Here is a 144,179-nt window from a genome sequence, read left to right on the forward strand (position 1 = left end):
GCACCTGCAAAGATCCCAGCCCAGCCCAGTCCCGCATCTGCGCAATTCCGCCGCACCTGCGGCCAAGACCCTCGCATGTGCAATTACATCAGAGGTAGCAAATTTTCAGAATTTGCTTAAGTTCACAATTTAATCCGATTTCGATCCGAATCACACTCGGGGTACTCGGGACCCCGTTCGAATATACCAAGTCCCGTAATATAATAGGGATTTACTAGGGGTCTCATATCATATCAAACAACACTGAAATTACAATTCACACCTCGATTCAAACTTTTGAGTTTTAAATTTTTCAATTTGCAAATCTCGTGTCAAAACATATTAAATGAATCCGAAATGACTTTAAATTTGGCACACAAGTTATAAATGACATAACAGAGCTATTCCAGTTTTCAGAATCGAATTCCGACCCCGATATCAAAAAGTCAAATCCATGGTCAAACTTTTGGAAATCTTTATCCTTTAAATTACTAGTTTTCCGTTAAATGGTCATAACTTGAGTTAGGGACCTCCAAATTAAATTTCGGGCATACGCCCAAGTCCCAAATTACGATATGGACCTACCGGAACTGTCAAAATACTGATCCAAGTTTGTTTGCTCAAAATGTTGACCAAAGTCAACTCAACTGAGTTGTAAGGCTCTATTTCACATTTTAATCCATTTTTCACATAAAAACTTTACGAAAAATTGTACAGACTGCGCACGCAAGTCGAGGAGTGATAAATAGTGCTTTTCGAGGTCTTAGAACACAGAATTAATTATCAAATTTAAAGATGACCTTTTGGGTCATCACAAAAGGTAAATTATTTCTAAATTTGAAAAGAGGTAATTCTTTTTGGCACGGATTAAAAAGAAAATAGATTCATATAAATTGAACGGAGAGAGTATAATAAACGGGAAGTGGTAAAAGGGAGGATGTCAGGATTTACATTCCTCCTGGAGAGTTTTGAAAACTGATAGTAGTATTAGCTAGTTTTAATTCAGGTAAGAGAGGGAGAGGGATTAACTTATTTTTCTTCTACCTAAGGCAATATTATCCTAGTCCAATTATAAATGCGAATACTCGCATGGTATGTGCAATTAAAAGTTCGTTACATTTATCTGTGGATGGACACAAATACTTTTCTTTATTAGTTGAAGCATAAGTATACCTAAAAGAATTGGATATTACGAGAATCAACCAAATTTGTCTATTGAATACTAGAGCAGTTATTCCATATAACATGTACTCCTAGTTAATTATTCCCTTGTTTCACTTTATGTGAACATATTATTATTTGAGAAGTTAAATAAAAAAAAATTTACCATATTTTTTGCAAATATTTTTTAAGTATTTTAAAATATTAACTATTATGACTTATATTACTTTTTATATAATTTCTAAATATGTAAATTTTATTTTAAAAATTTTATATTTAAATTCATACTAAAAATTAGTTAACTTAACCCTCGTATCCCACAAAAGTTCACATAAAATAGAACAAATATTTAAGAATGACTATAATCGAAACCAAATCAACTAGTAATATTATACTAATAATTCATTAAATACCTAGTGATTTTTCTTTTAAGAAAAGAGGAAAGCAAAATATAAAATCTTGATTCCGATTTATCCAGTTCACTTATACTGGATCTTACGGAGCCTGCTCATGTACAATATGATTCGGACCTGATCATAGAAAAAATTCTCTTTAAGCGAATCAGCTTATCCTCTGTATAGAGCTTACATGGCGATTAGAACAAAGACATATTTGATTGTGAATTCCCCTGTGGTATGCATATATCTACACAAACCAATCAATAGTTCAAGTCTCATACTCTCATAATCCATTTTCTCTTCACAAAATTCCCTTCAATCCCCCCATTTAGTTGACATGAATAGTTAAAGGAAAATATCCAAATCCATGTCTTATTATTTTTAATAATCTATACTTATAGCAATGAAATACTATATATTTCTCCACCAAATGATAAATGATTGATTAAAAATATTTATGATCTATTTTTCTTTTCTCGCTTAGAAATACTTTATTTATGTATCATTGGAACAAAGTGTAATAACATAAATAATGCAATAAGAAGTGCCAATACAAAAGTGTGTAAACTATAAAAATGAGTCAAAGTAAAAACAATCTTGTTGTCCCAGAGTCAATACTGTGCAATCTAGAGCAAGCTACTTTTCTTTTTAATCCAAAAATAAATAGTAGGAGCCAAAGAGGTCTGAGGTCTAGCATGTCTTGATACTTGATAGTACGTGAAACGAAATATAGGACTTTTCAAAGTTCTTTGTCAATAAAATAATTCTACACACGTTTATCTACATATAGAAATAATGCGGTGCCTTGGCAGCTTTTAGCTTTGATCATTTGAAGTCGAATTAAGCGGTTCCTCACTAAATATATAAAATTAAAGTTTCACTATAATCAAGCGGTTCCTCACTAAATATATAGATACATCTTGGTCAAATACCACCCCTCCTAGTTTGAAAGAGGAAAAATAGTAGAAATATACGAAAAAAGATCACCCCACATAGATAAAAATAGATAAACTAACATGAATTAATTCTAATTTTCATATGACAAAGAAAAAGTAAAAGGTCCCAAACGAAAATGATCCAATTTGACCATTGTACATTGTACTTGATTTATTAAGATTTAAACCCTTAAACCTCACCAAATAAATTTCCAAATACTGAAAAAATTAAACTAAAATGTTAGATTATTGACAAAGAGTGTTCATTTTCATTATGAACCTCAGGCATAAAGAAAATTTTTAATATAAAATTTTCAACACTCTGAAAAGAGTTAATTAGATAAGAAACAATGATCCAACTTTTCAAGTACCAAGCACGTTTCATTCTATTTATCTATCATTAGAAATTAGAGAAATGAAGCAAAAATTATCCTCCAACTGAGAGCAACGTCTAAAGTTGTTTTGGCACTTTGTTCATGGTGGGTTAGACTTTTCATTAAGATATGGAAGAGGGCAAAAATAGTTATGCTTTGTTTGTAGAATCTGTATGTTCAACACAAGAATTACTTAAAAAAATATTTTTCTTAAACATTCTGAAACGTGAAAAAGCTACGCTCTTAACCATCCAACCATACGTAGTAGAAGTTATCTTAAGGACCAAATACTCTCGACAAGATTAGCATAATAGTAATCCGAATCTCACGGCATTTTCATTTGTAAGTTCATGTTTCTCATATATTCTCCATACAAAATTAAAATTTTAAAATAGTTTCTTATTTTTAATCATTGGTAACTAATTTGATATATTCTCAAATACCACAACATAATTAGCATTATCAATTTACAAACTATTAGCTTATATCTTTCCATATGGCATAAGCATTTTCTTTTAATAATTAGCAAACTAAATTCTGTCAAAGATGTCGTTGTTCAAAGATTTTGATAGATATCAAAACACAAGTTAGATTATGATAAAAATCAATGAAAAAATATATATATGGGGGAAAAATATAATCGCATAATCGTTATGAAAATAGATGAATGTAACTAAAATTGATCCTAAGCAATCTCTTGGCGCAAGCAATATAAAAGAGAAAGTGGTAAATCTACATATTCTAAACACAAAAATACAGTTGCATTGTGGCATGCCTTCTTTATAGGAATTGAAGTAAATGCAGACACTCAAAAAAGTAGCAAAAACTGATAATCGAAGACAAAAGAAGTAAATTGGTTTGATGAGGAAGTTTTCATTGAATAGTCGGGAGGTATAATATCATAATTTGGATTCGGATATTTAAGTTACAGATAACTTTTATGAAGGAGCACATCCATTCATATTCATAAGGAATTTCTATGAAAGAACACATCTGTTCGAATCAAGCGTGGGTTATGGCCTCTCTTTTTTTTTTTTAATAAGGAGGGTAATTATATTTTAAGAAGGGTAAAAAGGTAAATTAACTTTTAGCTAAAGGGCTTCTCACTTTTAATATGGTATATAAGAAGGGTAATTATATTTTAAGAAGGGTGAAAAGGTAAATTAACTTTTAGCTAAAGGGCTTCATACTTTTAATATAGTATAAATAGATAGATTAACTATTGTGACTTATATTATTTTTTATATAGTTGTTAAATATGCAAATTTTATTTCAAAAATTTTAAAATATTTATGTTCAAATTCACACTAAAATTTAGTCAATTTAACCCCTCGTATTCCACAACGGTTCACATAAAATAGAACAAATGGAGTACATATTTAAGAATAACCGTAATCGAAACTAAATAAACTAGCAATATTATAAATATAATTCATTAAATACCTAGTGAAATTTATTTTAAGAAAAGAGGAAAGCAAAATATAAAATTCTAGAAGTGTGAGTAGAATTGTGAGCTCTAATGTTCAAATTAAGATGGAAACAAAAATTATTAAATAATTTCTTCCTTTCTATTTAATTTTTGATAAATAGATAAGATAACATGAAAATAGGTATCCCATGAAGTAATTAAAATATTGCAATAAGTTTACTAGGGCGAGGGGGGTGGGGGGTTACGAGTCTTGTGACACTGGTGCAAGGTGGGCAAAATAGGCTGGCGCAACAAAATGAAGAACCAAACACCACATTACATTATAAACAGGTGCGCAGAGCCTACTTTCCTTTACTAGTCTCAAAATCTCTCGTTTCTCGGACCTCGGTCCAACCATATTCACGTCTATCTAGGATTTATTTTTCCATCCAACTTCCCTTTCCTATTCTTGGCAAATTTTTCCTCACAAAAAATTTTCCCAGTTTAAACTTTAAACCCCCCCTTCTTCTTCCATAATCATTACTTATTTTCCATCTGAGTTTTTAAATGGTAAATTGTTCTTCTTCATAGGACAGAGTGGAGTGACTCTGTGTGCGTGCGTGAGATAAGTTGTTTATCTCATCCATTCAATCTTGTGGAAACAAGCCAGACTCATGTGAGCAAATTTTTTTATGTCCGTTTGTTTTTTTCTTTCCTGTGATTTATTTGTGTAAATGCTGGTAATAGGCTATGTGGGTTTTCATTTTTGGGTGCAAATGACTACTGGGTATTTTCTGATTCCTTTGGATGGAAGCTTGCGGTGAATATTTGTATGTAGAAACTACAGAAGCTATAGTAGCAGATAAAAAAGTTCCCTTTTTTGAAATTATACTTTGTGAAGTTATGTTGTGTTTTGGGGGTGGGGGGACAAGGTTTACTGGGTGTGGATTGGGATCCATGCTGGATCTATTTGTTTTTTTGGTTATCCTATGTTAAAAGAAGTAGTACTACAATTTTCATTGTTTCCACTAGACTAATACAGTAATTTTTTTTGTTGTTAAAATAAGTACAGCTTTATTTTACTTATTATCTTGGTAGTCGTGTTTTATGATTCTCTTTGTTTTGTGTTTCTTAGGTCTAATGAGGACCCAATAATTCAGCACATTGTCTAGGGCTTAAAAAAAGGTTGGTTTCTTGAGGTTGGGGTTTGATGGGGTGAACTCAAAGGTGTAATGGGTAGCTTCAGTGATGATGATGAAAAATGTGTATTTTTTGATGCCTCTGAGAACATTGGTCACTTCTCTGATTTGGGTTCCAACTACCATCCCCAGGTGCTCAAGTCTAGCTCAAGAACTGATAATTGTGTCACCAGTAGCTACCCCTATGATGTATGGACTACAAGTCTTACCACTGTTAAAGAGCGCCGAAGGAAATTCTTTAGTTGGATGGACTTACACGTAAATGATGGAGAAGATCCAGTGACTGTATATGGGAATTCTGATTTATCTAGTTGTGAGATTGAACGGATTATGGAGGATAGTGAGGCTATGTTGCCAACCTCAATTCTTAAAGACGAATTTCCTTCTGATTTGCCTGTTGGAGTTTTGGGTTCATATAAAGAGTTGGATTCAAATGAGACATTTCTTTTTCGGAATGGTAATCTACTTGGTGGAAGCGACTGCAATGTACATAATCTGGCTGAGAATAGCCACAGAACTGTTAAATTGGAACGACAGTTAATGTCTAGTGAGCCCGAGGACTCATATATGTCCCCCAAAATTCAGCAAATTGGACAGCGGGAATTAGAGGTCAGTGGATATGCTGGGAGGAAACTGAACCGGGTCAAGAGCCGTTTGTTAAGTAAATTGCGATCACTGACGTGCATTGTAAATGGCAAAGGGAGAGGTAACAATGTGAAGGCCGACATCAGCTCCAGCCTTGTTCAAAGGTCTAGATTTCAGAAGGTTAAGGTTCACCACCGCAAGAAGCGCTTAAAGGAACTCTCCGCTCTTTTTGTGGAGCAAGATATCCAGGCTCATAAAGGTTCAATCTTAACTATGAAATTCAGTCTTGATGGGCAATACTTAGCCAGTGCTGGTGAAGATAAGATTTTGCGTGTATGGAAAGTGGTGGAAGACGAGAGATCCAACAAAATTGACATTCCAGAGTTGGATCCGTCTTGCATGTACTTCTCGATGAACCATCAATCCCAACTGTCTCCTTTGGTGACAGAGAAAGAGAGAATCAATAAATTGAGGGGCCTAAAGAAAACAACAGAATCGTCTTGTGTCATTTTCCCTCCTAAGGTCTTTCGGATTTTGGAAGAACCACTGCATGTGTTCCAAGGACATAGTGGGGAGATATTGGATGTTTCATGGTCAAAGAATAACGTAAGTTAGTTACATTCTACTTGATTGAAGTTTTCTGTAAACATTATGCATCTAATCAAGTTTTGTTTTTGTGATTTATATATTCCTTGCAGTATTTGCTTTCATCATCAACTGACAAAACTGTTCGTCTGTGGCAAGTTGGATGTGATAAATGCCTCAAAGTTTTTTCACATAGTAATTATGGTATGCACCAAGCCTTTAGCGAGATCATTCTATATTTTTCCAATTCAACAGTTTTAAGTTTCTGATGTTTTAGTTCCAAATTCCATTACTCTCTATTTTCTTTCTTTTTTGTTTCAGTGACTTCCATACAATTTAATCCAGTAAATGATGACTACTTCATCAGTGGTTCATTAGATGGAAAAGTTCGCATTTGGGCGATTAATAGCTGTCAAGTTGTGGATTGGAAAGATATAAGAGACATTGTGACTGCTGTATCGTACCGTCCTGATGGGAAGGTATGCTAATAATATGCATTGTCTTTCCTGTTACTAACTTCAATTATAGATTCCTAAATTCAAGCAGTTCATCAAAAACATTATCTACTTCTCATGTAGGGTGGGATTATTGGCTCTATGGCAGGGGCGTGTTGCTTCTTTAGTTTAATAGGTAATTTTTTGCCTCTTTTCTTTGGTATAGATCCAAAATTGGTATTGATCACCTGCAGTTAGGATTTATAGTTTACTCGAGAACTATTACAAGTTGTTGCTTTTGTTTCAATTGATTGACCATCTAAATGTTATTTCTACTTGAAATCATTATTCTTTGATTAGTATTATTAACGAATCCCCAGTTATCCTCTCCCTTTTTCTTTTGTAATGGGTGTTTGGAGTGGACTGAGTGGCTATTTTTGCATTTTTCATTTCTCTGTCTTTTGATTTTTTGGTCATTCCGGCTGTTGCTCAGTTTTCTTTCTTTCTCCAGGATTTGTGGTAGTAGAATTATCAGATTGTAATATCAGTTTGTATGAGCATCATATAAATTAGCATCTGAGAGTGCAAATATAGTTTACAGTGACCGAGAATTGTGGTCCATGTTTTTGTGGCTAATGTGTGGATAGTCTGTTATACAGAGTTTACATCAAAGTTGAAATGTTTTTTAATGTTTTTGGACCGTCACAGATCACAAGATCCAACTGGAGGAGCAGATGTCATTGGGCAGTAAGAAGAAGTCACTTTGCAAAAGAATTACTGGTTTTCAGGTTAGTATACATCACGCAGATACCATTGGCCATACTGCATTACATTTTCTGGTTAGCAATGTAATAAGATGCTGATAAATCATTACTTCTATGCAGTTCCTACCAGAAGACCCAACTAAAGTAATTGTTACTTGTGCTGACTCCCAAGTAAGAATCCTTAGTGGGATCAATGTGATCGGCAAGTGCAGAGGTATGTTCCCTTCTTGAGTTTTAGATGATAACCTATTTGTATGCCTATTTTCCTATCATTTGAGCGGCTTCTCATTCTTTTCGTGTCAAAAAGGAATCCATATAGTTGATATTGAGATTGTCTGCAATTATGGGACTTGAGGTCAACCTAATTAATTTTTAGTTAAGTTTTGTTGGTCATATAATATCTCTATCGAGTGTTTATTTCTAACTTGTTTCTCCATTGTCCCTTCTTCTCTAACTTGCTTGCCACTTTACTTCTCTAGGCCTAAGAAATGCAGGAAGCCATCTCTCTGCTGCTTTCACCTCGGATGGGAAGCATATTATCTCTGCGTCTGAAGATTCTAATGTCTATCTATGGAACTTCCACATTCCAGAAGAGTCTTCTGTGTCCCAACCTGGAGCAGTGAGATCATTTGAGTTCTTCAATGGCGATGCGACCATTGCAATACCTTGGTCTGGTTTGAAAAATGTCAACCAGGAAAACCGGTGTCACTCACAAGGACTAAGTCAAAGCTTAACAAATTTCCCGTTCCCTTCTTCTCCTTGGTTCACTTTAGGACAAGAGTTGTTCTTAGAGGCAATTCCCAAGGGATCTGCAACCTGGCCTGAAGAGAAGCTCCCTGTGTCACATCCTCGGCCTGTGCCTTCTGCAATGTGTAAATCTCATTACAAGTTTCTGAAACGTTCTTGCCAGAGTTCATCCCGTTCTCATGCCTGGGGTTTAGTTATTGTTACTGCAGGCTATGATGGGCGAATAAGGTCATTTCATAATTATGGACTGCCTTCGCCAGTTTGAGAAGTATTGCTTTAGGGTTTTCAAGAAAGTGGACGTTATCTCCTCTTTTGGCACCTCCTTTCTGGATCAGGGAAACTCTGTAATATCCTTTGTGATAGAACTACTACAGAGTTTACTGTTGCAACGAGAGCTCCATATGAGAAATCATGTTTGACTGGTCCCTTCAGGTCTTAGCAAGTCATATCAGAGTTTGCTTCTGGCCACTAGTTGGTAAATATCTCAGATTTGCCTTATCCCATTTTTGAGATAACAGCCTAATTTTAATTTACTAGAGCTCACGGGAAAGAAATGAATACACAAGGAGAGGTCAACATGGTATGCTTATCCATATGAGGTGCCTGTGGGACCTTTCATAATCTCTTTCCTTTGTTATTTAAGTGAGACCAGGGAAGGAGCTAGTGGCTGTAATTTTCTCAAGGAGAAATGGTGGGGAACTTCATCTTTTATGGCATGCTGGCTGTTCTGAATGATTGGATTGTTGTCTGCCATACGGTCGGTCAGTCCATTGAAGATAGGCTGGTTGTGAGGAAGGTGAGTGGGTCACTTCCTGCCGAATTGGAGTGTTGTAGCAACTAAACGTGCATGAGATCTCAGTGCTAATGTGAGTTGCTAATAAAGTTAGAATGCTTTGTGGCTGGTGCTCTGCTCTACCTCTGCTTGGAACAGCATGCCTTTTCTGGTCAAAGTGGGAGGTTCATTTTACAGAGGCTGCTGGTAACATGGTCTTTTTTTTGGATAAGAGAGGAATCCTCAAAGGCCAGTTGGTTTCGAAACTTGATGGATAGTAGGGGTCCGCTCCTCTACCTTGACCCTTCTTCACTTAGCCAGTTAGTGTATGGTTCAAAATTCAATGGATAATGGGTCCGTCCCTTTATCATTCTCCACTTAAATACTAGGCTTTTGTTTGCGATTGAGTTTGAATTTGTGATGTGCGCCTAAGCCACACATATGCTCTGCTCTCTTACCACTAGACCAAAGTCCTGGGGGGCAATGTTGCTGGTAACATTGTTACGCTAACATAGATGGCATTTTCAAATTTACAGCTCCAAAATTGTATTTAGTAGTGTCACAATGGTGATATAAAACAAAGAAGTGTGAGATATGTGACTTCATTGATTTATTCTGTACAGAAATCAGTAGTTATTAGTGTATATGCCTTGTATATGCATAGAGCTGAGTGCTCTCCTGCAAAATTGAAAAATAGCAGCTGAACCTTATTTTAAGGTTCAACAATTTTGGTTCCAAGTGTCATCAATGTAGTTTTTGCAACATGAGATAATTGTTATTCCTTGCTGTATTCTGCTGACTACGAGCCAATTTGCATGCATGTTGAAGCTACTACCCTATTATTAGTCAGCAAATCTGATAAGTCATCCCTCGGGTTTCCTTTTGGGCTCAAAGGATGGCCCAATCAAAAATCTAATTAATTGTCTACATTATTACTTAGCAGAAATTAGGATGGCGTGATCCCCAAAAAAGGGATGGTCTTGGCGGAATGTCCCCATATTTGTTGGTCTTAGCAAAATGTCTCCCTTCTTATTTGAACGCCATAGTTTTTAAATTTTTGAAGCTTGAAATTCTTGTTTGATGGTGAAAAATAAAAGTTTATGATCGATTATTGTTAAAATTGTTTGAATGTTAATAATTTGTGCTTAAACATTTAGTTCAAACACAAATTTTGGTGATTTACTGTAAAAATCTCAAACTCAATTGTTGGACCTTTGAAAGTACTGAAGAAGACAAAATGGAGTTTTTGATTTTGTGTTATTTGACTGAATTGGTGATTGAGGATTGTTTGTGTTGGTATTTGAAAACTTTGTTTCAAATTTGAGATTATTTGGACCAGATTTGGGGTCGTTTGATCGAAATTGAAGTTGCATATTCAAAGAACACTTTGTTAAAACAACCCAAAAAAAGGTATGCCAATCAGGTAGACTTCGATGAACAACTTAACAGATAGTTAGACAAAAATATAGCATCAACTCTACCGACTAGAGAAATCCCTAAAGAGAAGAAGTATGACAATCCGGTAGACTTCAATCAACAACTTAATAGGTAGAGTAATAATAGCATCAACTCTATCGGGTTGGTAGAGAAATCCTAAAGAGCAATAGTATGATAATTCGGTAAACTTCGATGAACAATTTAATCCGGTAGAGAAATTCCTAAAGAGTTTGTGCGGGTCGGGGGTCATTTTTTAAATACCGTCAATTTTGGGGACATTCCACTAAAACCACCCTCAAAAAGTCCATTTTGTGTCAATCACCCCATTATTAGGCCTATCCAACTGGACTAAAGTGTGGCATTGCTCTCCATGAAACCAATTACGTGCATTCATTCTAAAGGGGTACCCAGTACCCTTGCATTTTCACTTCCTTGACTGGGTTCACTCATCCCCCCTCTCGATATCAAAAGGCGATTCAGGTAAAGACAACTTGCTAGTTTTCTCTGAATCATAATCAGCATAGAAGATGGATAAATTGATAAAATGAATGGAGTAATAACCACATATTTAGCACAATTTGTTACCTATTGCGTTTTGTTCTGGTTCATGAAGATGTTTGCTTAAGTAAATATACTTTGACGATAAGAAAGAAGTAAACAAACTTTAAAGTAAACCTATTAACCTACAAACACAGAAGCTGTAACGCCTGAATTAGTAGAGCAATAACACATTTAGCGTAGTTCGTTACCTATAGGGATTTTAATCTGGTTGATTAAGAAGTTTGCTTAAATAGAGTAATGAAAAATAATATTACTCTAGTATAACCCTACAACCACAAATTTATAATTGCCTCGAAACTTGACACGAACATGTTGCCATTTGCCAATGCTACTGAGGGCCAATTTTGCACTGCTAACATGAAGTACAACAACCTCTCACTGGCATTTGCTATTTTTCCTAGAGCAAGCAAGACTCTTGTTGAAGAATTGCGAGGTAAAGGAGCAGTAAAAGGTGTCTTTGTACGTGCTTAAATGTTTGACCTTGTAACAAAACTGACCAGGGGACAAACACCTCATACAACACTTGAATGGAAAAATCGTCTATAAGCAGAAAAAGAATATTACAGTTAATACCAGAATTACATTTCCGTTGGAGCCAAAGGATTAATATGATGAAGTTGGTGATGCCAGATCTGGGGAAAAAAAAAAGGTTGCATCATAAGCGTAGTAGAGATAGGGCTGCAAAATTTTGACAATGACCAAACACAAAGAAGCAAACATTATGAGATCAGGAGTTCACTTTTATTTTCCGTTTCACAATACTATGTGGGATTCATCAAGACAACCTGTAAACATGGAAAGCACCACTTAATTTGGTATCATGCATCTAATAGTTTAAACAGTATATGTCCCAGCCTCAAGAAGATTTGTCTCATTCTCCATCAAGAAAATTTACACAAGTCTTTGACAGATAATAACCAAAATGTCATATTGGGCAAGTTCTTCCTAGAACCTACTCACTTTTGTCTATAGTAGTCAAAATGAACAGTCAAACAGTAGTTAAGTGATTGATTTGGACAAGATGATATCTGAATTTCACAAAGCATAAGCTCCATGGTGCAGGTTTTCCTTGACATGTACATCGAAATCTGCTATTAAGAAAATATTTGTTTATCTTCTTCAAGTTTGGTAGGAGTATTTAGAAATTCCAACCATAAGGGTTCCACACATCAAAGCACCAACATAAAGCCAACTGTCTAAAAGCTTCTCGACTTTGGGTGTGTTTGATACCAAGGAAAATGTTTTTCATGGAAATAGGAAAATATTTTCATGAAAAATGAGTGGTTTTATCACTTATTTTCCCTTGTTTGGTTGGTGAGTGAAAACTTTTTCCAAAAAATATTTTCTAGTGTTTGATTAGAGAGTATAAAATATTTTTAGGAAAATAATTTTTTATACTACTCTTCTCAACCCACCTTCCCCAAAATCCTCATGTTTCATGTACTTCTCAACCCACTAAAAATAAAATACTTTTTCTTCATCATAAAAAAAAAATAATCAGTTTGTTGAAATGAAAGAAAATATTTTCTACATCATGAAAAGAAAGTACTCGTTTTATTAAAATAAAAGAATTTTTTTTTCTACATCAGAAAAAGAAAATACTTAGTTTGTTGAAATTTAAGAAGATATTTTTTCTACATCACGAAAAAAAAGTACTCGTTGGAAAAAAAAATACTTTTTCTATTTCAGGAAAGAAATATTTTGTTGAAATGAATGAAAACACTTTTTTCTATATCATGAAAAGAAAGTACTCATTTTGTTGGGAAAAAATTACTTTTTTTTATTTCAGGAAAAGAAAATACTTAATTTGTTGAAATAAAAGAAAATATTTTTTCTATATCATGAAAAAAAATACTAGTTTTGTTGAAACGAAAGAAAATACTTTTACTACATCATGAAAAGAATATACTCATTTTGTTAAAAGAGAAAAAAAATACTTTATTTACAACATGAAAAGAGTATTCTCTTAATAATAGTTCTATTTAGGGTGGGTGGGGGTAGGGGGTAGGGGTGGGGTGGGTGAGGTAGGGGTGGTTTGGGAGGGGGTGGGGTGGGTTGGTGGAGATGAGGAATAGGGTGAAGAAGGTTGAAAAATAGTTTTGGGAAATGTTTTCCCTTCTTTTGATAGGGAAAACGTTTTCCTCCTGAGTTCATAAGGAAAATGTTTTTCAAAACATTTAAGCCAATCAAACATGGGAAAATTGGAAAACATTTTCCGGAAAATGTTTTCCTTCGTACCAAACACACCCTTTGAGACTTATGGTTTTCAAATGCTCCTCTAACAGGCACAATCTAACCAACCAATCATAAAAGTTGAAATTTAATCCCTCCAGAGATCCAGGGGCAACTTCCTTTGCAAGAGTAAACAATTACAGCATCCTAGTCAACTCAGTTTTTTCTGAGATCATAAATCCTGGGTAATTGTCGTCGGAAGCCATCCAAGTACTGTGATAAACAGGGTAACAAAAGATGGTGTCCAACTACAACAGATGATCTTATATTTAAACAAAGAAATCTGATGATAAATCGCTATTATCTATGTGAATCGGATTCTTTTACGATACATTGTGCAAACTCCCTGTGCTACAATGGAGTTCCTAAAGGAAACATTTGGAAGTAAATAACAAATCTTTTTTTCCTTTTATGCACACCAGGAAGCATTAGCAATATGGCACTAAGAATGAAACAAGCCTGCCATGCCAATTCTCTAACAGCCCAAGTTAATTTTCAAAGAAATCTTTGTTCTATTTAACAGATCCAGTGTCCAACCAACTATGAGAGATAGCTCCTCTATAGATGCACTTAGAACCACAAGTCCATTAATCCAATAACTCCATTCTCTTCATTTGTTCCTTAAACCATTTTTCTGCTAGAATGCAAAATAAAACCTATCATTCACCATTAGTTGATTAAGTTCTTTATAAAAACAAAAAACAAAAAAAGGTTTTCAGTTGATTAAGTAAATAAGCTTTTTCCTATCCATTTAGAACCCCTAAAGGCCATCCATCTGGCAGAAGAAGACCAAGCAAACAACTGTATTAGCATCTGGAACTTGAGAATCACTGCTAGTGCAAAATGCCATGAATGTTGCTGTTTACAAATGATCATACAATAAACAGTCAATATGATATGGAGTAGTTAATTTTCCTAAAGCTAATAAGTAGACAGCGAGCTTTGGCGCAATAGTAGAGTTACTCTTATAGATCACAGCTTCGAGATATGGAAACAGCATTCTCAGAAATGCAAGGTGAAGGTTGCGTGCAATATACTAGATCTCTTCCTACCCTTGCAGTAGCTAGCTAGAGAGAACTTGCTGAGCCCGACAAATCATTTGAAACATTCCAGCTAAACAAAGGCGTAGACAGCAATGGATATATAGGATTTATAAACTAATTTAGTTGTCTGATTAATTAATTTTTTTTAAAAAAAAGGACAGACACTAAATTTGATATTCAGAAGCGAAAAATAGTCGGATCCAGGATTTAAAGTTTATAGGTTCATATTGTAATCTCAAATTAATATACAATAATAACTGAGTCCACAGTTATACATTTATAGATATTTAATGGATTTTTTAATAAAAATACAGGTCTGCGCAAAAGTTAGTGGTTCCCGGGAACCAGAAACTACACTCTACATCCGCCACCGAAAACATACATCCAAACAGATTGTATAATTTCCATAAAGGCAACAGATCAAAATTAATGCTCGTACAATTATTCAAAAAAGGATAAATGAAAATTATATACCAGGAGAGGAGAGGAGAGTCAATTATCGACGGAGGAGGCAGAAATGTTAGAGTGAGGACAAGGATCAACATGAGAAGGCAAATTGTTCATAAACAAGGGGCGATCTTTAGCTTCTTCCTCTTCCTCATCATCAGATGCGTAGGTGGTGAGATTGACGCACGCGCATCGCTCCAACGAGGCGAAGAATGCCGAGGCCACACTCGTCCCGAACCACCTCGCCAGGCCATCAATCTTATCGCACGACATAATTAATTGTCTTTGTGTTTGTTAATTTGGGTCCTCCTAGCTCGACCAAAGAAAAGAAATCCCTTAGTCGAGAAGAGGTGTCTGTCTCTCCTCTTTGTGTGTTTCGATTTGGAGAAAAAGTAAATGGAGGAGAAAGAGAAAGAGAGATAGGCGAGGAGATTGGTCAATTATGACAGGTGGTTGGGTATTGTCTTTCTGAAAATGAGAGAATTTTGTGTATATTCATTGTCTTTATCCGCACAATGTTGCTTTTCACCTGCAAAACTTAATCTACGTGCATTTAATATTTACCCGTAAAACGATACATTTAAATTTGTAATGTGATTCGTAAATTAATTTGATCCAAAAATATAAAATAAATAAGAATAGAAATAAGATTATAAAATAAACTTTAAAGGAAATACAAGTCTGGCTATGAATTAGCTACTCCGGTAGCAGAAGCGAGAACCATCTTAAGAACAAAGTAAAAGAATAGTGTTATAGAATAAGAGCTGATTTTAGCTTTTGTGTATAGAATGTTTCATGTCCTATATTGAATACTAATTCTCTTATTTATAGCTCTATTTAGGGAGACAAGATCCCCAAATCAAACTCCTCTTCAATGAGAATATTGAAGAATGAAACCGTCATTGATGGCTGCATAACGGTTGGCTATAAATGCAGATATTCTCTGTAACGGCTGCTCATTGAATGCTATCTGATATCACCCCTTCAAATCTTTGTTATTGGTTCCCTTGTCTTCGGAATTCACCTAACATCAGTCATATGCTTGTATCCGGTGTCAACTACTTACTGACTCATATCTTACATGTCTTTAGTTTCACGTGTCATTTCATCATTTGTCCAGGTATCGCTAACCAATTTTATCCCATACAGATAGTCCCCCTACTTTTTGGTGTATTTTAGTATTACCGGGAAGTAGATAGAACTCCTTTTCTTAGCGGCTATGTTTTTGAACAGTTTCTGACACTCGAAAGGACGCACGTCTCTTCATATTTAATGACCCGAACACGTGTTATTCCATGATTCGGCAAATATATTTGCTTATTTTTGAGGTAATCATGACCACGATTTTTGCCGCGTATAAACTTCTCCACTACCCCTCATTTTTTACCCTTCACTTTTACAAATCCTTTTTCTTCCTTGAATCTCCTAAGAACTCAACTGCAAAATTCAACTTTCTCAGTAAAACTTTTCTTCACAAATTTCTTACCATCATGTCTTCTAACATCGCTGCCCTCGAAAACTCTGGCCTTATCTTCGGTGGAGGCCTTAAGAAGAATAAAACAAAAGAGGCTGATGTCGAGTCTAAACTACCTATCGTGAACTCTATCGTACCCCTTCAACTTAACACTCAGTCTGACCTTCAAGAACAAAAAGAACCCATTAATCCCAAAAGTGATAGACATTGGCCCGTTCGTAGGTATCCTTATTCCACTCGTCTTTCTAGCATCCCTATCGTGAAGGAGGATTGTGAATGGGACAATATTGAAATCTTCACCCCTAGTGAAGTAAAAATGGTCACCTTCTCCAAATCATAGTTCATGTATGTTTATACATACCCTTTCACTTTGGGAGTGGGTAAAGAATCAACCCAATAATTTTAGAATTTTGCCACCGGTACCAAACCTGTTTGGCACAAGCAAGCCCATCAGTATGTCATATGGTATCATGCCTCTACCAATTGTGCTCTGAGACCTGGAAAACCCTAAGTCTTGCACACATGATGAACCGCTACTCCCCAAAGATCTTCCGTGGGGATGTGCTAAAACTTAGCAAATGTGGTCACCATACCCTCCTTATCAGCATTGACAACGACAACGACCGTGGATGGATTGAACGGTTTGTTGTCATTACTACCAGGGACATTCTCCCGGCAACAATACCTACTATTCCTGAATCTTGGAACCTTTTTCATAAGTCTTCGGATATCTTTTCTTTAAAAAGATTTTCCTTCTTTGTTTTCTTTGCATTTTCCTTATTTCAGCTACTCACTGGGAACCACCATGGGTTCAGAACCCGGCCCAATGGGTACAGAAAATTTGGATATTACTACACCAGAATCCCGAAGGTGGAAAGAAATGGCCGCCAGACTTGGGTGGAAAGCCAAAAACTATGGTAAACAAAAGTTCTTCCTCCTTTCTTTCAATATATTAATATAACTTAGAATTAATTTATTAACTTCCTTTTTGCAACACACAGGACCCCCGAAGGGATCTGTTGTTTTCCCTACTGTTGAGGTTCTCGATGGCCCAGAGGAAGCCCAACGAGCACTGCAAAATGTCCTTAACCAGAGGAGAGCTCGTGAATCTACTCTTGCTTCCTGTGAAGGCGCCTCCTCCAGGAGTCCCCAACCCAAAGATAAGAAACCAAAGAGAAAACGTACCTCTTCGGCTGTGACTCTGGAGAAGAAAATAAAAGAAACACCAACCGGACCGGCCACAGTGGTCCTTGATGATGAAGGAATCGATGATGAAGCGGCTTCACTTCCTAGAAGAAAAAGATCTTCATCAGCCCAACTGGATGCTCAGTCGGGTAAGCTTTAAACTTCATAACCGGGAGAAGTTCAAGGACTCTTCACGGAAATGGGATTGGTCAAAAATGCTTCATCTCGTTTTCGAATCCCTATTACTGCTTCCGGTCAAAAGAGTTCAACCACCTGACCTTCTTCCACCATTAGCTTTTGAGCCTATTGTAACTGCATCTCCTCATCCACCAGCTGCTACCTCTCCACCGGTCCCAACTAAACAAACAATAAACGTTCCTTCCCCACAGTCACCCGATCATGGGAATCTAGGGAACACTTTTTCGGTACCTACTCAAAACCTCAGTGGCAAATGAAATGCCATCCTCACGGTCTCAAATGAGTGCCACGTACTTTCTAAGCCGGTGGAGCTTGCCAACTATCTGAAGCCACTGGCCATGGAAAACTATTAGAGAGAGATGGATTCTCTTTCTACTAACTATCTGCTAAATAATAGCATGCACTATTCGGCACAGGTATCAATCTAACTTTATTCTATCCCTTTTCATTTATACTTTGCATTAATAACTTTAGCTTTAACCTTTTTAGGCTAACCTTCTTGCTTCCGGGGGCCTGCAAAGGTTAATTCTGGACAAACAAGAACTTACTTCGAAATGAGATCAGCTTTTGGCCAAACAAAATCAGTTTGTTTAGCGCCCCCCGGTGCTGGAAGTAAAAATTGCTCAAATAGATGATCTCGAGGCTCGGTTGTAGCAATACAAGCAAAGATAGAATGGCCTACAGCCAAGAAGCCGCACAATTACATGAAGACCATAAGGAGGCAAAGGCTAAATGGGTTGAACTACACGATACCGTGACTGCTGCTTTCGAGCACGAGTCTGCTTTTATGGAGCAAGTTAATAACTTGGAGGCTAGCTTACGCTCCAAAACCGAGGAGGCCAATGTTGCCGAAGAGGGGAGATCCAAAATGGAAGAAATGCTAAAAAGGGTCATGGAGCAGAATCAACTTTATGTTACAACAAATGTTGAACTTGATTCCAGGATCAACATTGTTAAAGCTGAATATGATAAGCTCTACCCAAAAATTGGGAAACTCCAAGATTAAAAAGATTCTATCCTCTTCGAGAAAATCTATGCCATATATCACACGAAGAGGAAGAATTTGGAGGAGGCCAAATAAGGCATTGCAAACATCAATGACTGCATTGCTAAAGCTCGTGAATTAGAGACAACTGCTCTCGAGAACCTCCTTGCTCGGCCTGCTACTTATGACTCTTCGAATACTAACTCTGAGTATTCGAGAACCGAAGAGGAAGTTGAAAGGATGAAGGCCTAGAACCGGAAGCGGAACAACCTTCTCCTGAAAAAGAAAACGAATACTCTTCTCTCCCTTCGGGCTCTAGTAATAAAAACGATTGATGTATATTTTTTTTTATTTTTGTAACTAATCCAAAACTTCTTTATTGAGTTTAGAATTTTAATTAATGAAATAAATTTTTTGCTTAAGTATTGTGCAAAAAATACTCTTTTTCATTTAATTGGCAAAGCTTCGGAAATTCTTTTCACATCCGATAGCTTTTGATTTCGGGTATTAACACTTTCAGAATTTACCCTTTGACTATGAGGGTTTCATAAGAGAGGGACCTTATATTTACGGTGCTCTTGAAGAGGACATCTCATGTTCATTCTGGCCCAAGCATTTGAAGTTTTAACTAACTTTCAAACGAAAAAATAAATTAACTTATCATTCAGACAAGAAATAAGAATAAAATAAAAGGACTTTGATTTACATAAACATTCCTTTGCTTAAGTAAATAAATATGCCAATACATGTGGCTAACTTGTACAACTTATTTTTACGGGGATGATCATGCAGTCTCCGGTCTACATAAGATATTGATCCCAGTTCTAACAGTACCCGGTCTTCGTGATACTTTAGTGCCTTAATATGTAATAGTTTCCCTTAGTGTTCGGATACTAAGTATGAGAATTCGAACACTGGAAGTCTTATTTTTTCCGATGACCATTTCTTCGTAGTATGCTTTACATTGCTGCTTCATAAAAACCTTTCCAGAAAACCCCAATTAGAAAAAAAAATTGGACAAAGGAAAAAAGAGTGCAGCACATACTTTTAGTACCAGCAAGGATCCTTAGCAATAATACCTTTTGAGGTAAGTCACATTTTGGCAATTTAACTCCATCTTGATTTTTCAACTGCTATGAACATTTACTGGTTATAGCTAAAACCCGGTAAGGCCTTCCCTCATTGGCCCCAACTTCTCGGCATTAACTTTTCGAGTATTTTGAGTTACCTTCCTCAAAACTAAATCCCCGATTTTAAAATATCGAAGATTTGCTCTGCGGTTGTAATACCTTTTCATTCTTTGCTTTTATGCCAGCATCCTCACATATACCAGATTCCGATGCTCTTCAAGCAAGTCCAATTTAACTAGTAAAGCTTCATTATTTGCCTCCTCATTTGCTTGGAAATACCTTAGGGTCCGTTCCCCAACCTCCACCGGAATTAAAGCCTCTGAACCGCATACAAGTGAGAAGGGTGTTTCACCTGTGCTCGATTTTGCTGTGGTTCGATATACCCATAATACACCCGGTAGCTGATCTGGCCATTTGCTATTAGCTCTTCTAACTTCTTTTTAAGGTTTTGGATTATTACTTTGTTCGTTGACTCCGCCTGTCCATCAGCACTTGAATGGTATGGTGAAGATGTGATCTGTTTGATCTTCAATCCCTCCAAAAACTTTGTGACTTTGGAACCTATAAATTGTGGCCCATTGTCACAAGAGATTTCTTTTGGTATTCCAAACTGACAGACGATGTGATCCCATAAAATCAATCACTTCTTGCTCTCCGATATTTTGGTAGGCATCTGCTTCAACCCATTTAGTAAAATAGTTAGTTAAAACCAAAAGAAATTTTACCTTACTGGGTCCTTGTAACCTTGTAGTAAGGGACTGACTATGTCCATCCCCCATTTCATGAATGGCCATGGTGACACCAGCAAATGCAAAAGTTTCGCTGGTTGATGCACTAACTGTGCACGACACTAACACTTATCATATTTTTGTACAAATATCTTCGCGTATTTCTCCATCTGGGGCTAGTAGTAGCCAACCCTTATCAATTTGAGAACCAACGAGTCTGGACCGGAATGGTTCCCGCATACTTCTTCATAGACTTCCCTCATCACGTAGTCAGCCTCTGATGTCCCTAAACACCGAGCCAATGGTCCTTGGAATGACCTCATGTACTACTAACTATCAAGAAGACAGTAACGAGCTGCCTTAGTCCGTAGTGCCCGGGATGATTTTGGATCTTCAGACAATTTGTCATGCCTTAAATATTCTATAAGCTCATTTCTCCAATCCCAAATTAAGTTAGTTGAGTTAACTTCACAATAGTTGTCCATGTCCAATGCCAAATGCAACAATTGAGCTACCCCTAGACCGGACCCTTTTATATTAGAAGCTCCATTTGTAAATAAGGTCCAAACACCGTATACCGTTCCAGATACCAATACTGCTTCTTTAGCAGCTAAAGGCATTAATTCCGGACTAAAGTCAACCATGAAGTCGACCAAAACATGTAACTTGATTGCAGTCCTAGGCTTGTATTCAATGTCGAATTCACTAACTTCGACTGTCCATTTAGCAAAATGACCAGATAACTCAGGCTTATGAAGGACATTTCTCAAGGGAAAGTTTGTCAAAACGACTATAGGATGACGTTGAAAATATGGCCTAAGCTTTCGAGAGGCGGCTACGAGAGCTAGGGCTAGTTTTTCAAGGTGCGGATAACGTGTCTCTGCTCCCGATAGAGCTTTACTAACATAATAAACAGGAAACTGCGTACCCTCTTCCTCCTAGACCAGAACAACGTTTATCGCTACTTCCGAGACAGCTAAATAAATTAACAATTGTTCACATTTTGTCGGTTTTGACAGTAACAAAGGGCTAAACATGTACCTTTTTAGATCTTTCAATGCCTACTGACATTCTGAAGTCCACACGAAATCGTTCTTCTTTTTCAAAAGTGAAAAAAAGTGATGACATTTCTCCAAAGACCTCGAAATAAACCTACTTAGAGCCACCAGTCTACCGGTCAACCTCTGTACTTCCTTCACACTTATTAACTAGTTTGGGATATCCTCAATGGCTTTGATTTTATCGGGATTTACTTTGATTCATCTTTGAGAGACCAGAAACCCCAAGAACTTTTCGGAATCAACTCCGAAAGCGTATTTTTCAAGATTAAGCTTCATGTTGTATTTTCTCAGAATGTCAAACGTCTCTTGTAAATGAGACAAATGATCTTCTGCATTAAGAGACTTGACCAACATATCATCAATATATACCTCCATTATTTTACCAATCTATTGTTCAAATATTTCATTGATAAGCCTCTAGTAGGTGGTTCCGACATTCTTAAGCGCAAAATGCATCACATTATAGCAATATGTGCTAAAATTTGTGATGAATGGGGTCTTTTATTGATCTTACCGATGCATACTAATTTGATTATATCTGGAATATGCATCAAGAAAACTCATTAACTCGTGCCCGGTCGTAGCATCAATCATTTGATCAATGTTTGGCTACGAGAAAAAGTCTTTAGGACATGCCTCATTTAAATCTTTATAATCTACACATATTCTAAATTTATTAGTCTTTTTAGGCACTACCCGTACGTTAGCTATCCAATCAAGGTAATTCACCTCCCGAATTGAACTTATATTTAATAACCGGGTTACCTCTTCCTTGACAAACCTGCTTCTGACCTCTGATATCAGTTGTTTCTTCTGCCTTAGCGGAGGGAAGTTAGGATCCAAACTCAGCTTGTGGACCGCCACTTCCAATGGAATATTTCTCATATCTGAATGTGACCATGCAAAACAATCAACGTTAGATTTTAGAAAATCCATAATTTTTAACCTGAGTTCGGGACTCAACCCCATTCCTAAGTAAAATTTTCTTTCTAAGAACTCTTCGAACAAGGCCACTTATTCGAGCTCTTCTGCGGTTGATTTGGTCGCATTCGTTTCCTCCGGTACTTGAAAAGACCTCGGTACCTGATAAAATTCCAATGACTCCTCTTTTTTATTATCTTCAATCAAGGTGGAAGTAGGCACTGGTTCTTGTAATTGCTATTTGCTCATTTATTTGCCTTTGCTACTGGACACGATTACTATATTCATCTTCCTTGCATCCGGTTGATCTCCTCTGATTTGCTTGATCCCTTCTAGTATGGGAAATTTCAAGAGCTGATGATATGTTGAAGGTACAACCTTCATTTCATGTATCTATGGCCTTCTAAGATCACATTATAACCCATGTTGCCATCTACCACTTCAAACAGAGTGGTTTTCGTTACGCCTTCGGCATGTATTGGCAATAGGATTTCTCCCCGGATCGTTACACTAGTTAAGTTAAACCCAGCTAGAAGCTTTATTGCCGGAACTATGTTTCCAGTTAACTTTGCTTGCTCCAAAACTCTCCATTGTATGATGTTGGCTGAACTTCCTGGATCAACCAACACACGTTTAATTTTAAAATCTAAAACATTAAGAGAAATTACTAGAGCATCATTGTGCGGTAGAATAAGTCCATCAGCATCCTCTTCTGTAAAGGTGATGTCATCTTCTGAAACATCTCGGATCCTCTTTCCATGAGTTACCGATATCTTTGTCTTCTTTGTTGCCGAAAATGTCACCCCATTTACTTCGTCTCCACCGAAGATCATGGTTATCGTCATATGAGGTGACCCTGTAGTTGGTTTTGATGGTTCTGCGACATCCCAATTTTCCCATAGTTGCTCTTGGCCCAGTCACTTAAAACCTCTCTTAGGTGACCATTCTTCATCAATATTACTACCTCTTCATGAAAGTGTCGGCAGTCCCGGTCCTGTAGCTGTGACTTCCATGAAACTCACACCATATATTAGGATCCATTTGGCTAGGATACGATCAGATTGGTTTTGGGAACCTAGCTTCTTTAATATTCCTCATAACCGAAACTTATTCTACCAAGTTGATGTTAAAGTTGTAGTCGAATAACCTGGGATATGTTAAATCTCGGGATCCCGATGCCTCTTTCTCCTGCAAAGATCTGCTACTTCAACCACGATCCGTCCTTTTATCGGAAGTGAACCTATGTGATGACTGAAAACCTTTATTTCCTCGCCCATAATCCCTTTTGTAAGGTTGAAAACGACTCATAGAGGACCTCCAATCTGCATCAAAATCGCTTTTTAATTTATCCTCATTCCAATCATGATTTTGTCCTTTGGAAGACACTGAAGAACCCAATTGATCATCTTCTATTCTGATCTTTGACTCGTAGTGATTGTGAACATCTGCCCATGTGGTTGCTTGAAATTTTAGCAAGCTTTCCTGGAGGTATCGAAACTCAACAGGTTGAGACCCTTTGTAAATGCCTCCGCTTCTCACTCATTCGATACTGCCGGTAATAGCATCATTTTCTTCTAAAATTGGATCACAAACTCTCGCAATATTTTGGATTCTCCTTGGGATATTCTGAATATATCCGCCTTCCTTTCTTGGACCTTTCTTTCTCCAACATGAGCTTTAATAAACGAATCTGTAAGTATTTCAAAAGAATCAATAGAATGCTCAGGTAAAAGAGAATACCAAGTTAAGATACCCTTCGTCAAGGTTTCGCCAAATTTCTTCAACAAGACAGATTTAGTCTCGTGCTGGGCCAGGTCATTTCCCTTTACATCCGTAGTGTAGGCCGTGATATGTTCTTGTGGATCCGAAGTCCCATCATACTTAGGAATATCTGGCATCTTGAATCTTTTCGAGATTAACTCTGGGGTCGCACTTGGTTTGAATGGCAACTGCGTATATTAATCCCGTCCCTTTAACACCAGCGGTGCTCCCGTGATCTGATCCATCCGAGCATGAAATTCTTTAGCTTTTTGGTTCATTCGTTCATTCATTTCCCTCATGAATCTCATGAGCTCGATTTTGAAAGGGTCGTTTGCGTTGTTGTCATTTCTAGATCCACTATCGATACCTCCTGCCTCGTTAAAATCGAACTCCTGTCTTGGAGCGTCGTTACCGGTTCTTTGAACTGTTTGATTTGTAGGGACGCTGGGAGGAATCTGAGCTCTTCCATTAGAATTTGTGGAAGCACCCGTTAATACCTGTTTCAACTATGTCATCACATGATCTTGTCTTGAGAGGTGATCCATAATTGCCCTTTATTGCTCTCTCAAGATTTTGACCGTTTCAACTACATGTTCATCGTCTGCATTATTAGGAGTTGGACTCCTCACATGTTGAGGATTTTGACCTTCACGAACTGGAGTTGTTTCATCTCCTTCATTGCGAGTTTCGCTGGTTGAATCATCACGTTAAAACATATCCTCATGTTCATTGTGTGCTCCAACGTTATATGAATTGTTGATATCGTTAGCTGTCATATCTGATTTTTCTTTTGCTAAGAAAGGAATCAAAATTTGTTAGTAACATATGAATAGACGGTGAGCGTCAAACTATTTACCCGTAAAACAGTACTGTTGAATTTGTAACGTGATTTATAGACACGTGAATTAATTTGACCTAGAAATATAAAATAAATGAGAACATAAATAAGATTATAAAATAAACTTTAAAGGAAATACAAGCGTGACTATGAATTTAGCTTCACTAGTAGCAAAAGCGAGAGCAAATTAAGAACAAAGTAAGAGAATAGTGTTATAGAATGAGAGCTGATTTTAGCTTTTGTGTACAGAATATTTCATGTCCTATATGAGTTACTAATTCTCCTATTTATAGCTCTATTTAGGGAGACAAGATTCCCAAATCAAGCTCCTGTTAACGAGAATGAAACCGTCATTGATGGTTGCATGGCGATTGGCTATAAATGCAGATATTCTCTGTAACGGCTGCTCATTGAATGTCATCCGATATCACCTCTTCAAATCTTTGTTATTGGTTCCCATATCTTCGGAATTCATCCAGTATCGGTCACATGCTTGTATCCGGTGCCAACTACTTGCTGACTCATATCTTACCGGTCTTTAGTTCCACGTATCATTTCATCATTTGTCCAGCTATCGCTAACCAGTTTTACCCCATGCAAAAGTATTTACGCGAATACATATTAGTTGTACTAGCAAAAGAATTAGGTATCTTTGTATACTAAGAATGACATGGGTCAGTGTTACTTCCGAACCTTTAAGGTGTTGAGTACCTATTAAGAAATAACATTAATCATAGAAATTATTTGACTAGATTATCCTTTGTATCTCATCAAATTACCCTCTATTTCTCCTTACACTTCATATATCATGTAATGGAATAAGGGTATATTTGAAAAGGATATTTAATGTCTTCTTAATTTCCAAAAGAGACTTTATTTTTGGACCAAATTGAGTTGGCTAAAGAGACACTTTTTTGGACCGAAAATAGTAATTTAGCTGTGAAGGTTAAGGTCAATATCCCTCATAGATTCTTTATTGGTGTTTGCTTCAAAGTTCTGAGAAAAAATTTCAAAGATTTTTTTTTCCTGCTTATTTAAGCTAAAGCAGCTTTAGAGTAGGAATACACGTATCTTAGCAGATTAAGGTATTACTATTAATTTGCTTCCAGTTTTCTTATTTTGTATGTAAAATGAGAGTGTAAAATAAAGATATCCAGCATTAATGTGTGTATAAAACCAAAAGAAGCTGCAATATTTTATTATGTTTAGCAAATGATGGTGGTATGTCCCTTGCTAGCTAGGCTGCCATTAGCTTTCTCTGATTTTGACATTGGACTTGTGCAAAAGTTTGACAACCCCATATCACTGGAAAGGGCTAATACCTCAAAAATATTATGATGTTCTTGTGCAAAAGTCATTGGTCATACTGATTCTCCAAAGCTGGTCTGCACGAAGATAAACGTGCTAACATGAAATGCTGGTCATCTTTCATAGAATAATGGAGGTAATTAAGGCTAGCTACCACAACGATCTGTTAAATTATATGCCCAAGATGGTAAATATTAATTCTGAACTTGATGTTTCTTTTTGTTCTGAAAATTTGACGATATGTTTATTTCCTTTTCTCCATTTGCATCCCTGTCAAGGTTTAACCGTTTAAACTAGGTTCTGAAAAAGAGACTCCATTTACATATAGTGATTACATCTAGCCATTGGATATTCTTTGGCTCGCTTAACATTTGACAACTTTAAAGGGAGCACGCCTATTTATAGAGAAAAGTATCTCACTCAGGTTCTTATTTCTTTCACAAAAGAGTTGCAGCAACCTCTAATAATGCTTGTTCGCAATGAGGTACATTTATCTCCCAATAAGTAATTGATTGGGTGCCTCGTCCGTGTCTATGCAAACTCTACCACACTGCCCGTGTTGTCTTTGTACCATCATATCCAAAATTCAACACCACATTCCTTGTGTGTATTAGAGTCCACCTTCCATTGGGGAATATATAGAGTCAGTGAGAGAGGGCGGAACCAGGATTTGAAGTTTATGGGTTTTGAATTTTCCACCGAACCCGTAACTCATTTTAGTTATGGGGTTCCCCGTTAAATATTTATACATATTTAGTGAATTTTCTAATACAAAATACAAATACATAGTTTAAGCAAAACCTACTAGATTCATCCGAACCCGTATCTACTTCTCTAGCTCCGCCTAGACAAGGATGCGACACCCATGTTCTCCAAGCCATCCAATCCTTAGAGTTAGAACTACTAATTCGCCATTCATGATAAACCCATATCCATCTTTGGTTGCTCTGAAGATGATATGCATACTCCAGTCCTAATTCAGATGATGTGCTCCACAAGACCACAACTCACCTACACAAACATGCTGGACATGTAATTAGAAGCAGCTTCTGGGCCATGAAACTTCTTGATTTCGATGATATCGAGATGCATAGCGCATGCCAAGTAAAATCTTACAATTTTCTTAATCCTTTTCGTTTGGTTTCAGGAATTCTACCCTGTTTTTCTTTTCTTTTTCTTTTTTCTATTGGTTTTTCTTTTATGTTACAATTAAAACATTACAATCTTCTCTTAATGGCAGAGGTGTGACTTATTCGATTTAAAAAATAAAAATAAAAAACCAACTCAGCTGCTAGCAGCATGACGGTTATGTTAGTTCCAGGATATATTTAAGCACCCATGATTTCCTGCACAGCAAGCCGGTTGAATTGGTATAAAATGCCAACTGAACAGAAGACTGATTCCTACGTTGTCAACTTGTCATAATTACTCCTTATTCTTTAGGCTTTTTCTTAAAGTTTCGGCTTGGGACAAAGTTAAAACTACTAAAATCATAGTTAAATGCTTCACTGCAAAGTTTAATTTTAATCTCACATCTGAAAGAATACAAAAGTTCCAACTCTAAATTGATGACTGTCTCTATACATGTCTTCCAAGAATGAACAAGAGGAAGGTTCTTTTGCCGTCCTTAATTAATCAATTTAGAATAACCAACTCTAAAATTGATCAATGTGCCTCATCAACGTCTTCCTCCTCATCTTAATCTATTTCTGATAGTCACTGTCAACAGGAAAATTATATGAGAAAACCCTGTGTATCCTATCACTTGTGATAACATAAAACTTGTAAACTAGCAATCATCTACAGCTCGTCATGATCATCATCCTCGCTAGCACCTGATTCTCCTCCCGGTGCTCCACCAGACTTCTGATACACCGCAGTGATTATTGGGTTGCACACAGCTTCCACTTCTTTCAGCTTTTCCTCATAATCTTCCTTCTCAGCACTCTGGTTGTCGTCCAACCATTCAAGCGCTTCTTTTGTCGCGGTTTCAATCTTCTCTTTCTCATCAGACTCTAGCTTGTCTGCAAGCTTGTCCTTGTCATTTATTTGGTTCCTCATATTGTATACATATGTCTCCAGGCTGTTTCTGGCATCAATTCTTTCTTTTACTTTCTTATCCTCCTCTGCAAACTCCTCAGCCTCCTTGACCATACGCTCAATCTCTTCTTGACTCAAGCGACCTTTGTCATTGGTGATTGTGATCTTCTCTGATTTTCCAGAGGCTTTGTCTTCAGCTTTGACATTTAGAATACCATTTGCATCAACTTCAAATGTAACCTCGATTTGAGGAGTTCCTCTGTTGAAAACATATGAAAAAATTTAGTCAAGCAGGCAATAATATTATTTAAGTCAAGCAGGCAGAGCAGCTCATTGGACATCTCAACTAGGTGCAGTTAGACAGGTACCTTGGAGCTGGAGCTATTCCGGTTAAATCAAACTTCCCCAGCAGTCTGCAGTCCTTTGTGAGACTGCGTTCACCTTCAAAGACCTGAAGGTAAGAATTTTCATGTCAGAAGAGTCCAGTCATAAGTCATCTCTTGAGACTTCCACAACACTTTGAGCTCACTAAAAAAATAGTTCTGAGGAGATACCTGGATTGTCACTGTTGTCTGCTGATCCTGATAAGTGGTGAAGACTTGAGACTTTTTAGAAGGAATAACAGTGTTTCTTGGGATCAGCTTAGTCATCACTCCACCAACAGTTTCAATACCAAGAGTGAGTGGAGCCACATCCAGAAGAAGAATATCTGGTTAAATTCCAGAAGTTATTTGTCAGATATATGTTTTTCTCAAAACACTCCATCAAAGGGATAAAGAAGAAGCAATACCTTTGGTTTCATCACCTCCCTCGCCACTCAAAATTCCTCCTTGTACGGCTGCACCATAAGCAACTGCTTCATCAGGGTTAACACCCTTGTTGGGCTCCTTGCCATCAAAATAATCCTTCAAAAGCTGTTGAACTTTTGGAATCCTGGTACTTCCACCAACAAGGACAATTTCATCAATCTGGGTTTTCTCCAGCCCAGCATCATCCATAGCCTTCTTAACAGGTCCCATTGTCTTTCTGAATAAATCATTGTTTAGCTCCTCAAAACGTGCCCGAGTAAGTGGTTCAGAGAAATCCACACCATCGAAAAGAGATTCAATCTCAACCCTAACTTGGTGTTGACTGCTCAAAGCTCTCTTGGCACGCTCAGCTTCTCTTCTAAGCTTACCCAAGGCCCTGTTGTCCTTGCTGATGTCCTTTCCGTGCTTCTTCTTAATCAATTTAATGAAGTACTCCATAATCCTCTGGTCAAAGTCCTCTCCTGCAATCAAGAAGCCATAAATGTGTTCAATGTGAATTGTGAACAAAGCTGATTTACACTCAGAGCTATTGAACTAGTTTACAACTTGAAATTCATCAACTAGCATAAATTTTCTCCGAGCTAATTCAGATAACGAAAGGAAAAAAAAATAACTAGTGGAATTTTTAGTATCACATCAATAAATGGGGAAAATATAGAAACCTAACAATAAAAAGTACAGCAATTTATAGAGTTAAGAAAAAGGGTGCTGACCTCCCAGGTGAGTGTCTCCATTTGTGGAAAGAACTTCAAAAACACCATTATCAATGGTGAGGATGCTAACATCAAATGTCCCACCACCAAGGTCAAAGACAAGGATGTTCTTTTCACCACCTTTCTTATCTAATCCATAGGCAATAGCTGCTGCAGTTGGCTCATTGATAATTCTGGCCACATTTAGTCCAGCGATTACACCTGCATCCTTAGTGGCCTGCCTCTGGGCATCATTAAAGTATGCTGCAGGATTTAAAGGAGAGGATGCATAAAAATCTCAGCAATGATATCACACAATAATTGGAGTAAAGCACAATCTATCCAGAGAAGGAGCTTTCAATGTTACCTGGAACAGTGACAACTGCATCCTTGATTTTCTTTCCGAGGTAAGCTTCAGCTGTTTCCTTCATCTTGGTCAGAATCATTGCACTGATCTCCTCAGGACTGAAGACCTTGGTCTCCCCATCTTTAATCTTAACTTGGATATATGGTTTACCATCCTTGTTAACAATCTTGTAAGGAACAAGTTTCATGTCCCTTTGTACTTCTTTGTCATCAAACCTATCAAATAGATAGGTTAGAGTCATTGATATTATATCACACAGACATTCAGACATATTATTTACAAAAAAAGACAATGCATTACTTTCTTCCGATAAGTCTTTTGACATCGAAGATGGTCCTCTCTGGGTTAACAGCGGCTAGATTCTTTGCTGCCTCACCAATCAGCCTCTCACCATCAGTGAAGGCAACCCATGAAGGGGTGATACGATTACCTTGGTCATTTGCTATAATTTCAACATGTCCATTCTTGTAAACACCAACACATGAGTAAGTTGTTCCAAGATCTATTCCAATAACTGTTCCCAACTTGGTAGCTTCTTCTGTGGCTATAGAAAATGCGAACAAGCACCCTGTAGAGAAACAAAACAACCAACTCAATACATTATTATGAGTTATGACTGTGAACATCTATAGTTATCACTTTTTTCCAGTTTAAGGGGCTAAACTACACCCTTTCCCCAAACAAAGGTCAAAGGAATATTCCAATGTTAGGACCAAATATAGCAATTTTTTTTCTTCTTAACGTCCTTCAGCGTCCCTTCATATCCAGGTGTCTCTTTCACATTTGTTTTTCAAAAATAGCATTGCTAGTCATTGCAATTTTTAACACATACGACAAATTTCTGTAGTGCTCCCCAGAGAGGAAGCTGGAAAGCTGAGAATAATAGAAATATCTCATTTAAAAGAGGTTTAAGAATATATCAGAAGGCATTGGAGGATTATTTTCGCAATCACACTTCTAGTAGTATAATAGGGTGGCTCTCGTATATGCATTTAATAAAACATGATTGCCCGCAAAAAGGAAAGGAATAGGAACTGAAAATTGAAACTCACTCAAACTTCATGATTTTTAACAATAAATGTATATATATATTTCCTTTTTTGTTTTTTTTATTAAGTAATCAGGATGATCAGAAATCAACTGAATTAGGCATTCAGTCTCTTGCATCCAAGTGATTTCATACCACTACCCTCTGAACTAACAGACAGGTAGTAGATCTGAAGATTGCAGAATATGATGGCAAAAACTGACTATAGTCTAAACATCTAAAAGTAAATGACATTAATCTATTAACCTAATTGTCGGACAATTGAAACTATCATTGCTAAACATGTCTTGAGCTGCTCAAAACTCATTCAAATTCGAATTTTGCCGGTGAGATTTGCATCAACCCAGGAAGGTAAATATCAATTGAAGATAAGATTTGCATTGAAAAGCTTACCGAACAAGACGATCCCGAAGACGATCAAGGATGCACGTCTATTCCACGCACCACCAGCCATTGCTCCACGATCTGAACACGTTCCACTTATCAACTTTCTTAAAACACAGGCTAACAACTCCTCCTTCGCCTCTCTTCTTCGTTCTCTATGACGGTTATGGACACTTCAAATATCAACTAGAGAACCAGCATACATATATATATATATATATATATATATATATATATATATATATATATATATATAAAGGGTTCGTCTTCCCTCAATTTTTTTTTGATGAAGGTGTCATATCTGATGACGTGGACCAATCAGATGCAAGTAGGTGAGAGTGTGAGCCAATGAGCAGTTGCCACTTTGCTTTAAAACGAATTTAGAGGTAAAAAGAAGTGTAAGCATGTCATGGGAGATGACATGGACCAATCAGGAGAGGAGAGATGCCAATCAGCTTCTATTTTCTGTTGGAAAGATCTAAACCGTTGGTTTCACATATTGATTGGTCGGTGACATAGGAAGGGTTTTCAGGTAAACCACGTAAGCGCTTGACATTTGGCGCCTAAAACCTTGCTTTGCTAGAGAGCAGAGGTGTGAATCGTTTGGTTCCGAGGTTATTTTCTAAAATTTGTACCATATAAATTTTTCGGTTATTCTATTATACATAACCAAAATTAGACTTTTCAAAATCGTCTCAATCATGTCGATTTCTCTTCGGTATCGGTACGGTTCGGTTAATTTTCGATATTTTTTTAAAATGTCATGTAAAAGTCACTAGTAGAAGTAGAATGCAATAACATATGTACTTTTATACGACTTATCAAACTCTCTAAAGGGTGATGAATTAAGAAAATATTAAAAATAGTCAGAGTATATATCCATCAACTATTCTACAACAGAGTAAAAGAAACTAAACAAAGATATTAACTGAGTGAAAATATATTAACCAAGTTGGAATTCAAGAATAAATTCTATAGAAGATTAAATATTCAAAAAGATAAATCTAAATCATATGAAAGGAATCATATTCAATACATTGTAGTTTGCTACTAATCGCTAGAATAGCTTGTGTCTTGCTAGTGAATATGTTGGAAATAATTTAGTTTCAATAGGAGTATCATTATAGGTTTGGGAATTAAGATTTTGAGCTTAATTACATATTTGCTTGTAACCGTTTTCACAATTCCATGGCCCAGGGAAAATTTTAATACATTATTATTTTTAAACTTAATATATAAATATATTTTTCACATGTAAATTTATTCGATACTGTTCGGTATTTTTTCGGTTTATTTTTATAAAATAAAAATCCTACCCTAATCATCGATACGATTATAGATTTATATAAAAACCTACGGTTTTATTAAAAGAAACTTAAAAAATCGGTTCGGTATGGTTCAGTTCGATCGATTTAGTCAATTTTTAAATATCCATTGACACCTCCCCTACTAGAAAGATCGTGAAAACTCATTCTTTCTTTTGCAAGTATTTTTTTTTTTTCAAAATACTCAAAAATTTCTATTTCTAAGATCAAATGCCCTTGTGTATAATGTGTTTCATTTATCTTGGAAAGAGGTCCAAATTTATTCCTAAACTTTCGCTTAATTTGTTAAAGTAAGCAACAAAATATCGTCGTTTTTATCCTTTCACATCATATTTGTCATTGTAGGCATATAAATTATATTAAAATTAAATCCATAAAATAATTTGAACTATATTTTAAATTCAAAATATATTGGTCCAAATAAATATTATGGGATAATATAATAATTGAATTAATTGTATAAGTCCAATATATATGGATTAAATAAATAAGTCTTAACCCATTGGGCTAACCCATTTAATTGGGCTAAAGTGATGAACACACTTCATTAAGCCCAAGAAGTCATCTTCCTAGAGGCCCAGTTTGGTGCCACGCGTCAAATGACGTGGCACGCCAAGTCAAATGGAAAAGCCAATAGGATTGTGCCACGTGTCAAAATGACAAGTCATGCCAAGTCAAATTAAAGGGCCAATGAAACCGCGCTACGTGTGCAAGTGACATGTTCTGGTCAATCAAATCTGGCATTGTCACACTTCGATTTGATTGGTCGAAAAGAGTTTGTTCTTATCATAACACTTCCATCCCACAACTATAAATAGGGGTCTTCATAACCCAGAAAAGACACCAGAAGTTATAACAAGAAGCAAGAGAGAGCTCGTGGATCAAACGCCGCAAATTTCTCTACAAGTTTCGAGCTTCAAGCAATCAAGTTCAAGCTCAAGAACGAAGAACAAATCAAGATTCATGGAGTACGAGTTCAAATCAAAGTTTGTGCTAGTTGAATTCAAGATCATCGTTCGCGACAACAAACTACATATTCAAGATCAAGCTCAAAGGCCCTTGAATTTATTTACTATTGGAAAGAAGAATCAGAGTATTCATAGAGATTGTACACTCATATTATTTGAAATCAAATACTACGATTGTTGCAATATTTTCGATCTTGATTTTATTTTCTCGACGCAAATTTATTGTCTACAAATTCTGGCATGCCCAGTGGGACAAATTCTACCTCTCATCTCAACTTTTCAATCACCAAAGTTCAAAAATGTCGAAATGACTTCAAAGAAAATCAACTCCAGATCAGTATCCACCAAGGCTGCTAACTCTAGGTTCTATGCTGATGTGGAAAGCATCCTTGGTGTTACCTTTGGAAGCTTTGGACCAGTTATGAGGAGCAAAGCAAGCTCTTTGGGACAACAAGCACTCCAAGTGTCGTCCGCATCAACCCTTATTTTTGGATCTTCATCCTCAAAAAGAGCAAGATCCTCTACGAACGTATCCGAAGGAGGAAGCGATATTGCTGAAAAGATCAAGAAAACTCTAGCTCTGCTTGACCTCTCTGGATCCAAGAACTCTATTGTGAAGGAAGATAATGATATTTCAAGTGATGGATCTTCCCCATTTACACCGCATAGCGTGAGCCATTTGAGAATCAATCTGTGTGACAATCCATGATACTCCCCATCATCTACAACAATCATGCAAGCCATAGTGACAAATACTTCATCTGTTGGCAAACTTGACGGAAGCAATCGCTGGCTTGACCAAGTGCATGCAAAATCAAGATGATAGAATTGACAAGCTAACAGACAGAGTGGGAATCTTGATGGAAGAAGAATCCACCCATGCACCTGGCAAACTCCCAAAAGTTCAAGAGATTGATCCTCCCCCAGGATAAGTTACATCCACTAAGGAAATTCCAGTCTCTTCGGAAGGGATGATTCCAATCAATCAACTAAAGGAGTTCATTGAAGGGACTATAAAAAAAATTATGAAATTTCTTCCAAGTCCTCCTTTACCTACGCAAAGTCGTACACTTCAAGGATCGATATGTTGAAGATGCATGTTGGCTATCAACCTCCAAAATTTCAACAGTTTGATGGCAAAGGCAATCCAAAGAAACATGTGGCGCACTTAGTTGAGACATGCAACAATGGTGGGACTTATGGAGATCACCTCGTCAAGCAGTTTGTACGCTCATTAAAAGGAAATGCTTTTGATTGGTACACAGACCTCGAGGTTGAATCTGTTGATAGCTGGGATCAACTAGAGCAAGAATTCCTCAATCACTTTTATAGCACGAGATGTACTGTGAGTATGATAGAACTTACAAATACTCGTCAACGAAAGGGTGAACCAGTTATCGACTTTATCAATCGTTGGAGGAATGCAAGCCTCAAATGCAAAGATAGGCTTAGTGAAGCTTCGGGCATAGAGATGTGCATCCAAGGCATGCATTGGGGACTCCGCTACATCTTGCAAGGTATCAAGCCTACCACATTTGAAGAACTTATGACTCGTGCCCATGAGATGGAGTTAAGCATGGCCTCTGCTGGAAACAAAAGGCTGCCTATCTATGAGCCTCGCAAAGGGAACGACAAGCAAGAAGTCAAGAAATGGAGCAAGTTTGTGCCCAAGTCTGAAAACAAAGAAGCTATGAATGTCAACACATCACCTGTGAAGTTCACAATGAAGGTGAGCAAGAAGCAGAGTACGAAATCCACTTCTTTTCAAGATAAACCAAGTGGAAAATTGACTCTAAAATAAATGCAAGAGAAGGAGTACCCATTTCTGGATTCTGATGTGCCAGCGATTTTTGAAGAACTCCTCGAGTTAAATCTCATTGAGCTTCCGGAGTTGAAACAGCCAAATAAAGCTGGTAAAATTAATGACCCAAATTACTGCAAATACCATCGACTCGTGAGCCACCCTCTCGAGAAGTGCTTTGTCTTCAAGGACAAAGTTATGGACTTGGCCCGTGAAAAGAAGATTGTGCTTGAACATGAGAAGGCAAGTGTCACGACCCAAATCGTTGGGACGCGACGGGCACTCGGTACCTTACTCAACTGAGTACCAATATAATGTATCTTCCTTATCGTACTATTATTGATAAATAGGCCAAACGATTGTCATGAAATAACTAGAATGAAATGTGAGGGAACACTCGTCGTAGGACGACCCAACATGTAATACCAACTTATGCATATGACATATGGTATAAGGCCAAAATGATCACTCGTATACTAAACAATGATATACAATCTTTCACGTACATGACATATGTCTACAAGCCTCTAAAAGTACATAAATGTCATAAGGCCGGGACAGGGCCCTAACATACCAATCAATACGTATCTGATACATACTGACCAAATAGGCAACTCCGGAGCAAATGGAGCGCACTAACATATTCCGTTGAGCTGATCACCTACTTGGAGGATTCTTGACCTGTTTATCGAGACCTGCGGGCATGAAATGCAGCATCCCCAGGCAAAAGGGGCGTCAATACAAATAATGTACCGAGTATGTAAGGAATGAAAATCAGTAAGTAATAGACATGAGAGAAACATGGAGTAAAAGACTCGACATGAAAGTCTGAATAGCTATGTGAATCATTCAATACTTATAATGTCATGCATATGAGTATAAATGTCATACCATGCATGGGTCTATGCGTTCATAACATCATCAAGCCTCTGAGGGCATCCCATCATATCATTTCGGCCACTGTGGAAAAATCATCAACGTATACCAGCTGATCAGGTGGCGGTGCGTATATAATGCCGTAACCTTTTCTCATATCCCATATACATATATATACATATATACGTGTATATAATGTCATCTAGTCATGAGTCAATGTACATGTATAAATGAATACAATGCATGAGAAGTACATCAATAAAACTTCTCGGAACGTCATAAGACCATTATGCCTCTGATTAGTATCATGAAATAAACTTTATCAACTTACGTAATTAATAGAGACCTATGAACAGATGATCGAATAATATGACACATGGGGAATCAATAACATAAGCATCTCTAGTATTTATATGAATAGAGTCATTTATGGAAATTGTGCATTTGCTCGTTTCGTTTGTGTCGTATAGATCATGCAAAAAGAAAGAAGGGATGGCCTTAACATACCTGAGTAGATTCTCTTGACAATCCTCTAACACACATTAATTGTGACAAAATACGGAATAAGTCGTCTGAAAAGCTCGAAGCGATAACGTTGCTATGCAAAGATAATCTTAGCTGAAACTTTTCCTTAAGTGATTAGCAGTAACGTTTCTATGCAAGGAAGTCTTGGTTGAAGATCTTATCTTGCTTATGTGATTTATGTTTGTGACTTATGTTTGTAACATACAAACATTTACGTTTGAATGCATAGAAGAATAGGTTTGTGACTTATGTTTCTTAAGAATGGATATGACTCACGTTATATGTGTCTTTCCTTTATTAAATGGAAATGACTCACATTCTTAAGACTTGCCACATAACATAGTAACTTAAGAGTCACAATTCTTGGATTGGTTTGCTGCCACGTGGGGGATGTTTTGTCTTAACCACATTCTTTAATTAATCACCCACAACTCCTTAATTAACTAGGTAATGTCCCATTACCTAATAATTAACCAATTACCCATATAATTAAGAATTATCTCAAATACTTAAAATACTACTCACTTTTAACATACCTTATACACCTTACTATCATGGTCATGTGGTACCTTGTATGGTACTAGTCCATAAATATCGAGTATTATAGTTCGGATCGTATTTTATCCTAAATTGTCAAACTTCGACGAAACTCATTTTCTTCGATTCACTTACCCTCTCACCTTCACGAATTTACTTATCACTTGTTTGAAGTAGCACAATACTTATAATCCCAAAATAATCTCATTCCTGAACTTACGTCGATTAACTTACGACAAAATTTTAACGTACAAAAATGCGGGATGTAACATCTCATTTCCGAGCTTTCATCAATTTATTTATGGCATACTTTCATGTATGAAAATATGGGGTATAACATCATTCCCCCCTTTGGAATATTCGTCCTCGAATGTTGACTGATGCACTTATCATTCTCATTACCCATAGCTCTTACGACTACTTTAGTACTCATCTTGCCATCTAGGCAATTGTTCTGTGAATGAATCCTAAATGCCAGTGCATTCCCCCCTTTAGGCCTCTTTCTCACACCACAACTCGTGGTCGGAATCATTCCAATCTTGTAACTGTTGCTATCCTTTATCATGTAGCCTCTATGGCTCTGACTTTGTAAGTGCACCTATGCGACTCTTCTCTCATTTTTCCTCCAGCTTTTAGACAATCCTTAGGCCTCATTTTGTGAACATATACAGAGCTTAATAATATGTCCCTCTGGGCATCTATAAATAAAATGAAGTTATTCGCTCGCTACTTTGTTGAACTTACGAATATTGTTATATCTTATTTCATAGACCCGGTTATCCATTCGTATGACTTTACTGCATCTAGGTAGGTCATACTATACCATAACTCTTACTTCGATTTATCGTTACTGAGGTCTGCTACCAAACTCTAAGTTACTTTCGTTGCTTATCCTATATATATAAATCTAAGTCCTTTAATGCTTCTTCGTTACTGTTTATCTTAAGAATGATGGTCTAATCTTATCTCATACTTTGTAACTTTTATCCATCCATTGTTGATTCACCTTAATACCGATAACTTGACCTCTTATGTAACACTGCCGCTAGGGCTCACGTCTCATCGGGGAATATCTGAAATGATTAGGCTGATCCACCTGGGGGTGATACCATGCTTCCATAACCGTATTTCATAGCATCTCAACGTGATTCATCCTGTGGGGGTATTTTAATCCTATACAGTTCATGAAATCATTACTCAATCGAAGGCCCAAACGTCATCCTTCATCCATCATAATTACACCCTTATTCTACTACCAGGGCAACATTCCATCTCTTCTAAATGATATTAGTCTTAGACTCTTTGAGTTCATTCAGGCTATACCAACCTTTCTATAACTTATAGAACCCATCAGCTCTCTTGTTTTCATGGGCTTAATCCCGAGAACTTATCCATTCTCGTCACCTTCTCACTTACCTTTTCTTATCCTTACTCTTGTCTTCCTAAAACCTTGTCGTTCCACCATACTTTAGCTTGCGACCTACACATATCTATTTATATTACTTGCAACCTTCCTTCAACTTGCTTGCACCATAAATTTTCTTATGTTATTCTGGAATATCAAGCGAGACATCACATCATCTCTAACTCCTCTTTACTCTCTTGACTAGGCCTCTCGATACCTAAAACCCATAGGCTGGAAGATATGCCACTGACAATGCCGCTACTATTCCTGGATACTGAATCCCAGCGCTTCTAGCCTTCTATCTGTAGTATGGATTATTCGCAACCTTCTGCATATGAGTATCTCGTACGTTGTTCACATTTACCTTATTTACCTTAAAATCTCGCATCACATCTTCTATCTCTTTCATGACCTTGCTTTCACAAAGGTATAATTCACATCCACAACTTGAAGCTCTATTATAATACTTGCACCTATGGTGCAAACACAATTCGGTGGGAGCTTCATACTGACTTCTCATAAGGCTAGTACTCTTCTAACTGGCTTTATCATAAAGCTGTTATAAAATATGGTTATTGTACTATCTCTCTTGTACCTCTGATATTAAGAGTGATTCTACTATGTTCTCAATCACGATTCCTGTAATTTTCCGAGTTCAATAATCACACTCCTGATTTACTTAGTTGATTAAACTCTTTAGTTTCCTCTTCCTTCTAATCAGCCTTCATATAGGCTTAAGATATCTTCCGATCTGCGTCTCCTGGTATTAGTTATTACTTTAGCCTTTCATGGGCGCTATGCAATATCCATGATATAATCTTCTAACATTTTAATCCTTTGTCTATGACATGGACTTAATTCTTTCTTTTACTTATATCGGAGTCTTCTACGGCTGTATGATTGTCAACTAACTCTGGATCATTGATCGAAGAATTCCTTTCGTTCCTTCTCAACTTTCTTTAAACGTAAGTAATTACTTTTCCTGGTCTTTCTGCCCCCTTGTTACGTGCATACTTAGCTCATCTTTGTTCCCACGCATGCCAGAATTTTGTGCAATTCATATGGTCTCGAATATTACTTTTGGTTTCATTTCCCGCTCATTAGCCACGATAGGTGCCACTTTCTTATGTAGTGCATACAATGATGTTATGAGACTGTTGTTACAAGACCATTTCTTCTTTAGGTCACTGTGCTTAGGTTGAAGCCTTCTTCTTTATTTCCTCAACTAGTATTTCATTGTAGTACTTAAGGACCCTCTGACTCTTGTAAAGCTGCGAGCTTATTGAATCGTTTACCTGACAAAATTTTTGATGTCTTTCCTCGCTTATAATTATCCGTAGTTACTTAACTAAATGCCCTTGTACTTGTAGGGTTTGCTTCTGAACTGATATTTTGGCTGTCTTCCCAGTGGAATTCTCTTTTATTTTCGTAATACTCATACGGTAACTTTAACTACCCCAACTCCTATCTGAATATTTCTCAAGGATCACGATATCATTATCTGCGAGACTGGATTCGCTATGTTGGGGTTCACTATGTTTATCTTGCACGATCTACTGATTTGTCTGTATCCTCTTGTCTCGCCATAGCTAGGCTATTCCTGAATCAACTGCTAACTATTCGTTGGCCCATTCTCATATTAATATTCCGCGTAATCTTTCTGGGTAATTTTCCTTTGTCTTAACTTACGTCTCACACTGGCTCCTTATCTATCAATAATATCTCGGGCAGGGACCCTTACTTCCTTTCCTTGACGTCGTGTTTGTATAATGTTTTGGAATCGTAGCATCTCTGTAGTCTTTGAATAAGTGCAATCTCATATTAATTCTGACTTAATGCCACATCATTCCATATTCCCCCCTTTATGGGAGTACTAAGAGTTGGAGCTACGACGATCTACCTATAGATGTTTTACCTTTTTATCTTTGGCGTCTTTTCACATTATCAATGACCCTTACTCGCGATAGTGACACTTAGTATAACTGGCACACATAGTCCCTTAAGCTTAACTTTTCTCACATTGCTTGCTTTAGAGAAGCGCCTTCCTGAATAACCTTTGAAGATTATTCTTCTGTTGTCCACTCTATTATCGCCGCAACACAATCTTTGAAATTCTCATGGTGCCGACTATTATCAAATCACTCAGTTCCTAATTCATGTTTAGCTTATCTTGTTCATCAGTCCATGCTGATTTCTTATTACTCTGGGGTCTAACTTTTCCTTTTGGTAGTAGCGTTGGAGTCACAAACTTGTTTCTCGAAATGAGGATATGACTTTATGGCCTATACTCTTTTGTTGTCTCAAGGCGTGTCACCTCTCATCCTTTCCTTCACTTGACTATAGACTTTGTAATACTATCATCTTTTTGATCTACCGTTGTCATCCATGTATCACAACTTAATCATAATGCTTCAGTGACTCTCTTCTTATTTCCCGCTAATATTTATGTCTATCACTTTATTCTAAAAACTTGAACAAGACATTCTTTTGCTTTTAGCTCCCCTTGCTCCATCTACTGGCTCTTCGGGTTGCCTAACATTCTTTCTCTACTAGGGACGGGAGTCACACTAAGATAATATGTATCCCTTCCGGTGCCTATCTTTGTAGTGCTCATATCTAGTTGTACTATTTTAGAATGCACCATCTGGGCGTCTCACAAGGAGATCTATTAGCACATTTGAAATATCCTTCGGAAATGTCACCTAACACAAATAATCCATTCACAATTTTGGGTTACTCCAACCCTAGCCGGATCCTGATATCCCGTCCTTCTTCTTAAACTACACCTGTTAGCCCTCATAGGGCATAAATGAGATGGGTGTGGCCAATTGTACATACCTCTATTATTGTTGAAGGTAGTCCAAAGGCTTATATTCCTCTGCGATAATCTTCATTAGCTGGCTAGCTGGTAGCCTTTTTCATCTTGCTTCTTTTACTTGTTGAAACTTGTTTCTACCTTCCGATTCTCTTATTCCTTTTTACCGTAAGAGTGGATAGACATTCTTGCCTTAAGGATCCTTATCAAAAACTTACATATCTTAGTACACACATGATCTGCTGAATACCTCATATTTATCCATCATAAGCATGATGCAAAAATTGAGTTCCTCTGACTCAACTCTTCCACAACTATATCTCTTACCAACTATCTTTCTGGATGTAGGCATCATTGTATTATGAATAAGATAGAGTTTAGGAAATTGAGTTCTTACAACTAAGCTCTATCACACTATCTAGAGTAAGAAGAAAGAGTGACAGTTCTAAATGCCCTGCAGCCTCCTGCTTATAAGTGTGGTGCACAACACACCCATAAACAAGACTCTACTAGACACGGCTTGTAGACTCCCTAGGACAGAACTGCTCTGATACCACTTTTGTCACGACCCAAACCGATGGGCCGCGATGGGCACCCGGTACCTTACTCAACCGAGTACCAATATAACGTATCTTCCTTATCGTACTATCATTGAGATTATCATGAAATAACTAGAATGAAATGTGAGGGAACACTCGTCGTAGGACGACCCAACATGTAATACCAACTTATGCATATGACATATGGTATAAGGCCAAAATGATCACTCGTATACTGAACATAGGCCGACAAGGCCATATAATCGTTCACATACATGACATATGTCTACAAACATCTAAGAGTACATAAACGTCATAAGGCCGGGGCAAAGCCCCGGCATACCAATCAATACGTGTCCGATGCATACTGACCGAATAGGCAACTCCGGAGCAAATAGAGCGCACCAACATCTTCTGCTGAGCTGATCACCTACTTGAAGGATTCTCGACCTGTCTATCAAGACCTGCGGGCATAAAACACAACATCCCTGGGTAAAAGGGACGTCAGTACAAATAATGTACCGAGTATGTAAGGAATGGAAATCAGTAAGTAATATACATGAGAGAAACATGGAGTAATAGACTCGACATGTAGGTCTGAATAGCTATGTGAATTGTTCAATACGTATAATGTCATGCATATGCGTATAAATGTCAAACCATGCATGGGTATATGCGTTCATAACATCATCAAGCCTCTGAGGGCATCCCATCATATCATTTCGGCTACTGTGGGCAAATCATCAACGTATACCAGCTAATCAGGTGGTGGTACGTATATAACGCCGTAACCTTTTCCCATATCCCATATACATAAATATACATATATACGCGTATATAACGTCATCTAGTCATGGGTCAATGTACATGTATAAATGAATACAATGCATGAGAAGTACATCAATAAAACTTCTCGGAACGTCATAAGACCATTATACATCTGATTAGTGTCATGAAATAAACTTTATCAACTTACGTATTTTCTGAGACCCATGAACAGATGATAGAATAATATGACACATGGGGAATTCAAAACATAAGCATCTCTAGTATTTATATGAATAGAATAAATTATGGAAATTGTGTATTTGCTCGTTTCGTTTATGTCGTATAGATCATGCCAAAAGAAAGAAGGGATGGCCTTAACATACCTGAGTCGATTCTCTCGACAAACTTCTAACACACGTTAATTGTGACAAAATACGAAACAAGTCGTATGAAAAGCTCGAAGCAATAATGTTGCTATGCAAAGATAATCTTAGCTGAAACTTTTCCTTAAGTGATTAGCAGTAACGTTTCTATGCAAGGAAGTCTTGGTTGAAGCTCTTATCTTGCTTATGTGACTTACGTTTGTGACTTATATTGGTAATATACAAACATTTATGTTTGAATGCATAGAAGAATGGGTTTGTGACTTATGTTTCTTAAGAATGGATATGACTCACGTTATATGTGTCTTTCCTTTATTAAATGGAAATGACTCACATTCTTAAGACTTGCCACATAACATAATGACTTAAGAGTCACAATTCTTGGATTGGTTTGCTGCTTCGTGGGGGATGTTTTGTCTTAGCCACATTCTTTAATTAATTACCCATAACTCCTTAATTAACTAGGTAATGTCCCATTACCCAATAATTAACTAATTACCCACATAATTAAGAATCATCTTAAATTACTTAAAATACTACTCACTTTTAACATACCTTATACACCTTACTATCATGGTCATGTGGTACCTTGTATGGTACTAGTCCATAAATATCGAGTATTATAGTTCGGACCGTATTTTATCCCAAATTGTCAAACTTCAACGAAACTCGTTTTCTTCGATTCACTTTCCATCTCACCTTCAAGAATTTACTTATCACTTGTTTGAAGTAGCACAATACTTATAATACCAAAATAATCTCATTCACAAACTTACGTCGATTAACCTACGATAAAGTTTTAACGTACAAAAATGCGGTATGTAACATCTCATTTCCGAGCTTTCATCAATTTATTTATGGCATACTTTTACGTACAAAAATATGGGGTGTAATATCATTCCCCCCTTTGGATCATTCGTCCTCGAATGTTGACTGATGCACTTATCATTCTCATTACCCATAGCTCTTGCGACTACTTTAGTACTCCTCTTGCCATCTAGGCAATTGTTCTGTTAATAAATCCTAAATGCCAGTGCATTCCCCCCTTTAGGCCTCTTTCTCACACCACGACTTGTGGTCGGAATCATTCCAATCTTGTAACTGTTGCTATCCTTTATCATGTAGCCTCTACGGCTCTGACTTTGTAAGTGCACATATGCGACTCTTCTCTCATTTTTCCTCCAGCTTTTAGACAATCCTTAGGCCTCATTTTGTGAACATATACAGAGCTTAATAATATGTCCATCTAGGCATCTATAAGTAAAATGAAGTTCTTCGCTCGCTACTTTGTTGAACTTATGAATATTGTTATATCTTATTTCATAGACCCGGTTATCCATTCGTATGACTTTACTGCATCTAGGTAGGTCATACTATACCATAACTCTTACTTCGATTTATCGTTACTGAGGTCTGCTACCAAACTCTAAGTTACTTTCGTTGCTTATCCTATATATATAAATCTAAGTCCTTTAATGCTTCTTCGTTACTGTTTATCTTAAGAATGATGGTCTAATCTTATCTCATACTTTGTAACTTTTATCCATCCATTGTTGATTCACCTTAATACCGATAACTTGACCTGTTATGTAACACTACCGCTAGGGCTCACGTCTCATAAGGGAACATCTGAAATGATTAGGCTGATCCACCTGGGGGTGATACCATGCTTCTATAACCGTATTTCATAGCATCTCAACGTGATTCATCCTGTGGGGGTATTTTAATCCTATACAGTTCATGAAATCATTACTCAATTGAAGGCCCAAACGGAATCCTTCATCCATCATAATTACACCCTTATTCTACTACCAGGGCAGCATTTCATCTCTTCTAAATGTTATTAGTCTTAGACTCCTTTGAGTTCATTCAGGCTATACCCAGCTTTCTATAACTTAGAGAACCCATCAGCTCTCTTGTTTTCATGGGCTTAATACCGAGAACTTATCCATTCTCGTCACCTTCTCACTCACATTTTCTTATTCTTACTCCTGTTTTCCTAAAACCTTGTCGTTCCACCATACTTTAGCTTGCGACTTACACACATCTATTTATACTACTTGCAACCTTCCTTCAACTTGCTTGCACCATAAAGTTTCTTATGTTATTCTGGAACATCAAGTGAGACATCACATCGTCTCTAACTCTTCTTTACTCTCTTGACTAGGCCTCTCGATATCTAGAACCCATAGGCTGGAAGATATGCCACTGATGACGCCGCTACCATTCTTGGATACTGAATCCAGTGCTTCTAGCCTTCTATCTGCAGTATGGATTATTCGCAACCTTTTGCATTTGAGTATCTCGTACGTTGTTTACCTTATCTTATTTACCTTAAAATCTCACATCACATACCTGAGTCAATTCTCTTGACAATCTTCTAACACACGTTAATTGCGACAAAATACGGAATAAGTCGTATGAAAAGCTCGAAGCAATAATGTTGCTATGCAAAGATAATCTTGGCTGAAACTTTTCCTTAAGTGATTAGCAGTAATGTTTCTATGCAAGGAAGTCTTGGTTGAAGCTCTTATCTTGCTTATGTGACTTACGTTTGTGACTTATGTTGGTAATATACAAACATTTACGTTTGAATGCATAGAAGAATGGGTTTGTGACTTATGTTTCTTAAGAATGGATATGACTCACGTTATATGTGTCTTTCCTTTATTAAATGGAAATGACTCACATTCTTAAGACTTGCCACATAACATAGTGACTTAAGAGTCACAATTCTTGGATTGGTTTGCTGCCTCGTGGGGGATGTTTTGTCTTAGCCACATTCTTTAATTAATCACCCATAACTCCTTAATTAACTAGGTAATGTTCCATTACCCAATAATTAACCAATTACTCACATAATTAAGAATCATCTTAAATTACTTAAAATACTACTCACTTTTAACATACCTTATACACCTTACTATCATGGTCATGTGGTACCTTGTATGGTACTAGTCCATAAATATCGAGTATTATAGTTCGGACCGTATTTTATCCCAAATTGTCAAACTTCGACGAAACTCATTTTCTTCGATTCACTTACCATCTCACCTCCAAGAATTTACTTATCACTTGTTTGAAGTAGCACAATACTTATAATACCAAAATAATCTCATTCCCAAACTTACGTCGATTAACCTACGACAAAGTTTTAACGTTCAAAAATATGGGATTTAACATCTTATTTCCGAGCTTTCATCAATTTATTTATGGCATACTTTTACGTACAAAAATATGGGGTGTAATATCATTCCCCCCTTTGGATCATTCGTCCTCGAATGTTGACTAATGCACTTATCATTCTCATTACCCATAGCTCTTGCGACTACTTTAGTACTCCTCTTGCCATCTAGGCAATTGTTCTGTGAATAAATCCTAAATGCCAATGCATTCCCCCCTTTAGGCCTCTTTCTCACACCACGACTCGTGGTCGGAATCATTCCAATCTTGTAACTGTTGCCATCCTTTATCATGTAGCCTCTACGACTATGACTTTGTAAGTGCACATATGCGACTCTTCTCTCATTTTTTCCTCCAGCTTTTAGACAATCCTTAGGCCTCATTTTGTGAACATATACAGAGCTTAATAATATGTCCCTCTAGGCATCTATAAGTAAAATGAAGTTCTTCGCTCGCTACTTTGTTGAACTTATGAATATTGTTATATCTTATTTCATAGACCCGGTTATCCATTCGTATGACTTTACTGCATCTAGGTAGGTCATACTATACCATAACTCTTACTTCGATTTATCGTTACTGAGGTCTGCTACCAAACTCTAAGTTACTTTCGTTGCTTATCCTATATATATAAATCTAAGTCCTTTAATGCTTCTTCGTTACTGTTCATCTTACGATTGATGGTCTAATCTTATCTCATACTTTGTAACTTTTATCCATCCATTGTTGATTCACCTTAATACTGATAACTTGACCTCTTATGTAACACTGCCACTAGGGCTCACGTCTCATAGGGGAACATCTGAAATGATTAGGCTGATCCACCTGGGGGTGATACCATGCTTCTATAACCGTATTTCATAGCATCTCAATGTGATTCATCCTGTGGGGGTATTTTAATCCTATGCAGTTCATGAAATCATTACTCAATTGAAGGCCCAAACGGAATCCTTCATCCTTCATAATTACACCCTTATTCTACTACCAGGGCAGCATTTCATCTCTTCTAAATGCTATTAGTCTTAGACTCCTTTGAGTTCATTCAGGCTATACCGAGCTTTCTATAACTTAGAGAACCCATCAGCTCTCTTGTTTTCATGGGCTTAATCCCGAGAACTTATCCATTCTCGTCACCTTCTCACTCACATTTTCTTATTCTTACTCCTGTTTTCCTAAAACCTTGTCGTTCCACCATACTTTAGCTTGCGACCTACACATATCTATTTATACTACTTGCAACCTTCCTTCAACTTGCTTGCACCATAATGTTTTTTATGTTATTCTGGAACATCAAGTGAGACATCACATCGTCTCTAACTCTTCTTTACTCTCTTGACTAGGCCTCTCGATATCTAGAACCCATAGGCTGGAAGATATGCCACTGATGACGCCGCTACCATTCTTGGATACTGAATCTCAGCGCTTCTAGCCTTCTATCTGTAGTATGGATTATTCGCAACCTTTTGCATTTGAGTATCTCGTACGTTGTTTACCTTACCTTATTTACCTTAAAATTTCACATCACATACCTGAGTCGATTCTCTTGACAATCTTCTAACACACGTTAATTGTGATAAAATACGGAACAAGTCATATGAAAAGCTCGAAGCAATAATGTTGCTATGCAAAGATAATCTTGGCTGAAACTTTTCCTTAAGTGATTAGCAGTAACATTTCTATGCAAGTAAGCCTTGGTTGAAGCTCTTATCTTGCTTATGTGACTTACGTTTGTGACTTATGTTGGTAATATACAAACATTTACGTTTGAATGCATAGAAGAATGGGTTTGTGACTTATGTTTCTTAAGAATGGATATGACTCACGTTATATGTGTCTTTCCTTTATTAAATGGAAATGACTCACATTCTTAAGACTTGCCACATAACATAGTGACTTAAGAGTCACAATTCTTGGATTGGTTTGCTGCCTAGTGGGGGATGTTTTATCTTAGCCACATTCTTTAATTAATCACCCATAACTCCTTAATTAACTAGGTAATGTCCCATTACCCAATAATTAACCAATTACCCACATAATTAAGAATCATCTCAAATTACTTAAAATACTACTCACTTTTAACATACCTTATACACCTTACTATCATGGTCATGTGGTACCTTGTATGGTACTAGTCCATAAATATCTTGTATCATAGTTCGGACCGTATTTTATCCCAAATTATCAAACTTTGACGAAACTCGTTTTCTTCGATTCACTTACCCTCTCACCTTTACGAATTTACTTATCAATTGTTTGAAGTAGCACAATACTTATAATCCCAAAATAATCTCATTTCCGAACTTACGTCGATTAACTTACGACGAAAGTTTAACGTACAAAAATGCGGGATGTAACATCTCATTTCCGAGCTTTCATTAATTTATTTATGGCGTACTTTCACGTACAAAAATATAGGGTGTAACAATAAGTGCGAACCAGGTCTCTATCACCTTTGGCTCATTCAGTCCAGATGAGCTATGCAGTTTAATAAAAATCAAAGATGAAGAATTACTAGAGAATAACAAAGTCAAAGTAGACGACCATGATAATGATGAAGGTTGGAAGTTGGTGATTCACCGTAGGCGCCACAAAATGAGCCCACAGAATGAATCAATAAAACAACCAACAAGGAAAATGATGGTGAAAAGACCAAGGAGAAGGAATTCGGTTAAGCATTTGAAGAAAGCAAAAGTGAAGGTGCACCATCCTCAAAAACCACGATATCCAGTGACCTTGGAGGAATTCTTACCAAGTTGGTTCCGCACGAAGATTTTCCATGAAGGTATTGGTGCCTCTTGTTGCTATACTGACAAAGGGGAAGAAAAGAGTGATGACCTATGATCGGCACCATCATCGGAAAAGCTCATCGAGTCATTCCTCAAGAAGTTAATGCTTGTGAGAAAAAATTTACGTTCACGGATGACGATCTTCTACTAGGTCACACTTCTCATAACCGCCTGTTGTACCTGGTTGGCTATATGCGCGATGAAAGGGTAAATCGAATTTTGGTTGATGGAGAATCCTCAGTGAACATCTTGTAAATTTGTACTGTGAAAGAACTTGGTATTCCCATGAATGAACTCTCAGAAAGTCGTGTGATGATTCAAGGATTCAACCAAGGGGGGCAAAGGGCCATAGGTTCTATCAGGGTGAGAATCACTATTGAAGATATGCAATCAAGTGCATTGTTGCATGTGATCGATGCAAAGACTTCATACAACGTCTTGCTTGGAAGGCCTTGGATATATGAGAATAATGTAGTTCCATCTACCTACCATCAATGTTTAAAATACTACGAGGGTGAATTCGAGAAAAAGATAGTTGCTGATGATGAGTCATTCACCGATGTTGAGTCACACTTCATCGATGTAAAGTTCTACTTGAAGAACCGCATTGTGGAGGAGCTAACATCTGATGACATCATGAAAAGCAAGAATGACGAGCCCACAACTAAAAAAGCTGAGGTGACTGCTGGTAGAGCCAAAGTTGTTACTGAAAATGTGCAACCTAACTCGAATAAATCTTATAGAGGGGATATTGCGTCTTATGGCAAGAAAGTAACTCATGCGCTCCAATATGTCCCTAAAAGGAAGAAAGATAAAGGTGAATCATCTAATCTCCAAACTAACATGCTAAAGGAGTTAACTCTCCCGGTAAAACGAATTGAGGCAGTAAAGTTGTCCTCAAATCCACTTGCAGGGTTTGTGGCCCAAAATCGTTTGGATAAAGTGGCACTCCCTACAAAGCGAACAGATGAAGGTTTTGATCCTAATGCTTACAGGCTATTTGCAAAAGCTGGATACAATCCTAATGAGCCGTCAAAGTTAGGAAAGCTCCCATTAGAAGCTGCGACGAGGCAACCACGTGAAGGTTTGGGATACAAGCAACAGTCACCAGTGCGCATCTCCATAAGAAGGGCGAGCATCAATTATATCACCGTAGAAGATGAACCTGCCACTTCTAACAAGCCTTATGTCTTTGATCGACTTGGAAAATCAACTATGAGGACTTTCAATGTTTGAGATATTGGATCCATTAAAGAAAGGTAATAAATTTCAGAGAAATTATTGAAATACAAGAACACCCGCTTCGCTCAAAATTTAGAAAATCTCTAAGGATTTCCAAAGTTTGGTTCCTTCTAGAATGAGACGACAAATAAAAGCCATGGTTTAGTGTGATGATATACTAAAGGTGAAGCCATACATTGTGGTCTACACTAAAGAATGTGATGAAGATGAAGAAAGTGTGGGTTCTTCGTATCATATCACTGCACAAGGCGAGCACGGTGTTTCATCTATAATGGAAGATAACGAGAAATTGGAGGATGTTTCACTGTGTTATCCCCCGGGACTTGAAGAAGGGGTGAAGGCAACGATTGATGCCTTAAAAGAAGTTAACCTTGGCACAAATGAAGAGCCAAGGCCCACATACCTAAGTGTTTTATTAGCAATCGATGAAGAAAGCACTTATATCGAGTTACTCAAGGAGTTCAAGGATGTCTTTGCTTGGAGTTACAAGGAGATGTCTGGCTTGGACCCTAAAGTAACAGTTCATCGCCTTGCAGTCAAGAATGGTGCTCGTCCTGTTAAGCAAGCCCAAAGGTACTCATTGAAGCTGGCCTTATTCACGAAGTTAAATACCCAACACGGATCTCAAGTATTGTCCTTGTAAGGAAGAAGAATGGCCAGATTCGGGTGTGCGTTGACTTTAGAGATCTCAACAATGCATGTCCCGAAGATGAATTCCCACTTCCTATTCCAGAGCTGATGATTGATGCTACTACTGGGTATGGGGAAATGTCCTTTATGGACGGTTCATCGAGCTATAACCAAATTCGCATAGTGCCAAAAGATGAAGAGCTAACTGCATTCCGTACCCCCAAGGGTATTTATTGCTACAAGGTAATGTCTTTTGGCTTGAAGAACATTGGTGCTACTTACCAAAGGGCTATGCATAATATTTTTGATGATCTTCTCCACAAGAATGTCGAATGCTATATTGACGACTTGGTGGTAAAATCAAGAGAGAAGAGCGACCACTTGAAAGACTTGAGAATGGTGTTTGAGTTGTTCCGGAGGTACCAACTTAGGATGAATCCATTTAAATATTCCTTTGGAGTTACTTCTGTAAAGTTCCTTGGTTTCATTGTCCGACATCGAGGGATCGAAATTGATCAAACCAAAGTGGATGCCATTTTGAAGATGTCTGAGCCTCGCGATATTCATGAATTGAAAAGTCTGTAAGGAAAGCTAGCATACCTTAGGAGATTCATCTCAAACCTAGCTGGGAGGTGCCAACCATTCAGTCGCCTCATGAAGAAAGGCGTTCCTTTCAAGTGGGACCAAGCTTGTAGCAATGCCTTTTAAAGCATCAAAACTTACTTGATGAAGCCTCCGGTTTTGGCAGCCCCTATACCTGGAAAGTCGTTGATACTATATATTACAGCACAAGAAAGTTCTGTTGGAGCGATGTTGGCCCAAGAAAATAGTGAAGGGAGAGAAAACTCCATTTACTACTTAAGCAGGATGATGACACCAAATGAGCTGAATTATTCGCCAATCAAAAAGTTATGTTTGGCACTAGTCTTCTCAATCCAAAAGTTGAAGCGCTACTTTCAAGCTCATGTCGTTCATCTTATTTCTAGAGCAAATCCCATAAAGTTTGTGATGTCTAAACCTGTCCTTAATGATCGATTAGCAAGGTGGTACCTCCAGTTTCAATAATTTGAAATTTGTGTACATCCCTTAAAAGGCTATAAAAGGACAAGCGTTAGCAGACTTCTTGGTAGATCACCATATACCTGATGATTGGGAGCTAACTGACGAACTACCTGATGAGGACGCAGTGGTAATTAAAGTTCAACCTTCATGGAAGATGTACTTTGATGGTGCTGCACATCGCGAATGAGTTGGTGTTGGCGTAGTATTTGTCACCTCTCAAGGCGAAGTTCTTCCCTACCCTTTTATGTTGACACAACTCTACTCTAACAACGTTGCTGAGTATCAAGCATTAATACTTGGGCTTGAAATGGCTGTCGAAATGAAGAGGTTGCAGTTGCAAGTATTTGGTGACTCTCAGTTAGTGATCAACCAGCTTTTAGGTAGTTACGAGGTCAAGAAACCTGAACTACTCCCATATCATGATTACGCTAAAAAATTAATGGGGTGGCTCGGTGACATGACTATTCAACATGTGCCTAGGATAAAAAACAAGAAAGCTGATGCTTTAGCTGCCCTAGCTTCATTGTTAACCTTGCCAGATCAAGTGCAAGTTACTATCTGCCAAAAATATGTAGTATCGCAGCCAAATGAGGGTGAAAGTGAAGAAAATTAACTCGAGCATCTTGTCGCTATTTCTGAAATTGAGAAGGAAGAATGGAGACAGCCCATCATCGACTACTTAAGCTATGGGATACTTCCAGGAAATCTGAGGAGAAGGAATGAAATCCGTCGCCGTGCACCTCGTTTCCTTTACTACAAAGATACTCTATATAGAAGGTCATTCGAGGGAGTACTCTTGCGATGCTTAGGGGAAGATGAAGCAGTCCAAGCTTTGCAAGAAGCACATTCTGGGGTATGTGGGTCACACTAGTCTGGACCAAAACTCCACTTTCATATAAAAAGGATGGGATATTATTGGCCAACAATGGTAAAAGATTGCTTGGACTACGCTCGAAGATACAAGGCTTGTCAATTCTATGCGAATTTTATTCATCAACCTCCTGAAGTGTTGCACCCGACTGTTGCATCCTGGTCGTTTGACGCTTGGGGATTGGATGTTGTTGGACCACTGCCAAAGCCCTCTGGTGGGCACCTATACATCTTTGCTACAACTGACTACTTCTCAAAATGGGCTGAAGCTGTTGCTCTTAAGGAAGTAAAGAAAGAAAATGTTACAAGTTTCATCCGAGTAAACATTATCTATCACTTTGGCATTCCTAGTTATATAATAATGGATAATGGCAAGTTGTTCGACAATAGGTTGATGAACAAGATTTGTGAACTCTTTGGCTTCAAGAAACATAACTCTTCTATGTACAATACTGTCGCCAATGGTCTAGCCGAGGCATTCAACAAGACTTTATGCAACTTGTTAAAGAAATTCGTCTCCAAATCCAAACGGGGTTAGCATGACCATATGGAAGAGGCTCTGTGGGCATATAGGATAACTCACTGCACGCCAACACAAGCGACCCCTTATGCATTCGTTTATGGAGTTGAAGTTGTCTTGCCACTAGAGCGTCAAATACCTTCATTACGATTAGATATTCAATAAGGGATCATTGATGAAGAAAATGCTCGACTTCGATTAGCAGAATTGGAGGCTCTTGATGAGAAGAGGTTGGAAGCTCAACAGAGCCTTGAATGTTATCAAGCTCGATTGTCTCGCGCTTTCAATAAAAGAGTTCGCCTGAGATCCTTTCAAGTAGGAGATCAAGTCCTTGCCGTACGAAGACCCATAATTACTTCCCATAAACCTGTAGGAAAGTTCACTTCAAAATGGGATGGGCCATATGTCATACAAGAAGCTTACTCAAGTGGGGCTTACAAGCTGGTTGATGCAGATGGCATGAGTATCGGCCCTATCAATGGCAAATTTTTGAAGAAGTATTATCCTTGAAGTTGCAACGCTCCTTGACGTACGAGCCTAAACTTCATGCCCCTACACTCCTGGCCCGCATGAGTCTAAACTGTGTACGGCCCACCACAAAACAAAGGAGTCTGCTAGGTTGAAAACCTCAAAAGAGGTGTCCTAGGCAAAAGTTAGGACATAAAAAAAATAAAAAAATAAAAAAATCACCCATTCTGAACTACGGTATGACTTGATCCTCTTCACCGAGGTACGTAGGCAGCTTAGAGTTCTATTCTGAGTTCAGTCGCATAAGTTCAAAAGATACATAATCCCCCAATCATTGTCTGAATGAAGTACAATAGAATGTAATTCATTCAATCAACACTTGAAAATCGAGTTGAGATACCATTCTTCTGTTAAACTTTGGATCTCATTTGATTTAAAGGGGGCAAGCCGCTATGGTAAATTGGTGTCTTCAATAAAATGATTATAGTCTTTTAGGAGGCTAAAAAGTATTTGCATTGAAGTCTGGGGATTCTCTACGTTTTCATGTCCACATAACTTTCAAGTTTGTTGGTATTCATATACGCTCACTACCCTAAAAAAAAGAAGAATAAAAAAAGGGAAGAGAAGAGAGGCGTCAGAAGGGAACGCAAGTATAAGAAGGAAGATTACCTGGCACGACGTTTCAAATTCAGTGAGACTTGAACCCAAGATATTCAGTGAGAATGAAGCTCTTGGATTTCAATTTCTGGCAATTAAAAAAGTCTTGCGATCTCGAGGTTTCCACACAAGATACAAAAATTTTGGTAAAGTCGCGCTAATTTGGAACTGTCGGCATATCAGAAACCAAAGTCGACCTCGAACTATCATCCAAAACTATACTTAAGGCATTAAATTTTTATATTTTGGATATATTTTAGATTTTGAAGTTTAGTTTCCAAGAAATCAAAGTATTTGTAATTTCGACGTTCCTACATCAAGATACAAAAGTTTAGGTGAAGTCGCGCAAATCTAAAATCGTCGCCGTGTCAGCATTTAATATTGAATTCGAACTATTTTCTGAAACTATCCTAAAGGCATTAAAATTTGCATTTTGGATATGTTATAGATTTGTAAGTTAAGTTTCCAATAAATCAAACGGTTCATGATTTTGGCTTTTCTACTCCAAGATATATTTTGTTTGGTGAGACTGCGCAGATCTGAAATGTTCAACGTGGTGGAATCTAAAGTTGGTTTCAAAATATTATCTGGGGTAATTCTGAAGATGTTTGATTCTAAGTTTTGGATATGTTTTAGATATTGAAGTCTAATTTTCGAAAAATCAAACGGTTCATTATTTGGACTCTCCCACGACAAGATATGAATCTTTTAAGCGCGTAAAGCTAAAAATTATGCGACTAAGATAAAAGTCGGATAATGTAAAGCAAAAGAGAAATAATCTTATTTAAGAAGAAATAAATATCCACTTGGTCAATCTAACATAAAAATAAAAGGGGAGATAATGCTGATAGCTTAATCTAAACAGAACTTGTAGTTGATCAATTCTTGACAGCTAGTCTCCAAGTTCTTCTTCTTCTCCTCTAGATTGGCCGAATCATCAACAGTCAGCAAATTTATGTTGTCATATGAAGAGACCTCAGTCTCGGCAACTGAAAATTTTGCTTGAATCTCTTCAACCTCCTTTTGAGTCACTTCTATAACACCTTCGAGATTCTCCCTCTCTTGTTGTAATGTCTGCAACTTCTTCACAACTCTCTTCAATTTCTTTTCACTAGAGGAAGCTTTCTTGACTTTCTCACTTGCTTCAAGTTTGAACGATTCGAGACGCTCCTTAGCTTTGGAAACCAGCTCTAGCTTCTCATCTTCACTCTTCTTATCAGCCAAATTGGATCGCTCTAGGTCATATGAAGTAGCAAGCGCGAAAAGAGAATCCAGTAAACACTCTAATGGAGAAAGATCCAAAATATTCGTCTTTTTCATATCCTCGAAAATCTCAGTGATTTGCTCCCTATAAGATATGAGCAATTCTGCACGAGTTTTGGAGAGTCTATTGCAAATATCCTCCCAAAGTCCCAAGATGAATTCCTTTTTGCGATTAAAGACAATGCTCTTTCCTTCAAAAATAGATACTGCCGCATTTGTCACTGGTGGAACGCGAGTTATCCCATTTGGAGTTTGTCTTTTTAGGGCTTTGTCATGAGGAAGAGATGATGCCTTTGAAGGCGGCTTCACCTTAGACGTAAGCCCTCTAATAGATTCATCACTCACTTACGGCTTGTCATGTAGGGATACCATCAGATGCCCAATGGCATTTAACTGCATAAGGAAAAGGCAAAGAAAGTAAGTAATGTTTAGTGAAGCTATTCGTTCAAAAAAGAAAAAGAAGGGAAAAAGGTGAGGTAGTTGTATTTTACCTCTTTGTTACAAGCTGTATGAGTTCTTGAGGGACTATCAACACTTGGAACCTCTACGATCTCTACTGGGTTAGACCATTTCCTTTTCCAATTTTTATCTTCATTAGTACTCTGGCTTGTATCTTGAGGAACTCGCGTGCTAAATGGAAGAACTGGAGGGAGTTTGTCTATATATTTTGAAGTGCACACCACCTCTTTCAAAGCTGCCTTTGAGGATTTAAACTTCATTTTCTTATGTTGGGTAACTACTTTTAGGATTGGAGTAAGTGGTTCTTTGACTTTTGAGAGCGTCTTTCCAACACCTTGATCTTCATCTCCTAAAGGAGTAGTAAATTTTAGCCAAACATTATCTACCAGAGCTTGTAAATTATCCTCGAGAAACTTCTCATGCGCTTTCTCCCACTAAGACATTTAAGAGCAACTATTTATTTGAAGAAAAAATTCACAAAGAGAATTATGGATAGATTAATATGGCTCAAAACTAATCCATTAAATTGTGGGTTAGTGTTTAAATGTTTATGTTTAAGAAACTGATGGCCATTAAATAAGGTAAGGAATCTTTAAAAATGCTATAAATGTAAATTGAATGTGTTTTTTTTGGAATAAAGCAAAAATACTATTATTTGTATAAATATTTTCTAATAAGAGTCCTACTATGTAAAAAATTTTAAAATATAATGGGTTCAACGCTAAAAACCATAAAAGTTAAACACATTGGGTTTAAATCCTGGATTCACCTCTCATCAAGACATCAAATAATATCTTTCTCAAATCCGATCGTTCTTCCTCAAGATCAACTCGGTGCGGCCGATGATGCTTGATTTTTATGAAAATATATACATCCCAGGGAGGTCTGCATCATCCTATGTTCGAGAAATACGCTGATCTAGCCCTCGAAACACGGAGAATAATCTTGGAGAGAAGAATCAAGGAAAAAATAAAATTATACCGGCATTTGGTTATCAATAAAATTATGTTTCTTCATATTTATATTTTGATTGTAATTTATTTTTTATACTGTAAAAATTTGTTACAAACAAATTCTTGCACGCCTAATGGGACCAAATCTGCTCTTTTATCTCTTAAAAATTGGATCTGCGAAGAAACCTTTAACAATGGAAGCAACATCTCTTGTGCTCTACCTCATCAAAGCCACAAGGGAGTGGGTCGCTCCAAATAATGTCTCACCAAAGCCACAAAATTGCAAAGGGGATGTGCCAAGTAATTCCTTGCTAAATCTGCGAAGCCGCAAGAAAGGAAGAAGACTCTCAAGGTCTCTTATATAGATTTTAGACGTGGTGCCCCCAATATTTGTTTCTTCAAGGGACATGACTCCTTAATTGTATCCGTAAATTGCTCAAAATACAAAAGGAGAATTCCGTTGTATGGAAAAGTGAAAAATCAAAGTTTTCCATAACCATAAGGTATCGTGGATGGTTTAGAACATTCCAGTTCATTCTTTCGCATGGAAAATGAAGTGATGGATTTGGCTCCTATTTTGTCCAACATGGAGTTGCTTTAATTCACCAATACTCTTTTATAAAGATTAAAAATAAGGTAGTATTGTTTAAGTGAATTAATTAATGTTCCAAGGGTTCTAATTCAAAGGGGTGCTATTAATTGTTCTCAAAGGTATGAATGAAAAATAAAATTAGAAGTTCAATCTCGCAGCGAGTCGTATATAAAGGTGAAGTGTTTTGTTGTTGGGACATGACTGAGATATATCATTATTCTCACCGATACTTTAAGGTTTTTCTTGATTTTAACAAGTCTACAAATCGAAGGATTGATGTGGAGGGTATTTGAAGGCATCAAAATTTTACTGGATCAAGACTCCAAATATATTTGGGCTAGACCATTAAGTTAAGCACCTACAAAACAAGCCCATTTATGTTTTTCAAGCCCAAGAGTCCATTAGGGTTTCTTGAAGGCTACTTTATCCTAACCCTAAGTCACACATATAAAAAGGATCACATATTCCCTTTTAAAACATCACAAAAATCCCATAAACTCTTGAAATTTTCACAAAGAGAACAAGACATCAAATAATATTTTTCTCAAATCCGATCGTTCTTCCACAAGATCAACTCGGTGCGGCCGGACGCTTCTTATAATAAAATACTTCAAGAAGAAAATTCACACAATGCTCGACTTTTATGAAGATCAAATACATCCCGGGGAGGTCCGCATCATCCTATGTTCGAGAAATACGCTAATCTAGCCCTCGAATCATGGAGAAAAATCTTGGAGAGAAGAATCAAGAGCGAAATAGAGTTATACCCACATTTTGATTATCAATTATGTTCTTCATACCAATAGATATTTGAGCTCTATTGCTAACTTGTTTAGTCCAAATGAACACGCAAGCACAAATGATCATATATGTAATATACATAGTGAGTAAAGATATCGTTTTTACAGGGACAAATCTAAGAATTAGAAAGGTAAATCAATTGAATCCCCCTTTGTTTATACCGTGTCATAAATCGTTCACAAAAGAACTCTTTTGGTAATACATAAACGTTTGAATTCCGTTGATACAAGGAAATAATCTAGTGTAGTGACAAAAAAGGTTTTTGTAATGACCCAACCGATCATTTTAACTTTTAGAATCTCGTTCCCTAAAATAAAATTTTTCGTATGTGCTTTTAATAATTTATGACTTGCGGGGATGGTTGGTTCGTGATTTAGAAGTGTTTGGGTTGAAATCGGTACACTTGGTTCCTTAAGTTAGCCTTAAAAGGCCAAGTTTGATTTCGGTCAACATTTTGAGAAAACGACCCCAGAATCGAGATTTGACGGTTCCCATAGGTTCGTATGATGATTTCGGACCTTGACGTATATTCGAATCGGATTTTGGATAACCCGCGAGCATTTTGGCGCTTAACAGTAAAAATCAACTATTTGAAAGTTTAAAGTTCTTTAAATTTGGTTTGGAGTAGGTTTTTGAGTAATTGAAGTCCGTTTGGAATTCCGAGTTTGGGAATAGTTCCGTATAGTGATTTAAGACTTGCACGCAAAAATTTGTGTCATTCTGGATATTTAAGTATGTTTCGGCATATTGGAAGTAAATTGAAAAACTTGAAGTTCTTAAGTTTGATTCAATTTGGTTTGGGGTAGGATTCATAGATCTAATGTTGTTTTACACGTTCCGAGAGTTTGAGCGAATCCGTTTTATGATTTCAAACCTGTTGGTATATTCGAGCAGGGTCCTGAGGGCCCCGAGTGTTAATCGGACGAGGCTCGAACCAATTTTGAATTTAGAGCCAAAGCTGAAGCTCCCAGCTACTGTCAGAATCGCACCTGCGCTTGGCCAACCGCAGGTACGACACTCACAGGTGCGGCAGTAGCTCGCAGAAGAGGATAATTCAGCAGGTGCGAAGGACTTGGACGCAGAAGTGGACGCGCAGGTGTAGTCCTTTAGGCGCAGGTGCGGAGCTAGTTCAAGAGGAAAAATCTTGCACCTGCGAGGCTTTTCGCAGGTGCGAAAGCCGCATGTGCGGTAGCCCTCCGCAGGTGCGAAAATCACTGTTGGGCAGAACCTTAAAACGGACGAAGCTCAGTCCATTTTTGTTCGTTTTTCTTCCATGTTTGGGCGATTTCAGAGCTTTTTGAGAGGAGATTTTCAACTAGTAATTTGGAAGTAAGTTAATTCTACACACCTTGAGTTAAATACATAGATTATGGGTAGATTATAACTAGTAAATCTTAGAAATCAAAGGTTTAGATGAAAAACCTAGATTTTTATAAAAATGAGATTTTAACCACGAAAATGGGTATGGAATTGGGTAGAAATTATATATTTGAGTTCTTGAGATTATGGGTAACGTTTTCATCCAAATATTTCCAGAATCCGGACATGTGGGCTCGGGGTGAATTTTAGAATTTTTACTGTTTTGGTTAGGGTAATTTAATTAATAGCCTAAATTTGAATTATTGAACATGTATTTATTATTTTGTATAATATTTGGATAGCTTCGGATTTTTCGGCATCGAATTGAGAAATTAACGCGACATGGTAATCGGAAAGTGGACTTTGAGACAAGGTAAGTCTCTTGTCTAATCTTGTGAGGGAAAAATTATCCCATAGGTAATTAAAGTAATAATTATTGCTAATTATGGGGGTTACGTACGCACGAGGTGACGAGAGTCCGTGCGTAGCTACTATTAATGCTAAAGTCCGGGTAGTTTAGGACTCAAAGCATGAATTACTTGTGCAAATTGTATTCTTTATTTAATTAATATTATTTGATATATATATATATACATATATATATATATATATATATATATATTGTGAATTGTTAGGTAAAAATATTAAAAGATGAAAATCTCATATGCTTAATTTTCTGTTAAATTAATTAATTGTTAAAAGAAATTATTCATCCTCCCGAATTTTATCTTATAATAAATATACTCTCCTTCCGGAGGTACATAAGAAAAATGTCCTCTTTTCTTGTGGAGCGGGCCGAACGCCTCGGCAGGATAGATGCATCTATGGACCGCGCTGCACGTCCCTCGGCAGTGTACACGACACTCTGGAACGGGCCGTACGACCTCGGCAGAAATCGTGCCTAATAATAATAACTACATGATACTTTGATAGTTTATTGCAGCTTGTGAAGCTAATTGATAAATTGAAAATCTTTGAAATTCAAAGAATTAATTATCTCTATTTGTTAAGAAATTATTGTTATTGCTGTAAATGAGGCTAATTGATAAATTAAAAATTTACTGGAATTGAAGGAATTTAATTAATATATTGAGAATTGTTGCATTTGAAGGAATTTAATTATTTCTGCTGGTTAAAGAAAATCATTGTAAATTCTATAAATCATGTTGATCTAGATATTGCTACTTTTATTTTATTTATTATTATTGACCCATAGTGAGTGTCAAAGTCGGTCATCTCGTCTCTACCACTTCGAGATTAGGCTTGATACTTACTGGGTACACGTTGTTTACGTACTCATACTACACTTGCTGCACTTTTTGTGCAGGACCTGAGGCAAGTACTAGTGGAGGACCTATTATCTTACACCCACGTTATCCAGAGGCGTAGTGGTGAGCTGCCTTTCTAAGTCTGCAGCTATCTGTGTCTCTTCTTATATTTATATTCTGTCTATTTTATTTCAGACAGTATTTGGAGTTTTGTATAATCTACTAGATGCTCATACACTTGTGACACCATGTCTTGGCACACACATTGGTAGAATTTAGAATTTGTATTATTTTCTTGAATTTTAACTAATCGGTATCTTTTATATTCTCTTTAATATTGCTAGTAAAAGAATAAAATTACTTAGAAAATTATTCTGAAAATAATTGATATATGTTTAATTTAATTGTTGGCTTGCTTAGTTATAGTGTTGGGCGTCATCACGACCTATAACTGAAATTGGGTGGTGACAATTTTATACTTATGTTAGGTCACAAGTTTATATTTGCAGTTTTCCATTCAATACTTATTTATCAAAATGGTTAGAAATAAATGTAAATAATAATTTATACAAGTAGTATTACCGATCTCATACAAACAGATTAAAGATGCATGCTTGCGAAACTGACTTAATTCTTTTAGATTGGTTCTCTACTAATACTGGTAGATAATAAATTTGCGTCCAGAAAATAAAATCAAGACCGAAAAATATTGCCACAATCGTAATATTTTATTTCAAATATTTAAGTGTTACAATCTCTATGGTTCCTCTGATTCTACTTTTCCAATATAAATTCAAGGGCCTTCGAGCTTGATCTTGAATCTATATTTGTTGTCACGGACGATGATCTTGGATTCAACTAGCACGAATTTTGATTTGAACTCGTACCCCTTGAATCTTGATTTGTTCTTCGTTCTTGAGCTTGAACTTGATTTGTACTTCGTTCTTGAGCTTGAACTTGGTTTGTTCTTCGTTCTTGAGCTTGAACTTGATTGCTTGAAGCTTGAAATTTATGGAGGAATTCGCAGCGTTTGATCCACGAGCTCTTTCTTACTTCTTGTTATAACTTCTGGTTCTTTTTTGGGTTATGAAGACCCTTATTTATAGTTGTGGAAGGGAAGAGTTATGATAAAAATAAACTCTTTCCGACTAATCAAATTGAAGTGTGACAAGGCCGAATTTGATTGGCCATAATATGTCACTTGCACACGTGGCGCGATTTCATTGGTCTTTTAATTTGACTTGGAATGCCTTGTCATTTTGACACGTGGCACGATCCTATTGGCTCTTCTATTGGACTTGGCGTGCCACTTCATTTGACGCGTGGCACCAAACTGGGCCATCTAGGAAGATGATATCGGGCTTAATAAAGTGGGCTCATTACTTTAGTCCAATTAAATGGGCTAGCCTAATGGATTAAGACTTATTTATTTAATCCATATATATTGGACTTATATAATTAATTCAATTATATTAGTCCATAATATTTATTTGAACTAATATATCTTGAATTTAAAATATAGTCCAAATTATTTTATGAATTTAATTTAAATAAAATTTATATACCTACAAATACCTCATGCTTCAAGACTTGTCGGGACATAAATATATCGAGCTTCGAATACTAGACTTGAAGTATCACGAACTAATATATAATTTAAAGTGCAATGTAGATGTATTCATGCATTACTTCAAAAGAATTGAAATAATAAGATTCTGCTTAAATGAGCTTCCAATACATATAGACCAATATCCAAACACTTGGTTTATTTCTAGAAGATTCACGTGGCCTTTGGCAGAATGCCAATAAAAGTCATGCTCTAACTTTTAGGCCAAGAAATCACAATCCATCTAGCCAAATATATTGCATTCCTTGTTTAAGGAAGTATATACGTATAAAGCTATACTAACTTTACCCACGTGAATTTTGCGTGTATTAATAAAATAATGTATAAATATAAAATAATATGAATTATTGTATAATACTGATGTCAGTATATAAATATAAAATAATATGACTACATTAGTATTTAGATATTTTCTCAAACGTAAATCATCTTTTAGCCCAAAGTATTAACCAATATAATCTTTTATCCTAAAAAAATGACTTGGATGGTGAAAAGAATAAGACTTAAGCGGAAAATAATTCTTCCAAAATCCTATAAAAGCATAAAAAATAAAAGTAACAATAAACTAAACCAAGAAAAAACTGCCAAATGTTACAATACTATTCTATAAAATAAATAAAAACAAAAAAGATTAAGGGATTCACATGCTAAGGCATAACTCATATCTTGTTCGGTGAGGAACAAAATAAATAATAAGTTACCTCGATATACTACTTGTTGTGTTAGTTTTAAAAGATTCAAAAGCTTCTAAGATATAGAATCGGCAACCTAAAACTTGGAGAAAGAAAACACAAAGGTTAGACAATACCAAGTTAAGAACATAAAAGAAGATGGTAAATAAAAGCAAAAGCACTAATAAGCAATTAAAGAGTTTGAATCACAATCAACGATTAAGACTTAATGAAAACATCAAACTTGTCATATGGCAAACTAAAAAGAACATAAAAGAGAATTCAAAGCAAGACTCTTTTTAAGTTAAAGCAGCAATCAACAATGAAAGAAAAAAAGGTAAAAGACACAAAAATTACTCTTAAAACAATAATGAAATCCTTAACCGAGAGAGACTAAACCCCGGTGTCATTGAAAATTGGCAATATTTATAACGCCCTTTAATAGGGATATTCCTGCTTATTCTTTTAATTTTTTTCCCTTTTGAACCCAATAATTCGATATTACTTTTAACTTTGTCAAATACAATGAGTATTCTTCGTTTGTTTCATAGATAACTTATGTTTACCTATTTTTAGTAGCTTTAAAGTAGTGCTAATCTACGGAAAAAATATAGTACAAATATGAGTACTTAATTTCTAAGTTTTGAATGATAAAAACAATTATAGTTTACTACAACTTTAATATTAATGTGCTTGAAATAAGAAAACCTATATAAAATAAAATTTAATTGCTTTTAGAATCCTAAATATAAAGATTCTCTACATAATTCAACTATGGAAAATTTTAATAATCAGAATTATAGTTTATTTGAATGTCCCAGATATTAGAAAAATAATTAAATGATCATTCTTACATATTAGGAAAATATTTAAATTACTATTTTATCCAATGTGAACTCTATTTTTAAAGGGTAAAAAAGATGAACGACATTTCGCCAAGGGCCTTCGTGCTTTTAATAAGTATATATTCACGCACATGCCTCGTGCAAACATGGAAGGCCGAATCTTTTGCTAGCAGCAACAAATTAGATTGGAGATACACAGCCAAATTATATTCCAAATGAAATCATAACAAGAAAAGGATTCTACTCTGCCTAGGAAAACGAGCACCTGCCACCGCCTCTCTTAGCATCTAATCCCACATCGGAATTTTTTTTTAGAGTGCTCTCTTTCATAACCTTTATAAACCCATAATTCTCACGTTAACTGAGCATCAACCGCGGACACCTCAAGTCAGTTCGACTTCTGGCTTTGACGATTAGGAACCACTAGATTGAATGTGACTTTACCCTTCTATTTTTTTTTTTTGCTTTTTATTGTTTGCTCTTGTAGGTCAAACGTAGAAGGATATGTTCTTGTTTAGAAAGACGATCCATGTATGATGAAGGGAATCATAGGGTGTGAGGGGATAGGTACTCATTCCTTCCCAAATATCGAAAAGATTACTCTCAATGTGGTCCGACTATCAGAGAGATTACTCTCAAGATGACCCGGCTATCAGAGAGATTACTCTCAATGTGGCTCGACTATCGGAGAGATTACTCTCAATGTGGCCCGAATATCAGAGAGATAACTCTCAAGATGACCCGACTATCGGAGAAATTACTCTCAAGGTGACCCGACTATCGGAGAAATTACTCTCAAGGTGACCCGACTATCGGAGAAATTACTCTCAAGGTGGTCCAACTATCAGAGAGATTACTCTCAATGTGGTCCGACTATCGGAGAGATTACTCTCAAGGTGGACCGACTATTGGAGAGATTACTCTCAAGGTGGCCCGACTATCGGAGAGATTACTCTCAAGGTGGCCTGACTATCGGAGAGATTACTCTCAAGATGACCCGACTATAAGAGAGATTACCCTCAAGATTATCCGACTATCGGAGAGATTACTCTCAAGGTAGCCCGACTATCAGAGAGATTACTCTCAAGGTGGCCCAACTATCGGAGAGATTACTCTCAAGGTGGCTCGACTATCGAAGAGATTACTCTCAAGGTGGCCCGACTATCGAAGAGATTACTCTCAGGGTGTGAAGAGATGGATATTCATCCCCGCCCGAAAACCGGAGGCCATTTCATCCATTTAGACCTTTGTGCCCATTCTAATATTCTCGATTTGGACTTTGATGATTTTTTTTGTCCTTTACAGCCCGAAGAGATGGCAAATATCAGAGACTATACGTCACCTTCCTCCAAACTTAGATATCTCGTAATCGAGACTCAAGATGGCATAGAATAAACTAAGCTTTTGGTTCACACCCCACAAGTTGGCCGGTATACAACCTCATGGATTTCTTTGAGGAACTCGTTTCATGTAGAAAACTGGACCTTGGAGCACAATTCTACTTCTAATCCATTGTCCAAGATTTGGTCTCTCCAAGCGCCAATCCATCGCCAAGCATGGCTAGCATCCTTCCAAACTTAGGGCGTCGCATAATTCAAGGAGAAATACGTTGGGGAAACACATCAACAATCGAGGGCGAGTATCGTCATATTCCAGGATATTGGGAATGCCTGAAGATATACTTGGTGGAAGCCAATAAATCCTGAGTACAGCAAAGATTTATGATGTTGTATATGCCTCACTTTTCGCTTATGATCGAAACTCAGACATTTTGCAAGAATTTTGTGAAGCTTGGTTCTCCAATATGAACACGCTTCTTACATCAGCTGGGGAACTGTCTATCTCTCTTTGGGACTTACATATCCTTTGAGGTCTACCCATTGTGGGTTTTCCGTACGAAGAAGTGGTACCTGAGACAAGAGAACTCATCAGTTTAGATGAAAAACATATGAGATTTATTCCTCGATCTTGAGAGTGTTTATTTGCTGCCTTCCATCACCTTAAGGAAGGTACATGTATTAACCAAAAGGTCTCCTTGAGCAAGTGAATAAATTTTTGGTATAAGAAAGCTTTAATATATAAACCTACCCCACTACGAAAGAAAAAGAAATCTGCGCACCTAAAGTTGACACATAATCCTAACGGAGTTATTCCTAAGACAACTAGGTGGTCGAGTGATCAAGAAGCTATATTCTCCAAGCTTAGGGTGAGGTCTGACAAGAAAAATGAAACATATTTAGTAGCCTTGTTATCATGTTGGCTATGTGCTTTTGTGTTTCCCTATAAGGCAGAGAACTTCATTCATCCCGAGACTTTTAAGATGGCAAGCATGATGGCAAGCGGGTGAAAGACTAGCCTTGTGGTCCTAGTTTTGGCGAGTATTTATCATGGTTTGAATAAGATTTCGTGTTCTTCCAACTTGATCAGGTCAAAGTTTGTTTTCCCATCCATTATGTTTATAGATGGGATGAATCTCCTAAGGTATTCTAGGTTTGAGATGAATCTCCTAAGGTATGCTAGCTTTCCTTGAAGACTTTTCAATTCATGAATATCGCGAGGCTCAAGCATCTTCAAAATGGCATCCACTTTGGCTTGATCAATTTCGATCCCTCGATGTCGGACAATGAAACCAAGGAACTTTTCAGAAGTAACTCCAAAGTCACATTTCAATGGATTCATCCTAAGTTGGTACCTCCGGAGCAACTCAAACACCATTCTCAAGTCTTTCAAGTGATCCCTCTTCTCTCTTGATTTTACCACCAAGTCGTCAACATAGCATTCGACATTCTTGTAGAGAAGATCATCAAAAATATTCTGCATAGCCCTTTGGTAAGTAGCACCAGCGTTCTTCAAGCCAAAAGGAATTACCTTGTAGCAATAAATACCCTTGGAGGTACGGAATGCAGTAAGCTTCAGCTTTTGGCGCCATGCAAATTTAGTTATAGCCCGATGAACCGTCCATAAATGACATTACCTCGTACCCAGTAGTAGCATCGATCATCAGCTCTGGAATAGGAAGCAGGAATTCATCTTTGGGACACGCACTGTTGAGATCTCTAAAGTCAACGTACACCCGAATCTGGCCATTCTTCTTCCTTACAGGGACAATACTTGAGACCCATGTTAGGTATTTAACTTCGCGAATAAAGCTAGATTCAATGAGTTTGTTAACTTCACTTTCGATCAAGGGAACCAAGTCCGGCCTAAAGCGCCTTTGGGCTTGCTTAACAGGACGAGCGCCATTCTTGACTGCAAGGTGATGAACTGCTACTTTAGGGTCCAAGCCAGACATCTCTTTGTAACTCCAAGCGAAGACATCTTTGAACTCCTTGAGTAACTCGATATAAGTGATTTCTTCATGCTAGTAAAGCACTTAGGTATGTGGGCCTTGGTTTTTCATCTGTGCCAAGGTTAACTTCTTTTAAGGCATCAATCGTTGCCTTCACCCCTTCTTCAAGTTCTGGGGGAGCATCTTTCACATCTTCATCTTCTTGAGGGTCCCCATCATTCAAGGACACGTGATAACACAGTGAAACATCCTCCAATTTCTCGTCATCCTCCATTAGAGATGAAACACCGTGCTCGCCTTGTGTAGTGACATGATACGAAGAACTCGCACTTTCTTCATCTTCATCACGTTCTTTAGTGTAGAACACATTGTGTGGCTTCACCTTTAGTACCTCATCACACGAAACCATGACTTTTGTTTGTCGCCTCATTCTAAAAGGAACCAGACTTTGGAAATCCTTAGAGATCTTCTGAATTTTGGGAAAAACGGGTGTTCTTGTATTTCGATAATTTCTCTGGAACCTATTCCCTTTCTTTAATGGACCCAATCTCTCGAACACGGAAGTCCTCACAGTTGATTTTCTAAGTCGATCAAAGATAGAAGGCTTGTTAGAAGCGGCAGATTCATCTTCTACGGTGATATAATTGTTGTTCGCCCTTCTTATGGAGATGCGCACTGGTGACGATTGCTTGTATCCCAAATAGGGGTGTACAAACCGAACCGAAAAATTGTACCAAACCGAAAAGTCAAACCAAACCGATTTAAAAACCCGACTTGGTTTGGTTTGATTTGGTTTGGTATTGAGTAAAAAAAACCCGAACCAACCCGACATATAAATATATAATTTTTATATATACTTTTAAGATTTTATATTGAATTTTCTTTAAAAAATGTCTAGAAATATTTGGGATTCTCTTGCGGGATATAAATTTTAATAGAATATGAAGTGCTCCATATTTATTGACCTTAAATAATGGGTTGTATGATCACTTTCTTATCAAGTGTTACTTAAATGTGTCTATCTCTTTGTTCTTCAATATTCATATCATATGTTAAGATCTATTAAATTCTTATATATTTTTCGAATGTGAAGTGATTATTAATATTTAGGTATCATATAGATTTTTATATTTAATTACTAAATTCGGTTAACCTAGAAGTGTACATCAACGAAAAATTATTGTCAGACGACTAAAAAAATAACTATTATGTGTTACTAATAGAATTCTCTCATAAGAATATTTTAATCGATAATATGTTTGTCAATATTTTATATTTTTACTAAATATATATTTACTTATCAAATATTTATCAAAACAAGATTGAAATAATATTTAAGTAACAAAAAACCCGAAAAACCCGACAAAACCGAACCAATCCAAATTGATACAGTTGGTTTGGTTTAGTTTTTATAAAAATCGAACCAACCCGGTCCATGTACACCCCTAATCCCAAACCTTCACATGGTTACCTCGTCGCAGTTTCTGATGGGAGATTCCCTAACTTTGACGGCTCATTGGGATTGTATCCAGCTTTTGCAAATAGCCTGTAAGCGTTAGGATCAAAACCTTTATACGTTTGCTTTTTAGGGAGTGCCACATTCTGCAAATAATTTTGGGCCACAAACCCTGCAAGTGGATTTGAGGATAAATTTACTGCCTTAATTTGTTTTATCGGAAGAGTTAACTCATTTAGCATGTTAGTTTGGAGATTAGATGATTCACCTTCATCTTTCTTCCTTTTAGGGACATATTGGAGCGCAGGAGTTACTTTCTTGCCATAAGACGCAATATCCCCTCTATAAGATTTATTCAAGTTAGGTTTTACCTCTTCAGTAATAGCTTTGGCTCTACCAGCAGTCACTTCAGCTCTTTTAGTTGTGGGCTCATCATTCGTGCTTTTCATGACATCATAAGCTTTTAGCTCCTTCACAATGTGGTTCTTCAAGTAGAACTTTGCATCGGCGTAGTGTGACTCAGCCTCGGTGAATGGCTCATCATCAGCAACTATCTTCTTCTTCTCTACTTCACCCTCGTAGTATTTTAAACATTGATGGTAGGTAGATGGAACTACTTTATTCTAATGTATCCAAGGCCTTCCAAGCAAGACGTTGTATGAAGTCTTTACATCGATCACATGCATCCATGCACTTGATTGCACATCTTCAATGGTGATTCCCAACCTGATAGCACCTATGGCTCTTTGTCCCCTTGGTTGAATCCTTGAATCATCACATGACTTTCCGAGAGTTCGTTCATGGGAATACCAAGTTCTTTCACAGTACGAATTGGAAAGATGTTTACTTAGGATCCTCCATCAACCAAAATTCGATTTACCCTTTCATCACACATATAGCTAACCAGGTACAACGGGTGGTTATGAGAAGTGTCACCTAGTAGAAGATCGTCATTTGTGAATATAATTTTTTTCTCACAAGCATTAACTTCTTGAGGAATGGACTCGATGAGCTTTTCCGAAGATGGTGTCGATGGTAGGTCATCACACTTTTCTTCCCCTTTGTCAGTATGGCAACAAGAGGCACCAATACCTTCATGGGAAATCTTCGTGCGGAACCAACTTGGTAAGAACTCCTCCAAGGTCACTGGATGTCGTGGCTTTTGAGGATGGTGCACCTTCACTTTTGCTTTATTCAAATTCTTAACTGGATTCTGTCTCTTTGGTCTTTTCGCCATCATTTTCCTTGTTGGTTGTTTTATTGATTCATTTCGTGGGATCCTTTTGTGGCGCCTACGGCGAGTCACCAACGTCCAAACTTTATCATCATCATGGTCGTCTACTTTGACTTCGTTATTCTCCAGTAATTCTTCGTCTTTGATTTCTTTTAAACTGCATAGCTCATCTAGACTGAATGAGCCAAAGGTGATAGAGACTTGGTTCGCACTTGCCTTCTCATCTTCAAGCACGATCTTTTTTTCACGGGCCAAGTCCATAACTTTGTCCTTGAAGATAAAGCACTTATCGAGAGGGTGGATCACGAGTCGATGGTATTTGCAGTAATTTGGGTCATTTATTTCACCAGCTTCATCTGGCCGTTTCATCTCCGGAAGCTCAATGAGATTTAACTCGAGGAGTTCTTCAAAAATTGCGGGCACATCAGAATCCAGAAATGGGTACTCTTTCACTTGCATTTCTTTTAGAGTCAACTTTCCACTTGGTTTATCTTGAAAAGAAGTGGATTTCGTACTCTGCTTCTTGCTCACCTTTATTGTGAACTTCACAGGTGATGTGTTGACATTCATAGCTTCTTTATTTTCAGACTTGTGTGCAAACTTTCTCCGTTTCCTGTCTTCTTGCTTGTCGTTCCCTTTGCGAGGCTCATAGATAAGCAGCCTTTTGTTTCTAGCGAAGGCCATGCTTAACTCCATGTCATAGGCACGAGTCGTAAGTTCTTCAATTGTGATAGGCTTGATACCTTGCAAGATGTAGCGAAGTCCCCAATGCATGCCTTGGATGCACATCTCTATGCCCGAAGCTTCATTAAGCCTGTCTTTACAGCTGAGGCTTGCATTCCTCCAACAATTGATAAAGTCGATAACTGGTTCACCCTTTCGTTGACGAGTATTTATAAGTTCTATCATACTCACAGTACGTCTCGTGCTATAAAATCGATTGAGGAATTCTTGCTCTAGTTTATCCCAGCTATCAACAGATCCAGCCTCGAGGTCTGTGTACCCATCAAAAGCATTTTCTTTTAATGAGCGGACAAACTGCTTGATGAGGTAATCTCCATAAGTCCTAGCATTGTTGCATGTCTCAACGAAGTGCGCCACATGTTGCTTTGGATTGCCTTTGCCATCAGATTGTTGAAATTTTGGAGGTTGATAGCCAGCAGACATCTTTAACATATCGATCCTTGAAGTGTACGGCTTTGCGTAGGTAAAGGAGGACTTGGAAGCAACTTCATATTTGTTTTTATAGTCCCTTCAATGAACTCCTTTAGTTGATTGATTGGAATCATCCCTTCCGAAGAGACTGGAATTTTCTTAGTGGATGTAACTTGTCGTGGGGGAGGATCAATCTCTTGAACTTCTGGGAGTTTGCCAGGTGCATGGGTGGATTCTTCTTCCATCAAGATTCCTACCATGTCTGTTAGCTTATCTCTAACATCTTGATTTTGCATGCACTTGGTCAAGCCAGCGATTACTTCCGTCAAGTTTGCCAACTGCTCTTCCACAGATGAAGTGTTTGTCACCATGGCTTGCATGAGTGTTGTGGATGATGGGGAGTAGCACGGATTGTCACACAGAATGGCTCACGATATGCGGTGTGAGTGGGGAAGATCCATCACTTGAAATATCACCATCTTCCTTCACAATAGAGTTCTTGGATCCGGAGAGGTCAAGCAGAGCTAGAGTTTTCTTGATCTTTGCAGCAATATCGCTTCCTCCTTCGGATACGTTCGTAGAAGATCTTGCTCCTTTTGAGGATGAAGATTCAAAAACAGGGGTTGATGCGGACGACACTTGGAGTGCTTTTTGTCCCAAAGAGCTTGCTTTGCTCCTCGTAACTGGTCCAAAGCTTCCAAAGGTAACATCGAGGATGCTTTTCACATCAGCATAAACCTGGAATTAGCAGCCTTGATGGAAGTTGAGCTGGGGTTGATTTTCTTTGAAGACATTTTGATGTTCTTGAATTTTGCTGATCGGAAAGTAGATATGAGAGGTAGAGATTGTCCCACTGGGCGTGCCAGAATTTGTAGACAATAAATTTGCGTCGAGAAAATAAAATCAAGACCGAAAAATATTGCAACAATCGTGGTATTTTATTTCAAATATTTGAGTGTTACAATTTCTATGGTTCCTCTGATTCTACTTTTCCAATATAAATTCAAGGGCCTTCAAGCTTGATCTTGAATCTATATTTGTTGCCACGGACGATGATCTTGGATTCAACTAGCACGATCTTTGATTTGAACTTGTACTCCTTGAATCTTGATTTGTTCTTCGTTCTTGAGCTTGAACTTGATTTTACTTCGTTCTTGAGCTTGAACTTGATTTGTACTTCGTTCTTAAGCTTGAACTTGGTTTGTTCTTTGTTCTTGAGCTTGAACTTGATTGTTGAACTTGAACTTGATTGCTTGAAGCTTGAAACTTATGGAGAAAATTGCAGCGTTTGATCCACGAGCTCTTTCTTGCTTCTTGTTATAACTTCTGGTGTCTTTTCTGGGTTATGAAGACCCTTATTTATAGTTGTGGAAGGGAAGAGTTATGATAAGAACAAACTCTTTCCGACCAATTAAATTAAAGTGTGACAAGGCAGTATTTGATTGGCCAGAACATATCACTTGCACACGTGGCGCGGTTTTATTGGCCTTTTAATTTGACTTGGCATGCCTTGTCATTTTGACACGTGGCACGATCCTATTGGCTCTTTCGTTTGACTTGGCGTGCCACGTCATTTGACATGTGGCACCAAACTGGGCCTCTAGGAAGATGATATCTTGGGCTTAATGAAGTGGGCTTATCACTTTAGCCCAATTAATTGGGCTAACCCAATGGATTACGACTTATTTATTTAATCCATGTATTAGACTTATATAATTGATTCAATTATGTTAGCCCGTAATATTTATTTGGACCAATATATATTGAATGTAAAATATAGTCCAAATTATTTTATGAATTTAATTTAAATTAAATTTATATGCCTACATTACTTTCTTGGTAGAATGGATCATCTGATAATCAAGGTAGAAAATTGTCAACTTTGACAATTGTTGAAATAAAAGAGGATAAAAAATAATTCCTGTAGCTATTAAATTTAGTTGTATAGGAATTAATTTTGGAAATAATCTTGAAAAACTATTGTAAATGTATGTGATCCTTAATTTGGAAAAATACTATTGTAACCGGTAAAGAGTAGTAACCACAAATGAAAGATGTTTACATGTTGGCCCTTATCTTCTAACTGCCACAACAGTTTTAAGATTAAAGGAAGAAAAAGTTGTTGGCAGAGACATAGGAAAACATGTCGAAGGTGGTGGTTATTTCCACCATAATCACCGCCTTCGTCTTTCTCGTAATACCATTAATCGTCCAATTAAAATTAAATGAGAATGCATATTACACCCCTCGTGGGTTAAGCAGACGATTAGGCCTCAAGACTCGTGACCCAATATTTGATCCCCTTGTTGCCGAATTGGAGCAACGTCAGCCCAAAGGAAATAAAGAAGACCAGTCTAGTCGTAGATCGCATAATAATTATAAGGAGGAGGACGATCAATATTTTGACTATGATGGGAGGTTAAAAACTAGCTTAAGATTAATGGTTTTGTTCCCTATTTTGGATGTTGCACCAAAAGATGGTTTCATTGAGTATAAGGAGTTGGAAGCTTGGAATACGCAACAAGCCATTGATCGTCTGCATTATAGAACTCGGAGAGAATTGGAGTACTTTCGAGACAATAATGGAGATGGAGCTATTTCTTTCTCTGAATATTTGCCTCACTTTACCAATGAAGACATAGGTGATCCTTAAATAAAGATCATGAATTGCATGTGTATATAATTGCATTTGGTCATCTTTAATTTAATTTACAGAGAGAAATGAAACCAGCCATGGAGAAGCAGGATGGTGGATGGAACAATTCAGAAATGCTGATGCTGATCGAAACGGGACTCTAAACTTATATGAATTTAGAGAGTAATACCATTAACCCTTTTTTTCTTTTTCTTCTTCTTGTGTTTGTGCAAATCACATACTTTTAACCTTTGTTGTATCATAAATTCCTCATAATGGAATCCTGTGCAGTTTTTTGCACCCTGAAGATAGCAGGAACGAAAATATACAAAGGTGGCTGTTGCGAGAAAAAATCAGGTTAGAACCCCGCAATCATCATTAAATATATTTTAGGCCGTGCTTAAAATGCTTCATTATATTGTTAATGCATAACACTTAATTAATTTTATATTTTTCTTTACACTTAACAATATAATATAATAGTGGTTTAATTACTTTATGTTAACAGGCAGATGGACGTAAACAGGGATCATAAGCTAAATCGGTTGGAATTTAGTAACGGTGCTTACAACATCTATAAGACTTACCTGGAATATGAATCTCGGGGAACCAATATTCCAACACCACTTGAAGCATTCGCCAAGCTTGACGTCGATAGTGACAAGTACTTAATTATTCTTACTTCGTCTCACCTGTTTCAATTTGATATGTGTTGAGCAAATATTAATTAATCTTTTAACACTGATTTTGCTAGATTCCTGAGAGAGGAGGAATTGAAACCAATTCTGCACTACTTGTGCCCTGGAGAACTCTCCTACGCTAAAGTCTACACCACATATTTGATTCGAGAGGCAAGTCTACAATTGTTCTAATATTAAGTATCTTTTTATTTATTTTTTTAAAAATTTCACCTCTTCTTCTTCCTATTATTATGTTAAAATTTTTCTCTATGATTCCTTTTGTCTTTTAAAAAGGGAGTTGCAATATATGTAAAGAGTTGCAATTTTTTTTAAAAAAAATCTTAAAACATTACATCCAGAAACAACTGTTCCTCAAAAACTATTTCCAAAAGTTATCATCCAAATTCAAATTATTTTCTAGTATAATTTTTTTTTTAAAGCTATCCAGATTAAATGCTTAGTGTATATATATATATATATATATATATATATATATATATATATATATATATTATTATGCATTATATTTGATTCAATAATTTAACACAATTTCTTTTGCTCTATAGGCTGATGATAACCAAGATGGTAAATTATCATTGGATGAAATACTCAATCATGAAAGTATTTTCTACAGTACCATCTATGACAATGGTAGGAATGAAGATCTTTACCACGACGAACTTTAAATTGTGGTACGTCACTCAATATGCCATGGGATCAATGAAGTTTTGTACGTAGCACATGCATAGGTCGATCCAACACTCAGATAACAAAACCCAATATTGGGCTCTTCTTTTCCTTTCTTATCTTAGGCTTTCTATTCCTTGTCATATCATCCGCAACAACCTCTTTACATTTTGATTTTGAGTAACAGTACTCCATTCTCTTGCACCTAAATGAAATACTACTTCCATCTTTTCTTTTCTTACTTAATTAATGTGTTACATTTTAGTCCTATATATATATATATATATATATATATATATATATATATATATATATATATATAAAAGTTCCACCTAACAGACCTAGAAATTTAATTTGATAATTTTCTTATTTGAGTTACTTTGTGCATCTAAAACTCATATATGCAATTGTTATAAAATTATCTAATCAGCCAACGAGAATTTAGAAATATTTAACTTAACTGTTCAATTAACCTGATCATCATCATCAGAAAAATCCTTATTCTATAGATAACATGCATCAATATTAATATCTATATCACTCTCGTTTATACTTCTCGCCAATCACCAATATTGATGACAACATTTTGTGGAATATTCAAGCGTGAAAAGCTTCATTCCAATCTTTAATTCATCTAATAATTTAGAGTTCTAACGTTTGTATTTTTAGCGAGTGCAACTTCAGTGTTGTGGCTGAGGTGAGGAGATCAATTTAATTCACAGAGGCAATTTATTTCAACTCGATCAAATCAATGAGTGAGTAAGCTGATCATAGTTCAAAAAGCACTCAAAGGAAGTTAGTAGCGCTGCCGTTCGTTGATTATAATTTTTTTTTGTTACTACTACTTTACCCATTAGCAGTAGCTAATAGTGATATATTGAGGCTTGTACATGCTATTTTTTTTTTTGTGTGTGTGTATGTAATTACATTTTACATGTACCTCGATGAATTATAAGAATACATGAGTTAGAATCTTCTCTACCTCATTTTCTTGGGTTAATTTTACACATAGTGAGTAAACTTTAATTTATTTATTGTATTAATAAAGTTACAATTTTATCTTATAGTTATTCAACCATGTGTGTGTTAATATCTCAATTCACGAAAAAGTCAAACTTCGGGCGCCGAAAAATTAAATCTTTATATACGGTCGAAATCGAGCTCGCCTACGACATGGCAGGATAGGATCGGAACATGACAACCAAAGACTAAATATCGACCCCGAGTCCCATCGATCTAGAACCCGGGGTCAGAATGCCTGCCTTCGAGAACATTGAGTCCGTAATCCCGGAGTCGACCTTAGCTCCGATCGAGCTCGAAGAAACATTATTAGCATAACCAGCACGGAAATCGAAATATCCGTAACCGGTCGGATATTACGACGGGAATCTCCGCGCGTAACAGTAAGGAATTGGCAATCAACTAATCTATGGATTTTTACCTTTTATAGAATTTTACCTAAAGTAGGACTCCTCTACTATATAAGGGGAGTCTGTAATTCATTGGACACATTGTAACACACATTCTAAAGCAATACATTATTATTCTCTTTAAGTTCTTATTCCCCTGTCTTGATATCTATCGAAATACGTTCGGCTCGAGGGTGGCTAACCTTTCAAGGCTGAAACTGTTCAATTCGAGTGGTTTGCATTTACTTTATCATTATTTATTTCAATTGCGATCTAATTTATCATTTTGTATCAAGTTAGTCCACGTATTCTTAAAACCACTTATAAATTTAATTGTTATCCGATTTTGAGGGTAAACAGTTTGGCGCCCGCCGTGGGGCTAAGGATAATAGTGGTTATTTGATACAAATCTCCTTAACACACACTACTTTACACTTGTTCTTTGAAGTGTCTCTAATTTCATGTTAAAACTCAAAATGTCGAACTCTCAATCAGCACCCCTATATGTTGACAACGAGTCTGGTTATCACAGTGAAAATAACAACATAGTGTCCGGTAACGAGATACCTCCCGTTGATCCCATCGGAATTCCGGTTGTAGACCCAATTGACGCTAATTCGCATGTAGATATCGACACAGACCTACCTACCGACCCCGAGAATGGCGTTCGCGGTGGAGCCCGATCGGCGGCTCAAAATACACAAAATATTGGCGAAGACGGGATCAGTCTAAGGGTGATCTTCGAATTGTTGCAGGCACAACAAGCGGCGATAGCTCAGTTACAGAATCAAAGTCGCGCACCGAGCAGAGTTGAACCTGATCCACCCCGGGAAGCTACCCGCAGGGATGAACCGGTCGTAGAGAGGTCAAATGAAAATGAATCTGGGGCTAACTCCGAGATCATAAAGATGCTTGAGGAACTGACAAAACGAGTAGAATCAGGGGAGAAGAAAATCAAAGCTAATGACAAAAAGATGGAAACCTACAATTCCAGGATAGACCAAATCCCAAGTGCGCCACCGATATTGAAAGGCCTGAATTCCAAGAAGTTCGTGCAAAAACCTTTTCCTCCGAGTGCGGCTCTGAAGCCAATCCCTAAGAAATTTCGCATGCCCGAGATTCCTAAGTATAATGGAACGACCGACCCAAATGAGCATGTAACCTCATACACATGTGCCATCAAAGGGAATGACTTGGAGGATGATGAGATCGAGTCTGTCTTATTGAAGAAGTTCGGAGAGACCTTACCAAATGGGGCTATGATATGGTATCACAACTTACCTCCTAATTCTATTGACTCATTTTCTATGCTTGCAGATTCTTTCATGAAAGCACACGCCTAGACTATCAAGGTCGATACCAAGAAGTCTAACCTTTTTAAAGTAAAACAGAAGAATAACGAGATGCTCAGAGAGTTCGTGTCCCGGTTTCAAATGGAACGAATGGACCTGCCAGCGGTCGCTGATGATTGGGACGTTTAGGCTTTCACACAAGGACTCAATATTCAGAGCTCATTGGCTTCACAACAGTTGAAACAGAACCTGGTGGAATATCCAGCTGTCACTTGGGTCGATGTACATAACCGATATCAATTGAAAACCAGGGTCAAAGATGATCAGCTTGGGGCCCCTTCAGGGTCAATATATCCCGTCAGGACCATCGACAGAGTCAAGAGAGACATCGATCGTAAACCGAGATCAAAAAGAGATCGGTATATGTTGTATAATGGAGACCGAAGAAATAGCGGGTCCGGGAGGAACTCTATGATAATTGAAAGGAGAAGTGACCGAGGTCAGAGCAACCGGGGACTCATGAGCAAAAATAACTTCGGTAGGCCCATCGGGCCTAAAGAAGCAACGAGGTTATTGGAATACAACTTTAACGTCGACTCTGCCACCATTGTATCAGCTATCGGACGCATCAAAGATACCAAATGGCCTCGACCTCTATAATCCGATCCAACCCAAAGGGATCCTAACCAGATATGTAAATATCATGCCACTCACGATCACAGAACGGAGGATTGCCGATAGTTGAGAGGGAAAGTAGCCCGACTATTCAACAACGGTCATCTTCGAGAATTCCTAAGCGATCGAGCCAAGAGTCATTTCAGGAATAGGGATTCTAACAAGCAGATAAAACAAGAAGAACCTTAACACGTCATTAACATGATCATTGGCGGGGTCGATGTCCCTCAGGGGACGATGTTGAAGCGTACCAAAGTATCCATCACGAGGGAAAAATGGACTCGAGATTACATACCAGAAGGAACCTTGTCTTTCAACGACGAGGACGCGGAAGGGATCATGCAGCCCCACAATGATGCACTGGTAATATCTATACTCGTAAATAAATTTCGAGTTAAGCATCTGTTAATTGATCCAGGTATCTCGGCCAACATCATCCGATCGAAGGTCGTGGAGTAGCTCGGTCTACAAGATCAAATCGTGTCTGCAGTCCGAGTTCTAAAGGGACTCAACATGGCATGTGAAACTACTAAGGGTGAGATAACATTATCGGTGAATACCGCTGGGACCATCCAGGAAGCTAAGTTTTATGTAATCGAAGGAGACATGAGGTACAACACTTTATTCGGGAGGCCATGGATCCACAACATGAGGGCAATACCCTCGACTCTTCACCAAGTGTTAAAATTCCCAACACAGGTGGGATTAAAATAATCTACGGAGAGTAGCCAGTCGCAAAGGAGATATTTGCGGTCGAAGAGGCAATTTCGATATCCCCACTTGCAACGACATAGGGGCCGAGTTCAGTCACAAAGCCAGAAACTAAATAGTAATTACTGACACCAACTCCGACCCAATCGGAGAAACAAGGGACTGATGAAGACGATGATTACGGGGTACCCAGGTCTTTTATAGCCCCCGATGATTCTGACGCCACTAAATCGACGATCGAGGAGCTGGAACAGGTCATATTGGTCGAGCATCTACCCAATAGAAAGGTATACCTGGGCACGGGGTTAAGTCCCGAGCTCAGAAAAAAACTCATTCAATTTCTTATAGCTAATGACGATTGTTTCGCTTGGTCCCACCTTGATATGACAGGGATCCCGCCGGAGATAACCACTCACAAACTAAGCCTGGATCCAAAGTTCCATCCGGTCAAACAGAAGAGGAGACCCTAGTTCGAGGTCAAACATGCTTTTATCAAAGACGAGATATCTGAACTCCTTAAAATAGGGTCTATTCGGGAGGTTAAATACCCAGATTGATTAGCAAATATAGTAGTAGTCCCTAAAAAAGGGAACAAATTAAGAATGTGTGTAGACTATAAGGATTTGAATAAGGCATTTCCCAAGGACTCTTTCCCTTTGCCCAACATCGATCGCATGATCGACGCCACGGTCGACCACGAGATCCTTAGTTTTCTCGGCCTACTCTGGGTATAACCAAATATGGATGAACTCGAGTGATCAGGAAAAAACCTCCTTCATCACTAAATATGAAACCTACTGTTATAACGTGATGCCATTCGGGTTAAAAAATGCCGGTGCCACTTACCAACGCCTAGTAAATCGGATATTAGAGGAACAAATAGGAAAATCAATGGAGGTTTATATTGACGATATGTTGGTTAAGTCCCTACTAGTAGAGGACCATTTAAAACATTTGCAGGAAACCTTCAGCATATTGAAGAAATACAATATGAAGCTAAACTCGGAGAAATGTGCGTTTGGAGTTGGGTCAGGTAAATTCCTCGGATTCATGGTATCCAACTGGGGAATTGAGATCAACCACGACAATATCAAAGCCATTGAAGATATCACGATTGTGGACAATGTGAAGGTCGTGCAAAGATTAACCAGGCGCATTGCTACCCTGGGGTGATTCATATCGAGGTCCTCCGACAAGAGCCATCGGTTCTTCACACTATTGAAGAAGAATAATAACTTCTCATGGACCCCGGAGTGCCAACGGGACTTGGAGGAACTCAAGCGGTATCTATCGAGCCCACCGTTGCTTCACACACCGAAGACAGATGAACAACTATACTTGTACTTGGCAATATCGGATATAGCAGTAAGTGGAGTCCTGGTCCGGGAAGAGCAAGGTACGTAATTTCCAATTTACTATGTTAGCAGGATCCTAGGTGATGCCAAACTAGGCACCCTCACCTAGAAAAGCTGGCGCTCGCTTTACTAAGCGCCTCTAGAAAGCTAAAACCATACTTCCAGTGTTACCCCATATGTGTCGTAACTATTTACCCATTGAGGAATGTCATGCATAAGCCCGAACTCTCGGGCCGGTTGGCCAAATGGGCCGTGGAAATCAATGGGTATGATATTGAATATCAACCCCAGACCGCCATTAAATCCCAATTTTTGGTAGACTTTGTGACCGACTTTACGCCGGCCCTAATACACGAGGTTGAAAGAGGGTTATTAATCAACTCAGGAACCTCCTCGGGGATCTGGACCCTCTCTACGGACGGCGCCTCAAACGCAAAAGGATCCGGACGTGGCATCGTATTGAAGCCACCAATAGGAAATGTAGTTAGACAATCTATTAGGATTGTGAAATTGACTAACAACGAGGCCGAATATGAGGCCATGATTGCAGGTCTCGAACTAGCCAAAAGCTTGGGGGGCAGAGGTGATCGAAGCCAAGTATGACTCCCTCCTTATGATAAACCAAGTTAATGGGACGTTCGAGGTCAGAGAAAAACGAATGCAAAGGTACTTGGATAAGTTGCAGGTAACATTACATCGGTTCAAAGAATGGACTTTGCAACACGTACCTCGGGATCAAAACAGTGAGGCCGATGCCCTTGCTAACTTAGGGTCATTGGTCGAGGACGACGAGTTCAACTTGGGGACAGTCGTACAACTTATGATATCGGTAGTGGAAGAAGGCCATGCCGAGATTAAATCAACGAGCCTAACTTGGGACTGGAGGAATAAATATATAGAATATCTGAAGACCGGAAAATTGCCCTCGGATACAAAAGAATCGAGGGCCCTACGTACAAAGGCATCCCGATTTAGCTTGTCTGAAGACGGAACCCTGTTCAGAAGAACATTCGATGGCCCACTCGCGATATGTCTAGGACTAGGAGATACCGAGTACGTTTTGAGGGAAATCCACAAAGGCACCTGTGGAAATCATTCAGGCGCCGAATCATTGGTTCGAAAAGTGATAAGAGCCGGTTACTACTGGATCGATATGGATAGGACCCGAAGGAGTTCTACGAAAATGTGATGAATGTCAAAGACACGGTCCGATGATTCATCAGCCCGGGGAGATGTTGCATTCGGTTTTGTCGCCATGGCCGTTCATGAAGTGGGGAATGGATATCGTTGGCCACCTTCCGTGGGCACCCGGTAAGGCTCAGTTTATATTGTTTATGACTGACTACGTTTCTAAGTGGGTGGAAGCCTAGGCATACAAAAAGGTCAGGGAGAAGGAAGTCATCGATTTTATTTGGGACCACATCATATGTTGGTTCGGAATGTCGGCCGAGATCGTGTGCGACAACGGGAAACAATGTTGCAAATAATTCATCGGTAGCAAAGTTAGCAAGTTTCTCGAAGATCGAAAGGATCCTATCAACACCCTACCACCCTAGTGGGAACGGACAAGCAGAATCGACCAATAAAACCATACTCCAAAACCTCAAGAAGAGGTTGACCAACGCCAAAGGAAAATGGAAGGAAGTCCTGCCCGAAATCTTATGGGCATACCGTACGACCTCGAAGTCCAGTACCGGGTCTACCCCGTTCTTACTGGTTTATGGCGCCAAAGCTCTAATATCAGTCGAAGTCGGAGAACCAAGTCTCAGGTTCCGATATACAACCAAGGAATCGAACGATGAGGCTATGAACACGAGCCTAGATCTATTAGATGAAAGGCGCGAAGCAGCCCTTGTCAGTTGGCCGCCCAAAAACAGCGGATCGAGAGATATTACAATCAAAGGACCAACCTTCGACACTTCAATGTCGGGGACTTAGTTTAAGGAAGGTCACACTAAAGACCCAGAACCCAAATGAAGAAAAGCTGGGGACGAACTGGGAAGGAGCTTATCAAATTATCGAGATCACCGATAAAGGATCGTACAAGCCCGGAACAATAAACGATGAGCGACTACCGAACAACTAGAACATAACTCACTTGAAGCGATACTACTGTTAAGGTATGACCCCATTCATTTCCTTTTATTTATTTACATTGCGAACTAACACTTGCAGGCAATCATCAAAGAACGATACAATCTTTTGGCCTGAAAGCACGCGTTGCACTCTTTTTCCCTTGAATTGGTTTTGTCCCAAATGGGTTTTCCAGCAAGGTTTTTAACGAGGCAACAGTAAATTGTACTAAATTAGAATTGAAGGCCGGTTACAAACCGATATTGAAGATCATGACAACAGCATTCGAGGCCTCTCTACGCTCGGCCCCGAACACTGGGGGGCGTCACCCTCGGATAACGACTTTAGCAAGGAAGGAAACTTTATGATTGAATGGTCTCGGCCCGATCGATAGGATTTACTGTAAGGGACGAATAGTCAAATGAACCGTGCCCACATAGACTACTCGAGCCGTGGCACAAAACTTGTACACATGTGTAACTATTGCGCACAAGAATAAAAAGAAGTTTCTACCTTGCGGATAAATATCTTGTCCCTTAAGAATTTCTCTTTTTGCTTTTCCTCATTAGGAATTTCTTACATTCGATCCCCTAAAGATATCGAGCCCAAGGGCCGCCTTTATACGGGTTCAAACGATCACTCCCAATGGGGCGCTACCGTCCAAAAACAAACTCGAACAGCTTGGGCTATCGGAGCCTGTGGCACGAGACCTATTAGGTAACGCCCGAACCTTAAAGGTTACGGCCATCCCCACTCTGGAACTGTTAACTTAGGCAAGCCCGGATAACTCGGGTAATAATCCTACTAGGCAACACTCGAACTAAAGGCTACGACCATATTAAAACGGCTCGTAGACGTCTGAGACCCGTAACAAAAAATAAGGCGTTCAAAATTTCATAACCAGCTCTAAAGGATACCTTCGGCAAACTATAATCTAAAAAGTCATAAGTACTTTTGGAAGAAAAGTTTCTGGTCATACCGAACCCCCATGATGCCTTAAACAAAATAATGTCTAAGGCAAGGCCTGTTCGAACCTCCGAACATGACCTAACTATTTTATGCTAAGGCATTTTAATCTTTGCAAACATAAAGAATAAAGCAAAGGAAAGCAAAATTCTTAAACTATCGAAGGGAAAAACAAGCCTTGTATATTATATAAAGTCTTTACAAAGGCCAAATGGCCTTAACAAAAAAATACAAAAGTACACAAGTACAAAAAATAAAAAAGCAAAAATTTCTACAAAGGCGTCTAAATAGACTGGTCTTCTCCACCCCCGGGTCCATCGGAGCCCTCAGAATCTTCTTCTTCTTCTTCTTCGGGGTAGCCTCGAGCCCCTTAGCGGTTTCGATCTCGGCCGATAAATCGAAACCCCGAGCATGAATCTCTTCGGGCCTCTCTTCGCAACTGCCGCTTCTCATAATCAACAATGTCCTTCAAGTGGTCCTGGGCCACCTTGGCATCGGCCTTATATTGGGCCACCATCTCGTCGGCGTCGGCTTTAACCACTGCGATCGTTGACTTGGATGTTTCAAGTTCTTTGGCCATAATTTTTCGATCAGAGGCAGCTGAACTTAGCCGAGACTGGGGCTCTTCAACCATTTTGGCCTGCACCTCGGCCTTTTCCTTTGCTGCTCGAAGATGGACCTCAGCCGAAGTCAGTTACACCCGAGCAGCCTCTTTTTTCAAGGCTAGACGATCCATCCCGCCCCTCCATTCGTCGGTCTCGGCCTTGACAACATCCATCTCAGGTCGTAGTTGACCGATCTGATCAATTTTTTGTTGGACCCGCAGATTCCGATCGTTAGTCATCGAGCCTAAATCTTTGTCACTAACCTCAAATATTTTTACCTGCTCGACCAAGTCGGCATGCTCCTTTCGAGCCACCTCTAGCTCAACTCGAAGGCTCCAACCCCCCCTCGCATTGCTCACTGAGAAGTTTGTACATATCTCTCTTCTCAATAAGCTCTTTGGCTTTGGACTCGAGAAGACTCAGCTCTTCTCGATATCAGAGGAAGGTCTCGTGGTGAAGCACCGAGGTCTGCGAATACAAGGAAAAATATTAAGATCATTAAGTAACCAAAGCTAGAAAATGAAAAGGTTTGGTAACACCTTACCCGATTCAATGCATGTTGTGCTTCATTGAACAAGCATGGAGATTCCACCTCATTCATATTTGATTGGTCTTCTTCAGTCACCAGGCACCAGAGGTAACTAGCTACCCCCAACAGGCATGGAAAGGACCCGGGCATCCTCTGAAACGGAGATAATGATCGACCGCTTTCGACCGGGATCGGCACTCGGGGCAGGGAATCAGTTGACCAATCTCGGGCTCGAGCTAGACCCACCTGTCCCCGAGGGTGGACTTCTTCTTGGTACTACTAAATCACCCAATCTGGTGACATCCTCCGTGGAAATAGAGTCCATGCCATCAAAAAAGCTTTGGAGGGGATCGTTCGCTCCTTGGACCCCCTCATTTGAACGCTCTTTCACCGCTTGAGATTCACCGAACAATGAGTCTGTGAACAAAGGTGATCCCATTATATCGATGACACTGGGTGGAGCAGAATCGGCGTCTTGAGTTTCTTGATTCTCACTGATGTATCGACCTCTTGAGTTTGGGAGGGATTGGCCTATATCGTCCCCCCTTCGGTTGATGCCCGTTCTTCAGGGACCGATGGCTCCCGGGACACTAAATTTTCATCCTCTTCAGACTCATCCCTAAGCCGGTTTCTTTTGGCTTGCGGATCAGCCTCTTCCTTGGTTTCTTTTTCTCCGAGCTCGTAGAACTCAGAGCCCCTTTTCTATTCTTCTTTTTACCCTGTTTCGGAGCAGGGGACTCAATGGGGAAATCATCACTACCGGACGGGGGCCTCATTTGGACATCCTTGGGTAAACCTGCAAAAAGAAATAAAACAAGTAAGGACTTAATCATGCAAAGGGGAAACCAAATATCACTTATGAAAGAGATCTCACCGTGCGAACGAGCCTCCCATTGGCCCTTTGAAAGTTCGTGCCATGAGCGCTCGGAATAAGGCCTTTGCGATACGATGCCCTCGACCCATTCCTTGAGTCGAGGAACTGCATTCGGGATCCGAGCAACAGCTACACCATCACAGAACACTAATAAGAAGGATGGAAAAGGGCGATAAATAAAACCTTGGAAGCAAAATTATATACTTACGTTTCATGTTCCACTTTTCAGGGAACGACATGTGCTCGGCCGGGATCAAGTCCGAGGTCCTCACTCGGACGAAACGCCTAGCCAACCCACTCGAGAACGCAACTTTACTGGCCCGACGGGCGAGCTTGATCAATCCGACCCGGTAGAGTCGGGGACTGTATAAACGCATAAGGTGGTCGATCGTGAAAGGGCACCCTTCGATCTTGCTTACGAAGAAATGGAGGAAGATTATGATCCTCCAGAAAGAAGGGTGAATTTGACCGAGGGTTACCTCGTATCTTCTGCAGAAGTCGACGATAACGGGGTCCAAGGGGCCAACGTGAAAGGATAAGTATAAACACTTAGAAATCTGTCGACATGGGTGGTGATGTCTTCATCAGGTTTTGGAACCACCACATGTTTGTCAACCCAGTTACATTTCTTTTTGACTTCGGAGAGGATATCCTCGGTGATCGATCAGATGTACCTCGAGACCTCCGCACACCGGCCTGGTACGGAGGATGGTTTTTCGACTTTAAAATCAGTATTGACCGGGCACCCCTCCCCCCCCCCCCGAGATGAACATTTTTAGAGGAGGTTCCGGCGCTAGTTCCTCAACAGCAGTACGTGAAGAGGTCTCTTCGGTAGCCGGCCACGAGGTAGAAGGAGTTTCTTTTTGGGGAACGGTTTTGGAAGTTTTCGCCATTTCTTTATAGAGAGGAAATAAGGAAAAAGAGGTAGTTGAAAGGGTACACTCGGTGGTTTGAGAAAAAGACAAATGAGAGTTCTTATAAAAGATCTCAAAGTAACCAGAATATAAGTACTTGGAAGTATTGAAATTTCTTAGGAACGAGGGCAGAAGGTTTGAATGTGAAGTTTGAATGAACAAATGAGGCGGTATTTATAGTTTTCCAGCGACGATTCACATCTAGGAATGGCCGACCAACAACTGACAAGCATTTAATGCCATTAAGACTTGACTGACGAGACGTTTTGACTATTTTGTCATTTCTATCGCGGGGTATCGAAATCAGGATCGGAAGCTCATGTCGTTTCTCGTCGTCTGCTCTCCAAAAAATGAGGGGACTATATGTATACGGTCGAAATTGAGCTCGCCTACGACATGGCAGGATAGGATCGGAATGTGACAATCAAAGGCTGAAGATCGACCCCAAGTTCCACCGATCTAGAACCCGGGGTCAAAATGCCTGCCTTCGAAAATATTGAGTCCGTAATCCCGGAGTCGACCTTAGCCCCGATCGGAATCGAAGAAATATTATTAGCATAACCAACAGAAAACCGAAATATCCATAACCGGTCGGATATTACGGCGGGAATCTCGGCGTGTATCAGTAAGGAACTGACAATCAACTAATCTAGGAATTTTTACCTTTTATAGAATTTTACCTAAAGTAGGACTCCTCTACTATATAAAGGGGAGTCTGATAATTCATTGGATATATTCCAAAGCAATATATTATTATTCTCTTTAAGTTCTTATTCCTCTGTCTTGATATCTATCGAAATACGTTCGGCTCGAGGGTGGCTAACCTTCCAAAGTTGAAACTATTCAATTCGTGTGGTTTGCCTTTACTTTATCATTATTTATTTCAATTGCGATCTAATTTATCATTTTGTATCAAGTTAGTCCACGTATCCTTAAAACTACTTATAAATTCAATTGTTATTTGATTTTGAGGATAAACAATCTTCTAAGATTATAAATTTCCTACCAAGGTCCTTTATACTTTGTAGTAGGGGTGTATATGGACTGGGTTTGTTCGATTTTTATCAAAACTAAACTAAACTAACTATATCGGTTTGGATTGGTTCAGTTTTGTTTTGGGTTTTCAGGGTTTTTATTACTTAAATATTATTTCAATCTTACTTTGTTAAATTTTTGATAAATAAATATATGTTTATTAAAAATTTTAAAAACACATTATATATTAAAATATTATTATGGGAGAATTTTCTTAGTAACACATGATAGTTATTTTTTAATCTTCAGATAATAATTTTTCGTCAATTTACATTTTCATGGTTAACTGAATTTAGTAATTAAATATAAAAATTAATATGATACCTAAATAATAATAACCACTTCAAATTCGAAAAAGATATAAATAATTTAATAGATCTTGACATATGAATATGGAAGAACAAAGAGATTGACGCATTTTAGTAACACTTGATAAGAAAGTGATCATACAACCCACTTTTTAAAGTTAATAAATATGGAGCACTTTATATTTTATAAAATATTATTTTCCGTAAGAGAATCCCAAATATTTCTAGATATTTTTTAAAGAAAATTCTATATAAAATCTTAAAAGTATATATAAAAATTATATATTTATATGTTGGTTTGGTTCGGGTTTTTTTTACTCAACACCAAACAAAATCAAACCAAACCTAGCAGGATTTTTTAATCAGTTTAATTTGACTTTTCGATTTGATGTAATTTTTCGGTTCGGTTTGTATACCCTATTTTGTAGTAATAGTTGTGTTTACTTCAAGTTGAACAATTGTTTAAATATGACTAGTTTCATTAACCCGGCCAAAGTAAACTAGTACCACCAGTTAACCGTACAACAACAAGCAGTAACCTGACAAAACTAAAATAGGTATTACTCCTCCAATCGCATCGTTCACCCCTGCGCGTGTATATAAACAAGGAACCAATTGGATTTTCAAACTTCCCTGGTCCCGGCACGTAGCAGATTACTACCCAATTAAAATAGAAGCAGAAAAACAATAGCACAGATATAGATTATGCTTAATTCAATTCAAGTTCGACTTTAACATCCATCCGCTTGATCTCTCGCTGTTTCTCTCTCTTTCCCCCTTCTGGCCTTCCCCACTCTCACTCACTTTCTCTCTCTAGGGTTTCAATTCGGCGCCGTTTTTGATTTATTCAATCCGAGAGTGTAATCTGCTATTACTATCTCATTCGCAATTTTCAGGTAATTCGCTCATTTTATAAACGAGAATTTTTAACGTACTAGAATTTTTTTTATTAGTATTCTATAAACTGATTTTATTACTAATGTATGCTTAAGCTTTATTGATTATTCAGTTTTGTATGTTAAGCTTCAACTAAAGTTCAGTACTTGAACTTTGATCGCTTTATGTGCTTGAACACACTTATTTGCATTTATCCTTATTATTGACTGTGTTTTGAGGACTGAGTTTTTGTTAGGAACTAGTAATAAATATTTTACTTTTTTTTGAGTTTGGACTGAGATCTAGTATGGCTAATTATATGCTTAGTTATTCTATTGGAATTTGAAGTTCACGAGGTTAGAGGTGTTGATAATAATGCACTTACATGAACTAGGATATGTAGTGAATCCGTTTAATCCTATTTTCGTTCGTGATTTCAGTATCTGTTACTTTTTAAGCTGCCTTTTGTGCATCTTAATCTGTGAGGGATTTGCTTGAAGTCATTACTTGTGCTGTTTGATTGAGCTCTGGGGTTCTTTTGAAGACGCAAAAGGTTTGTTTCTCCTGAACAGTTTTTCATGAATTCTATTACTCACAGCTGAGAATTTTGATGTTTTAATTTTCTTTTCTGGGTGGTGCTTTGCATGACGGATAATCTTGCTGTTAACGTTTTTACTGTTTTGTCTGTGTTTATATTCTGCTGTTATCCTTTTTTTTAGAAGGTAACAGATTTCAATATATTAAAAAGGAAAGCCCTTGCACAAAGATTGTGCTAGGGGTAACATGGTTATAAAACCCCCAAAAAGACAAAAACCAAATTTGTAACAGTTACAAGGAGTCAATGAGATCTACTAGGGACTCTGTATCTTGTACAAGTGCTTCTTTACACCAAAAATAAAACAAAAATATGCAATTCATCTTGTTCATCTGATCATGATTAGCCAAATCTTCAAAACATCTTGAGTTACTCTCCCTCCATATTGTGTACCAAATACATGCTGGGATAATGTTCCACCACCCCCTCTGACCTGTGCCTATACCTGAGCCATTCCGACATGCCAACATCTCATAACTTCTCCAAGGCATTGCCCAAATTAGGCCTTTCTTGCTCATGAACAACTGCCATAATCTACTGGTAACCTGACAGTGTGAAGAGATGGCTTATTGTTTCATTTCAATTCCACACCAAAAAACATTTTGAGCACAAAGGCAATCCTCTCTATCAGATTGTCATGAGTCAGAACAACCTGTTTCACCACTGGCCAGCAAAATTCACTTTAAGGGGTATTTTCGTCTTCCATATGTGTTTCCAGTGCCAGGGCCCAAAATGCTGGTGACTTCTGTTTAAAATCCTGTAAGCTGATTTTACTGAGAATATTCCATTGTTATTCCTGTTGCATACCAGCCCGTCTTCTTCTTCAGTCTTCTTGTTCTGTGGTTCCCCTGAAGTTGTGTAGCATACTATAGAAGTCAGTCACTCTGCTTAGCACCCAATCATTTAAAAATCTTCTAAATGTAAGGTTCCAGTTCTGTGGACTCCAAGTTTGTGCTGTTATCCTTATCTTGTCACCAACAATTGGCTATTGTTATTTGTGTGCATAAATAGAACTTTGCTTTAGTTACAATTACTTTGCAGAAGGTGCTGCTAAGCCATATGATTTAAGGTCCTTCAAACCTTTAAAAAGAAAGAAAAAAGATTCTTTAAATTTTACCACTTCCAACCTATCTTTATTTATGGGAGTTTGAAGGAGTGATTTGTAACAGCTGGGGTGCACCTATTATATTGCTATTTAACTGTGTCTGCAATTTCTTGATTGGCATCGTTCTCCAATTGATGCAATTTTTCTTATTTGAGCTGATTGGCTTCTGTAGATGCTGCTTTATTCTTTTAACGTGCCCCATTTACATTCAATGGTACTTCTACTTTGATTGAAAGCAAGTTAGGGTTGTCTATATGAATCTCCAACTTCTGTGTCGCTCTATTTAAGATCATCTCAGTCCAATATTATGATAAATAAAAACTAAAAAACACTAGAGGTTCTCTATATTGTTTACTGGCATATAAATCTCTGACAAGACTAAAAGTCCCTTAGGAAATATTGGATCTAATTAAACGTACGACCGTAACTAAAAATTAATTCCTCTAATTGGTATCCTCTATATAGATTGTTTTCTTTCATTATACCTTATTAATTGTTAGGCTTGCATGGTTTCCTAGAGATTGTACGCCTTTTGAGACAACTTTCTTTCATGTAATTTTTGGTCTACCACCTCTTATAAGCCTTGCTTGCCATGATTTTACACCTACGGACCAATGTAATTGGTGGTTGACATAAGGCATATATGACCAAACCATCTCAAGCAGCTGTCTCTCATTTTATCCTCTATGTGTGCTACTTGCACCTTCTAATGAATGTGGGATTTTCTAGCTACTCCCCCCGTTCCAGTTTATGCGACACTATTTCCTTATTAGTCTGTTTCAAAAAGAATGATACATTTCATATTTGAAAATACTTAAACTTTAAGCTTTCTATGTTACTCTTAATGAGAAGCTTTTATAGCCACACAAATGTTATGGCATTTTTAAGACCACAAACTTCAAAAGTTTTAGAGCCACACAAATGTTCTGGCATGTTTGAGACCACAAGTTTCAAAAAATTTCTTTTCTTTCTATGTGCCGAGTCAAACTATGTCACATAAATTGGAGAAGTGGGGGTATTAACACTATGATATTTTTCTTATCACGATTAATTTTATTTTCATTTACTAAAGTAAGGGACTTTCTTTTGGTAGTAATACTTTTTGAAAAAAAGCAACATTGTGAATTATCGATTACAAAAAAATAAAGAAAAGAGAAAGCTCTCTTCTCTTCATCATGATGCAAGGATTTATTTAAGCATCTTATGAAACGGCGTAATAGTAATTTAAGATGGACAAACACATATGCTTATGTTATCATTTGAACTAGTTTAACAACAAACTACGGGAGGGTACAGTGATTACTGACTTACTGTTAAGTTACACGGTCTTATCTATGTAGGACATGCAAATGACAACCAAATGTGGAATAAATAAGATTTTTATACCAATACCAATATTATTTGTTTAGTACCTTAAACCAAGCAATCCCTTAATGATAGCACTACTTCAAGTTCATTCTTATATATCTTATACATACGGGATATCTCATGTGTTGGCAGGAACAATATGGCAATGGAAGTTACTCAGCTCCTTCTAAATGCACAATCAGTTGATTCAACAGCGCGAAAACATGCAGAAGAAACATTGAAGCAGTTTCAGGAGCAAAATCTTCCTGGTTTTCTGTTGTCTCTGTCTGGAGAGCTGGCTAGTGAGGATAAGCCAGTTGATAGTCGCAAGTTGGCAGGTTTAATATTGAAGAATGCTTTGGATGCCAAGGAACAACACAGGAAATATGAACTTGTCAAAAGATGGCTATCACTTGATGTGACTGTGAAGACCCAAATTAAAACATGCTTGTTACAGACCCTCTCTTCTCCTGCACCTGATGCTCGTTCAACTGCTTCACAAGTCATTGCCAAGGTTGCTGGCATTGAGCTGCCTCAGAAGCAGTGGCCTGAGCTGATCGGGTCACTCTTGTCAAATCAACAGCTCCCTGCTCATGTCAGGCAAGCTACTTTGGAGACACTAGGGTATTTATGTGAAGAAGTTTCTCTTGATGTTCTGGAGCAGGATCAAGTGAATAAAATCCTTACAGCTGTAGTTCAGGGTATGAATGCTGAAGAAGGGAACAACGATGTGAGGCTTGCTGCTACCCGAGCACTATATAATGCACTTGGTTTTGCTCAGGCAAATTTCAACAATGATATGGAGCGCGACTTTATTATGAGAGTTGTCTGTCAGGCCACTCTGTCTCCTGAAGTCAAAATTCGGCAGGCTGCTTTTGAATGTTTAGTCTCGATTTCATCAACTTACTATGAGAAATTAGCTCCTTATATTCAAGACATCTTTAGCATTACAGCAAAAGCTGTTAGAGAGGATGAGGAGCCTGTTGCTCTTCAAGCCATTGAATTCTGGAGCTCGATCTGTGATGAGGAGATTGATATTTTAGAAGATTATGGGGGTGAGTTTACTGCAGATTCTGATGTTCCTTGCTATAATTTCATCAAGCAGGCTCTCCCTGCACTTGTCCCTATGCTATTGGAGACACTTCTTAAGCAAGAAGAAGATCAGGATCAGGATGAAGGTGCTTGGAATCTTGCAATGGCCGGAGGCACTTGCCTTGGTCTGGTCTCAAGGACTGTAGGAGATGACATTGTCCCTCTTGTTATGCCATTCATTGAAGAGAATATTACAAAGCCTGACTGGAGGCAAAGAGAGGCTGCCACTTATGCCTTTGGTTCCATTTTGGAAGGTCCTTCACCTGATAAGCTAACACCTATTGTTAATGTTGCTCTAAGTTTCATGCTTACTGCATTGACGAAGGATCCCAATAGCCATGTGAAGGACACTACAGCATGGACCCTTGGAAGAATATTTGAATTTCTTCATGGTTCAACAGTGGAGATACCCATTATTACTCCAGCAAACTGTCAACAGATCATTACAGTTCTACTTCAGAGCATGAAGGATGCTCCAAATGTTGCTGAAAAAGCCTGTGGTGCTCTCTATTTTCTTTCCCAAGGGTATGGGGATGTGGGTGCATCATCTCCCTTGACACCTTTTTTCCAGGAAATCGTGCAATCACTTCTCACAGTGACGCACAGAGAAGATGCTGGTGAGTCACGACTTAGGACTGCTGCATATGAGGCACTGAATGAAGTCGTGAGGTGTTCAACAGATGAAACAGCTCCCATGGTTTTGCAACTAGTTCCTGTCATTATGATGGAGCTCCACCAGAGTCTTGAGGCTCAGAAGCTTTCATCTGATGAAAGAGAAAAGCAGAGTGAGTTGCAAGGTCTTTTGTGTGGATGCTTACAGGTTCTTATTCAGAAGTTGGGGGCATCAGAGCCGACAAAGTATGTTTTCTTGCAGTATGCTGATCAGATCATGAGCCTTTTCCTCAAGGTCTTTGCATGTAGAAGTGCTACTGTGCATGAGGAAGCCATGCTTGCCATTGGAGCACTTGCCTATACAACTGGTGCTGACTTTGCCAAGTACATGCCTGAATTTTACAAGTACCTGGAAATGGGTCTTCAGAATTTCGAGGAGTACCAAGTCTGTGCGGTCACAATTGGTGTTGTGGGTGATGTATGCAGAGCATTGGAGGATAGGATATTACCTTATTGTGATGGTATAATGACACAGCTTCTCAAGGACCTATCAAGTAACCAGCTACACCGCTCTGTAAAGCCACCAATATTTTCGTGCTTTGGTGACATAGCCTTGGCGATAGGAGAGAATTTTGAGAAGTACTTGATGTATTCAATGCCTATGCTCCAGAGTGCTGCAGAGCTGTCAGCCCACACATCTGGTGCTGATGATGATATGATAGAATACACGAATCTTCTAAGAAATGGAATCTTGGAGGCTTATTCCGCTATATTTCAGGGCTTCAAGAATTCACCTAAAACTCAACTGTTGATTCCCTATGCACCTCATATCCTTCAATTCCTGGATAGTATTTACATGGAGAAAGACATGTAAGTATTGCTTGATCGCTTCTACTTTTCTCTTTTCCTCTATCTATGAAGGTCATTGATGTTCTGATTTCCTAGATTTACCCCCTTTCTTCTCCTGAATTTCAGGGATGATGTGGTAATGAAGACTGCTATTGGAGTTCTGGGAGATTTAGCGGATACTCTGGGCAGTAATGCTGGTTCTTTAATTCAACAATCAGTATCAAGCAAAGATTTTTTGAATGAATGCTTGTCGTCGGATGACCATTTGATTAAGGAATCTGCTGAGTGGGCCCAGATGGCGATTAGTCGTGCCATTTCAGTTTAAAGCTGTGGGTACTTGATACATACTTTTTCTTCTTTTTTGTCATGTCCCTGCATGCATGTAGTTGTGTCGAGTTGAGATCCGAGATTGCATTCATGTGTCAAGTCATTGCCATTTTCTGACAACGGAAGAAATTTGCATTCAAGTTGTCAGACACATGTGCCAGCACCGTCGGCGGGGTTATTTTGTTTTGGGATGGAGGGGGTGGGTCATGGTGATTGCTCGGGAGTTGAGGGCCTTCCACTTAGGACTGAATTTGATGTTACTGATGCTGTACATTGGTTGGGAGGGAATGTTCCTGTAATTTACTGAAGAAAACAAGGTTCCTGGTTCATCTCTTTCCTTGTGGGTCTGACCTGGTGCTCTAAACAAGAAATGCCGAGGTCCTGGTGTTCCTATCTTCCTCAAGGGTCAGCATATACAAGTCCCACGTTTTGGTATTCTTGATACTTAGCCATAGCTTCTTTTTTATTTTCTCACAATTGGGTTGGTCGGTTTCGTGTCTTTGTCGGAATCAGCTGCATCTGTTTTATAGTCGAATTACATACCATCTCATTCATTTCTTTTGCATATACATATGGTGGGGTTAGCTCATTATTCAGAGGCATTCCATCAAACTTCCTTCATATTTTACTTCTCTTGTTACAGAATTTTTCTTTTATTAAAAGTCAGTATTAGAAATACCGTGCAACCATGATAGCATGTATTCTTTCCATTTTCCAATGTTAAAGTACAGGTTTTTTCTAACCTTTTAAAAGGACTGCTCTTTTGAATGTGAAATAGTGTATTCATTGTCACTAACTTCAATGACATTACAAGGAATTGGGAGTCACTTGTTTTTTCAAGTGCCCTTTTTTGGTATCAGGATCATTTTCCAGGTTTTAGGTGCTACATTTCTAGACAAATGCATGTATGTTCTTTTGTTATTGATGCTGCGTTGGGGTTTAGCCTATGTTGTAAACCGTGCGCTAACATTGTAGAAGGTCAAAGACCAATTTTTCTTGGCAAATCTTATATAATTTTATTTGTCGTAAAACATAAGAAGCAATTTATAAGCTCATCTTCTATTTATTTTTATAAAGGGGGAAAAAGGCGCAAAAAAGAAGAAGAGTTCTGTTACCAAATCCAAGTTAAGACAATAAGCTAAGCTGATTGAAAAAGCAGAAGCTAGAATAGTGGAGCGAAGCCTGCTCATCCATAAGATTAGAGAGTAGAACCGTTGCCAACCCGAAAATTGGCAAACGACGGAGTAGAATGTTTTTATTATACACAAACACATGCATATTGAATCGAACCTACCAGGATTAGCAAATGGTTGAATCCATGACATGAGCTATTGGCACTGATCGTGAAAGCAGAAGTCCGGAACCAAAGTGTTAGCTTTTTTGGACAAAGCACAAAAATAGGCGAAAAAAATAACCGAGGACCAATTTATATATAACGCATTTTCTTCAATGCACTACAACTTAACGACACGTTTGTCCGTTAAGATATAGCGCATGGGTTGCATGTGCTATATGTAAACTTTACTGTCCCACCAATAATTGATCTGAACTTTACTACCCACCAATAATTGAGGGTATAGCGCATGCATGATACGCGCTACATATATAGTGCGTATTATGCATGCGCTATACCCTCAATTATTGTACCCTTGAACTGATTTTTTGCTTATTTAAGGAGTTTCAGAATTTCGCTAAAAATCCATTCAGGATCCTTCAGGTCTTCCGAAATATTTGTTTGCTTAACATATTTTGTATTTTGTCATAATGTCCGAAGAGCGAAAAATTAGGGTTGCATTATATTGGAGTGAGGTGTGAGGTTGTGGTGGAGAATAACTCAGTACGCTATAGTTGTTCTCCACAATGTCATGTTAAGTTGCCACTTACAATGAAGTATGATAGATTGATATCGTTGTTATGTAAAAAAAAATGAGTGTGAGGAAACGTTCAGTTAATATTAAAGTAACCGGAAGATATCCATATTCTGTTACTCCGCAAGGGGTTGCTTGTTATGCTGAATTTAACATCGAAGATGATGAAACTCTGACAGATTTTTTGAGGACTCCGGATGAACACCGAGAACTTATTGTGATAAAAATGTTGGAAATGTACGTCAAGGCTGAAGATGTTCGCAATATTGAGGTTCCGCGAAATAGGGATAACCCTCAATCATCGGGTGATTTTTTTGGAGCAGTTTTTCCGAACAGGTCCTGTTTGAAAGAGTTTGGCCAGATCTAAACTTATCTCCACGGGCGAATGATGAACGATGACATAATTTCTTCCCAACTTTACATAATTCACAAGCCGAGTGGTAAATTTTAATTTTCCTTTATATTACGATGTTTTTTTTATGTATTATATTTGTATTAACACTCATATATTCCAAAGGAGGTACCAACCAGATATAAATTTTACAAGTTATGAACCAACGGACAGTTGAAATATGCCTAGTTTTGGTGTGTTGGATCATGGTGGTCCATCCGGGAGTCATCAACAACAGGATAATGTGCATAATGGGATATCAACAGATTGTGATTTGTAAGTTAAGTGATAAAGTTTATATGTAATGTTTGGATGAATTTGAGAAACTCATTATTTTATTAGTTGTGCAGTGAAAACGAGCAACTTGAAGGTCCTATCCTTACTCAATTTCCCAAAGACGATATATTTAATCGGGATCTGGTAAGTGCGAAGAGTCAGGAAGATGATAGTGATTATGACAACAATGCTGATGAGTTTGGAGATGACACACCCTTCCTCGATGAGGGTGATGATGATGATGATGATGATGATGATGAGAATGATGAACCTGATTTGATGAGAGGGCATGATGCCACCAATGAGCATGCTCCATATATGCAGACTCCACCTCCCGTTAGACCCAGAGTGTACAAGTCTCATGTGCCATTTCATTCAAGGGAGATTTTCTACCTTGATTAGTTGCCCAGTATGCCGGATTTGGATGCCCTCACAAAGTATCTTGACAACATTCGGACAATAATGTGGGATGAATCTAGACCAACATTGCTGTCAAAGAATATGCTTTTTGTTGATAAATCGCGCCTAAGCAGGGTGATGCGAATGTACAGCATAAAAGAGTGTCGTGAGATCGTGGTTCATGAGTCATCTCCAGAAGTATACAAGGTTATTTGTCGTAGATGGTTTCAAGGTTGTACATGGATGCTGTGTGCGGGAAAGTTGAAAACAAATATGTGAATTGTGGGGAAATACATTGGCACCCACACTTGTGAAATGAACACATTCTGTGGGAATCATTCTAACTTGAATGTTGACTTGATTTCTCTTGTCTTGATACCACACATTGAATCGTCCATAAGGTACAAGATTAAAGAGTGTATAACATCTGTCTACCAGGTATATGAATGTATCATTACCAAAAGAAAGGCATTTCTCGGGCGTAAACGTGCGTTTGAGATTGTTTATGGTAACTGCGATAAGTCCTTTGCCGCTCTACCCAGGTACATGGCTGCATTGTAACACTTTAACCCCGGGACTGTTGTTGAATGAAAGCTTGAGCGGAGTCCCGAAATACAAGAATTCATATTCAGATATGTGTTTTGGGCATTTAAACTAGCCATTGATGATTTTGTGCATTGTCAGTCGGTAATATCCATAGACGACACTCATGTCTATGGAAAGTATGATATTAAGTTGTTGATCGCCGTTGCAGTAGATGCTAATGGAAGCATATTTCCCCTCGCATTTGCTATTTGTGCCAATGAAAGACAAGAGACATGGACATTATTTTTGAACAACTTGAAGGAGCACGTTGTCAGACAACATTCAAGTATTTGTCTAATATCTGATCGGCATGGTAGTATTTTAAGTTCTGTACAGAATTTGCGTGCATGGAATGAACCGTATGCCTACCACCATTACCATGTTAGGCACTTGAAGTCCAACTTCCAAAGGGCTCATCTGAACAAGAACTTATATGATTTAATGTGGATGACTGCAACAAATCACCAAGAGTGTAAATTTAGGAGGCGAATGAAATTGATTAGGCAGGAAGACCTAGAAGCCTATCGTTGGTTGATGCGACATGAGCTTGACAAGTGGACTTTGCATAAGGATGGTGGTAGAAGATGGGAAATTTTGACTATAAATGTGTCAGAGTCTTTCAATGGGTTGTTGAAGTTTGCACGTGGATTGCCTGTCACTGCCATGGTGCGGATGTCATTCAACCAGATGCCGGAGAGGTTTGTTGAAAGATCTAGAGGTACATCGTCATTGATGGAAAGTGGTGTTGAATTTATGCCACAACCAATGAAACGATTTGAGAAATATAGGAAGCGAGCACAGTGGCATACATTTTTGCAGTATTGCAGCGAGCGAAATATTTTTGAAGTTTGCACTGGTCTGCATCAAAACCGCGGGAATAATACACACACCGTCAATGAATCAAGAAGATTATGCTCATGTGGAATATGGTCAATCTATCACTTTCCATTCTCACATACCATGAAGTGCTTTCAATATACAGGTTTCGCGATAATGAGGTACGTTGATAAAGAATATAGTGTTGCTGCATACATAAACACCTATAGTGGACAGTTGCAACTAGTGGGTGCTGAGCATTATTGGCTGCCAGAACCATTTAAAATGGTGTGTAACAAGGATTATGCGCGTCATCGGCAAGTACAAAAAAGAACGCGGATACGGAACCAAATGGATGTTGGTAATACTGTTTATGCGTGTAAATGTGGCATATATTCCCAAACAGGACACGATCGCCATAAATGTCCTTCAGCTGGTTTGGGAAGCGGTGGTAATTCAGCTCCAAGTGGCAGTTCATCCAATGTGCCCAATTATCAAGGATAAACATAGTATTTTATTACAATATTTTTGTTGTACTAAATATCTGTAAAGGTTCAGTTTGCAAAATTTCTGAAATAAAATTATGTTTGCAATAGGGTTAAATCTAATTGATATTTAGCATTAAAGATTCAATACAACAATTTAAAATATTCCCCAAGAAATAAATAACAATTTTCATTCGCCATTATCGTCACTGTCTGGCACTATTTCATTATCAATGTCTTCATCTTCTTCGTCGACATCTTGTACGCACCCTTCCGGACCGAGGGCATCGTAATCTAGGCCCAGTTGACACACATTTATGGTATTTCATCCCTATCATCAATAAGATCACTTGCTTGATTTCTACAACAATATTGGACTCCTACGTCCAACGTCTATGGTAGAAACTTAGGTAGTCCCTCCCACTCGACAACTGTTGGGAAAACAGGATAATCAATGTCTCTATGCAATTTTTCATTTTCTAATAAATCCCAATACTGATCCTCCGTTCCTTCCAGGTAGTTAAGATCATCCAGTGCATGATGAACGGCTAGTGCCTTTTCCATCTTTAAAATCTCCTTCATCAAATGCCGAATCACTTCTGGTTCATCTTTATGTGTGTTTATTTGGAAGGTTGCAGACAATTCTTGTGGTACAACTGGCCTATGCCAGTGGCATAATACTTCATAATCACACCGTTTTGAGTAAAGGGGACACCATTGTAGTTTTTCGCCCCAAATTCGCATACCTTCAGGCTTTGTAGAATGCGCTTTGCCCTCAATAATGTGCCCTGTAACTTTGAGATCAGTGTGTATATTGATAGGTTTATTTTCCAAGGGACGTAGAACACCATACCACTTGTCATCAACCAAATCAGTATAGCAACCTAGCATATTTTTTTCAAGGTAGGGATCGATTGTGTTATGACGTGTTCCATGTGGATCTGTTAAAGTACCTTCACCTTTTTGCCTCTTCTTAAACAACTTATTAAATTTTAGTGGCATTTCTAAAATGGATGTTGTAATAGTTCTTGAAATGTTCTTTGAATACTGATCTCTTGGTTTAACTTAAGAAGAACTAAACTGCACGAACTTATATATTAAACGTAGCACATCACTAATATGCGTTATTTGTAATTGTGTATTGTCATGTCGACCTGAAAAAGCCGTCGACCTAAAAAAACTATCGATCTGAAAAGCTGCATCCACTTGTACCCTACAGAATCATTAGCACGTGAAATGTAGCACATCACCAATATGCATTATGTGTATTGTCATGTCGACCTGAAAAAGTTGTCGACCTGAAAAAGTTGTCGATCTGAAAAGCTGCACCCACTTGTACCCTAAAGAATCATTAGCATGCAAAACCACTTGTCATCACCAATATGCATTATGTGTATTGTCAAGTCGACCAAAAAGGCTATCGACTTGAAAAAGCTGTCTACCTGAAAAAGTTGCACCCATTTGTACCCTAAAGAATCATTAGCACGCGATGCATAGAGCATCACCAATATGCGTTATGTAATCTAAAATCACTCTTAGCTGCCTATAAAAACCTCGCGCATTTTAGTTATAATTTGCATTGTAACGAAATGAATAAAAAAACTTTCCATTAATTTTTCATTTTCGAGCATTACGACATGTCTGGACGCAATGACGTACTAAGGTGTTACTGTGGTAAATGTGCGATTTTGAAGTCATGATGGTCAAATTACAATCTGGGGCACAAACGTTGGATGTATAAATAAGTTGTATGTTATTATTACTGGAAAAAATATTTGTTAATAGTTTTTATATAACATGTTAATTAATAGTATTTTATTATCATCCCCATTGGTAGGACGAAAATCAATGTGGTTTTGAAGAATGGTATGATGAACCCATTAACCAGGAATACTACAAATCATGTTTGCTAAATATTTGGATTCTGACCGGTGAGTACGAACTCCAGATCTTGCACCTGCAAGAACAACTTGCGGCGGTGAATGAGAAACTAAAAGAGGCAGAAGAAGAAAATAATCGGTTGGAAGAGAAATTTAAGTTGTTGAAGCATAGAATAATGGGCGATAGTGACTAAACAAACACATAGATGCGTTTAGTGTATTTTTTTATTTTTATGTTGTACATGTCATGTATTATCTTTAATTGTTAACGAATTTAAATTTATGTCAAGCTGTCTCATTTTTTTTGTGTTCTAGTGTTAAACTAATAAATAACCCGAAAAATAAAAACACATGCGCAAATTATGTAAAACATTAATAATTTTTGCTATTATATATTTAATGTCATATATACAACTAAGAATACATATCAATGAGTCCCACATCCTGTATGCTTTAAAGCATTGGTTGGCCTGAGGCGCATCCCAACCCGCCCGGCTACGCTATCAGGATCATCCTCATCACGTCACCTCTTTTTCGGAGGATGCCCTGCAGCATGATCATCAGTAAGGCTGGCAGGCTCGGTAGAAGCGGCCGTTGGGTCAGCAGTAACTTACAGAATAATAAGATATTTTAGTATATGAAATATAGAATACTAACGTACGTGTTAGCAAAAATGTTTAATGGTCAAACCATGGTCTCAACGGGCTCTTGAATAAGATCATCCGTCTCCGGCAAGTTAGTATCGCACAATGTAGCCTTTGTGACGGGCGATGATGAAATCTTTAAAAATAAAAACATTTTAGATATTACTGACTAATCTATAAGGTAAAAACAAATTGAAATAATAGTAATACAAACAAACCTGCGCCTGAGTAGCGACACAATGCTCTGTCGGAACATCGAGGTGCACTGGAGTACATGAAGTATGCGAAAGATCCTGGACATCCCTCGGTGATGAGCCATAACCCAGTTGTCGCCCACTATGAACCTCTCGTATCGGACGATCAACAATAACCATCGATGGCTCTGAACGATCAGGGGAAAATACTAATCCCACTCCTGTTGCGTAATGGTTGTGCCCGCGATCAACAATGGAGCTGACGAGTCACCTGCGAAGTCCCTGGTAACAGCTGAGGGCCAAACCCGTGCACAACTACTGCTTCCTCGCCTGTATGCTGTAGCATCTCCAGTCTCAACTGGTAGAACTAGTGTAAGCCAATAGCATGCATAGCATATAAAATATTAATTACGGAAGGATAATTAGCCAGTGCCTCATGCCTCCCGACATATGGAATGTACCGACTACCAGAGTGATGAACGGGATTCCCGACGAGAAGTCGGGTAATGGTGCGATACCAACCCATGTACTCAAGCTCGCCCTCCATACGGTCAGGTAGAGGGTATGGCGAAATCAGGCCATACCTCTTGTAACGACCCGACCGGTCATTTTGAATACTAGCACATTGTTAGGCGGTTTGAGGCCTCGAGTATCTTCACTTCATGTATTACGACTTATACGTGTGGTCGGAATTTGGATTTTTGGAAGTTCGGAGTTGATTCGGAAGAAAAATTCTAATTTCGAAAGCTTTAAGTTGGAAGAATTGACTAAGGTTTGAATTTTGAGCAAACGACCTCGGAACCAGGATTTGAAGGTTCCAATAGGTTCGTATGATGATTTCGGACTTATGCGTATGTTTAGGTTGAGTATCGGGTGGTCCGGAAGCATTTTAGTACTTATTATGGAAGGATGGCATTTTAAAGGTTTAAGAATTTTCTAAGTTTGGTTTGCAGTGGGCTTTGGTGTTATCGATGTCCGTTTGGGGTTCCGAGCCTTGGAATAGGTTCATATTGTGATTTATGGCTTGTGCGCAAAGTTTGGCGTCATTCCGGAATGTTTTGACATGATTCGTTTGTCGAAGTTTAAAAGTTTGAAAGTTTATAGAAAGGTTTAGATTGTCGATTCATATCCTTGATGTTATTTGGCGAGATTTGAGGCTTTGACTAAGTCCGTATAGTGTTTTAGGGCTTGTTGGTATGGCTACATGGGGTCTCGAGGGTCTCGAGTGCGAATCGGATTGGAATCGGATCGAGTTTTGGACTTAAGGAATGCCTGAATCTTAAGGCTTCTGGTGTGATCGCACCTGCGATGTTATGGCCGCAGGTGCGAGACCGCAGAAGCGGTCCATGGGTCGCAGAAGCTGTTGGGATTGAAGCTGGTTGGATTCGCAATTGCAAGGAATTAACTGCATATGCGGGCTCGCATATACGGGCGGAGGAGCGCAGAAGCGGAAGTGGTGTGGGGCTGGAAGATCGCAGGTATGGGTATTGTAGCGCACCTGCGGAGCCGCAGGTGCGGTCATGTGCATGCAGGTGTGGAGTGTTGCACGAGCTGGAGAGTCCGCAGATACGGGTGGTTTCCGCAGAAGCGGATGTGCATCTGCGATTGGATGTCCGCAAAAGCGGAAAGCTGGCACCTTTGGGGAAGCCACATCTGCGAGGTAGCTTTCGCAGAAGCGCAAGGAGTTCTGCAGGTGCGGAAAATCGACTCGGCAGAATATATATGCTAGCCAATATGTGATTTGCTTATTTCATCTCATTTTTCTTTCTTGGAGCCGACTATGGGGCGATTTTGGAGAGTTATTTCATCCACCTCTTGGGGGTAAGTGTTTCTAAACTACTTTTGATTATATTTCATGAACACATATGGAAATTTAACATGGAAATTAGTAGAAATTGGGGAATTTTAAAAGAAATCTCTAATTTGGTATTTTGGATTTTTGACCACAAAATTGGACATGGAATTGGGAATAAATTATATAATTGAGTTCGTAATGTTATGGGTAATGTTTATCTTCAAACATTTTGGAATCCGCGCACGTGGGCCCGAGGGTTGACTTTATTAACTTTTCGAGCAGAGTTGGGAAGTGTTATGAAGTAATTAATTATAATGTTGGAGTATATTTTCATTGGCTTCCATGATTGTTTGCCTAGTTTCAGAACGTTTGACTTGGAATTGAGTGTTAGAGTGACGTTGGAACCGGTTATGGAACTTCGGAGCGAGGTAAGTCTCCTGTCTAACTTTGTGAGGAGGAAACTATCCCTTAAGTGATGTAATTGTTATGTGCAATTAGTTATGGGTGCTACGTACGTACTAGGTGATGGGTGTAATTAGTTATATTTATGTCCGGGTAGAATTAGGACTTTACCATGTAATATCTGAAATATTTGAACTCATTCTGCTAGCTTAATTAATTAAAATTATAATCAAACTTGATTTAGAAAATACATATATATAATAGGCCGAGCCTTATTACCTTGAGTGGTTGGCAAGTTATTTGAGAAACAACAAAGGTTATACTCACCTTGTGTTCATATACTGTATCGTAAGCTCATGTCTCGTAATTTTATAATTGCTTTCCTTTCTTATAGAGCGGGCCAAACGCCTCGACAGCATTATATACTACACTCTCTTGGGAGCGGGCCGTTCGCCTTGGCAGTATAATAGATGCATCTATGGTTCGTGCCGCTTGACCCTCAGCAGTGTACATGTTATGATGGGATCGGGCCGATCACCTTGGCAGTATCATATTCTTTCTGAATCTGGCCGTACGACCTCAACATAATTGTACGTTATATCGCTAACAGTTTGAATATTCACGAGGTTCTTCCTTCCAGTGATGCCTTGCATCTTATATGGTACTTTCCTATCCGTTTGATATTGGCACTTGATATTTCCGAGCTATTGAGATAGAATACGAGATGGAGAAACTGAGATCGTTTGAAATAAATTTTGGAAGATTGTGTTGGTTACATTTTTACCTCACTACTACTGTTGTGCTTCTTATATGTTTATGATATACCATGTTGACTTATTGGACCACTAGTAAGTGTCAATGTCGACCCCTCATCACTACTTCTCCGGGGTTAGGCTAGATACTTACTCGGTACACGTTGATTTACTTACTCATTCTGCACTTCTACCCTAAATGTACAGGATCTGACATGTTCATTTGGTGATCATCTTGGCGCGTGAGCGCATCTATTGAGGAGACTTTATGTGAGTTGTATTCCGGGCTACGCATCGCAGTCCACAGAGTCTCCATCATACAATTTATTTTATCCTGTCTCATTTACATTCTAGACAGATGTTGTATTTTTATTGTACTTCTTAGTAAATGCCTATGCACTTGTGACACCGGGTTTTTGGGGTTTTCATTGGAGGTTTATTATTGTAGTTCACGTAATTATTATTATTTCACCTTGTAATTCATATTTTTATACAGAAGATGGAAATAAAGATCACGGGTTTTCTACGAGTACCAGATATTACTCTACTTATTAAATAGGATTCACGATTTCAAAGATAATAAAATGAGTAATTAAGTTGATTAAGCACCGTTGGCTTGCCTGACGGCAGCGTTAGGCACCATCGCGACCAACAAGGAATTTGGGTCATGACAGCTTGGTATTAGAGCTCTAGGTTCACTTGGGTCTCACGAGTCATGAGATAGTCTTCTAGAGTCTTGCGGATCGGTACGGAGATGTCTGCACTTATCTTCGAGCGGCTACAAGTCTGTAGGAGCACTTCCCTTCTTGATTCCTCATCGTGCGATTTGATTCATTTAAGGCTTATGCCTTTATTTCCTTCCTACTCATTCTTATGCGACGTGGAGCGCTTGTTATCAATTGGGCATTGAGGAGTTGTAGTGGTACTGCAGATGTGGTGCAGGATAATTTTCCCTGCGTACTTGAGCGAGTTATTATCGTCGTCTTGTGGAAGAGGGTTCTGTCGTTTCATGCCCTGTATCAGTATTGCCTATGGTTTTGATGCTATGCACAGATTGCTATGATGTTCATGCATTGTTATCGCGCAATATTGGTGTAATGGTAAGGTGCTTGTCTATGTGTCGAGGCGGTGAATGACTCGAAAGGAGGATTTCTCAGTGCATGGTTTAGGGGTTCGACATTTAATTCCAGCGGGGGGAAAGACAATCGGTCTATGGATGTTCGGGCTTTGGTTGATGGAGTGGCGAGACTTGATATTTTTTAGCGTGGTGAAATTCTCATTTGCGACGTGGTGTCATCATCCGTGTTTGAATGCATTATGGTTCGCCAGTGTTATGGTCTTCTTCAATTTTCCTTTGGGACAGGGTGTTGTGAAGTGGTGCCTAAGAAGCGGTTGTTAGAGATAGCAGAGTGTAGTAGTTTCAGAATCGAATTGGTATTTCTAATGTTGATGGCTAGAGAAATATGATCTTCTAGGAGGTTTAGAGTTGGTAGCGATTTATCAGTTCAGGTGCTACTGGTATGGATTTGATTTGAGGCAACATTTGGAAAGCAAAGTATGAGGAAGGACATGGAGGGAGGTGTCTCGCGGTGGTTGAATTACTAGCAGGTCAAGTATGAAAAGCAGAGGTCAAGAAGTTGCTTAAAAGAGATGGTTTAACCGAAGTGAGAGTGACAGATTAGCATATGGATTCTGTGGTATGATAGCCACGTACCTTGAGAAAAGTTTAGAACGATTTGGGAATCGTGGTGGGAGGTGAATATGTCCACAGATTTCTATTTGAGATGGAGACTACTGCACAGAGGAAGATTGAATATGGCAAAGAGGAGTTTGTTTGAAATGAAGAGGGGTGTGAAAACTTGACTATCATTTTTGGATGCAACGTGACTTCGAGTTTGGAGTGTATTGTGGGATTTTCAGTCGATGGCAATGGGAAATGAACAAGCTTGTACACTTGGTGGATGAGTATGGGCTCAGGAGGGTTTACTGAATTCGTGGTGGTTATACCCAGTACAACGTCATTGGAAGATGTCGACATGGAACTCCACAGGTGTGTTATCTCCTGTGAGCAGGTTAGCGGTTGCATGATGTTGATGAAGTTTCTATGAAGAGTTCTACTTATTACCTAACAGGAGATCGAGTGTTCGATTGTGGCTGATAATTCAGAATGTTTTATGAAAAGCGTAACAAAAGATTTCGAGAAATTTGGAAGGTTAAAGGTGAGAGATCATGGTGATTGAGAAGGAGGAATATTTTGTGGGTTCTAGATTTATGTAATTGTAGCTTAAAGCTAAGTGGGGGAGCCCACCGTCTACGATTGTAGCGCGTGGTCGTCTGCTTGTGCGGTTTCTGGTTATCGGCGCATTAGTGGGTTATTATGAATAAGAAAAAAAATAAAACATTAGGGGTAATTCGAGCGAAGAACTTGATGAATGTGTGCTATACTTCGCCTTATTGATTCATGTGCAGTTTTGATAATGCTTCTTGTGGAAGTGATGTACAAGGAAGTGAATTCAGCCGGTTGCTTCTTTGAGAGGGTGTTCATATGCTAGCAGAGTGTTGGATTTTGGTCATGCTCGAGACTAGGACAGAGTGAGTGACTCTCAGTAGTGGTTCTAATGGGTTCAAGGATGTAAGCGCGATGTCTAAGGATTTTGGATCCGTTGTGTGGTTAAGGATCAAGTTTTTGCAATGGGTATTGAGACGTTGTGGTATCGTGATTCATGTCACTCAGGATGAGTGATGATGTTCGTTATGTTTTTGAATGGAGATATTATTATTTCTAAGGCAAGTCAAGAGTAAAAAAGATTGGAAGAAGTTGGGTCGGTTAGTAATAGTTTGAATCAGCGTGATTGTAGCAATGATCAGTTCCTTCGGTATGTATGCTATGCAGGCGATTCATGGTTTTATGTACAGGCTTGACAGCTACTGTAATTTGATTTATTTGGAGGTATTTGATTATAATGGCCTTGTTATGTGTAAATGGATTTCGGAAGAGTTATGACGGTTTAGACCACAACTTGAGGTTTGTATTTTCTGCGGTTGGGGATACAGTTGCGTGTTGCAATGGTTCTTCTGAAATGAGTTAAGTGAAAGGTTCCTATCCAACGGAGTCCTTGTTCTACTAGTAGTTCAGGGGTTATGATAAATTCTTGTACTCTCGCATAGCGGCATGATAGGTATAATGAACGGCATGGGAATTGAAAGTGGAGGATCAAGTTTGCGGCTCGGTGTTGACAAGAATGTCATGAGATCGGATGAGCATGGGAGAATTCAGATCTTTAAAGTAAGTTGGCATTTTCTCTAATGTCACCTGAGAACAGCGTTGTGTAAGAGGCCATGTGTATTGAATTGCGGATTCTTGATTGCTTTACTGAATTAGTACGATTGGTGATACGGAGATGCAGATTTGCTACCTTGTATAAGCGTGGCATGTTAGCCACTTGATGGTTATGATTGGAATCAAGTATGAAGATTCTGGTACTAGCGTTAATGTGAGAGTTTATGCCTGAGAGGCCTTCTATTCCTTGGGTTGTGGACTATGTGAGTTTGTTTCGGATTTGACGACTGTTCTTATGTGTCATGGATAGGGTTATTGTGGACCCTTGAAAGGTTATTAGCCTAGTATGGTATGATCAGAATCAGCTTGAGGTCCGTTGGTGGGTTTAATGTGAATGTGTGCTCTATATCAGGTCAGATGTGTTTATTCAGCATATCATTGCTTACGGAGGAGTCTTCGGGCATTGGATGTTATTCCTGTCATCAGTTGTTCCATGTAAAAACTTTATTGTGCCATATGAGTTGTGAAACAACTTGATTATTTTCACATGTGTGGTGATCCCGTGTATCTTGTGATATTATGTAAGTAGGATGGCTCTCGAGATGTAGGTCATTTATTTCACCTTAGTCGTGCTTGATTTTTGTAGCGTATAGCGCTATCCGTCTCCCCAGGGTTGTATTTTTGCTCTTGGCGTGCTCGTGGATGATATTTGGGTATTTCGTAGGTATGAGCATTATGGCTTGATGGGTATTCCCTTATTTATTGTTATGTGTGGATCGGGTGGCACGACGCCATGGGTATGTTGTTTGGATCGGGTTGCACGTCGCAACGGTGTTATGTGTGGATCGGGTTGTACGCCTCAACAGTGAGATATTGAGTATGGTTCCCTATATCTATTCTGTGTATTTTGTTTCTCATTATCTAAGAAGGGTTCATAGCATCTTTTCGACCGTTTTATTCATTACGTGGGCTGGGTAGTTCTTTTCCAGAGTTCGTTCCTCCTTATGTGTCATATTCAAGTTGTAACTTTTCGGCGCATTGATGGCTTCATATGAGATCTTGGTTAGTGTTTGAGGTGGATTATTGCCTGAGCAACTTGTACTGGGTGAGATGAGGGTATTAGACCTGAAATAGGCGCGGTCGGATTTATGTAAGGTATATTAAAGAGAGAATGTCACTACTCAGTTCAAAATGAGGTAACAGTTCTTTTCAAGTGGAGAAACTCCGCGAGTTATTGATTGGACGGGTGATTATGAGTTCCTGCACATCTCTTTTGTTGTTGTAGTATTGTGAGGGTTGAGACCGGGCTTATATAAGTTATGAGGTATACTACGGGCATCAGGTCAGTGGATTTGTAGCTGTTGTGCTTGGAGGAGGTTATCACGGGCAAATGAGTTATGCAGTGCATTGTGTGATGTCAGCATGGGTGTATGATCATGTAAGGGTTCAGCGTGTGGAGATTGATACGGTATTCGTATGTTAGAATCAGGTCTTGTAGAGATTTTCGGATGTTGGAATTTGGTTGTAAGGCCTATTGACTAAATAAAAAGGAGGATCTTTAGTCTTGCTCGAGCTAATATGCTCCACTGGGTTGTGGTGGAACGGGTAGGTGCACAAGGTGTTGAACGGTAATTTTGGGGCAACTCCGGAGAAGTTCTTAGCACGTTCGAGGACGAACGCATGTTTAAGTGGGGGAGAATGTAACGATACGACCGGTTGTTTTGAACTCTAGCGTGTCATTCAGCGGTTTGAGGCCTCGAGTAGCTTCATTTCATGTATTACGACTTGTACGTGTGGTCGGAATTTGGATTTTTGGAAGTTCGGAGTTGATTCGGAAGAAAAATTCTAATTTCAAAAGCTTTAAGTTGGAAGAATTAACTAAGGTTTGACTTTTGAGCAAACGACCTCGGAACCGGGATTTGAAGGTTCCAATAGGTTCGTATGATGATTTCAGACTTGAGCGTATATTCAGGTTAGTATCGGGTGGTCCAGAAGCATTTCGGCGCTTATTATAGAAGGTTGGCATTTTGAAGGTTTAAGAATTTCCTAAGTTTGGTTTGCATTGGAATTTGGTGTTATAGATGTCCGTTTAGGGTTCCTAGCCTTGGAATAGGTTCATATTGTGATTTATGGTTTGTGCGCAAAGTTTGGCGTCATCCCGGAATGTTTTGACATGATTCGAATGCGTTCGTCGAAGTTTAAAAGTTTATAGAAAGGTTTTGATGGTCGATTCATAGCCTTGATGTTGTTTGGCATGATTTGAGGCTTCGACTAAGTCCGTATAGTGTTTAGGACTTATTTGTATGGATGGATGGGGTCCCGGGGGCCTCGGGTGCGAATTGGATTGGAATCGGATCGAGTTTTGGACTTAAGGAATGGCTGGAGCTTAAGGCTTCTGGTGTGATCACACCTGCAAGGTTATGGCCGCAGGTGCGAGACCGCAGAAGCGGTCCAGGGGTTGCATAAGCAGTTGGGATTGAAGCTGGTTGGATTCGCAGGTGCGAGGAATTTACTGCACCTGCGGGCTTGCAGATGTGGGCGGAGGAGCATAGAAGCGGAAGTGGTCTGGGGCTTGAAGATCGCAGGTGCGGGTATTGTAGCGCACATGCGGAGCCGCAGGTCTGGTCATACGCGTGCAAGTGTGGAATGCTGCACGAGCTGGGAAGTCCGTAGATGCGGGTAGTTTCCACAGAAGCAAATGCACACTTGCGATTGGATGTCTGCAAAAGCGAAAAGCTGGCACCTTGGGGGAAGCCACATCTGTGAGGTAGCTTCCGCAGAAGCGCAAGGAGTTCCGCAGGTGCAGAAAATCAACTCGGCAGAATATATATGCTAGCCAATACGTGATTTGCTTATTTCATCTCATTTTTCTCTCTTGGAGCCAACTATGGGGCAATTTTGGAGAGTTATTTCATCCACCTCTTGGGGGTAAGTGTTTCTAAATCACTTTTGATTATATTTCATGAACACATATGGAATTTTAACATGAAAATTAGTAAAAATTGGGGGATTTTGAAAGAATCCTAAAATTTGCTATTTTGGATTTTTGACCACGAAATTGGACATGGAATTGAGAATAAATTATATAATTGAGTTCGTAATGTTATGGGTAATATTTATCTTCAATAAATTTCGAAATCCGGGCATGTGGACCCGAGGGTTGACTTTATTGACTTTTCGAGCGAAGTTGGGAAGTGTTATGAAATAATTAATTATAATGTTGGAGTATATTTTCATTGTCTTCCATGATTGTTTGACTAATTTCGGAACGTTTGGCTTGGAGTTGAGTGTTAGAGTGGTGTTGGATCCGGTTATGGAACTTCGGAGGGAGGTACGTCTCCTGTCTAACTTTGTGAAGGGGAAACTATCCCCCTAGGTGATGTAGTTGTTATGTGCAATTAGTTGTGGGTACTACGTACGTACGAGGTGACGAGAGTTCGTACGTAGCTAAAGCATGTTTATGTTCGGGTAGAATTAGGACTTTACCATGTAATATTTGAAATATTTGAACTCATTCTACTAGCTTAATTAATTAAAATTATAATCAAACTTGATTTAGAAATATACACATATATAATAGGCCGAGACTTATTACCTTGAGTGGTTGGCAAGTTATTTGAGAAACGGCAAATGTTATACTCACTTTGTGTTCATATACAGTATCGTAAGCTCGTGTCTCGTAATTTTATAATTCCTTTCCTTTCTTGTGGAACGGGCCGAACGCCTCGGCAGGATTATGTATCACACTCTGATGGGAGCGGGTTGTTCGCCTCGACAGTATAATAGATGTATCTATGGTTCATGCCGCTCGACCCTCGGCAGTGTACACGTTATGATGGGATCGGGCCGATCGCCTCGGCAGTATCATATTCTTTCTAAATCTGGTTGTATGACCTCGATATAATCGTGCGTTATATCACTAACAGTCTGAATATTCATGAGGTTCTTCCTTCCACTGATGACCTGCATCTTATATGGTACTTCCCTATCCGTTTGATATTGGCACTTGATATTTCCGAGTTGTTGAGATAGAATACGAGATTGAGAAATTGATATCGTTAGAAAGAAATTTTGGACGATTGTGTTTGTTACAGTTTTAATTCACTACTACTGTTGTGCTTCTTATATGTTTATGATTTACCATGTTGACTTATTGGACCACTAGTAAGTGTCGATGTCAACCCCTCGTCACTATTTCATCGGGGTTAGGCTAGATACTTACTGGGTACACGTTGATTTACGTACTCATGATGCACTTCTGCACTACATGTGCAAGATCTGACAGGTTCATTTGGTGATCATCTTGGCACGTGGGCGCATCTATTGAGGAGACTTTATGTGAGCTGTATTCCGAGCTATGCATCGCAGTCCACAGAGTCTCCATCATACTATTTATTTTATTATATCTCATTTACATTCTAGACATATGTTGTATTATTATTGTACTTCTTAGTAAATGCTCATGCACTTGTGAACCGGGTTTTAGGGGTTTCCACTAGAGGTTCATTATTGTAGTTCACGTAATTATTATTATTTCACCTTGTAATTCATATTTTTATACGGAAGTTGGAAATAAAGATCACGGGTTTTCTACGAGTACCAGACCTTACTCAACTTATTGAATTGGATTCACGATTTCAAAGATAATAAATGAGTAATTAAGTTGATTAAGCACTGTTGGCTTGCCTGACGGGGGAGTTAGGCGCCATCACGACCAATAAGGATTTTGGGTCGTGACACCTCTGGTCCCAATCCTCAATCTGGTCCTCTAGCCAGGCCAAGTATGTCTGGTTGACCCTGCTGTGATCATCCCGCTAGTAATGTGTCATGTGCCAAGTGGGCGGAATAGGTACAAGTTGGGGTCGACCAAACTGGCGAAGGTCTCGCTCGGTGGCATGATGCTCGACTATATCGAGACATAGCAGTGGGACAGACGAGCTCCACATAGCTCGATCGCGGGAGCAATAATCTGGCGATCCAGCTATGAGTGTGTCACTATATGGCCTCCATATGAACTTTTTATTAAACACAAGAATTGTGAGTAAATGCAACACATATCAAGTCAGGCCAAGTAAACTTAAGTATATATGTACCTGAGCGCCTTCAAGTAAATCCAATAAATCCCTGTAATAAGGGAGATGATGTCGAGCCTCGACCTCACGGGCGTGGCCTCACCTATCAACCAACCTCCAAGCTAGCGGGAGAAAGGGTGGAGGTGGTTCATCCTGAGCTATCGGTGGCAGAGGTGGCTGGAACTACAGGAACCACTCCCAGGCCCAAACCTAATATAGATTGTGGACGTAAAATTTAAGGTATTTTTTACTATGTATATTATAATCATGAAAAAATTGACTATGTTTTCACCTGCAACAGCGGTAAAAAACCGACAACGTCTCTCTGGGTGCCCATGCATGCCCGACACATATGCCTATACAGGTAAGCTAGAACAGCTGCACCCCAACTGTAACCAGATAAATTATCTAGCCACTCCAGATGATGTAGAAATCACAAGATGACTAGGTTTACGAAGTGTTCGGGAACAGTATACCACCAAACATCATCAGCAGCAACAGTCTCATGCGCCAGTCGATATCCTCTGACAGTAAAACATAAGTAATCTCCGCGTCCATCGCTACCAGATGCTGCCTAACGGGCGTGAGCTGCAATCGACTGGCCCCACTTAACACAGTCAGCTCCGCAGGTTGGAAACCGGTGAGTCGTTGCAACATATGAAGGCAATCCTCTCCCGTATAGTCTCTAAGAGCATGCGGGTAAGCTGCAGGTATACCATCAACGGGCAGCCCGAAAAGAACCTCTAACTCCTCTAGCGCTATGCTAGCCTTGCCAATGGGTAGATGAAACGTGTGTGTCTCCGGTTGCCACCACTCTATCATAGCCGTGATCAGGGCCCAGTCGACCTGCAACCGGACGATCTCTATGATCCTGTAAAAACCCGTCCGCTGAAGGCATCTAACTATACGGCGATGCAGTGGGTGGTCCCTAATGAACTCCCACAGATCGTCTATACGTCTGGGGCGGAAGGTCTGGGACAAACACTGTCCATCCCAGATGTGTGAAGACCTATGGTTGCCCTATAGCAACAGTAACTCTCGAGATGCAAGTCCGAGATACACAGAGGGAAGCTCCATGACGATGTCTGTAAATTGAACAATATTAATTAAAGTATTTTTCTGTTTAATTGTTTAACATCTTTAAATATATTGCAATATCTTTTATATTAATAGTTAATCGATAATGTTTCTATATTATTACTTAGGTTGATACATTTTCTATATTATTATTTTATATGTTAGTTTCTTACATTTTTTGACTAAAATTCAGCAAGGTTTTGTTTGAACTATCATCTTTTTCAGCTATTTTTGGGTATAATAGAATTAAATAATTAATTTTCATAACTATACATGATATAATTAATAAGTATTCATATAAAAGTACCCAGTTTGACAAAGTTTCTATATTGTTGTTTTATATGTATTTTCTTATATTTTTTGACTAAAATTCGAGAGGATTTTTGTTTGAACTATCATTTTTTTTCAGATATTTTTGGGGTTAATAGAGAATTAAATAATTAATTTCAACAACTAAAAAGATATCTTAGTAATTATTCATATAACAAATACTTAAGTTGATAAATTTCCTATATTAATATTTCATATGTTAGTTTCCTATATTTTTCTACTAAAATTCTACATGATTTTGTTTGAACTATCATCCTTTTAAATTTATTTTTGAATTATAACAGAATTAAATATTAAATTTCATAAGTAATCAAGATATATTCAATAATTATTCATATAAAAAATACTACAAACTTAATAGTAAATAATATTGAATTTATTTCATTCGTAACGATTTGTTTGTTAACTATCATATTTTGCCCAAATTTCCCGGCAACGTCTCTTTTATAACGTCAACTGATTATTTTATGATTTATATCTAATATTTAATAATTATCTACTAATACATTAAATGCATAATTGAGTACTCTATCCGAGTTTGTTAAGGAGAGCACATAGTTTTTATTCTACACAACGAAATCTTAAAGAGCACTGTAGTAACACTACTCTAAATGGCCATAAATAAAGTCAACTACCATAAACTAAAATTTATTATCAGTTTTAATACGCTAAAGGGCACTACATAACAATTAAGGGCACAACATAATACTAAAGGGCACTAAACAATAATAAAATCAAATATAAATATACGTACAACAATAAAATCACATATAACAATAATTATTCATAAAATAACAATATATATTTTTACTATTTTTTTAGTACATAAATAAACTAATCCGGATAAAAAACTAAAAAATTAATTAAATCACAAAACGATCACAAAAAAACATATAACATAGTAAATAACAACTAATAAGCATTTTATATACATGAGTTTTACCAAAAAGTAAGTCGGAATACCTCGATTTAAAGTTTTTTAAAATGTGAAAAATTGATGATTTGGGAGCCGAAACGAGCAATAGACGAGATCCACTACATGACAACGCCTTGGATTCGGTGTTAGCTTGCTAAAATACGGAGAAAATATAATTTTTGGGGGACGGGTGGACTCCAATGAAGTTTTTGGTTAAAAAATGGGCGGGGAGGGGGGGGGGGGGGGGTCGTTTTGGTGTTTCTGCTTCTGTCTAGTCGGGGAAGGAGACGTTCACGATATTTTATATATGTATAACGCATATATTGAATGCGCTATACCTATCTGTCTTTTCAACTTCTGGTATAGCACATCTTGTATATGTGATATATATATATATATATATATATATATATATAGAAATGACAGTAAGGGCCGAACATGGGTGTACGAATATGGGTAAAAATTGTTTGTAGTGGGTATTTCCAGTTTTACTCTTCAATTTCATTATACTCATTTTATGAAACATGGCAGGTCTTCGTATTTTTGTGGGACATGTGTTTTCACTTGAGGTAGGCATTCAGATAGTTCGGATTGGATTTGAAAATTTCGGTTTGGATTTTTAATTTTCGGATTGAAGAAATGACAATTCAAATCCAATTCAAATAAGCTCGGATTGGATCGAATTTTTTAAGTTCGATTTCGGATTAATCGATTAGGATAGTTTGGATTTTCGGTTTTAAGCCTATAACTTGAGAAGTTTCTTTTTTTCTACAAAACTTATATCCAAATGAAGTACTCATGTTAAATTGCCTGAAAAGTTCCTCATTTTCACCTCAATCATCCAAATAAAGTATTCAAATAATGAAATTATTATCATGGAAATGCAACAAAGATATTAGTATGGCCGATAAGAAGTAACAATGGTAAAATTATGTTCAAATAAAAAATATTCTGACAGTAACTAAGTAATTACTATTATTTAGAAGCAGGAGATTGGATGTACGAACATTGCACCTTCAAATTGTACATTATGCTTTGGGAATTGTACATTATATTTGGGCCTACCTATTTGGCGAATTAACACGTGTATTCACCATTATTTTACAATACCACGTGTACCGCCATTTAAGATGCTACAACTCTAACAATCCAGCTTTTCACTCTCCTAAATTCCTAATTCTCTGTTTCTCTCTCCTTCGCTACTCTATTATTTTTTTCATGCTTTGCTACTTCAACAATTGAATGAGAAGTTGAAGATGTCATCTTTCTTTAGGTGAGTAGTTCAATTCTTCTGGGCTTTTCTAGATCTATATTTTTGAGTTCTTTTCTCTTTTTATGTTCATATTTCGTTCATGAATTCTATTTTTTTCTCCGATTTTACGTTATGCTTGCTACAATCTTCTAGCATCTACTGTGTTTGTGAAGTCTGGTAAGTTTTTCCCCCTATTTTTTTATTTCTTGCACCGTGTTCTGGCTTTCACTTATAGATTTCTTTGAAATTTTTGTCTATTTTTTGTTTGATGTTGGTTTCTCTGTTCTTTTAAATAATTTCTTATAAGATTTCTACATGCATGTCTGGTATTTTATTTGATTTTGATATGCATGTTTGGAAAGAAATACCTAGGTGCATGTCCTTAAACTAAATGATTTTGGGGTAGTGATGGTTTTTCACGTTACAGCCATAGTCTTGAATTAACCCTATGCATTTTATAGAATCAGGCCATTTAACATTGCTCAGGATATAGATTACAGAGTAGCTTTGAAGGAATGTGTTCTTATCATACATGACTGTCAATTAAGTAGAAGGAGAAATGTTGATACATGCAGTATAAGGTATGTTGACAATTTGTGATTTTATTGTGAACACGTGACAATTTACTGTGGTTGCCACTAGCATGATTATATTGTTCAGGTTATATGTGGGTGTCTTGTCCTAGCCTCGTCACTACTTCGCTGAGGTTAGACTCGACACTTACCAGTACATGGGGTCGGTTGTACTGATGCTGCACTCTGCACTTTCTGTACAGATTTTGATACCGGCTCAGGTTGATCGAGATTTGCTACTGGTCCGCTGTCCGGAGACTCAAGGTAGATCTGTCGGCGTTCACAAACCTTGAAGTCCCTGTCTATCTTTTATGTCCTACTATTTTCTTTCATTCAGACAGTTGTATTTCTTTCAGACTATTACTTATTGTAAATTCTAGAATGCTCGTGAATGGTGACACCAGATCCGGGTGGTAGTAGTTAATACAATTTTATGATATTCCGCACTTATTATATTTTATCTTAGTTAATTATTTTTTATTACTGAATTTAAATAAGAAATTGGTTAATGATTCTCTAACGTTGGCTTGCTTAGCAAGTGAAATGTTAGGCGCTATCACGGGCTCGTCGGTGAAAAATTTCGGGTCGTGACAGTTGGTATCAGAGCACTAGGTTGCCTAGGTCTCACGATTCACGAGCAAGCTTAGTAGAGTCTAGAGGATCAGTACAGACGTCTCTGTGCTTATCTTTCAGAGGCTATGAAGTTCAGGAACAAGTTTCACTTCTATTTTTCTCTGTCGAGCGATTTTACTTTCTCAATACTGATTGAACTCTTCTACTCTTATTCTCTCGCAGATGGCGAGAACACGTACTGCTTCCTCAGCTGAGCAGCAGCCAGAGCCTCCAGTGACAGCTCCTATGCGGGGCCGAGGTCGAGGCCGAGGCCGTGCCAGAGGCCGAGGCAGGGGCAGGGCTCAGCCTAGGGCCCGAGCAACAACCCCAGCAGTGGAGCCTCAGATAGAGCTTGACGAGGAGGTTCCAGCCCAGACTATTCCTGCCAGACCAGCTCAGGTTCCGGAGGGGTTCATTGCCACCCCAGTACTGGTGGACGCTTTGGTCCGTTTGGTGGGCCATATGGAGAGTGTGGCCTAGACTGGCGCATTTCCCAGAGCAGTCTCTCAGGCTTGAGGAGGAGCCCAGACTCCTACCACTCCCGCTCCGGAGCAGATAGCTCCCTAGTATCAGGCTCCAGCAGCTCAGCCAGTCGGATTAGTTCAGCCGGTTATTGCGGCACAGGTTGGAGATGGGCCAACTATGTCTTCTGAGGCTTTATGGAGATTGGATAGGTTTATCATGCTCTTTATTGTTCACTTCAGTGGTGCTCCTTCAGAGGGTCCCCAGGAGTATCTTTGACAGCTGTCACGAGGTTTTACGAAACATGGGTATAGTGGAGACCAATGGGGTCGATTTTGCTGCATTTCAGATGACTGGTTCCGCCAAGAAATGGTGGAGAGATTACTTGTTAACCAGACCAGCTGGGTAGCCTGCTCTTACTTGGGACCAGTTCTCTCAGCTCTTCATAGAGAAATTTCTACATATCACATTGAGAGAGGAGCGGCACCGTCAGTTTGAGCGTCTCCAGCAGGCCAGTATGACTGTCACTCAGTATGAGACCCGTTTTGTGAATTTGGCCCGTCATGCTATTCTTCTGCTTCCCACCGAGAGAGAGAGGGTGATGAGGTTTATTGATGGACTTGCTCAGCCTATCAGATTGCAGATGGCTAAGGAGACTGGGAGTGAGATTTCTTTTCAGGCGGCTGCTAATATCGCCAGACGAGTCGAACTAGTTCTTACTCAGGGAGGTCAAGGGTCTGACAAGAGACCTCGTCATTCCGGTGAGTTCAGCGGTGCCTCATCTAGAGGCAGGAGTACTTCCTCCCAGGCCGTTTCATTCAGCGCTCCAGGCATCCCACAATGCCTCAAGTGGTCGTGGCCCTCAGATGCATTATTCCGACCAGCTAGCCTACAGTGCACCACCAGTTCTTATTAGTGCACCTGCACTCCAGAGTTATTAGGGTGGTTATTCAGGTCGACAGGGTCAGTTTCAGGGTCAGCTGTCACAGCAACCGAAGTTATGTTATACTTGTGGTGATCCGAGGTACATTGCTAGATTTTGCCGACGCAGGTGCGAAGGTCGCTGGGCAATGAACATTTAATTCGGATTCTAGCCATTTTTCTTCTCGTTTTCAAAAGGATAAGAGGCCTAGGGCGATCTTTCAAAGACACTTTCTTCCTCAAATCATAGATAAGTGTTCCTTAACTCGTTTCTTTCAATCTTTTACTTCATTTTACTAGAATTCAACCTAAAATCTAGAGTTTTCATGATAGAATTAGAGGTTAGGGTAGAAACTAGGAATTTCGGAAATTTGGGGATTTAGACCTCGATTTGAGGTCGGATTCCAAAACTAACTACATATTCGGGCTCGGGGGTGAATGAGTAAGAGAATTTTGGTCCGAACCTCGGGTTTTGACCAAGCGGGCCCGGGGTCGATTTTTTCGACTTTTTGGAGGAAAATTTTGGAAATTTAATTTATGAAATATAATTGATTCCTTTAGCAATATTTGATATTAATGAATCATTTTTGAATAGATACGAGTGGTTTAGAGGTGAATTCCAAAGGAAAAGCTGTGATTGAGAATTAAGTGGCCTTTAGAGTGGGGTAAGTGTTGTGTCTAACTTTGGCTTGAGGGAATAGGTATTGTGTGAGTATTTGCTACGTGTTTTGTTGTTGAATACGACGTATAGTTGAGGTGATGAGCATCTATACGTTGTGGTCGAGTCGTAGTATGCGAGTGAAATTCCATTTCTTGCAAATTGTAGTCTTAAATCTTGTTATCCATGCTTATTGTTGTTGAAATGTTGGGAGACTTGTATCTGGTTCCACCAAGGTCGATAATATTGTGAATATTGATTCGAGGTCGAGATGTTAAATTGTGGAAGTAATCATTGATGAAATATTGATTTCTTGTAAAACTTCTCTTTATCCGTTGTTATTGATTTTGTGAATTGTGAGGAAGAGTGTAAAGCACGAAGGGTGATGCCGTACATAATTTAATTATATTGTGAGGAAGAGTGTAAAGCACGAAGGGTGATGCCGTGCATAATTTAATTATATTGTGAGGAAGAGAGTAAAAGCACGAAGGGTGATGCCGTACAGTCTTATTTGTTACTTGGTGAGGTTGAGAGTAAAAGCACGAAGGTGATGCCGTGCAGTTTTCCTTTGCTGTTTTAATTGCTTAATTCGTTTAAGGATTTTCTGTTTAATTCTGTCTTTTCATTATTCTCACTCTTTATGTTGTATTCCCCACTGTATGTCCCCTTTCTATTATTTCTGTATTATTTCTTTATTTACTGTTGTTGCCACTAGCATGATTATATTGTTCATGTTATATGTGGGTGTCTTGTCCTAGCCTCGTCACTACTTCGCTGAGGTTAGACTCGACACTTACCAGTACATGGGGTCGGTTGTACTGATGCTGGACTCTGCACTTTCTATGCAGATTTTGATACCGGCTCAGGTTGATCGAGATTTGCTATTGGTCCGCTGTCCGGAGACTCAAGGTAAATCTGTCGGCGTTCATAGACCTTGAAGTCCCCGTCTATCTTTTATGTCCTACTGTTTTCTTTCATTCAGACAGTTGTATTTTTTTTAGACTATTACTTGTCGTAAATTCTAGAATGCTCGTGAATGGTGACACCAGATCCAGGTGGTAGTAGTTAATACAATTTTATGATATTCCGCACTTATTATATTCCATCTTAGTTAATTATTTTTTTATTACTGAATGGAAATAAAAAATTGGTTAATGATTCTCTAACGTTGGCTTGCCTAGCAAGTGAAATGTTAGGCGCCATCACGATCCCGTCGGTGGGAAATTTCGGGTCGTGACAATGCATAGGAAAGCAAAAAGAAGCTAAGCAGTTATCACGATGATGAGAATCCTGAGGCGATGGAATGCAGGGTTTTCTTCTGGTCTCATTATTCCTGAGAAATACCCTGAGGAAACGACTACAAGAAGACAATCTTATAACTTAAGGAGCGTACTTGATCCAAATGATTTGATGATATCAAGGTAATATTGTACTCTCTTTTTGGTCTTAGCAATGTAATGATTTCTGCTATGGAGGTTACGTGTCACTTATATGCTAAGCTTGGTAATCACAAGTTTTTTAAAGATTTGTTTAGAAAAATAATCTCCTTTAGTTTGAGTTTGATCGATTAATAACTTCCCAAAGGGAAAAAGTGATATTTGGATGCTCTCAAATATGAAAATTTAGCGCATCCTTTAGAGTCTCCATATATATATATGGATGTCTCATCCCAGTGCAAAGCACATGAAGAATCCTAAGCCTCAACTTCTTTGCTTTTCATGATGTCTAAAAATTAACTTGATATGTTTCGAGAAAGGTACTATTACATCTATTAACGGATGCTAATGATTGCATCTGCATATTAATTTTTTTCAAGCACTACTATAATATTGTGAATCCAAAAGATTTTGCAAGGCATGATATAAGGAGCCCAAAATTTTTCTCTGTGCGTATGAAAATGATATGCACGGCAATGCTAGAGATTTACATTAACGATAAGGTATATTCTAAAAAAATCGGATTAGATATATTTGTGAAACTCCTATAGTTCATACATGATGAAACTATTTTGGAACTAATAAGGTGTCATCTTATTTGGTAGTTTGATACTAACAACAATAAATATTGCATCTCTTGCGAAGATTTAGATTCCAAAGTAAAAACTAAGGAAAACAATAGAAGTAATCCATCAAGGAGATGATTTCCAACTCATCTGTTACTGTTAGTTGCGTATGCAAGCTAATATTTGTTTGATTCCCAGCTCATTTCTTCATTTTGTCACGAAGGCGAAGTATGAAAAGCTTATGACTGCTTACAACAAGTAGCAGTTTGGCTTCCTGTAACTTAGTTTTTTTGAAGATTCAAATGATCTCGAGAACAATATTCGTGATTATTATAAAGTTGTAAAGGGGGCTTTCCATGTTCTCTCTTCATCCATTTAACTGACAAAAATGCTCAACTGCAAGGGCAAAGAAGAATCTTAGAGGCCAAATTCTGAGGTCCATGATGATGATGAGGAGGAGGAGGATAGTGGGCAGGTAATAGTAGTATTACAATTCTTTTTTACTTAGATCACTTTGCTGCCTTTTATTTATGTCAGCACATCTGTACCATTTTTAAAATTGGAAGTATCAATAAACTAATAAATATGAGAAAAATAGACAACCAGTAGCAACTATGTGCTTTTTGCACATTTTAAGTCAGGAATATTATATGTGACAGACGGAATATTTCAACACATTCTCATTTATCTTGATTTATTAATTACACTGAATATTTTAATGCTTCTGATTTTATTTAGTCACTCATACTTATAGTTTGTCAAGTACCATTGGTGGACCCTCCCTTTTTTATAAGTAAAAGGTAAAGGTACCATTAATTGATGGACCTATAGACACTGCTTCTTGTGATGGTTGAAAGTATGTTTTCGTGAAATAATATCTCAATTCTAGAGAGGTTCCTGTTACAGTTTAAGTAAGGGATATCTGCAATACTCTGCTTCCGCCATGGATAAGTGATTGTCATGCTCAATTGGAGATGTAAATTGTTATTGGAGTGTGTTAAAGCTATGATTATGACACTTATTTATAAGAGGGAGCTCCTGAAGTAATTTAGATGCTCAAAAAGGCTTTATCATGACATTCTCAATCTATTGCTTAAAGTATCTGTTATGCCCTCAGGGAGTAATACCACTCTTGCTATGTTCGAATACTATGTTATTACTGATTTGGTTATTACAATATTGCATTTTTATGTCACGATGCTCATTTTAATGAGTCTTTGCTATATAGATTCAACTACCAGATTTTCTGTTTCTGTTTCAGGTTAGGGAAACAATGTGATAGTTGTTATCTTTCTGCATAGTGAATTTTTTTTGGTTGGAAAGAAGTGGACTAATTTTGGAATTACCAAATTTTCTTTGCAGCCAGGGTACTTATCTCTTCCATAATGGATCTTACAAAATTATATCTTTCGTTCATCAAAGATTTGATAGGTATTTACTTGCACTTTTGAAGGTAATATAATAGTTCTCTTATGTAGGTTTTCTAGGATTGATGGAGGGTGGAGGATGACTACTAAACTGAGATTATTACTTGTGCTCATATAGGATGATGGATCAGATGGTGTTCTTTATGTGCTCTAAGATGCAAACCTTTTTTATATTATTGTGTATTCAATCTGTATAGTTATATGCTTTTGATGAAATGGATAAGACTAGAGACCTGAATTACTTTTATATCATGATCTGCAGTGCAGAAAGTCTCCTATTATGTACATGTGAAAGGAAAAGTTATTGGTAGTGTTTCCTTATTTTTACTGACTAATCGGAGTTGTTCTTTGAAATTGATTATATTGTTGCAAATTATAAGCAAGTAATAATAATAGATAGAAATGATAACACCTTTTCTTTTGTAATCTTTACTTGATACTCGGTAATAGTGCTTAATTATACCTACCTTAGAGCTAAATTGTCTAATTTAAAATTTCACGTTGGGCCCGTTATGCACGGGTAACACCTACTAGTGTATATATATATATATATATATATATATATATATATATATATATATATATTGTGCTTGCCAATGTAAAATTCAAATATAGCGCATGCAACTCATGCGCTATACCTTAAGGGACAAACGTACCGTTAAGGTATAGCGCATTGAACAAATGTGTTATATATAAATTGGTCATTAGTTATTTTTTCACCTATTTTTGTGCTTTGAGTCCAAAAAAGCAATATTTTGGTTTCGGACTCGTAGATTTACTTGTCAAAAGTTGATGTGAAGATAGAAAATCAGGAAAACAAATGGAGTAGGGCAGAGTTTTTAGGTCATGCAAATTAAAGGATAAAAGAGATTGAACTAGGATTTGAAGTTTATAGGTTCATGGTTCTAATTCTTTTAAGTTACCGAGTTCTAAATTAATAATTTATACATATTCAATGGATTTTTTAAGACAAATACATGAATTGGATCAAAACGACCGGGTTCGGCCTAACCCGTACTCAATGGGCTAGCTCCGCCCTTGGATATGGGTACTAGGTTCCAATTGTACAGCACCATCGCCTCATCGTGTAGGCGAGACTGAAAATAAGGAGATTTAAAAAATGAGATACTGTTGTCAAACCGTTGGGTGAGTGCAGCATTACCACTACCTCTTCCCAGTCATATTAAAAGGGGCACTTCCCACTTTTCCTGATATGTGAGCTAGAAACAATACAAGTTTTAGCGGAAGGAGTGAGTGGTTATTTAATGTAGTAAAACTAGTTGAAGATGTCAATTAAGTTGGCAGGAAGCATCAACCATAAAGTGATTACACCAATATTAATGCAGTTGTTGTCGCTCAAGTTGAGCAAATGTAGTTTGAAAGTGCATCGGCCAAGATTTTGATTGATTTCTTAACCAGTTAGTTTACAGAGCTGCTGCATTCTCATTTCTCAAACCTCTAGTCTTTATGCTTAGAATCTTGATAACCTGTGCTCTTCCTTTTTTCTTTCTTTCTTTTAATAAAAAAACGCCATCCTCATGGTCTAGCAGTAATCAGTAATTGTCAATAAAACGAATTGGGGCCATTCCAAGATCAACAGGTAATTTTCTTTAACCAGTGGCCATATTGAAATATGTCTCATTCATGTCTAAGCTGTATGTGTTGAAGAGCAGATGACTTGTTTCCTCAGTAGGACATATTTGGCGAGCACTAAATTTGAAATATATCTATCTATCTATCTTAGAAGCTAATTTTGGCAAATTCAGATGTACTGGTAACAAAATTGCTGCCTGGTCATCGTGCCACTTTCCCGTTTAGAAAGAATTCACACTAGTCTTGTTTTAAGATGGTCCCTAAATAAGTTGTACAGCAACTTGGCTAAAGGCTAGAAGCGCAAAGATGTTTCAAACCATTGCCCAGCTTCTGCTTTTATAAGACTCATGTCTCTCTTCTGCTTCTTCTATTACCGATGTGGAACTTAATTAAGTGCCTCACACCTCTTTCTTATTTCCTCATCTTCTATTCTATTCCCTCCCAATAACATTTTCCTCCTATCAATTTATTTGCCTTGCTTGACTTTTTACATATTTTCAAGCTTAAAAGACAAGAATTTGAATGTGGTTTTATATTTTTAACTTTGACCAAAATATATAAGAATAACATTGCAGTTTAAATCTGAAAATAGTATAAAATTTTGTTAAATTCAAAGTACTATTAGTATATCTGAATTTAATTTTTATTAAATTTTGTTATATGGGAAAATGATTCATTCTTTCTGGAGTGGATTGAAATATAAAGTAAACCAAATGAAATGCAACAAAACAAAAAGATCAGTATTTTATGAAATAGATTGGAAAAATATAAAGTCTATCAGATCAATTTTGCTTTCCCTCTATTATATTTCAATAAAACTAAGTCACTGTTAATCACGAAGAATGCTGCTCTTCTTGCTAATATCGCAGAAGTAAAACTTTTATTATTTTGGAGAAATACACTTGGGCAGATTATCTATTACAATTAACTACTAGAATTCAAACTTCGTCTCAACCCTCTTAGTTAACTAGACTACTACAGATCTATAATAATACTAAAATGTATTTGCATATATTAACAACCATTATTGAATTCTGTATTTACTGCAAATATAAAATATCTAAGTAAAATGAAGAATTAACTTAAATAGCCGTCTACCCAAGCGTTTAAATTTAAAATAGTCAGTATATAAATTCATGTATAATATGTGTATAATCTATCCATATTGGTTAGAAAAAGTAAACAATGTATTCAACCGACTATCTGTGTAAAGATCCTAGAGGATATTTGGATTGGCTTTTAAGATTGTCAAATTAGCCTTTAAGCTCTTTTTAGCTTTTTTTTTTTTAATACATGGCACAATAAAAAACTGCTTAAATAAGTAAAAAAGTTCTTAAAACAAGCCAAAAACCATGAGCTGAAATTGACCAACTAATTGCTTTTTGGCTTTTTAAGATATTTTGGGTTGATTAATAATTTTACGTTTCCTTATAACTTTTCGTAATTCCCACATTATCCTCAATTACAAAATCCATAAACTATCATTCCTTCTCTTTTCTTCATTCCTCCTCAAGTACGATCGTTCTGTTGAGTTTTTAAGCTTGGTGTAGCTTAAAAGAGGGTGAATGGAAAATGGAGGGAAAAATAAAATTTTAATTTTCCTTACTTGACAAAGGAACATTGTCCGGAGGAAAGCTCATTTGTTGAGTATATATATAATTACACTTCTTCTAGTTCTTAAAGAGTTGAGAAGAAGGCAAGCCTCGTGCCGTCGTCGTCGCTCGGCTCGGCTTCGGCTTCGAATTTTGGACCAAATTTATTTGTTAAATATTAATATTTAATCCAAATCGACCTTTTTTGTAACGATAATTTAAAGTTTCCCTCCGATTTTATTTTTCCGTTTTATTTTTGCGTAAATAGTAATTTATGTAATAGCCATTTTACGTGAACGGTCATCTTGAAGAGTTGCACCTTTTCATTTAAACCCAACTTGCTGGCTATATATAGAAGGCCATTCCTCAGATTTTTCTTACGAATTTTCTGAATTCTCCTCTTTCTTTCTGCATTGTTTTCTTATAAAACAAACAACGTAAGTGTGATTTATTGCCGCCATTTGTGTTCGTTGAAACACTGGGGTTTGAAGTACCGCTACACCAGTGTGTAATCCGTTCTATCCTGGGAAGAAATAATCCACAACCTCGGGTACTAGGAGGGGATTAAGTTCCTTAAGGAAATACTGTGAATTCAGTAGGATCGGATTAATTTCTACTTCTTCTACATTTATGTTTATACGTTGTTTTCTTCTCTAGAATTATTTTACAAATACAGTATACTAACAAGCTTAAGAAACTTATGTATTTGTGTTATACATACTGTTCTGGAGACTAAAACCTGTGTAGTTTTCTACTCCCTTTTTGGAGATTAAAGCCTTAGTGGTTTTCTACTCCAATTATTTACTTTAACGTATATTTTGTTTTGGTTTATTATTTGTTATTTGGAGATTAAAATCCTAGCAATTTTCTACTCCATTAGAGATTAAAATCTACGTGATTTTTTACTCCAGTTTTATTCGGTTTGAAGATATAAAATCTTCGTTGTATATTAAACATTTGTTTGTGTCGTTCTTTTCCAGAAATGACGACTGTGAACGGAAACCAACTTGTTCCTATGATGACTGCCAATGCATCGACAAGCCGAACAACACCGGCACTGGCACCGGCACCGACAGAAAAGCCCGAAATTTTTTCCGAAATTGATTTCAAGCGGTGGAAGCAGAAGATGTTCTTCTACTTGACGACTTTAAGTCTACAAAAGTTCATTAAGGAAGATGTTCCTGTTCTGCCTGACGAAACTTCAGAAAATGAACGCTTTCTCGTGATTGAGGCGTGGAAGTATTCTGATTTTTTGTGCAAGAATTATATTCTTAGCGGATTAGAAGATGATTTGTATAACGTCTATAGTAATGTGGAGACGTCAAAAGAACTGTCGATTGCGCTTGAAAAGAAATACAAAACTGAGGATACCGGGTTGAAAAAATTTGTTGCCGCAAAATTTTTGGACTACAAAATGGTAGATAGCAAGTCTGTTATTACCCAAGTCCAGAAATTGCATGTGATTATTCACGATCTCCTTGCTGAAGGTATAAGTAGAATTAATACTTTTGTTGAAAGTATTAATTATATTATTATTACTAATATAATTTTTATTGAAGGTCTTGTCATCAATGAAGCATTCCAAGTCGCAGCAATGATTGAGAAGTTGCCTCCTTTGTGAAAGGACTTCAAAAATTACTTGAAACACAAACGCAAAGAGATGTCGCTCGAAGATCTCATTGTTCGGTTGAGGATCGAAGAGGATAACAAAGCTGTTGAAAAGAAGGGTCGTGGAAACTCAACAATAATGGGAGCAAACATTGTTGAGGATGCTCCACAAAATAATAAAAAGAGGAAGAAGCCTTAAGGACCAAAAAGCAACCCAAGCAAGAAGCGATTCAAAGGAAATTGCTACAACTGCGGGAAAGCTGGACACAAATCTGCAGATTGTCGTGCTCCAAAGAAAGACAAAAAGAACGGTCAAGCAAACATGGTTGAAAAGCATGAGTATATTGATGACTTGTGTGCTATGCTTTCTGAATGCAACCTGGTGGGAAATCCTAAGGAGTGGTGGATTGATTCTGGAGCCACTCGCCATGTTTGTACTGTTAGAGAAGCATTTGCTACATATGTTCCCGTTAGACCCGAAGAGACGCTTTCTATGGGAAATTCTACAACGGCCAAGATTGAACGATGTGGCAAGATATTTCTGAAAATGACTTCTACCAAGGTGGTGACTCTGAACAACGTCCTTCATATTCCTGAAATTAGGAAGAACTTAATCTCTACTGCACTTCTCGTCAAGAACGGGTTTAAGTGCGTGTCATGACCCAAAAATCCACCTAGTCGTGATGGCTTCTAACCCAACCCGTCAGTTAAGCCAATTAATAACTATCCAATTTAAATAAGATTTATTAAAAAAAGAATGAAAATACAACTGCTTTATACAAGAGTTTCCCAAGTACTGGTAGTACAAATCATAAGTTTCAAAGATAAAGAATTTACAAAGCTGGTATGAAATAAAGTACATCATCTGTTTGAAATATACATGAACAGAATAAAATTCTAAAGCTACCAAGATCAAGAGGCAACTATGATCGGAACACATGTGTATCTTCAAATCCAGCTCCCACCGTGCACATCAACATCAACATCTAACATCTGCACGCAATGTGCAGAAGTGTAGTATGAGTACAACTAATCCCATGTACTCAATAAGTAACAAAGCTAACCTTAGGTTGAAAGTAGTGACGAGATGGAACAAAGGTCGGTGTCCAACACCAATAGCCAACAACAGTTCATAACAACATAATAAAAGTGATAAAAGAAGTAACTCAGAGATATAGTGCTCAGCTCGTTCATAGTTCCGGAAAATAGGCATGCTTTTCAAGTAGGTTAGTGAAAACCCAAATTTTTTACCAAAATCACCAAAATATGAGTACATTTGTAAAACTGTGATTTTTCCCAAAACTTTCAACAGGTAAATGTTTCATTTTCAAATGGCATAAGGAAAGTACATCTCTATGCCTACATGTCAATGTGTATGTGAAGTCATGAATGACACAATATCGTACAACATGAGAGAAAATGCGTCTCTATGCCTGTATATCAAGTGTGCATGTCGAATGCAATGCAACTCAGTGATAAATCTCTACGTGCTAGAGTAATTGGGTTATGATCCATGTTAGAAATCATGTCTAGGCTATATGCTTATCCTGTTGGGACCCACTGAGATCATTTCTGCTGTTGAGTTATTTTCTTACATTGTAATTACATACTTAGTCATACGCATTCATTTACATATCATATCTCAGTTTCTGTTATCATTTATTGATACATCACATCATCATGTTGGGCTGATTTTCATGACATTGTGAGCCCGAGAGACTGGAGAGATTGATGACTGAGTGAGGCCGAGGGCATGATGGTGAGGATATTGATGGGATCGGGTTGCACGCCGCAACATGTTTTATTGATTTATGCCATGATTGGCTTGTTATAGCGCTTGGGCTGAAGGATCCCCTCCGGAGTCTTTACACCCCCAGTGAGCACAGGTACCTACTGAGTGCTAGTGTCGAGTGCGAGTGCCGAGTGAATGGAAGGACTGAGTGACTGGGAGGATTGAGTGAATTGATATTCTGAGAGTATACATATAGATACAAATAAGATTATGTAACTACACAGTACCATAGAAATAACACAATTCACACGGTGCACGCCCACATGCCCGTCACCTAGCATGTGCGTCACCTCAACACCAAACACATATCACGTATATTTAGGGGTTCATACCCTCAGCACCAAGTTTAGAAGTGTTACTTACATCTAACAAGCCAAATCCAATACCGAGCAAGCCAAGCCATGCTCCAAAAATGTCATCCCACGCGTACCGACCTCTGAACGACTCGAAACTAGCCAAAAGCAACTCATATACATCAAATAAAGCCAAAGAAAACAAACCCAATCGATAAAGGTCGAATCTTTAATCAAAGCCCAAAATCAACCCAAAAGTCCAACCCGGGACCACGCCTCGGAACTCAATGAAACTTATAAAATCCAACAACCCATTCAATTACGAGTCCAACCATACTAGTTTTACTCAAATCCGGCTCTGAATTGATGTTCAAAACTCAAAAACTCATTCGATAAAACTTTAGGTTAAAACCCCCAATTTCTCTTTTTAATTCATAATCCAATTACCAAAAACGAAGATAGAATCACGAAATAAAATCACGAGTGAGTCAAGAATGCTTACCCAAAGTCACATGGTGAATTTCCTCTCCAAAGTCGCCCAAACCGAGCTCCAAAATCCCAAAATGAGAATAAAATGACCAACCCTTGAAAATATAGCTTCTGCCCAGCAATTTTTGCTTTTGCAAACCAAGGGCTGCTTCTGTGGCGTCGCTTTTGCGACAAAATTCATGCTTCTGTGATCAAAACTAACCAGCCGAACCCTCGCACCTGCAGAACAGTATCCGCTTCTGCGACATCGCAGGTGCGAGCTCCTCTTCGCTCCTGCGCAAGACCCCGCCTCTGCGATTCCACTGCTATTTTTGCAGCTCCGCAGGTGCGGTCACACTAGAATCCCAGCCACACCAGCCTAGCCAAAAATAATCGAAACGAACCGAACCTCATCCAAAACTCCTCCGAGCCACTCGGGACCTCGTCCGGATATACCAACATGTCCCATAACATAACACGGACCTTCGAGGCCTAAAATCACACATAACAACATCGAAACGATGAATCGCACCTCAAATCGAACTTAATGAACTCTTGAACTTCCAACTTCCAAAACTCGCACCGAAACATATCAAATCAACTCGAAATGAACTCAAATTTTGCACACAAGTCCCAAACAACATAACAAAGCTATTCCAATTACCGAAACCACAATCCGAATCCGATATCCACAAAGTCAACTCTCAGTCAAACTTGTGAACTTTCCAAATCTTTAAATTTCCAACTTTCGCCAATTAGCGCCGAATCCTTCTAGAAATATCCAAATGCAAATCCGGGCATATGCCTAAGTCCAAAATTACCATCCGGACCTAACGGAGCCCTCGAAACTTCATTCCAAGGTCAAATTCACAAAAATTAAACTTGGTCAACTCTTCCAACTTAAAGCTTAAATCATGAAATTCATTCTTCCAAATCGATTCCGAATAACCTGAAAACAAAAACCAACGATTCACATAAGTCATAATATATCATACGGAGCTACTCATGCCCTCAAACTACCGAGCGAAGTGCAAATGCTCAAAACGACCGGTCGGGTCATTACATCCTCCCCCACTTAAACATACGTTCGTCCTCGAACGTGCCAGGAGTCACTCCAAGGCCATCAAACCACCATGTAACCTTACCATGCACATACCCGGGGGTTATCCCACGTCACCCTATTCCATATAGGCCTGAAAACGCAACATAACTTAAGATCATTACTTCAACCTTAGCCCGTAAACCAAAGAATCCAATTCCTAACATCCGAAATTTCCATAAGATCTGAATCTCGCATATACACACTGTATAAGTGTGAACAAGCTATATTAAGCCACAACCATAAACTAAGATGCAATCACATGATATACCACATAACTCAAATACTCATAGTAATAATTCCGACCACAATAACTGCTCGAAGCAAACCCGGTACCGGTAATAAACCTCGTATCAAACAAAACCTCATTTTAAAACATTCGTACACTGTCATTGATGGAAGAAACACGCAAAAACTCATAACCACTTATCAGATCAATAAGCCATGAAGCTCCCTCTACTTCGACAAGAGCTATAGCCAATTTCTAAGCTACTCAGTAACATTATCCTTCCAAATATACCGCAATCAGATCCGATAACACCCATTCTAGGTCCAATAACTTCATTTTATTAAATTCAAGCTACTCTACTGACATGCCACACCAACACTACCCAGAGCCACAAACCGCGCAAATCGTGCACCAATATGCAACAATTCAAATGTATTCAAACATAGAAAATGACTCCAATGAGAGAACCGTCCCGCAAGCTCAACAAGTACCACCACAACCACAATGTTACAAACCCATCTGACATAGTAGAACCAAGACACACGAATCTAACACAAAGGATCATATCCCGACATAACCCAGCTGTAATGCGTGACCCCATCTAGACACGGGTCTATATGGAATACCTTAAGCCACCATGCTCAAAATCAACAACTACACGCAATTCGACATCAAATATCCGAAGTGTATGACCATAACCACGGAGAAGAAAATAGCACAATATACCACAGTCCCGGAGAGAACATAACCAAGGCGCAATCAACCATTCGACACCCCAATAACCATCTCGCTCAAATCCCGCTACAAGACCCAAACAGAACCGCACCATGTGTGCTTATAACCAACAAATCAAAACCCCTCGTGGCATAGAAGGGTAACTCATAGAACATATCAGAACACAAATACGCTCAACTCTGACCGAATGACACATCTCTCAATAATAGCAGTACATAGTCAACCAATCCGACCCGGTGTAGAATACACATCCTCATTAGGCCTACCAATGGACCCCAAAATCAACTCTGGTCACCCACAAATAGATAAATAACCCTCCGAAAGTCTACAATGACTGAATCATAACACATATTAACATCTGGCTAGATTTGGCCACAACTTCACAGTCCACAACCGCGAAACAATCTGCTTCTGAGAACTCCTAGTCTCCAAATTCATAGAACACACGAATCAACATATCTGCTCCCAACTCCATCGCCTGAATGTCTAACACATCTCCCATACGTGATCATTCCACGAGGAATACTTTTATAATTCTTCCGTGCCACATAGCAAAATCTGAATATCAGCAATCGATCAACCAGGCGAGTATCGCAATACCAATGAAGCATCCGTAAATCAACACTCAATGCACCTTCTGAAATGCGCACCATTCTCATGGATTACCAAGCGGTTATAACATTCATCTATATATCTGAAACTGTCCATGCTATCCAAAATTCATGACCTTCCCTCCAAATATGAACCGTAACCTTGCACATGTAAATCTCAATCCCACACATACATCAGATCCATCATGCCATCATGTGAAAAGTACGAGAATCTCATAATCCACTTTGAGTCGCCAGCAGAATACATACTCAATGAGTCAGAAACCTTCCATTTGATCTTATCCAAGAGAAAATCACAATACGCAACATGTTCTTCATGCCAGTAGGAAGTATCCATCCCGGGCCATGACAGAAACCATCGAGAACTCTTCGAAACCCATTTGCCCATAACCAAACCATCAGAACTGAGTCTCTCTAACTCAACCAAGCCATGCAGGTTGACAAACCCAAGAGTATTGACACCAAAACACCTGTAGAGCCTCATCACATAATAAGTACCCAAAGAACCGATCATATCTATTACCGTACTGATCCAACCTACTACCAAGCTATCCCATTTCTCCTAGTTCCTTCCGAATTGCAACAAAATTCATGCTTCTGTGATCACAACTAACCAGCCAAACCCTCGCACCTATGGAAAAGTATCCTCTTCTGCGACATCGCAGGTGCGAGCTCCTCTTCGCTCCTGTGCAAGACCCTGCTTCTACGCCCAAACACACCGCACCTGCGCCTTTGGAGATGCGAAAAAAGCTCCGCTTCTACTGCTCCTGCTCCCAGAGGCATTCCTGCCTATGCGATTCCACTACCGCTTTTGCGGCTCCGCACCTGCGCCCTTAGCTCTGCAGGTGCAGTCACACCAGAAGCCCAGCCATACCAGCCTAGCCAAGAATGATCCAAACAAACCGAACCTCGTCTGAAACTCCTCCGAGCCACTCGGGACCTCGTTCGAATATAACAGCATGTCCCATAACATAACACGGACCTACTCGAAGCCTCAAATAACACATAACAACATCGAAATGACGAATCGCATCTCAAATCGAACTTAATGAACTCTTGAACTTCCAACTTTCAAAACTCGCGCCGAAACATATCAAATCAACTCGGAATGAACTCAAATTTTGCACACAAGTCTCAAATAACATAACAAAGCTATTCCAGTTCCCGGAACCATAATCCGAATTCGATATCCACAAAGTCAACTCCTGGTCAAACTTATGAACTTTCCAAACCTTCAAATTTCTAACTTTCGCCAATTAGCACCGAATCCTTCTAGAAATATCCAAATGAAAATCCGGGCATACGCCCAAGTCCAAAATCACCATTTGGACCTAACGAAGCCCTCAAAACTTTATTCCGGAGTCAAATTCACAAAAGTCAAAATTGTTCAACTCTTCCAACTTAAAGCTTAAATCATGAAATTTATTTTTCCAAATCGATTCCGAATAACCTGAAAACAAAAACCGACGATTCACATAAGTCATAATACATCATACGGTTCTACTCATACTCTCAAACTACCGAACGAAGTGCAAATGCTCAAAATGACTGGTCAGGTCGTTACAGTGCATTTTTGTATCTGATAAGGTTGTAATAAGTAAGAACGAACTGTTTGTAGGAAAAGGTTACCTCACCGAGGGCCTTTTCAAACTGAATATAATGGTTGTTGAGAATAATAAAATTTCAGCTTCTTCTTACTTACTTGAGTCAAATAATTTATGGCATATACGTTTGGGACATGTCAATTATAAAACCTTACGGAAAATGATTAATTTGGAAGTATTGCCTAAATTTGAATGCGACAAATCAAAGTGTCAAATATGTGTGAAATCTAAGTATGTTAAACGTCCTTACAAGTCAGTTGAAAGGAATTCAAATCCTTTAGACTTAATTCACACAGTTATTTGCGACATGAAGTCAATACCATCTCGTGGTGGAAAGAAATATTTCATAACTATTATTGACGATAATACTCGATATTGCTATGTTTACTTACTTAATAGTAAAGATGAAGCAATAGATGCATTCAAGCAATACAAAAATGAAGTTGAAACACAACTTAACAAGAAAATCAAAATGATAAGAAGTGATAGGGGTGGTGAATACGAATCTCCTTTTGAAGAAATTTGTTTAGAATATGGAATTAGTTATCAAACAATGGCCCCTTACACGCCCCAATCCAATGGGATTGCAGAAAGAAAGAATCGTTCATTAAAGGAGATGATGAATGCTTTGTTGATAAGTTCTGGTTTGCCACAGAACTTGTTGGGGGAAGTCATTCTTACGGCTAACCGGATACTAAATTGAGTACCCCATAGCAAAACGCAATCCATTCCATATGAAAAATGGAAAGGAAGAAAGCCTAACGTGAATTATTTTAAAGTGTAGAGGTGTTTGACAAAAGTGCAAGTTCCTAAACCCAAATGGGTAAAGATAGGACCGAAAATCATTGATTATGTTTTCATAGGATATGCGACCAATAGTAAATCATATCGATTTCTGGTTCATAAATCAGGAAATCCTGAGATTCATAATAATACGGTTATAGAATCAGATAATGCTGAATTCTTTTTTATATATATATATATATATATATATATATATATATATATATATATATATATATATATATATATATATATATATATATATATATATATGTCGATTGGTGAAGGATCTAAACGACCTCGAGAAGAAACAAAATAAAGTACATCTAATAAGGAGGATCCAAGACGTAGTAAACGTCAAAGAACGTCTACTTCATTTGGACCAGATTTTGTGACTTTCTTATTGGAAAATGAGCCTCGAACATTTTAAAGAAGCTATGTCTTCTTCAGAATCATTATCTTGGAAAAAGGTAGTCAATAGTGATGTAGAATCCATATTGAACAATCATACATGGTAATTGGTTGATCTTCCTCCTGGAAATAAACCGTTGGGGTTCCAAATGGATTTTTAAGAGGAAAATAAAAGATGATGGCACTATTGATAAATATAAGGCAAGACTTGTGGTCAAAGGGTATAGACAACGAGAAGGTCTTGACTATGTTGATACATACTCTCCAGTTACAAGAATTACGTCCATACGAACGTTAGTAGCATTAGCTGCGGTATATGGTCTTGAAATTCATCAAATGGACGTTAAGACGACCTTCTTAAATGGAGATTTGGAGGAAGAAATTTACATGGAACAACCTAAAGGGTTTGTGGTTTCAGGTAAAGAAAAGAAGGTATGTAGATTTGTTAAGTCCCTTTACGGACTAAAACAAGCACCCAAACAATGACATGCGAAATTTGACCAAACAATGTTGTCAAATGGTTTTAAGATAAATGAATGTGAAAAATGTGTGTACATTAAAAATGTTCCAAATCACATAGTCATTGTTTGCTTATATATGGATGATATGCTGATAATGAGTAATGACATTGCCAACAAAAATGCAACTAAGCGTATGCTAACTAGCAAGTTTGATATGAAAGACTTGGGAGTTGCCAATTAAATTCTGGGTATTAAGATCCATAAGACTCCTGAAGGTCTGGAATTGTCACAATCTCATTACATTAAAACAGTTCTTGGAAAATTCAAGCACTTAGATTTTAAAGTTGCAAAGACTCTAATTGACGTGAATCTTGCACTAGCAAAGAACAAAGGCCAAAGCATATCATAAATGGATTATGCTCGTGTGTTGGGATATTTAATGTATATTATGAAATGTACATGACCAGATATAGCTTGTGCTGTAAGTAAATTGAGTCGATACAAGAGTAATCCAGGTCAATCTCATTGGATGGCAATGAAAGTAGTTTTGGGATATTTAAAACATACCCAGGACTTTGCTTTGCACTACAGTAAATATCCTGCGGTGATTGAGGGATACTGTGATGCAAATTGGATCACCGCTTCAACTGATTCCAAGTCCACAAGTGGATATGTATTCACTATTGGTGGAGGAGAGGTATCTTGGAAGTCGTCTAAACAAACTTGTATTGCCCGCTCTACAATGGATGCTGAGTTCATAGCCTTAGATAAAGCCGGTGAAGAAGCTGAATGGCTCTGATATTTCTTGGAATATATTCCATTTTGCCCCAAACTGTTGGCCCCAATATGTATACATTGCGATAGTCAAGCGGCAATTGGAAGGGTTGGGAGCGTTATGTATAACGGTAAATCTCGTCATATACGACGAAGACATAAAACCGATAGGAAATTACTCTCTAGAGGAATTATCACGATTGACTACGTAAAGTCATGCAATAATGTGTCGGATCCACTTACGAAAGGCCTAACGAGAGGTAGTTAAGAAATTATCGAGGGGAATGGGAAAATGGCTGAGGACAAGTCATTGTGATGGTAACTCTACCTAGAAGACTGGAGATCCCAAGATCTAGGTTCAAGGATATCAAACAAAGTCATTAATGACGGTTCAACATTGTCAACTAAAGTTTTTTGGTCTATTCTCGTGATGAGATAATGTTCAGTACCAAGGATAAAGCATTAAGGCTTTTTAATGGTTTCTAAGTTTTATACGGGGTATATCAAATAGTGTATCTACGGGATGACATATTTAGGAATCGCCTATGTAAGTGTGAAGTGTTAGCCGCTTCAAGGAGAACTTTGTAAGGCTAGTTCTCTACGCACTTATGAAACCAGGAGGTATTCATGGCTGAAACGAACCCAATAATAAGAATCAAACACGGTTAAGGATTGATTGTGTGACTTATGGTTGTCTAGGTATACACTAAAGTTTGACGGTTCAAAGATATCAAATCTACCAATTGACCGAGTATATCCGACATAAGTTCACTACGGAAAGTTCAAAGGAAAACCTACTTATCCAGATGCGATTAATCCTTGCTTGAAAATAACATAGTTTTCATACACATTTTCATGATATAGCCATTCCCCATTCATGTGGGTGATTGTTGGGGTTTTAAGCTTGGTTTAGCTTAAAAGAGGGTGAATGGGAATTGGAGGGAAAAATAAAATTTTGCTTTTCCCTTCTTGACAAAGGGACACTGTCCCATATTGGAGGAGGAAAGCTCATTTGTTGAGTATATATATGATTACACTTCTTCTAGCTCTTAAAGAGTTGAGAATAAGGCAAGCCTCATGCAGTAGTCGTCGTCGCTAGCTCGACTCGGCTTCGGCTTCGGCTTCGGATTCAGATGATCGATTGATTGATTAATTTTTTGGACCAAATTTATTTGTTAAATATTAATATTTAATCCAAATTGACCATTTTTGTAACTGTAATTTAAAGTTTCCCTCTGATTTTATTTTCCCGTTTTATTTTTGCGTAAATAGCCATTTATGTAATATCCATTTTACGTGAACGGTCATCTTGAAGAGTTGCACCTCTTCATTTAAACCCAACCTGCTATCTATATATAGAAGGCCATTCCTCAGATTTTCCTTACGAAATTTCTGAATTCTCCTCTTTCTTTTTGCATTATTTTCTTACAAAACAAACAACGTAAGTGTGATTTGCTGCTGCCATTTGTGTTCGTTAAAATACTGGGGTTTAAAGTACTGCTACACCAGTGTATAATCCGTTTTATCCTAGGAGGAAATAATCTACAACCTCGGGTACTAGGAGGGGATTAAGTTTTTTAAAGAAATACTGTAAATTCAGTGGGTTCGGATTAATTTCTACTTCTTCTGCATTTCTGTTTGTACGTTGTTTTCTTCTCCAGAATTATTTTACAAATACAGTATACTAACAGTTCTTCTCCTCTCAACTTTCATCTTCGTTTTCTACATCTTTGCAATTATTCTGTGTATTGTTTCATGATTGGGGTTTGTTAGAATTTTCTAGCAAACTCGATTTTATTTTGTATATATATAAATTCATGTATAATATGTGTATAATCTATGCATATTGGTTAGAAAAAATAAACAGTGTATTTGACCGACTATCTGTGTAAAGATCCTAGAGGATATTTGGATTAGCTTTTAAGCTGGTCAAAGTAGCCTTTAAGCTCTTTATAGTTTTTTTAATACAGGGCAATATAAAAAAGTGCTTAAATAAGTAAAAAAGTTCTTAAAACAAGCCAAAAATCATGAGTTGAATGTCACGACCCAAAATCCATCTAGTCGTGATGGCACCTAACCCAACCCGCCAGGTAAGCCAATTAACAACTATCCAATTTAAATGAGATTTGTAAGAAAAGAAATGATAATAAAACTGCTTTTATACAAGAATTCCCTAGGGCTGGTAGTATAAATCATGAGCTTCTAAGATTTAGAAGTTATAAAGTTAGTATGAAATAAATACATCATATGTCCGAATATACATAAACAGATTTTTATAAGTCTAGGGCTACCATGAACAAGAGGCAGCTGTAACTGGAACACAAGTACATCTTCAAATCCAGCTCCCGCCGTGCACAGTAACATCAACATCCAACATCTTCATGCAAGGTGCAGAAGTGTAGTATGAGTACAACCGACCCCATGTACATAATAAGTAACAAACCTAACCTTAGGTTGAAAGTAGTGACAAGCTGGAACAAAGGCCGGAGTCCAACACCAATAGCCAACAACAGTTCATAACAACACAATAAAAGTAATAAAAGAAGTAACTCAGAGATATAGTGCTCACCTCGTTCACAGTTTCGGAAAATAGGCATGCTTTTCAAGTATGTCAGTGAAAAACAAATCTTTTACCGAAATAACCAAAATATGAGTACGTTTGTAAAACTTTGATTTTTCCCAAAACTTTCAACAAGTAAATGTATCATTTTCAAATGGCATGAGGAAAATACATCTATATGCCTACTTGTCAATGAGTATGTGAAGTCATGAATGACACAATATCGTACAACATGAGGAAAATGCATCTCTATGCCTGTATGTCAAATGTGCATGTTGAATGCAACGCAACTCAGTGATAAAACCATGTGCATACTCTCAGAGTATCAATTCACTCAGTCCTCCCAGTCACTCAGTCCTCACAGTCCCTCAGTCCTCACAGTCCATCGGTCCTCCCAATCACTCGCACTCGCACTCATTTTCGGCACTCGCACTCAGTAAGTACCTGCGCTCACTGGGGGTGTGTACAGACTCCGGAGGGGCTCCTTCAGCCCAAGCACTATAACAAGCCAATCATGACATAAATCAATAAAACATGCTGTGGCGTACAGCCCGATCCCATCAATATCCTCACCATTAGGCCCTCGACCATACTCAGTCATCACTCTCTCCAGTCTCTCGGGCTAACAATATCATGAAAATCAGCCCAACATGATGATGTGATGTATCAATAAATGGTAACAGATACTGAGATATGATATGCAAATGAATGCGTATGACTGAGTATGTGCATCCAATGTAATCAAATAACTCAACAGTAGAAATGATCTCAGTGGGTCCAACATGATAAGCATATAGCCTAGATATGGTTTCTAACATGGATCATAGCCCGATTACTCTAGTACGTAGAGATTTCATAGATACAAATAAGATTAGGTAACTACACAGTACCACAGAAATAACCGAGTCACAATCCACATGGTGCACGCCCACACGCCCGTCCCCTAGCATGTGCGTCACCTCAACACCAAACACAAATCATGTATATTCAGGGGTTTATACCCTCAGTACCAAGTTTTGAAGTGTTACTTACCTCGAACAAGCCAAATCAAATATCGAGCAAGCCAAGTGGTACTCCAAAAATGCCATCTCATGCGTACCGACCTCCAAACGGCTCGAAACTAGCCAAAAGAAACTCAAATACATAAAATAATGCCAAAGAAAACAAACCCAATCGATAAAGGTAGAATCTTTAATCAAAAGTCCAAAATCAACCCAAAAGTCAAACCTGGGCCCGCATCTCTGAACTCAATGAAACTTATAGAATCCGACAACCCATTCAATTATGAGTCCAACCATACTAGTTTCACTCAAATCCGACTCCGAATCGATGTTCAAAACTCAAAAACTCGCTCTATGAAACTTTAGGCTAAAACCCCCAATTTCCCTCCAAAATTCATAAACCAATTGCCAAAAACAAAGATGGATTCATAAAATCAAAATCAAAACCAAGTATAGAACACTTACTCTAATCCTTGTGATGACATTTGCTTCAAAAATCATCTCAATCCGAGCACCGAATCTCAAAATATGATGAAAGAACCAAAACTTCGAAATATATAGAATCTGACCAGGCATCGTCGCATTTGCGACACACTTAGCCGCTTCTGTGGCGTCGCTTTTGCGACAAAACTCCACTCCTGAGAAAAACACTGGAACTCCACCCTTCAGCACCTAAACAACAGGACCCGCTTCTGCGCAAGCGTAGGTGCGCCACAAGCTACGCTCATGCACACATCCTCACTCTTGCGATCACTCCCACCGCTTCTGCGCTACCGCAGATGCGGTCCACTTCCCCGCTTCTTCGGATGCCCTGTTCCAGCTTACTTCTCTTCTGCGTTCACTTGGCCACATTTGCGGCTCCGCACCTATGCCCAATATTCCGCAGGTGCGGTCACCCTAGGTTCAGCAAGGGCCAGCCATCCCACATGAATGAAAGATGATCCGAAACATGTCCATAACTCACCCGGGCCCCTCGGGACCCCGTCCAAATATACTAACAAGTCTCGTAACATAATATGGACCTCGTTGAGGCCTTAAATCACACACAATAACATCAAAACGATGAATCGCACCTCAAATCGAACTTAAATGAACTTGAAATTTCAACTTCTAAAACTAGCGCCGAAACATATCAAATTAACCTGGAATGAACTCAAATTTTGCACACAAGTCCCAAATGACATAACAAAGCTATTCCAATTCCCGGAACTGACGATTTCAAAACACACACTAAAATATGCTCGCTAGTCGACTATAGTAAATTAAAATATCGTATCCACAGGTATTGGAGTTAAACAGTATTATCGTAGTTTGTACCTAGATTTCTATCCAAGATGATCAACAATTTAGGTTTATATGATTAAAACTAAATTTATCTAAGAATCTATACTATTGGCTAATGACAATCAACGCAAGTATTAAGCAAAGGAAGTTATCAATTGGGAGAAGATAGGGTTGATAGGATAGGTGCAAGATAAATGTTTGGGATTTAACTCTAGATAACTCACTTTTAATGTTCAAATGAGTCTCTCGAATTCACTTGATTATTAGTTCAATTGATTACTAGAAACTCCTCTCTTAATTAAGTCTTAACCTTAGAAGATGAACCAATTTTAAGCACGTG

At 38.1% G+C, this 144,179-nt stretch overlaps 9 protein-coding genes and 1 long non-coding RNA gene across 43 annotated transcripts; 7 read left to right on the forward strand and 3 right to left on the reverse strand.

The window, feature by feature from the left end:
- The first annotated feature begins 4,608 nt into the window (after window positions 1-4,608).
- On the forward strand, window positions 4,609-10,079 carry LOC104086071 (uncharacterized). Of its 2 annotated transcripts, none has more exons than XM_009590230.4 (8): window positions 4,609-4,931; window positions 5,391-6,645; window positions 6,738-6,828; window positions 6,946-7,103; window positions 7,203-7,254; window positions 7,767-7,846; window positions 7,943-8,036; window positions 8,302-10,079. In XM_009590230.4, the coding sequence occupies exons 2-8, from the start codon at window positions 5,488-5,490 to the stop codon at window positions 8,832-8,834; spliced, it is 2,166 nt and encodes a 721-aa protein (XP_009588525.1). In that variant the 5' UTR covers window positions 4,609-4,931; window positions 5,391-5,487; the 3' UTR covers window positions 8,835-10,079. The 2 variants fall into 2 exon arrangements, with proteins under 2 accessions (XP_009588525.1, XP_009588536.1); XM_009590241.3 differs by having other exon boundaries at window positions 5,587-6,645.
- Window positions 10,080-11,778: 1,699 nt separating this feature from the next.
- LOC104086081 (uncharacterized) lies at window positions 11,779-15,603 on the reverse strand. Its single transcript, XR_684018.4, has 2 exons — window positions 15,089-15,603; window positions 11,779-11,971 (listed from the first exon to the last, which is right to left on the reverse strand). It is a non-coding gene; the product is annotated as an uncharacterized lncRNA (long non-coding RNA).
- Window positions 15,604-28,154: 12,551 nt separating this feature from the next.
- LOC104086084 (luminal-binding protein 4) lies at window positions 28,155-32,207 on the reverse strand. Its single transcript, XM_009590255.4, has 8 exons — window positions 32,000-32,207; window positions 30,859-31,126; window positions 30,559-30,773; window positions 30,213-30,455; window positions 29,481-29,960; window positions 29,245-29,399; window positions 29,059-29,141; window positions 28,155-28,949 (listed from the first exon to the last, which is right to left on the reverse strand). The coding sequence occupies exons 1-8, from the start codon at window positions 32,058-32,060 to the stop codon at window positions 28,451-28,453; spliced, it is 2,004 nt and encodes a 667-aa protein (XP_009588550.1). The 5' UTR covers window positions 32,061-32,207; the 3' UTR covers window positions 28,155-28,450.
- A 3,169-nt stretch (window positions 32,208-35,376) lies between these two features.
- Window positions 35,377-36,084, forward strand: LOC138894082 (uncharacterized). The gene has a single exon (XM_070178759.1). The coding sequence runs from the start codon at window positions 35,377-35,379 to the stop codon at window positions 36,082-36,084; it is 708 nt and encodes a 235-aa protein (XP_070034860.1).
- A 14,102-nt stretch (window positions 36,085-50,186) lies between these two features.
- On the forward strand, window positions 50,187-53,022 carry LOC138894083 (uncharacterized). The gene is made up of 4 exons (XM_070178760.1): window positions 50,187-51,131; window positions 51,307-51,716; window positions 51,788-52,016; window positions 52,867-53,022. Exons 1-4 carry the CDS (start codon window positions 50,187-50,189, stop codon window positions 53,020-53,022), a joined length of 1,740 nt encoding a protein of 579 aa, XP_070034861.1.
- Window positions 53,023-53,142: 120 nt separating this feature from the next.
- Window positions 53,143-54,243, forward strand: LOC138894084 (uncharacterized). The gene is made up of 3 exons (XM_070178761.1): window positions 53,143-53,434; window positions 53,537-53,688; window positions 53,989-54,243. Exons 1-3 carry the CDS (start codon window positions 53,143-53,145, stop codon window positions 54,241-54,243), a joined length of 699 nt encoding a protein of 232 aa, XP_070034862.1.
- A 20,176-nt stretch (window positions 54,244-74,419) lies between these two features.
- LOC104086163 (uncharacterized) lies at window positions 74,420-77,324 on the forward strand. 2 transcript variants are annotated; one of them, XM_070177389.1, is made up of 7 exons: window positions 74,420-74,964; window positions 75,038-75,140; window positions 75,249-75,314; window positions 75,466-75,621; window positions 75,712-75,808; window positions 76,204-76,329; window positions 76,994-77,324. In XM_070177389.1, exons 1-6 carry the CDS (start codon window positions 74,466-74,468, stop codon window positions 76,321-76,323), a joined length of 1,041 nt encoding a protein of 346 aa, XP_070033490.1. In that variant the 5' UTR covers window positions 74,420-74,465; the 3' UTR covers window positions 76,324-76,329; window positions 76,994-77,324. The 2 variants fall into 2 exon arrangements, with proteins under 2 accessions (XP_070033490.1, XP_070033491.1); XM_070177390.1 differs by having other exon boundaries at window positions 77,009-77,324.
- A 12,403-nt stretch (window positions 77,325-89,727) lies between these two features.
- LOC104086093 (importin subunit beta-1-like) lies at window positions 89,728-96,732 on the forward strand. 2 transcript variants are annotated; one of them, XM_009590271.4, is made up of 4 exons: window positions 89,728-89,966; window positions 90,387-90,499; window positions 93,147-95,567; window positions 95,673-96,732. In XM_009590271.4, the coding sequence occupies exons 3-4, from the start codon at window positions 93,154-93,156 to the stop codon at window positions 95,869-95,871; spliced, it is 2,613 nt and encodes an 870-aa protein (XP_009588566.1). In that variant the 5' UTR covers window positions 89,728-89,966; window positions 90,387-90,499; window positions 93,147-93,153; the 3' UTR covers window positions 95,872-96,732. The 2 variants fall into 2 exon arrangements, with proteins under 2 accessions (XP_009588566.1, XP_009588558.1); XM_009590263.4 differs by lacking the exon at window positions 90,387-90,499.
- An 18,430-nt stretch (window positions 96,733-115,162) lies between these two features.
- Window positions 115,163-115,534, reverse strand: LOC104086173 (protein MAIN-LIKE 1-like). The gene has a single exon (XM_009590372.2). The coding sequence runs from the start codon at window positions 115,532-115,534 to the stop codon at window positions 115,163-115,165; it is 372 nt and encodes a 123-aa protein (XP_009588667.2).
- Window positions 115,535-118,174: 2,640 nt separating this feature from the next.
- Window positions 118,175-125,276, forward strand: LOC104086105 (uncharacterized). 31 transcript variants are annotated; one of them, XM_070177395.1, is made up of 9 exons: window positions 118,183-118,308; window positions 118,441-118,464; window positions 118,749-118,868; window positions 119,063-119,123; window positions 119,655-122,421; window positions 122,822-122,933; window positions 123,918-123,989; window positions 124,877-124,945; window positions 125,060-125,276. In XM_070177395.1, the coding sequence occupies exons 5-9, from the start codon at window positions 122,316-122,318 to the stop codon at window positions 125,136-125,138; spliced, it is 438 nt and encodes a 145-aa protein (XP_070033496.1). In that variant the 5' UTR covers window positions 118,183-118,308; window positions 118,441-118,464; window positions 118,749-118,868; window positions 119,063-119,123; window positions 119,655-122,315; the 3' UTR covers window positions 125,139-125,276. The 31 variants fall into 31 exon arrangements, 17 of the variants coding, with proteins under 17 accessions (XP_070033494.1, XP_070033496.1, XP_070033501.1 ...); XM_070177393.1 differs by lacking the exon at window positions 118,441-118,464 and having other exon boundaries at window positions 118,175-118,308; XR_011408584.1 differs by having other exon boundaries at window positions 118,183-118,868; window positions 119,655-121,519; window positions 122,361-122,421; window positions 124,776-124,881; window positions 124,993-125,276.
- The last annotated feature ends 18,903 nt before the right edge of the window (window positions 125,277-144,179 follow it).

The sequence above is a fragment of the Nicotiana tomentosiformis genome, chromosome 6, assembly GCF_000390325.3.
Source record: "Nicotiana tomentosiformis chromosome 6, ASM39032v3, whole genome shotgun sequence".
Classification (NCBI taxonomy): domain Eukaryota; kingdom Viridiplantae; phylum Streptophyta; class Magnoliopsida; order Solanales; family Solanaceae; genus Nicotiana; species Nicotiana tomentosiformis.

Excerpts from the sequence above, each read along its gene's own strand:
- LOC104086071 (XM_009590230.4), top strand. The coding sequence starts at position 5,488 with ATGGGTAGCTTCAGTGATGATGATGAAAAATGTGTATTTTTTGATGCC. Across the intron at positions 7,104-7,202 it reads CGTACCGTCCTGATGGGAAG|GGTGGGATTATTGGCTCTAT; the intron begins GTATGCTAATAA and ends CTTCTCATGTAG. Across the intron at positions 7,847-7,942 it reads AAAGAATTACTGGTTTTCAG|TTCCTACCAGAAGACCCAAC; the intron begins GTTAGTATACAT and ends ACTTCTATGCAG.
- LOC104086084 (XM_009590255.4), bottom strand. The coding sequence starts at position 32,060 with ATGGCTGGTGGTGCGTGGAATAGACGTGCATCCTTGATCGTCTTCGGG. Across the intron at positions 29,400-29,480 it reads GGGAGGTGATGAAACCAAAG|ATATTCTTCTTCTGGATGTG; the intron begins GTATTGCTTCTT and ends GAATTTAACCAG. Across the intron at positions 28,950-29,058 it reads GGAATAGCTCCAGCTCCAAG|AGGAACTCCTCAAATCGAGG; the intron begins GTACCTGTCTAA and ends TGTTTTCAACAG.
- LOC138894082 (XM_070178759.1), top strand. The coding sequence starts at position 35,377 with ATGCATGTTGGCTATCAACCTCCAAAATTTCAACAGTTTGATGGCAAA.
- LOC138894083 (XM_070178760.1), top strand. The coding sequence starts at position 50,187 with ATGAATGAACTCTCAGAAAGTCGTGTGATGATTCAAGGATTCAACCAA. Across the intron at positions 51,717-51,787 it reads CCTGTTAAGCAAGCCCAAAG|GAAGAAGAATGGCCAGATTC; the intron begins GTACTCATTGAA and ends TGTCCTTGTAAG. Across the intron at positions 52,017-52,866 it reads AGGGTATTTATTGCTACAAG|GCTATAAAAGGACAAGCGTT; the intron begins GTAATGTCTTTT and ends ATCCCTTAAAAG.
- LOC138894084 (XM_070178761.1), top strand. The coding sequence starts at position 53,143 with ATGGCTGTCGAAATGAAGAGGTTGCAGTTGCAAGTATTTGGTGACTCT. Across the intron at positions 53,435-53,536 it reads GCAGCCAAATGAGGGTGAAA|GAAATCTGAGGAGAAGGAAT; the intron begins GTGAAGAAAATT and ends GGATACTTCCAG. Across the intron at positions 53,689-53,988 it reads TGCAAGAAGCACATTCTGGG|GAAGTAAAGAAAGAAAATGT; the intron begins GTATGTGGGTCA and ends GTTGCTCTTAAG.
- LOC104086163 (XM_070177389.1), top strand. The coding sequence starts at position 74,466 with ATGTCGAAGGTGGTGGTTATTTCCACCATAATCACCGCCTTCGTCTTT. Across the intron at positions 75,141-75,248 it reads AACTTATATGAATTTAGAGA|TTTTTTGCACCCTGAAGATA; the intron begins GTAATACCATTA and ends AATCCTGTGCAG. Across the intron at positions 75,809-76,203 it reads CCACATATTTGATTCGAGAG|GCTGATGATAACCAAGATGG; the intron begins GCAAGTCTACAA and ends TTTGCTCTATAG.
- LOC104086093 (XM_009590271.4), top strand. The coding sequence starts at position 93,154 with ATGGCAATGGAAGTTACTCAGCTCCTTCTAAATGCACAATCAGTTGAT. Across the intron at positions 95,568-95,672 it reads ATTTACATGGAGAAAGACAT|GGATGATGTGGTAATGAAGA; the intron begins GTAAGTATTGCT and ends CCTGAATTTCAG.
- LOC104086173 (XM_009590372.2), bottom strand. The coding sequence starts at position 115,534 with ATGATAGAGTGGTGGCAACCGGAGACACACACGTTTCATCTACCCATT.
- LOC104086105 (XM_070177393.1), top strand. The coding sequence starts at position 122,316 with ATGGGGTCGGTTGTACTGATGCTGGACTCTGCACTTTCTATGCAGATT. Across the intron at positions 123,990-124,876 it reads AGGAGGAGGATAGTGGGCAG|CCAGGGTACTTATCTCTTCC; the intron begins GTAATAGTAGTA and ends TTTTCTTTGCAG. Across the intron at positions 124,946-125,059 it reads GTTCATCAAAGATTTGATAG|GATGATGGATCAGATGGTGT; the intron begins GTATTTACTTGC and ends GTGCTCATATAG.